At 36.9% G+C, this 143699-nt stretch overlaps 9 protein-coding genes across 12 annotated transcripts in view; 7 read left to right on the plus strand and 2 right to left on the minus strand.

Moving 5' to 3' along the window:
• Nucleotides 1-2586: 2586 nt before the first annotated feature.
• Nucleotides 2587-44171, plus strand: LOC116176806 (protein Skeletor, isoforms B/C). The gene is made up of 10 exons (XM_031495575.1): nucleotides 2587-2702; nucleotides 15893-16039; nucleotides 23060-23241; nucleotides 27998-28160; nucleotides 30114-30373; nucleotides 31180-31279; nucleotides 41103-41287; nucleotides 41335-42168; nucleotides 42218-42442; nucleotides 42492-44171. The coding sequence occupies exons 1-10, from the start codon at nucleotides 2645-2647 to the stop codon at nucleotides 43992-43994; spliced, it is 3657 nt and encodes a 1218-aa protein (XP_031351435.1). The 5' UTR covers nucleotides 2587-2644; the 3' UTR covers nucleotides 43995-44171.
• Nucleotides 44172-46299: 2128 nt separating this feature from the next.
• LOC116176807 (protein Skeletor, isoforms B/C) lies at nucleotides 46300-53820 on the minus strand. The gene is made up of 9 exons (XM_031495576.1): nucleotides 53654-53820; nucleotides 48575-48794; nucleotides 48181-48528; nucleotides 47963-48137; nucleotides 47673-47915; nucleotides 47484-47619; nucleotides 47144-47434; nucleotides 46844-47098; nucleotides 46300-46795 (listed from the first exon to the last, which is right to left on the minus strand). The coding sequence occupies exons 1-9, from the start codon at nucleotides 53700-53702 to the stop codon at nucleotides 46479-46481; spliced, it is 2034 nt and encodes a 677-aa protein (XP_031351436.1). The 5' UTR covers nucleotides 53703-53820; the 3' UTR covers nucleotides 46300-46478.
• A 3560-nt stretch (nucleotides 53821-57380) lies between these two features.
• Nucleotides 57381-58195, plus strand: LOC116175576 (fibronectin type 3 and ankyrin repeat domains 1 protein). The gene is made up of 2 exons (XM_031493757.1): nucleotides 57381-57470; nucleotides 57518-58195. The coding sequence occupies exons 1-2, from the start codon at nucleotides 57406-57408 to the stop codon at nucleotides 58059-58061; spliced, it is 609 nt and encodes a 202-aa protein (XP_031349617.1). The 5' UTR covers nucleotides 57381-57405; the 3' UTR covers nucleotides 58062-58195.
• A 3582-nt stretch (nucleotides 58196-61777) lies between these two features.
• Nucleotides 61778-65759, plus strand: LOC116176778 (DDB1- and CUL4-associated factor 10 homolog). Its single transcript, XM_031495537.1, has 6 exons — nucleotides 61778-62168; nucleotides 62217-62330; nucleotides 62375-62486; nucleotides 62531-62788; nucleotides 62841-63050; nucleotides 64707-65759. Exons 1-6 carry the CDS (start codon nucleotides 61954-61956, stop codon nucleotides 65328-65330), a joined length of 1533 nt encoding a protein of 510 aa, XP_031351397.1. The 5' UTR covers nucleotides 61778-61953; the 3' UTR covers nucleotides 65331-65759.
• Nucleotides 65760-67949: 2190 nt separating this feature from the next.
• Nucleotides 67950-76308, plus strand: LOC116176586 (protein fem-1 homolog C). The gene is made up of 6 exons (XM_031495218.1): nucleotides 67950-68315; nucleotides 68363-68701; nucleotides 68764-69026; nucleotides 75009-75709; nucleotides 75757-75882; nucleotides 75930-76308. The coding sequence occupies exons 1-6, from the start codon at nucleotides 68023-68025 to the stop codon at nucleotides 76152-76154; spliced, it is 1947 nt and encodes a 648-aa protein (XP_031351078.1). The 5' UTR covers nucleotides 67950-68022; the 3' UTR covers nucleotides 76155-76308.
• Nucleotides 76309-80591: 4283 nt separating this feature from the next.
• Nucleotides 80592-83592, minus strand: LOC116176742 (nuclear hormone receptor HR96). 2 transcript variants are annotated; one of them, XM_031495501.1, is made up of 5 exons: nucleotides 83043-83592; nucleotides 82628-82988; nucleotides 82361-82577; nucleotides 81266-81484; nucleotides 80592-81212 (listed from the first exon to the last, which is right to left on the minus strand). In XM_031495501.1, exons 1-5 carry the CDS (start codon nucleotides 83329-83331, stop codon nucleotides 80793-80795), a joined length of 1506 nt encoding a protein of 501 aa, XP_031351361.1. In that variant the 5' UTR covers nucleotides 83332-83592; the 3' UTR covers nucleotides 80592-80792. The 2 variants fall into 2 exon arrangements, with proteins under 2 accessions (XP_031351361.1, XP_031351360.1); XM_031495500.1 differs by having other exon boundaries at nucleotides 82628-83591.
• A 7531-nt stretch (nucleotides 83593-91123) lies between these two features.
• Nucleotides 91124-94015, plus strand: LOC116177018. Its single transcript, XM_031495872.1, has 5 exons — nucleotides 91124-91364; nucleotides 91416-91699; nucleotides 91749-91914; nucleotides 91958-93251; nucleotides 93305-94015. Exons 1-5 carry the CDS (start codon nucleotides 91177-91179, stop codon nucleotides 93980-93982), a joined length of 2610 nt encoding a protein of 869 aa, XP_031351732.1. The 5' UTR covers nucleotides 91124-91176; the 3' UTR covers nucleotides 93983-94015.
• Nucleotides 94016-99251: 5236 nt separating this feature from the next.
• Nucleotides 99252-113495, plus strand: LOC116177256 (SCO-spondin-like). The gene is made up of 26 exons (XM_031496175.1): nucleotides 99252-99400; nucleotides 99457-99512; nucleotides 103645-103830; nucleotides 103878-104034; nucleotides 104082-104203; nucleotides 104254-104349; nucleotides 104400-104495; nucleotides 104542-104842; nucleotides 105829-105992; nucleotides 106039-106178; nucleotides 106233-106523; nucleotides 106571-106733; nucleotides 106785-107038; nucleotides 107083-107244; nucleotides 107293-107479; nucleotides 107532-107620; nucleotides 110916-111132; nucleotides 111184-111257; nucleotides 111304-111650; nucleotides 111700-111835; nucleotides 111884-112065; nucleotides 112113-112293; nucleotides 112349-112597; nucleotides 112640-112780; nucleotides 112831-113080; nucleotides 113128-113495. The coding sequence occupies exons 1-26, from the start codon at nucleotides 99345-99347 to the stop codon at nucleotides 113421-113423; spliced, it is 4593 nt and encodes a 1530-aa protein (XP_031352035.1). The 5' UTR covers nucleotides 99252-99344; the 3' UTR covers nucleotides 113424-113495.
• A 6912-nt stretch (nucleotides 113496-120407) lies between these two features.
• Nucleotides 120408-143699, plus strand: part of LOC116177255 (hemocytin) — a 29121-nt gene continuing 5829 nt past the window's right edge. For 2 of the 3 annotated variants that reach the window (XM_031496172.1, XM_031496173.1), the window contains exons 1-49: nucleotides 120408-120502; nucleotides 120557-120616; nucleotides 120674-120885; nucleotides 127447-127635; nucleotides 127691-127850; nucleotides 127898-128025; nucleotides 128077-128172; nucleotides 128221-128412; nucleotides 128638-128826; nucleotides 128881-129040; nucleotides 129088-129215; nucleotides 129269-129364; nucleotides 129413-129604; nucleotides 129649-129794; nucleotides 129846-129997; nucleotides 130046-130206; nucleotides 130255-130397; nucleotides 132853-133015; nucleotides 133066-133196; nucleotides 133245-133410; nucleotides 133459-134085; nucleotides 134136-134224; nucleotides 134272-134491; nucleotides 134549-134622; nucleotides 134668-135014; nucleotides 135323-135473; nucleotides 135519-135697; nucleotides 135749-135929; nucleotides 135977-136228; nucleotides 136273-136416; nucleotides 136464-136713; nucleotides 136764-137104; nucleotides 137154-137309; nucleotides 137356-137548; nucleotides 137601-137795; nucleotides 137845-137889; nucleotides 137941-138185; nucleotides 138523-138698; nucleotides 138751-138881; nucleotides 138932-139473; nucleotides 139525-139810; nucleotides 139857-140028; nucleotides 140073-140620; nucleotides 140664-140877; nucleotides 140925-141073; nucleotides 141243-141705; nucleotides 141757-141971; nucleotides 142036-142346; nucleotides 142399-142644. In XM_031496172.1, the coding sequence (XP_031352032.1) occupies nucleotides 120441-120502; nucleotides 120557-120616; nucleotides 120674-120885; nucleotides 127447-127635; nucleotides 127691-127850; nucleotides 127898-128025; nucleotides 128077-128172; nucleotides 128221-128412; nucleotides 128638-128826; nucleotides 128881-129040; nucleotides 129088-129215; nucleotides 129269-129364; nucleotides 129413-129604; nucleotides 129649-129794; nucleotides 129846-129997; nucleotides 130046-130206; nucleotides 130255-130397; nucleotides 132853-133015; nucleotides 133066-133196; nucleotides 133245-133410; nucleotides 133459-134085; nucleotides 134136-134224; nucleotides 134272-134491; nucleotides 134549-134622; nucleotides 134668-135014; nucleotides 135323-135473; nucleotides 135519-135697; nucleotides 135749-135929; nucleotides 135977-136228; nucleotides 136273-136416; nucleotides 136464-136713; nucleotides 136764-137104; nucleotides 137154-137309; nucleotides 137356-137548; nucleotides 137601-137795; nucleotides 137845-137889; nucleotides 137941-138185; nucleotides 138523-138698; nucleotides 138751-138881; nucleotides 138932-139473; nucleotides 139525-139810; nucleotides 139857-140028; nucleotides 140073-140620; nucleotides 140664-140877; nucleotides 140925-141073; nucleotides 141243-141705; nucleotides 141757-141971; nucleotides 142036-142346; nucleotides 142399-142644 (10068 nt within the window). In that variant the 5' untranslated portion in view covers nucleotides 120408-120440. The remainder of the gene's footprint in view (nucleotides 120503-120556; nucleotides 120617-120673; nucleotides 120886-127446; nucleotides 127636-127690; nucleotides 127851-127897; nucleotides 128026-128076; nucleotides 128173-128220; nucleotides 128413-128637; nucleotides 128827-128880; nucleotides 129041-129087; nucleotides 129216-129268; nucleotides 129365-129412; nucleotides 129605-129648; nucleotides 129795-129845; nucleotides 129998-130045; nucleotides 130207-130254; nucleotides 130398-132852; nucleotides 133016-133065; nucleotides 133197-133244; nucleotides 133411-133458; nucleotides 134086-134135; nucleotides 134225-134271; nucleotides 134492-134548; nucleotides 134623-134667; nucleotides 135015-135322; nucleotides 135474-135518; nucleotides 135698-135748; nucleotides 135930-135976; nucleotides 136229-136272; nucleotides 136417-136463; nucleotides 136714-136763; nucleotides 137105-137153; nucleotides 137310-137355; nucleotides 137549-137600; nucleotides 137796-137844; nucleotides 137890-137940; nucleotides 138186-138522; nucleotides 138699-138750; nucleotides 138882-138931; nucleotides 139474-139524; nucleotides 139811-139856; nucleotides 140029-140072; nucleotides 140621-140663; nucleotides 140878-140924; nucleotides 141074-141242; nucleotides 141706-141756; nucleotides 141972-142035; nucleotides 142347-142398; nucleotides 142645-143699) is intronic. The other variant, XM_031496174.1, reaches the window with a different exon arrangement.

Genomic DNA, 143699 nt, shown 5'->3' on the forward strand with positions numbered 1-143699 from the left:
TATCTCCGTTAAAAAACCTGCAATTCAAGCTACATTCCCGCAATCTTGACTATTTAAAGGACCAAGTTCTTTACATCATCATGACCAAAATTTTTTTGGGAAGACACTACAGAACCTCGACATCTTTTTACAGCTTTAAAAATGACAATGCGAATGCTTTCGTTACAATTCCGACAACATATCTGTGTATGTATTTATTAATGCAAAAGAAAAAAAATACTAATCGGCTTGAAGTATTAAAGAAACCTGAAAGAGGTTCTAATGATTTATTATGTGGTTCTGACAACACTAGAGCTTGATGGCACTTAATGTTAGTTAAGTTTTGTTTTTTGTAAATTAACCGATGGTTCTAAACCTTTAATAGTTATGGGTCTAATTTTCATTTCATTCTTATTTTATTTCGCAACCATAACAAACAGCGATGAACTAGAGCTAACAGCTTTATATTATAGGTTTTGTCCAATTTTTTGCCTCTTGATGAAATTTGGTATCTCACTGCTTTTTAACATGGAAATGAGGAAGTTTTTGAAAATATAATATTCAAAAAATCCAATGGCAATTTTTGATTAGGCAACAAACACTTTGTTTTTGAAAAGTGGCCTTACACAAGTTTGTTTTTTTAAGGTGTGTACTAGCTGTACTAGCAGATCAAATCCAATGACCCCGTAGGGTCACACCAAGGTGCTCTGTCGCTTTTTTAGATGCGCTTTAGGAGTTTATTTCAGCTGTGGAAGGTCCCTTGAGTAAACTAACGTAAGACAGGTAAAAATAATACATCGAATCGACTGAACTAGTTACCGGAGCAATTTATCTCAATGTTATAATTTTTGGGTCAGTTTTCTAATCGCAATTTTCATATTTCAATTGTTAATTAACAAAGTGGAGCAGAGTGTTAATATTGAACCCCCAGATGCATTTGTCACCCATCAGTGGGGAAATTTAAGAAACCCCCGCACCAATTGGCTCACAGAAAGGAACTTTACATCCAAAAAAGTGTAGAAATAGGCAATCCTTTCGGAGAATTTTTCCTGTAAGTGCTTGTTCACAATGGACATAAGCGTTACAAAAACATAACAGATACATAAAACATAATATTGACATAAGACATAATTTTACGCAGGTGGAGAAAGTGTTCACAGTGACCGTAAGATTATAATTATCTGCGTAGGCGCAAATCCAAAATTTAAGCTCGGCAAAACGTCAAGAACATAGCAATATTATTTGTAGTGTATATGTGTGTGTCACTGAGATGGAAATTTCAACAGTTTTATTGCTTTTACTGTTAATAAGACAGAGAGACAAAGTTGTTACAAAACAAAAACGGCGTTGGTGGGTCAGACCTATAAATCGAGACCGAGAGAAAAGGGGAGAATTTAAGAATTTAAGCGTGTCTAGAAATGAAGCTGCATGATGAAGAATGGTTTTTTTCATACACCAGGAATATTCGATCACCTATTAACCTTATATCTTTTGTCCCCTTTATTAAACAATTAGGGTTTTAATCGCACCAAACTAATCAATAATTCGACGTCTATATGTTTTCCATGCCGTGTTGGATATAATCAAAGAACAACACACGAAGGACCAAACCACACCAAACTATGAAAGAATGCGCCAAAAACTATGTACCAATTTAAAAATAACCAGATTATGTTGGCAGAAGAGATGTCATCGACGTTAGACGTAGTAACTGAAATGCCAAACCAACAGCGCAGTGCTGCATCTTTGTACCCAACAGAAATACACCTAATTCCACTAGATTTTTCATAAAACCTACGTAAAGTTGAAACCGACCAAACTTTATGTATTTTTTATGTACCCTTTCGGTAGGACATAAAACATACGCAAACATTTACAAAAAAATAAAAATTATGTAATCATTGTGAACACCTACGTTGGTTTGCTACTATTCAACATTATGAATTATGTATCTGTTATGTTTTTGTTACGCTTATGTCCATTGTGAACAAGCACTAATACCTCATTTATTAACACACATTTTTAATATAGACCAAGGTAATATCTGACTAAAACATTTCTAGTGTTAATAATTTTCTGATCATGACCATTTAGTCCGCATGTTTAAGTTAAAGAGCCACCGTTGACGTTGACCAAATCTGCAGTGACCATTTTCGAGAAAAGAAAGTTTGCCGCTCATGAAGAAGTTCCCTTATTCACGTAACACAAATAAATGCATCCAAAATTTTCATTGATAAGTCAGGAGCCAGAAGCGTGGCACATTTCTCATAAATGCGAAATTTAAGACAAGAGTCTTTCGTTTCAAGTTAAGGTCACCGCGCATACGATTGCATTACTTAAAACCTAATTTTGCTAAATTACACATAATAAAATTTAATTACAAGCGAGTGAAAGTATTCCCAAGCTGTAATTTATAAACTTAATTAGACCCCCGGGTATATGGAATATGCACCGCAAATTTTTGGAAAATGTACAAATTTCAGTTCAGGGGAAATTCACAGCGCGTGCATTTTCACTGAAATCGAAGAAAAGTTAAAGAAATTCGATTAGAAGGGAAGGGATTTGCTGGCATAATATCCAGTTCTTGTATATTTGCCACTGGTAAAGATTTAAGTGAAAGACAACCATAGACGGACTTCAGTGTTTGTGAAACTTGTGCAGCAAGATGGTGGCCAGGACTAATAGGGCCACTGTTGCATTTTTACGATTTTTTACTTTCATTGGTGAGTTTCTTTTTCAATTTCCTTGACTTGCTAAAGGCGTTTACGTTATATAATCCCAAATATTGAAAATGCACTTTATGGCAACAGTGAAAGTTTTGGGAATCTGATCCATTGAAAAAGGTGTTATAGAACGTAAAATTTATCCCGCGGGTATTAATTGAAGTATCAAGGTTTCGTGTATGGAACAAGGCTAAGCGTGAATAACTTTGGATTTGAATTGCAATTTTATTATTATTGATGTTTTCTAACAGCGTTTAATGATTAAAATTATACGGTACTTTATATAAACTTTATTGCACACAACTTGTATCAAAGGTGATACGATGATCAATCCTGAACGCAAGTATGTAACTTTCACTTACTGACGGAAAGGAAATTTTTAACTGCAGATCGTTTCAGTTTTATTCTCGTATGCAAAAACAGGAGTTAAAAATCACGAAGCGTAAAACAGTTTGAAAATGTTCTCATTTTGAATTAGATTTGCATCGTATGCAAGTGGATTGCAGCCATGCGAACTTGATTGTATCTTCCAGTTGTAAAGGAATTACCGTAATTCTGCACTATTCCATTTTCTATTTTCTGGTTAGAGCATCCACAAACGACTGAGTTGTATAATAGTGATTTCATCGTAATTAATTCCCAAGTCTCTAACCATTTTTAACGTAAACAAAAACAAACTAAAACAATGTGAAAGGTTTTTTATTAACTACACCGGTAGGTAAATGTTGTTCGATTGGCTGATTTGCAATTTAAATTGGGTTTACACGATTTGGGGTGTGTTTATACTTCCTTAATATACTGGATTGCGCGTTTGAAGTAACCGTCCAATATTTTAGTTGCATATGATACGGAAGACATTTAATCATATTTCGCCGGAAGCTGCTGAGAGTTTTTCTTCTAAAAATCTAAAAATAGATTTACTAGTCATACCTCACAAATCATTATTCATTGTGCGTGAATATGCCGTTAAAGTGGAGTAATTGACTAATAGCGTGTTTTCTGACCACCTTAGAATATAATAATTTCAAAGTATTTGAATAATATAGAAGTTTTGCAGCTTGCCCGATATTCGACATTATGTGGAAGTGTTTTAGGGCTGACTGTTTTAAAACCACCCAGTTTAATTAAATCAAGATATATGGATCTAAATTGAAATTTTTTATTTTAGCTAGCATAACAATAAGCTCTAATCAAAGAATAATAAATTTATAAAAAGTAAAATAGTTCCTCCATGGGGACCGAAGTAATGTGCTCATAATGGAGGCGGCGTTCCGCAATGCTTCTTCGCTGTTTGAGGTATTGCCTGGATCTTTGGTCGCCAGTTTTGACAGCGATACGTTTCCCAAGGGACTCAACAAGATTCTACTGCGAAAGGAGGGAGCAACAGTCTACTTTTCCACGGGATGCGGGACATTCCATCATGTGGCTTTCCGTCGGTTCTTGATAAACCTGTTGGCTCAAGAACAAAAGGGATATTCGCAGATGCCAAAGCTCTTCTTATCAGGTTGTGGCGACCAAATCTACCTGCACTCATCTGGCAACTTTGTCCATGTACCTACTCCGGTACGGCAAACGTTGCGAGCGAGCGACTGTAATTCGGAACGTCTTGTTGTCTAACATGGTTCCTATTGTCCTTGATCGAATTGCAGCGAGTCGTACACTTGGTTTTGGTGTTGTTGTGTTGTTGAAGCCAGATATTTTGCTTTATCCGATTGTAACTCCAAAGGCAGGTCTGAAATATGACGAACAATTGAGATACTGGGGTTTCCGTGTCATCAGGACAAAGGTTAGTCCATTGTGCTAAATCATCTTTGTAAAATGCAATCTCGTTGATGTTAGGGAGAGGGGTAGTATATCACAGACAAGAGCAAAAGCGCAATTTACTGAAAATAAAAACGCGGGAGACCGATATCTACAATTCGTCTTATCCTGATTCCACCGTGGTATGTTGGCAAAGCACTTCAAGTTTATTGTTCAAAATTTCTTCCAAAGTAATCTTGATGGCTTCATCAAAGTGTAGTATAGTTTTAGGTACCAATAGTATCCTCGAAGGGGTCGTACTGCATACCTTCTTACCAAAACGAATTGATACTACACGTCAAAAAATGGACCGTTTATGCGCAAATTTAACTTTCTTAGTTACAACACCGAAAATAAATCGCGTTAAATATTGCAATAGGCTTTTTCAATAAAGGGGGCTAAACTTCCCTTTTTCGAAAACAAAAATTTAACATAAAAACTATCTGGGTCGCACAAAGGATTCGAATAAACACAATTAATTGATTGACAATGACAAAAATTTATTCCGAAACATATGATATGAAAAATTAAAACAAAAAAGAAAGAAAAGCTTACAAAGCTTGTTTGGACAAATTACTTCGCAGGCAGACGTTCGATAAATAAAATAAGAAATTATTAAAATTACTTATTTAAGGAAACACCATTTCCATAATAAAATAAACGTCTTCCTTAAAAATTTTTTTAAAACACCCCCAATCATAATCAATCTTAATAAATAACGCCAGATTCGAAGGAACGTGTCGCGCGTAGAGAATGCAATCCCGCAGCAAAATCTCAATCCCGGTATTTGCGGAATTGTTAGATGTTAATCCTGTGGGACACCGCAATTTGCGGGATCTCGCAAAACTTTAAATAAATTGGCAAATAAGCAATTCTGTGCGGTTAACTTCTGTATTAAAATAAATCGCTAATTATCACAATATTTAACAAAAAAGTACCTTCGGCAGAACTCAAAAACACCTTCCCTGTAAAGCACAAAAAGTCTTCTAAGGTGCCTCAAAAATCATAGTACATTTTTAACGAAAAAAGTTTAACAATTATTTAAAAAGTTTCTATAGTCTATAACTTTTGATTGAGAAGTCTGATCGAAAAAGTACGAATTGTTTTGGATTCTACGCACCAAAATTAATAAGAAAAAGTGTTTTCCCGAGAAATTTTGGTTTAGTCGATTTTTGGTAAAAAAGGAAGGTTATACACTGCCTTTTTTTGAGCCCCGAAAAAAAAATTGTCTCAGATCGACCCGGAAAAAATTTTTCTTATAGAATGTGGCCTGTAGAATCCATAATTTCAAACAGTTCCAAGATTGGGCTACTAGTTCAAAAGTTACAGCCCTTTGAATTTTCTTTTGAAATTGGTTTCTAGTAGGGAATGCAATCCCGCAGCAAAATCTCAATCCCGGTATTTGCGGGATTGTTAGATGTTAATCCCGCGGGATCCCGGAATTTGCGGGCTCTCGCAAAACTTTAAATAAATTGCCAAATAAGCAATTCTGTGAGGTTAACTTCTGTATTAAAATTAATCGCTAATTATCTCAATATTTAACAAAAAGTACCTTCGGCCTAACTTAGAACTCAAAAAAACCTTATCTGTAAAGCACAAAAAGTCTTCTAAAGTGCCTCAAAAATCATAGTACATTTTTAACGAAAAAAGTTTAACAATTATTTAAAAAATAATTCGCCGTTAAGTAAACAGAGTCGTCCCCTTGGTCGACAAATTCCTTAGTCCCGCAAATCCCGCGGGATCCCGCTCCATTTATGTGCGGGATTAATCTCGCAAAAATTCTGCGGGATCCCGGTATTTCGGGATCCCGCAATCCCGGTATTGCATTCCCTAGTCGCGCGTGATTCTAATAGCTCTGTGTTTATTCGTAAATAATCTCTCAGATTCACACCCTCCTTTAGCGACAATGATCCCTGAACGTTAAGCGATGGATCATGCAAATTTGGAAACTTAAATTCTCAATTAATTCTTAATAATTAATTTCTGTTCCTAGTTTTTGCAGTATAAAAGTTGCAAGCAAATCAATTTTACTGAATATATACCACTGTTTGGGGTTAACGACAATTGTAAACACTTTGTCCCACTATCGTGAGTAGGAGAAAGCTTCAATACGTAACAAAGTGCCCTTTTTTTCTTATTTAGTTTTTCTAATGCGGTAATCCGAATTTTTTCGACGACGACCTAACTGAGTTCAGTCCCTTCTGCAAGCTCACAGCAATAAACGTTTACACATCAGTTCTAACAATAGCTCTTTGTATTCGTATGTAGGCAACAATTAAGAGAACTCGCGGTTTTACATTTTACGGTTTAAACACAAATACTAATGGCGGTTACGCTCAAAATTTGTTCACATTTTTTATTAATGGTCTTGCACTGGAAACAGCGGTGCTCGGAACTCCTTTCTCAAACTTTGCTAGGAAAAACGCGCGACACTATTAATTCTATCGCGATATTGAAGCAAAAAATAAAATCTGGAGTTGCGGTGTTGATTGTTTTCTCTCCGTGCATCACTCTCACACTAATAGCCCAGGTCCAGCCGAGAAACGACTGCGCAACTCAAAAACCAAAGTCAACACCTCTGCCAAAACTAACTGAACCCATGGCATATTATCGTCAAGTAACAAACCTGTCTAGTGACAGGGTCTACTTTGTGTTGTGAAAACGAAAGAAAAGGGGAGAGTTAACTTTAATTAAAACGTTATTAAAAATACAAATTCAAATCAATCGAGAATAGCTCTAGGGACTTCACCTTCAGTTAATTTCTCACTTCTTTTCCCATTTGCATTTCGCAATTACACATTATAATGGTTTTCAATCCGTACGACAACATCGGGAAACTTTATCTCCCTCATAATCGTGACTTTACACAGATTTAAAAATACTGTACCGCCATCTTTCAAGGACATGTGTGTATTTATTACGACTGTTATGTAACGGAACCTGACATTCACGGTACGAAGAATCCACATAATTAAACCTGTGATATATCAGAAACGTCGAACTTAACGTGTGTGCCAAAAAACGTTATTTTGCCTAGGCAAAATTACATTTTTGGCAGATAACCTGCACGTTAAGTTTAACGTTAGTGATGCATCTCAGGGCTGAATATATTTTTTTCTCATGGTTAAAAGCTTAGGCGCTTACATTAGGACATGACCAATGTAATTGCCTGTACTGGCTCCGGTGGATCTTGCTTAGGGAATAATGCTTCTATTGTGAGGAAAAGATGAATCATTGCTTCTATTGCAGGGCTTTTCTTCCGTAGTTTATTCATTACGATCATACGAGTATACCCTTTTCCGTCACATCTTTATCCAGTTCTTTACATATCTTCTACCAAGGTTTGCTCGTGTTTATGATGTTCGTCAACTTATTCCGAGATCTTTTGTAGGTAGTCATCGCCTTTTCTGTGGGCCTTCCTGCCCTCCTCGGAAATTAAAGTACTCGGCCCAATTCAATATTTCCTCGCCAGTAATGTGTCATTTTCCTGACTTTTATCTAAATAACTATTAACTTTTACCGCACAAATAACGGATTGGACACGAATTAAATTGGATTTAGTACGATAATAATCATTCCTCAGTCTTTTCCAAATAAGCCAATTTTGCAAATTCCATGGTATTGAGTGCTATCATGATGATGATCAAATGTAACTCAATAATACCAATTAACAGGATGACCTACGATATAAGCTCCGGACTTTGGTTTTGCCGGTTTCCGAAAGCAATTAAGAAAAAATAGACTTATAGAAAAGAAGTAACGCAGAAATAAATTTGACTTGACTTGACCATTCTATTTCCGCAAATTCCACTATAACAACTATTTTTCTGGGAAATGTTTTCGAACATCTAAATTTTTTACAACTTGAAAACTTCAATGATACTCAATGTTTAAATTACTCTACCGTTAAAAGTCCCAAAACTTCACACCGAAATTTTGTATGATTTGTCTTGCCTGTTTTCTTCTTATGAAGCTTTAAAGTTACCTGTAGTTGTGGCACGTTAAAAAACGACCACCCCATTTAAATCTGACCTAATGTTAATATTTATTCGAGTGTAGGCACATACTTTTTACACTGAGAGTGAAATCTGCTTTAATCTTCGCAGGGTTTCATCAACATTCAGAAATTCGAATTGAATAACAAAAGAAAGCACTAAAATCACAACAAGAAAAGCAGTAATAACCATAATCTAATTGAAGAATTTTAACAATTTATTTAGGCAGCAAAAGAAAGTAAACGGATATAGCCGATTTTCAATCGCATGGAATGGTAGAAAGTACAAATGATGTGACATGAAGAGTAATTGCTAATCATCGTTCAAGTTATACTCAATAGGAGATTTGTTATTATTTACGGCCGTTTTGAAGTATCTGAGAAAAACAGGTACCTATTGCAAAAGCCGCTATTTAGAGTATAATCTGTGAATCTTGCAGATTAGCGTATTACAAGAATACCGCAGTTATCACAAAACATTATTAAAAGCTCGATTATAATCCTGGAAGTGGAAGAAAAGCTCGAAGCTCAATGAACGATTGTCGACTAGGAAGGCAAGGTTAATTTTGAACTTGATTTCACTTCAAATAATTACAACCTTGATTTACCACGAAGGATCTAGCATAACAGTAACTAACTAAAGATTAATTATTTTAGAATAAAGAAAGCTGACTCACACGTACTACTCGATCTCGATCAAAGAGTACACTTACCACGTGCCAAATTGAGATAAATAAAGATACGAACAGTTATATTTGATATTTAACATTTTTATGTCATGGCTATAAGAAAGTGACGGAGGTAAACGCACTTTTACAGGATTATGATTTAAATTAGCCTAACGAATCTAGCTGTTACTAATAAAGCGCTGTCCTACTTTTCTTCATCACTATAATTAATTTTATGTAATCTTTATAATAAACTTAGCGAATGAAGCTGCCATCCTTTTAATTTTGTTCGAGTGTGCATCCCTGAAAATTACCAGGTTTTGTGTTGCCTCCATTCCTAATTGAGGGATTTGATTTTATGCGACCGCTAATGCGTGACGTGAAAAACAACATAAAAATTGCATTTCACATCCGTCTCTATTGTTTATTTTGAATTCATTTTCTATTATCACGTATTTGTTGTTCGCGTATTGAGAGTCAATTTCATCGCGTGTAATCCCGTTATAATGCAAGCGTGATTGATTTTCATGCTCTTGATTGTGTGTGTGTTTTGATTTGCAAAAAAACCCGAGCAGAAATGTGTTACAATCCCCCCAACTTCAGTACCCCCATTGCGTTTTTCAGGGCGATGTCGAAATGGAAACGTTTTTATTCGAGTCCGTCTGACGATACTAATTGGATGTGAAATTAAATTCGAAACTGCAGTTAATGTAATCGCATTTGTGGTATTGATTTAAAAATAATCCGTAACTAATAGAGGTGCATTGAATTATTAATTGAAGGTCAAGTAGTTTCGCTTCCTAATTTGCGTGCCAGTTATTTACATTTTCTCCACTTTTTGTTTTGCCTCGAAATCGCTCTGAATTCTCCTCCAAATTGGGTTTCTCGTTTCATTCTCACGCCACATTAATTTTTAGGCCAGAATCGGAAAACTGAACACTGTTTTATCGTAAATGGACAATTCAATCTTTTTTTTCAATTATTGTTTTCACAAAAGCTAACATACGCATCGGTTTTGTCAGTAAATACTCGAACACGAAGTCCATTTTGTTAAATGTTTTTCCAAAAAGCTTTTGATTTATTCCGCCCATAATTAACAGGCTTTTTTCTAATGTACAAGTATTTTTGGTTTAAATTGTTACATCTTCTATAAGTCCATGTTCTCCATTTAAAATTCTCATCCTTCATGGTGGTTTCTTCAGATCAGAAGATTAGTTAAGGCCCTGTGGTGACTATTTCAGACCAAGCAATAACATTGATATGGTTTTTCTTAAAAATGCCTTAAATCTTTGTTACCTGTTCGCTTAGACATTTTACGAATCATACTTAGGTTCCGAAATTTTTTTGATTTTCTGTATCTCTTATTCTCATTCGATTAGACATCCAACTGCTCACGTAATAAGAAATTACCAAAAAAAAACAATGTACTCACGAACGGTAACTTTTTATTTACACGAAATTGATGCTGTAGCTTCACCGCAGGCGAAATTTTTTTCCTTAAAAGTCATTCCAATAATTCTGATTGCCGTAACTTATTTCGAAGTCCGTTATCTGCATCTCGTTCCCCCGGGTTTTTTTCTCGTAATTATCTTTAGGTAATCGTAATAAAAAGTTTTACACAGAAGGACAAATTAAATAAGTATCTTCGTACACGCAAACAGTCTGAATTATTTACAAATGCTCTTGCTTAATGGAGTTTTAAAGTGATGCAAAGCACGAGTTTATTAAGTGATCGTAATGGACGACCGAAGGGGCTTCCAATTGTATAAATTGCAATTTTGTATTAAAGTGTACTCGAACAACTACTCAAAAATTAGTTGCAATAAGGGAAGTTATTCTAGGTAGTAGAGCACTCGTAGGTTTTTCTGGGATGATTTTCATTTTCACATATGCATGCATTCATAACAAACGAGTCGCCTTAAGGCACTAATAAAACTTGGTAAAGTTAAATAAAAGTTCGGAGGAATCTGTTATAGAAAGAAGCTTTACATTACATGGTTTTTTTTTATAAGTAACAGTTCCTGAATATTCCATCATATGAGAACTTCTGAGATGTATACAAATTTCTAAACCAATTGGTGACTATTACAAAAAGCAGATTTGAAGGAAGGGTTGGGTGAATCCGAGGGTGAATCTCTTATAAGAAATGAATGAAAAAAAAACATTTATTACGTACAGAAGTAAGTTTCATTACGAATTTAATTTAGAATCCAATAGGTATATCGTCTGTTGGCAATTTTTGGATCGATGAAAACTTAAAATCAAAATGAAAAATTTCAAAAAAAACATTTTTTGAGAACCACCCCATTCATTTTTGAAAACAAAACATTTATTAAATCCCTACACCATCTACAATTTACACGATATACTTTAGAAGTAATCAAAAATCAAAATCAAAATGAAAAATTTCAAAAAAACTGCAAGTATTGTACCAAAAATTGTGGATTACCAACTGAATAATAAAAAAAATTTCAGCCTTCACTGAATAATAATTTTGATCATAATTTTTGACAGGTTGAAGGCGTTCTGCCGCCCTCCCATACCGCTTGCAGGGATTTTCCTCACGGATGACACTCGTGCATACCCCCCACAGCATTCTCACAAAAAATAGGCCTTAACTAATTGTCACTAAAAAAATGTCACCGTCCACCGGCTCTAGACTAGAACGTTTTAGGCTGGTAATATAAATTGGACAGTAGACTTAAGTTACGAATTACCATCTTTTTCTAACTACTTAGTGTACGACTGTAAGAAACGCAATAAACAGTAGGTTTATTATTACAATATTCATCAATGAGTCATACGCTGAAATATTGTATTACCATTACAATTTAACTCATGTATAAAAAATCGCATAAACCGCAGTGCAATTGTCACCTTGGCAACGGCAAAAGTTGCCTGCAACTTTTACAGCGACAATAAATGCACTAGTGGTTTTTTCACTTATTCATTTTCTAATCAATTATCCGTTCCCTTATGAATAGTTTAATTTGTGAATTTGTCCTGCCTAATTACACTTGAGGTTTGTATTCAAACCGAGTAAAATTGTATTGTTGCAATTCAAATATGTTTCCTTTTAGACAATAAATTTCCATTACCTAAACAAACCAAATTTATTCGGCAAAATACAAACCTCAATTATAAGTAAAAAATCACAGTTTGTAATGGTTTTTCCTTTTACTTTTTTCCCAAAATTATATCATAATTAATGAACGGACCGTACATTTCCGGAAGCTACCAGACTTGATGAACATCCGGTTCTTAGAGGCAAACGGGCGTTTCCTTACGGGAAGCGGTAGTGCTGGACCTATGCAGTTTTTTACTAGTAGAAGGTAAAAGTAACGTTTTAATTTGTAGAGTCGTTTAACCGCTGATAAGGAAACCCAGCTGCCGAACATAATTGTGAAGTTTTTAAATGTTCACGTAGAGATATGTAAATAATTTTTGTAGCATCGGATAGCCCTCGGCGTGGGGAAGCAGGGTAAAACTGAATATTTTAGGATTCCAGCTTGGTTATTAATTAGATATTAAGTTTTCCAATGTTAAGAGTCTTCTGTACCCACTGCACCCAACGTAAAGCACTATGATGTAAAAAAGTTGCGCTTAGGTAAAGAAGACTTAAGCGAAAACGAGCATGGTCGTGCAGCTTATTATTGATCCGAAATTCCATGTAACAAAGGGCATTACTGGGCTACCAAATTTGGAAATTTTAATCCGTATAATTAACCGTAGTGAATTAATTGTGTTGCCGCAAACTTCGTTTCATTAGATCTGACCTCAGAAGAAACGTGCTTAATTAACTTTTATTTCAAGATTAGTCCCCGATTTTTAAAACGTCAGATAGCCTGGTTTTAATTTTTGGATGTTATCAATCGAGTCCCCCGGTCGGCCGAAATTTCCGACGTTCGCTTTCCATATTTAGATAATTATTGTGCCTGGGAAATCCGTTTCTCCGTTTTACGGTTCTTAATTTCTGTTCAGAAACCACCTCCTTTGACCAGGAGCAAGGATTGAAACATCCTGGTGGCGCTCGAGATTTCTGTACCGTTATGCTGACCACCACATCCAGGTTGGCGCCGCTTTCCCACGCTGGTTCGATCGAAAATAACTTATTAATAAATTAAATCGTATTCTAATACCACTATGGTACCGTTTAATTTAAAGCGCGCGATGTGCCCGAGCACTCACTTTAATTTCCGAGTCAGGTAATGTCATTTTACTGACGAGTGTGTATTAAATTTTACCCGAAATCGTATTTTACACTCGATTTTGATATAAAATTTCAATTTAGACATTTAGCTGTCAAACGGTAACGGTGCGGCCTGTAAAGTGACAAGTGCAGGCGGGAAAATGATAGGCGGGAGGAAACGTAATCTGGTCTGCCTCTGTCATGGAAACTACAATTTCCTGACATAAAGTATGTACGAAAATGAAGGATTCATCACGATTTTGCGTAAAGATAAATTAAACGAATATATAAGTACACATCAGGGTGTCCCAACGAAAATTCAATCCTCCTTATCTGGAAAGACAACATTTTTTCGGACAATTTACAAAACAGCTCATATTTGTTTTTAAGATAAATAAAATAATAGCCCTCGCATAGATCTGTATAATGTACTACCACTGGCTGTGAGGCATTTAAATTTCGTTAAGTTAAAATTTTTATAAAAAATCATTTTTTAACGTATTGTTTTTACTCCATAGAGGACTTCAGTACACCTATTGTTTTTAATTTGTGATTTTAACTTGTCTTATTTGTAATTTTTAATACTGTTAGTTTTGTATGAATTTATCTGTCTGTTTGTACTTTTTTTATTGTATACTGCTGATTTTTACTGTAATTGGACGTGTCGCGAGCATTTAATGTGGTATTACGACTAAATATACATTACATTAAATTACATTGTATAAGAGGCGAGTAATTACCCGTATCGACTTTACAAGATGGAAAACTTTTGTATTATTTACTTTTTGAGAAAAATTCATTCTTCGTAAATGTTTTTGCTTGTTCTAAATTGCCTATTCCCGTTTATACGTTTTAAAATTCCCCTACCGTTTGAGGGAAAGCTACAAAAATATACGAAAATATGGTTGAAAAAGTCTCTATGGTATAAATAAGTAATACCATGACAGTGTTGATTACAAAATGTCGTTTTTAGATGTTACCTGTTATTCGAATTCAGGGTCGTTATAACAAACATCTCACTAAAACCTAGTACTCCTTTCTTGTAATATGACTTACCCGGCCTTTTAGCTGATGTACCTGATGTACACAAGAAATATAGGATTCGGCTACAACAGGATGGGGTCCCTGCTCATTTTTCGGTAGAAGTATTCTTATGGTATTATGTGAAGTGAATAGTGTACAGTGATCCACCGGCAACTGCTAAAAATATGCAACAACGAATTGTGAACGCTTTTGCACTGAACTGTATTACTAAATCCAACTTTCCCATTATCAATGTGTAGCCTGTTACTCGTATTAAAATTGTTGCTCAAAGGTATTTCCTAACTTCAAAAAACAAGTTCGCTACGATATATCAAACTGGGGCTTTCTTATGGGTGAATGTGAATAGCGTTCAATATAGAGGTTAACAAAAGAGATCTAAACATGTAAAACACCGTAAAATGGGACACCCTGTACATTCACAAATAACATCTTATAGATGCGCAACCATCTATGGATGATACACGCAATTTTTTTTAAATTTTTTACGAGGTATGGTCTAGGACCTAGGAAAGACCAACGCACCTGTTGCAGGACCCTGTACTCAGAGTGTTCATTTGAAAAGTTCCCACCGCGGATTTATCTAAAACCACTGATTAAAGGAAAAAAACGCCGAGACACGTCAAAAGATTTGTCAAGGGGGACAATTTTTTGACAAAAAACTACTTTACCCTTTTTCACCCTCTGCCCATGTACTAGCTTTGCGAGATGTAGAAGGTAGGCAGTACTAATTTAATCGTAAAGGAAAACTGAACGTATATTTAATCAGTCCTTGAGCAGTATACTAAATGGCACTGCTGTTTGTTTATATTCTGATTATAAATTTCTCGTGTACTGGCTAGCGGCATTTGGACAGTAGCCTAAAACCTTCCTAATTGTGGCCGGATCTTGAGTAGAATTCAAGTATCTGCGAAAACTCCAATGATCAGAATAAATATTTAGAAATTACAAGCTCAAGTTATTTTATCGGTAGTGATTTTTACACATGGATAATTTTTCCTTACCATTTTAAAATTGTAAATCAAGCATATCTTCCTAAATAACTTCTAAAGGATTTGAAATGATACCTCTTACTACAGATCATTAGTTATGAATGTAATACATTCGTATAGCATATGTAACATACACATGAGTAAATGATTGACCTACAAAGTCAACTTGGAAAATCATACCTACAATTTACCTTATAACAGAAGTCAGAAGAAAGTTATTAATTCCACGTTAGTTCATCAGTTACTACAAAGTATGTCTAATGTGAGTGTTCAATGGACCAATAATTCTAGGTTGAATCCGATATCTGTCATAATTTTTACTTTTATAAAAAATACGTACTTAACATACCGGTAAGAATTCGGTTTTACGGCATAAAATTGCGATTACAACCTTCATAAGGCCGAACGCTATTAAATTCGCATAGGAAAAACAAAGATTTCCGCCGTATAACTTAAAATTAAAACTTAACTCAGTCCTAAATTACCTATTTTTTTTATTGTTACAGTAACTCTTCAGAGTGTCTACACCGCTTATCTAGGAAAATTTATTGGAAAACTAAGCGAACTTCATCACGGCGTATCTGGAGAAGTTTACGCAATAGACGCTAGAACTTTACACCTCAAAGATTTCACGTACGACGGACAAGGACCAGGTAAACAGATATTTATTTACTTATTTGAACCGCATCACTCGTAATTAACCTGTACTGTCTGTTGTGGTTAGTTACAAAAGTTTAGACCGTTAAACTCATTAAAAAGTTTTGGATAAATTGTGTACGTGTAAGTGAGGAGAAATAATTAGCGCTTACCCAAGTTTGGGCGTTAAAAACACATGCCTCAATGTACTGTCTATTCTCGTAAGTCACACAGCAGTAATTCGCAGCTCGTATTGCTTAATTGTTAAATAAGCGCAAAAGTACAATTACACTTAGGTGGCTTGTCACTAGAAGTAATCCGCTCCCGACTAACACAAACTTTCAAATTGCAATATTGCATAATAAAACAGTCGCGGTGGTTTATATAGAGCTTTTAGTCAACAACTGTAGTCACAGTGCTTTTATATCTTTACGGTTGTAATCGATAGAAAATCAAATGGAATTTAATGAGAAAAGAAAGTAGCTGACATTTTCGAGAAAATTAGAAGTTTGGTCAGGACAGAGCTTTTCTCTCAAACCAATCAAAACTATATTCACCAATGCATACAATTATCACATTTAAGAATATGGTCATTGAAAATATAGACATCTTGATCGCAATACAAGGGGGCCATTTCATGCTGGTCCCTTTGGAGTCTTGGAGAAGACTTGCAAAGGATCAAAATAACACGGAACACGGAATAATTTGGTCATTGTTAAAGCTAATTTAGTCGTACCGATTTCATTATCTTCCTTAAAAGAAGAGTAGGACCCCCACTCCATGGTTTCATATGAATTTGATTAGTTTATTTTTTTCTGTGAAGTCTATCCTATCAGGAATGTTATAGCTATTGGACAATGAGAATTTAAAGACTTTTACTTATGCTATTGGGAATAATAACCATTGTGAGAATTGTTAGTATGATATTGTGGAAAAATTTTCCGGAAATTGCAAAAAGTATTAAATTTTCACGTCTCTATATATGTATGTCTATAAGATATATTTAATTATTTTAAAATCTCTTAGATATCTTTAATTCCAAACTTGCGATTACATATGTTTAAAAGGTGCAGGTTACAAAAACTTCTTTTTACTATCTTATGATTATGTTGGAAACTTGGAAGTTTCTAACAATCTCTTTAAAACGTTTAAAACTACTAGAATTTTTAAAATCTGCTTAGAGCTTTCGAAGTACCTTGTTATGATGAATTATTAACTCTTGTACTTGAAATGCTCAGCAGATGTCTAGATGAGAATCTTCTAAATGTTTTAAAACTTTTAAAATCTTATAAAATTAAGCTTGCAGGTAACTCGCACTCTGTCACCAATCCGATTTCAATTACACGCTTCTTAACAAACGCGATTGAAATTTATCAATAACGCACAGGTCTCTGTATTTTCACTCAAAGAAAAACCAGTTTCACTTTAGAGCAACTGTAAGAAATTGTACTAGAAAATTATACGTAATGAGTCTTAAATTTTTACCACAAAGCTTTGTAAATACGCGAAATAAAATTTCTATTTTTATAACGTCGCTAGGAATTCAACGTATTAACGTGCTACACCCAGCAATAAAAAAGTCGCATTTTGGCTGGCTTTTGAATGAACGCAACCTTTAGGTTCGAAGATATCTTGGTAAAGCGCTCGTTTTCCCCAATACGTTTCTTGTTATCGCCAGAGTTACTTTAGTACAAGTTCACTATTAAGAAATACATGAGGAAATTTCCCTATATTTAATAAAATACAAATTCAAAACGAAGTTTTTGAAACGGCAAAGCGGTCACCTGTTACAGTAAGTAAATGAATTATGCTTTAAAGCTCAAAAACTCATAGACTATGAACAAAATTTGGAACCCAATTATTTATCAAGTCTTTCCTGGCATTCTTTGGTGTTATTGTAATATTACAATATTGAACAGTGTAATAAATAAGTAATGCTACGACTGCAAAAAGTGTAAACTGATCATTGTTTATTTTGTACATTTTAAAAGAAACGATCTATTTAAGTTTATAATCAATATCTATGAAAATGTTGTTTTTTAAGATGATATTTGGCTTTTAAAAATGAAACTTCTCTGTCTTTAACCGCATACGTCTAGATCTCTAGTGCCTATTCCAAAATCCTAATTTATTCAGCCTAATTAGTTTGTATACGCAAAAAGTGTATTTACATTTAATTTATAATTTAATAAAGTAGTTGTAGGTTTCCTATAAGACCATGCCTATCCGTGCAATACATTGGAAAGCAATTCATAGTCTCTAACCTTTAATGTTTGCGTCTTCCGCGCTCAAAAATCAAAAAAACCTAAACAATTGGTCAAAAATCGATATCCATAAAGATACAAAGATCGCCCAAAAAATATAGTTTCGCTCCATAAGAAATTGGCCCTACAAAGTTATGACAATCGAGGGAAAAGCTACCGATACCGATACCGATGCGGACACACGGAAATAAATATTAAATTGTTCTTAACGGAATGAATGTTCTATGGCTATCTTCCTAGATTTAAGAAGAGCGTTTGATCTCGTGCAAAATTGGAAATGCATAACCTTAGTAGTGTTCATTTGATTAACTGAAGTCAATGTGTCAGCTACAACAACACTTTATGTAACGAATAGGCAGTGACGCATGGAGGACCACAAGGATCAATTCTTGAGCCTCTTTTTTCTTAATTTGTATTAAAGATTTCTGTAAATTGAAATTTGCCATTGTATGAAGATGATACATATTGATTCAATCACACCAATACGCTAGATGAAACTTCCAAAATTGTCAAAGATCATGACTGAAAAATGGCTCACTGTAAACAAATTAGTATTAAACAGTGACAACATTAATTCAAGATTGTTTACGCTTAAAACAGAGAAAAAAGTCTGTCATAAATTACGATCAATTTATTGGTGAAAAGCCTTTAATTTACACATGGGTCATGGTCATCAATACTTTGTTAGTAAAAACCTAACCGTGCCTTCTCTACAAATTTGGCCATGGTCTCACGCTAATTTTTTGTTTATTGCATTTTGAGACAATACTGTGTTTTAGTACATGAAAAATAACCTTACATGCAAATTACATTAGTTTCTGATGTAGCATAATCGACAGTGATAGTATCTGGGCACACAAATGTGTCTAAAACGGATCTTTAAACATTTTTTCATAATCATTCCTAAAAGGCATAACCAGTTGTAATGCATTGTGTGTAATATTCACTAAAGACACTTCCAAAAGTGACGCCCTACGTATTTAAAATTTGCCCAACAAACCGTAACTTCCGCAGATTCTCCTTTTGGCGACTTTCTCTGCACAAAACGTTGCAACAGTTTGGTCAATAACCTTTGTTTATAATCCCACGGCGGTTATGCATGTAGCAGTCATATTTCAACATCGAATTATATTAGCATATGACTTATTTTTTATAGGTACTTCATACATTTTTATTTCATGATGTTTGCACTCCTACTCGTGACGGTACTTTTTGGAACCATCTTGAATTTCCCATTGAAAGGCCAGTAGGTCTAGAAAATAATTTCTATATCAAAATCACTTTAGGTTCAATTCATGAGTGACTAGAAAATAACACTTTTGTCATTATAAATTGGTCGAACGCACCTCGTTTCGACTTCTTCCTTGCTTTAGATGACTCAAAAATCATCCAACTCCTATGCTTCCGTGATATTTACCTACAAAAAAAGGTAGATTGATTCTAATCACTTTTTGCGTTATTTCATCAAGGGAGTTCAACGATGAGATTCAAGGTAGTGCAATATAAAGTGTGTATATTAAATTATGTGATTGTGTGCTAATTTATGCCAAAGTGTTGTACATATAAATCGAAAATTACAATATGTCTAACCGTGAATAAGGTAAATTACATTGCTAGCGAAACTATTACGTCACGAATCGTGAATGTATTAAAATAAAATAACTATCGTGCGCTAATTATATACCAAAGCTTCCTCAATTTTAGGTCATGGTAATGCACCTAGTGTCCATGTTCGTGAACTTTACTATCGACATGTAAATTTCAAATGAATTGAACATAGGCGTATTCAATGTACACTCACGTTTTAGAGGTCCCACCTTCCTCGCAAAAAAGGCATTTAAACCTTAGGACAACCTGGGTATAAATTAAAACATTTTTTGGATCCCGTTCAAAACACAACCCTCCAGATTTTTCAGTAACTTTTAGGCGATTCTAATACAGATTACCTACATAATAAAAAAAAATGAAGTCATTCAAAAAACATTAGAAACGTTCGTATAGGAGTTTGTATAAGAAAGGTATATGAACTCGGATAAGGACGCGTTAGGCGAAAGGGGTTCCTCCAACATTCCAAGATAATTTTAATTCCAGACAGATTGTCAAGTAAATTACTCAAAGATCTGCTAAGCAACTTTTCTGTGGAAAATGCTGTTGAAACGAAGAAGGTGTTAAACGAAAGAAGGTGTTTTGTATTGAACTGAACTTATCTTTGGGAATTCTTTGGTGTCCCCGAAATTTTCTCTCTGCATCCCCACATTTCCGATTCCCTTCTTGGAATTCATTTCCGTTTTCTTCTTTCTCGCTTCCCTTCACCTTCCGTCCCAACCAATCCCACCAATACGTCTCTCAACATTCCATTACCCCTCAACACTTTAGCCCACCCAGTTTCTCTTTCCCTTTCTAATATTCCTTAACAGTGGTCTTTCTTCTCCTGCTCTTCTTAATACTTCCTCCTTTTAGAAAGAAATTATCACTCCATTTTACATTTTAACAACCTGCACCAAGTCCACATCTCGAATACTTCGAGTCTTTTTAATTCTCTTTTATTTAATATCCATACCTCACATCCATACAACAGAACACTCAAAATTAAACATTTCACTAGCCTTTTTCTCAATTCTAAATCCATCTTACTGTTAAGCCACACTCTTTCTCATATACGCTGTCTTGGCCATTCTAATTCTTATTATTCTCTCCTTTTCATTCAAACAATCGTCGGATATTGCTGTGCCTAAGTTGTTTTTGCTTGTTTCCCCTCACAAATACATCCATTACATCCTCTGTCTCAACTTTCTTGTGATTAATTCTCAATCCATACTTGTCTTCCATGTCTTCCGGTTGTTTCAACATTTTATTTCATTCAATTCCCGATTGTTTTCAGCAAATATGATCATATCATCAGCAAACTGAATCACTACATTTCTGCCACCTATTTTTACTCCGTTATTTCTTTCCCACCACTTCCTCGTCATATCCTCTATATGAATATTAAATAAAGTAGGTGATTGACAACAACTCCTCTTCTTATTCCAAACCACTCAGTCATGTTATCAACCACCTTCGGTGCCACCTCCTGCTTCGTGCACAAGTTGATATTCTTTCTCTCCAGTTCACACCCTTGTCCCTGAAAATTTCTAGCAGTTTTCCGTATTTCACACAATCGAATGCCTTTTCCAGATCCGCTAGTTCTTCCTCGTTCTATATATCTTTCCCCAATTGCGTTTACTACTACGATTGCATACCTGGTTCCCAAACTCCTTCGAAATCCAAATTGATCTTCCCTCCACATTATCCTCCTCAACCCCTTATCCAACATCCGCAACAAAATCGGACCACGGGCTGATTTATTAAGCGCGAGTGGAAAACTCCTAAAACGAATTAAAATTTTCCTAAAAAGTCTGTTCTCGGATCTTTTATGTCTTGTAGTTTGCCTCGTCAGTGAAGATATTTCTACCAGCCACTTCCAGATTGTATCACCAATTCTCTAATTCTTCGGTCAAAATTGTTTACTCATTGAATACTAACCTCTTTCGTCTGTGGCAAATTTGTGCATCATTTTACCTTTCACTACGTACGATTAATTTAAGGTGGAAATCCGAGCTTAAATCTGGATCAAAGTATGGTATAATCACTCGCTTACCAGGAACTTACTTCAAGGAGAATTCAGGACTCCAAGTGGGTTGGAATAACTCTGCCTCTATCCTTCTATTTCTATTGCAAGATTCGAGCCAGTGAGTTCTCTATTCCCAAATTGTTCGTCCCCATAATATTCGCCCCGAAATATTCTCCTCCGAAATAGCCTTGGTCCCATAATACACTCCATTAAGAAAGTTCAACCCTGAACAATTCTCCCCCCGTAACATTCCAGTTATTCAAATTAGGGATCCAAGAATACGTTTGGTTCTTCTTAATCGAATCCGCATGGGAACTGGTTGGACTGTTTATCCCCCTTTTTCGGCTAATATTGCCCACAGAGGTCCTTCAGTAGTGAGATTCTTTCTCTTTTACAAATGCAGACGCCAGAAAGTGGGGGAAAAATTCATTTATAAGATAGAAAATGACGGAAGTCGTTTAGAAGTCTGATGGGAATTGTGGTGTACACATTTTTTACTCAGTGGTTGGAAAAGGCTGGGTAACAAACGAGTGGTTCAGAGATCAGAGAGTGTGGAAAGATCGAAGAATGTGAGGGAGCGAGATTTGCAGTGATATGGATGTTGAGTAGAGGTGAGGGGCATGTACTGAGAAAGATTTTGGGTTTGCAAGTAAGTGAAAAGTGGTCTAGGGTAAGGCCCAAAAGAGGATGGATAGACTATACAGAGGACCACAAAGGAGAAAAAGTGAGGACATGAACAACAGGACTAGAGACATCGTAGAATGTTCACAACCGTTTTGGTAGCGTCATCGGCAAATCAAAGTAGTAGAGCCTCCTTAAGCTTCTACTATAATTTTTTTCCGCCTAATTTAAGTAATCTGCCTAAAAAATCCAAACCAAATTTAATTAAAACTGTAAGGGGAGGTACAACGTGTACCTATCAGTACAGAGAGAATAATGTTAAAATTTTTCTCAAGTATTTCGAGCAGCTACTTTACCAAAAACGTCAGAAAGTCGGAACGTTCGCCCGTTCGTCCGTTTGCATTATAACCCAAAATCAACACATAAGGCTCAAATATGGAGCACAAATAGGACATGACTTGATTAAATTTTAGGCCAAATTCCCATATACTAAACGATAAGGTTAGTGAGAGGTGTTTAATTGCTCTTAATATTTTCAGCTGCATACTTTTACGCTGGCAACACAAGGGCCCCCGGCGCCGGAGGTTTTCGCCTGACCGACGAAAACGGAAATCCGGAAGTGATACGCAGATATCGAAAGGAAAACGTCATCCTGACCTTACCCGAAGGAAAAACTTTGAACAGCATCAAATGGTTTTCGGTGTGGTGCGAGGAGTTCACGGTGAGAATTTTGTATATTTCCATTGCAAAATAATTATGTATTATTCGCATTAACCTCTAACCTACAAAACGTATGAAATCATACCCAACTTATCTTCACATATTTTACATCAACAAATTATTCGAAAAAGCGCTTCCTTGTATGCGGTGAAAAGGTCATTGCTCAAAGGTACACGCAGGCTATTAGATAATTAAACCAGAAAAGATGCAACCTGAATTAATTTAGTGGGTTTTTGAGGCAAAGGTACGATGACATTTATTAAGTATGCATTCTTAAACGCTTGTAAATGACTGATGTAACTGGGATTTCGTAAGATATGTTGCAAACCCAATAATATTCTACGTTATATGACTTTTTCGTTTTTTTTTTATTGGTTACCATAAAACTCATTGACATTGACAGCGAAAGTCTGCAAGGATTTCGGTGATGGGATGGCATCGCGTATTTCTGCTTTTTAATTTTGGTAATACGAACGAAATTGCTGAGAAAGAAATGGAAAATTGGTTCATAACAAAAGGAACTGTGAATAACGCGAAATATTATTACTACTGTCACTTACAATTTTGAATTTTAAATTTGTCAATTACATCAGACGAAAGTGTACATCAAATACGAAAAAGTAGAAGTATTACATTAGAACGAGCACCCTGCATGTATAACACTTTTCTTAAATGTTACACGTATATACGGGCACATTCATTGAGATGAGCACTTCATCATGAGATGTTATTTTTCTCGGTGCTGTCTCTTTTTGACTAAGATATCGCCCTTTTAACTTCTCTGATTTTCTTAATACATTTCTTTGACCTCTTTAATTGAAACATAATATTATTTTGTTAAATTCATTTCTTTAAGGCGTTAGGGTCGTTTTGATTAACTGTCATTGGGTAATTTAAATCAATATCTAATGTGCTATTTTTATTTTATGAAAAAAAAAGTATCAGGGAAGTAGCATGAATGACAGAAATTTCGTTATAGAAATGACTGCGAACCCTGCGACAATTTTTCTTCAACGATTGCAAAATTGACTTTATCGCCCTATAGTGTCAGTACCTTTGGAGGAAAATGCTACCAATAAAAATGAAAAATGGTGCTTGAGAGGTGAAAATAATATGTGATGGAAGACAATTACAAAGAAATCGTGAAATACTCATAATTCCAAAATGCATTGATAGGGTAATGACAATATTGTACTTTCCGACTTTCATTCTAGTGAATTAGAGAATGTAAGACCATACTAAAACATTGTTCCGCAAATTTCTTAAAAAAATACGCAAGGAGCGACCAGGTTAGGAATATCCCACTTATGAAAAAGAGGAACTAAAGGAAATGCGATCACTTATCTTTAGATAGATTTGGAATATTTAGGGGAAATTTTTCAGACCCAAAAAAGTTGTCGAGACACATGATCCCATCTATATCTATTAAGATGCTACATGTCGTTGTCGTCGTTCGTTTAATCGGTATAACTTCCAACCAGGCGGTCCGGGTTCGATTCCCGGTCGATGCATAATTGTTTTAATTTTGTATATTATTTATAATTGATACGTTTTGCCATACTAATACTGATCGTCATAAACGCGCGTAGGAGCTGGTATTTTTAGTGTCCAAATATTTACATATTGTAATGGACTGCCTAAAATTTAAGCTCTAAATGAATGGCTGCTTTGATTGGAAATTCATCACAAAAAAAATTGTTAACCAATCCGACGGTAAGCGTCAATGTCAATAAAAAGATTTGCGCACAGTCTATCTGCACAGGGCGGAAGATTACGTCATATAGTATTATTTTTAGTCCATTCGCCTTAAAAATATTACAATGATTTACCTCCACACATAAAAAAATTACGCCACTTTTCGTCTTTATCGTAATAATTCCTTCGCGAAATATCGTTTGAACTTGAAGGCCACCAAACTTTAGTTCACGCGTTCACTTTAGGCGTACTGTTCAAATTTCTCGTAGTCATACGCAATTTACTCTAGGACTGCAGCCAAGAAAATCTTTAAGAGCACTTAAAGGGTCTTCTTATCAATTCTTAAGAAACTATGGCAGTAGGTATCCTTTAAGAGCGTGAGAACCTTATGGGGCCTATAAAAATATCCAGGAGTTAGGAAATTTTCAAATGTGTCAAGAGTCTCAACGACCATGTAAGATCTTCGTAGAGGCCTTTGAAAACAATCGCGTTTTTCAGCTTTTAAAAGTATTCGAGGCCTTTCTAGAGGTTACCACAGTCTTCTGGAGCATTTAAGAATGTCTAAGGATATTCAAGCTTTCGAAAGGAGTTTCTTTGAACCTTCTAGCGGCATACAGAGATTTTCCTAGTTATTAAAGGCGTTTAAAGGTCTGTAATATGCTTTTCTTTCTTTAACTCCACAACCGTTTGTGATGTTTATAGCCTGTAAAAGGTATTTAAGGATCTTAGTCTGCAAAATTAGAGCTTGAAGAGGCTTAGAAACTAAGAAGCTGTTGAAGGGTTCCTAAGGGAGTTTTTAAAAGCTTTTAAGGGATTTTTAGGTTAGCCTTTGACCGCCTGCAACAAGCATTCAAGAGTATTTTGGGATAATAAAACCCTTATTAGGCTTTAAGAGCTATTTTTATGAATCTGTAAGAGCCGCTAGAGGATTTTTGGAAGCTTCAAAAGTTTTTAACAATGATTGAAGTTTTTCAAGGAAGTATTAGATCTCCAACAGTTTACAAGGGCTTTTATTCGTTTTTTACTGAACCTGAATAGTTTTCAGGGACTCAGGGCATTCAAAAACTGCTCAGAATTCGTAAGAGACCTAACGTTACCTTGTAAAATTGTTGATAATTAAAGAATGTATTTTACAGGGTGTAACGTATAATCACAGATAAAATATCTGTGGTATAAGTATTTAAAAATTATTAGGTGTCCCACAAACCTAGGTAACACCGTTAGTTCAATTTATTTATTTTTTTTACCTTTATTTTTAAGTGGGCGGGGTTTCAAGCAAGGCTGCTCTATCCACTCAACTCACTATACATTTACAAATATCTATGCTCCCACTAGGATACGAACCAGGGACCCTTAATGTCGCAGCCGAGCTTCAACTCAACTGCGCCACTCGGAACGGGTTTATCTCTTATAGCTGCTGGAAAAAAATAAAGAGGGAACGCAAATTTTGGGGCTTTTGGAGTATTTCGTTCCCAACCTAAACAGTTTGGATCATTGGTTTATTTGGAAAAAAATGTTTTTTTGGTGTCCTATACATACTGCTGTGTGCAATAGCAAACGGTCACTACGCCACCCACAAAACAGCTGTCCAGTTAACTCAAATAAAAATTACACTCACACAATTCCCTCCCTTCTCCTCTTTCAATTACACTTTCTTCTTTTTTTTAAACCACGCGCAATTTCTTATTAAGCATTTGCGACATCTGTTTACAATATTAATTAATTTCATAGCGATAACAAACCTTACTTATTTACGACTGGAGAAAAACATGAGATAATCTTTTACAAATATAACATTCTTGTAACACGTGGGTAATTTCTTACAAACAAAAAACCAAACATCGACTAAACCACGTAAATTACACAACAATACTTACAGGATATAATAGGGGAATCCAATAGGGGATTTTGGGATGTACTCGTGCACGTCAGATTAAAGGTGGGTTGACTACGTGTTGAAAAGTGTGCATTGCTATATTCTGACGATTTGAGCGTGACGTGAGAGAGTGGTTAGGCCACAAACTTGCAAAAAAATGTTACATGCACATTCTCGAGCGCGTTGGAAATTTTTGGCTGTCTGGCTGAGATCTCAGCAATTACAATAGCTAGAAACTTTTAATTTTTACTAAAAGCTTTCCCCTATTTGAAAGTGAATTATTAAACCTTATAATTTAAAAAAAACATTCATCTCAAAACATTTTGGTATAATTTTGCATGCTAACATGCTGGATATCCCCTAAAAACTTCAAATCTAATGATAGGGATAGGGAAACTAATGGGTGGATCTTACATTTGAGACTGAGAAATGTCGGAAATTACGAGTCCTGGGCACCCATTTTAATAGTAACACTTTTTTTAATGAAGTTTTTTTAGTAAGAAATATAATGAGCTAGTAATATTCCAAGCCTCAGTGGCTAGGAAGGTCCATATCTGGGAACATTTCCTGGTGTAGTTCTGGTTGTGTGACTTTTTAAAAGTTTCTTTAATTGTGTTTGTGATAAAACAATGCACCCAAGAAACTACCTGAAATTGTTCATTAAACTTTTGCCGTTGTTACTTTTGATAGGACTTTAGAGTTCTGTCTAACGTGATGTCAAATTATACTAAGAATTGTTATAAATTTTGCAATTAGAATTGGAAAAATTGTTATGATATCCACCACCAGAACTTTTGTTATACTGGTTCGTAGTTTCGGGTTGGCATGAATAAAAGCATTGGGTTCAACCTTTTATTTGCTATTAAAATTTCAATTAAATCGTATACAGCGCAATGTGAAATTTATGGCAAATTAGAAGTGTAACTTTGAATCATTTTCACTGTAAGGGTTGTTGAGGTATAGCATAAAACGAAGTGGAGTTGACTAAGTGCAATTTACCACTCTTACAAAAATTGTCGTTAGTTCAACAACTATTTTTAAATCTCTTTTTGGCACTTTAAAACTTCCACGAAAGCTCGGCAATATTAATTTATCGCGAAAGTTTTTATCCAATTTAAGCGGAGATCCAAAAAAGCTCTGCTCGAAATCGCACTTGAGTCATGTAAAAATATGCGTCTTTTTGCAGGTGAACTTTGGAGATGTAAAGATACCACGCAACTTCGACTACCCAAGACCCCGGAAGATAGATGCTTTGAGGGGCGTACATGGAGTCTCCTCCGATAATATTGTAATCGTGGACGCGCAAACTCTCCTGGTTCCGAACCTATCTTACGACGGAGAAGCCCCAGGTGTGTAATTTTACAGCTTTTTAACTTTTATTGCTCTCGATCACGCGGGTCCGGATATTCCCCATTTTATTAGCCTCGTATGTCTATATGCATCCGCCAGTTCCATATCGTCTATTTAATACGTCACTAAAAATTCGACAATTTGATTTTCGTCCATTAATTTTAAATTGAACGTACTCAGCTTCGGCGTAATTAAAAAGACGGTTGCAAAGAAGACTTCAATCAAACTTGACAGCACCTGAAATTGAATTTTAAGCTTCAAGCGGAAAATTATTTGTCCTTATCAAAATTTCTAAAGAGAAATTGATATAGGCGTACGCAAGCGTCGCATCTTTTGTACATTGGGAGCACCTTTTCCATTCAGAGCGTGTATTTACACACTTCTACGACAAGATGACAATTTTGTTACGCGCGTGTCAATAATCGAACTTGAATAAGATAAATCTTGGTGCAGGCTTTTTTTCGAACAATTGCTAAGGAATCAAATTTTTTAACAGCGGGGTGGAACATAATAAATATGTGGTTGCAATACACTCCCCCGGTGGGGAGGATTGTGTGGGGGGTTCGTTCTTTGAGCTGAACTTTCTTTCAAATGGCTCGACACTGATATAGTCGAATGTAACATAAATCAGACAAATGTAAGAATTCACACCCCCCCCCCGAACCTCCTACTGAAAGAAGAATTCACTCCCGTCGGCATACCGGGTGATCACGAGCTTACTCCAATGGAAATTCATGTTAGACTCGACTCCCAGGGATAACCCTTAAGAAAATTATACTGACAAATTAATTATGTGTACCCAATTATAAAGAATAGAACTCTCTCCGCCAGAAAATTCCCTATTGGAATACTCTATTGCCACGTTAAACTTCCATACTAATATAAACCTCATCGTACTTCTTTTTCTGGCTCTGGCGACTCTGGCGTGTAGAGCTGTCACCTGTACATTTTAAATTTCGTTTGTATGAGATAAAAGGTTTTTTTCTAATGCTCATTATTGAGATCTTGATACTTCTGATTTTTCGACAGCGCAAACCCAATCGCCCATGGACCTCCGGAAGATGTTTTCTTCAAAGTTTGTGCTGTACAGTCTCAAACCTTGCCCTATGTCCCGAATTCTGGAATACTGACAATATACGAAGAATATACTATGGGTATATTGTCACTGCCAGTTTCTGTGGGCGATACCAACCGTGGTAAAATTCGGAGGAAGGGGGGGGGGGCTTTCTGGTGATTTTCTTTAGTTTGCGCGCGTATATTATCGGTGTATTATGGTGCCATCACTAAGTATGTTTACATAGCATCATGCAATCGTATGTAGGCAGGATTGCAGACAGTGCTGCATTGTTGATAGGATACCCATTACATCAACGACTTCTATTGGCCAATTACAAAAAAATGTTTCAGTATTTTTAATAACAGGTTGTCTATGTGGCGATCTTTTACTAACAAGGTGGACATTATTACGCGTAAAGGAAAAATTTAAAAAAAATCATTGTAATTGTTTTTTCGTAATATCAACGCTCGCAGTCTTTGTATCAATTGCATCTATGGAACGGAAAAAGCAAAGAACAAAGAATACGACTGATTCGATGGAGTTGACCTTTTTTATGAAAGATGAGAACGTATCATAATGGTATTGCTAAATGAAGACCAGAGGAAAGCCATTTGATGAGCAGTACAATTACAAAATTACATTACATTAGATTACAATGACATTAAAAAGTTTAGCCAAAATGACCTCATAATCAATTTTTCTATAGCAACTCACGTTTGAACGAATGAGTCATAAGAATGTGATATTCGAATCCTACACGCATGCAAACCTTTCACTATTTCAAATGTATTTTCTTGCCCTTGCGGTTTGTGTTACAATTATCGTTAGGGATATTAATTACTTCAAGGACCATGTCACACTTCAAGAGATGCATTTTAATTTTTTATTTTTGCAGATGCCAAATTTTGGGTTGGCCGTGGACCGAAGCCTTCGCCTCAAGGTGTAAGGGTTCCCGATGAAAACGGAAAGGAGGAACCTTTGAGAAGGTACGATCGCAAAACGGTAGTGCTGACACTTCCAGGAGATTTGACCGTTTTCGACATCGGCCATTTTGGCGTTTGGTGTGAAGCGTTCACAGTCGATTTCGGACACATTCAGATTCCCGGCAACCTAAACGTCCCGCCCTCGCTAAGAATGCTAGGGGTTAGCCCACAGGTGAGTGTCTTTTTGTTTTAATGGTGGAGGTGACGATAACCAAATGGTCGCTTCGAGTTCCCCCACTAGTTTAATACGTTCCTGTTTCTGTTGTTACAGAAGCGCCCTCGAAGCTTCGATTATACGGAAGTTTCGAAGCCCCAGGTTCGACAACTAGTGGGGGGACATGTAGAGGCCACTACTTTTCGTCCGGCACAATTCACTCGGCAACTAGTTCAGCTACCGATCATTATACACCGCAGCGATGTTGGTTTGAACGATGTTAACCTAATCAACCAACCTCAGTTTGTAAACAATCACCTTCAAACAAATCACTCACCACAATTATACACGAATCAGCCAACACACCTGCAGCAATTGACACAACAGCAAGACTTTTTACAACAACATCAAAGATACATACACACCCCACAACAACCAATTCCCTTGCAACAACAGCATCAGCTGCTGCGAGCAAAGCTGTACAACGACCAGTTACTGCAATCGCAACGCCTTCAAGAAGAACAGCGCCTAAGACAGCAACTGGGCTCACAGTACAACAGATTCGATATACCAAATAATTACTCGCCCATTGGTTAGTGTTCATTCACATCAAAACCCCAGTGGACTGAAAAGACTCCGGTACTAAAAGCTTTAATTTTCGTATACCCTAAAAATTGCGGTGATCTTTATTCTGGTGCTTTTATTTATTGAAATTATTTAACTTATTTTTTATACTTTTATACTATGGCCAGTTTGTAGCATTTTCGCTTGTACTTAGATTAAATAAAGAAAAGTATCAGTTACTGCACTCTTATTTATTTCAGTCGAAATTGAATTGCGAAGTGTTATACGATGATCTCGCATTTGAAGTCCGATGGGCCGTCGCCGGAGATAGCATTGTTTTACAGCTCGTTTCGAAATTAGGTAAGTCATTACAATTATCAAGCTTGACTTGTATGTGTCCCCTTGGTACGTTGAAACTTGGGCCGAAGAGCGAGGTGAAACTCCCCCTACGCCTATTAAAATATGCATGGAAAGTAAATTCCGCTGCGTGCTTTATAATCAATTAAAATCCATTGTTATAGGTATAATAAAAAGTAATTGGAAGTTAAACAATAAGTCATACAATGCATAATTAATTATAATGCGGAATGTATGAGTGATGACCTTTTAGCTTTGAAAGTTGATTGTTTTAGGTGTTCACAACATTGTTTAAGTAACTGTTAAAAGTGGCCGAAAATATGTGTACGCGAAGGTTTCTAACATCATTTTCAATTTAGGGAAACAGAAGTGCCGGCAAACGTGTCATACTTTCACATTGCCTCAATAAATAATTTATAAAATTAAAATTTCAAATTTTGATTCTTCGTCAACCTTTAACGCGGTTACACAACGTTCTGGAGCTAGTGTTGCAATTTAATAAACATTAGAGCAGCCGTGTCACACTTTTGGCACGATTTCTAATAATGGCCGTTAATGATTTAATCAGAACGATCAGTTTACGTAAGCGAGTAGGCAATCTCTTGATCTAGACACAATGCTGTCCCAAATATGAGTAATTACATGGCAGTCGAGTCGCTTTACTGTTACTAAAATGGATAGGTATCTGGCAGAGAAATTGGCTTTCTTCAGGATATGTGTACGGGGTTTCTTGAATAGAATCTTCAATTTTTAAGGGTATCCAAGTTATCATTAAAATTACACCTACTTTTTATATAGCAAGGATCACTATTCCCTTAACTAAAGAAAAAGTACCGCAACTGTAATAAAGATTCTATGGAAGGGTTTTATCAAAACAGATTTTTCGGTCAATCCAACATGTTCCAAATAAAAGTGATTCGTAACGGCTTTGGACACGTTACACTTGGCTAATATAAAGTAATTCTATTTTTTGTTTTAATTTACGCCATGATACTAGAATTAAGGAGAATTTGGATGTATGTTCCCACTTGACGGCATGATCCCTAGCACACAACTTATTTTTAGTGCATTTGGCCTTGTTTGCATTTTTTCCGTTCGTCTGTCCATCTGTGCGTTCCTCCGGACCCACATCATAGGATCCTGCAATTTTTTGCAATATGTAGCCGATATACCTAGAAGATATGCTAGATGACATTCAAATGTTGTTGTTTTAAGAGACGTCACTCCTGATTTCCCGATATACTATTTCTGAAAGTAAAATATGCATAACATTTATGTGACAACCTACGTTCTACCCTTCATGGTATTCTAATGAAAGGTCTCTTCGAAATGAATTGAATTGTACAAACTATAACTTTCCTGCGCGCCTCCTTTTCAAGATCAGTGGGTGACCCTTCCGGTGGAAACGTCTCGTAGAGATCTATTACTTTCACTTTGTGGATATGTTAGCGGCAAAGCTCGCTACCTCGCTAGACTTAGGTTTGCCTAGGTAATTTCAGTATTGCCGGACCTTAAGTCAAGTAAAGTTCGAAGTTATTTCGTATTACGGACTTTATATGCTGTGTAATACGGCCATCGTAAGTGTTAGAAGCCGGTAAGAACCGGCATAAAACGCTTCAGCACAAGCTACGTAACCATTTTTACTGATTCAGTTGTATTGTGAACGTGTAGCTGTGCTGGTCCCAGTTATACTGGGCGAGGGAAAAAATTACGTAATTTCAACTAAATATTACTTTTTAAATAGAACACCATTTATATTTTGGGAACAATTTTTTGCAAATAAAGCTCACTAGTTGTAACCGCAATTTTCTATCTTATTTTGTTTACGGTTAAACTGTGTCAATTTCAACTGGGACGTCCTGTATCTCTAATTTTAAATACCTACATAAAAGGATTTCGAACATTACCTAAGCCACATCTGGCAAACCCAGATTGCGGGATTTAATCAGGCAAAGTCCGTAATACGAAATAAGCTCGAACTTCGCTTGGATAGGTCTAGCAATGCTAGAATTATCCGTTAAGAAGATATTCGCGTTGACCCTTCCGACGGAGACGTCTCGTCTATATCGATCACTTTCCCTTTGTGGACACACACTTCCGCGACGCTCCGTTCTCGAATGTTAGGAGATCTCAGTGACGCATGGGCCAGTTGAAACGGATACTACTAGATGCGTCTCAACTAGACCTACAATTTCTCCGTTGTGGGTACCCACCTTCGACGCTTTCGCTTAATCTTTCTAAATCCGAAGGGAGCCGACGGTCTGTCGCAATCATTTAGAGCATGAAACACGATCAAATTTTCGTGTAGTTATATCATGATGTAGAAAACACTTTGTCAGGTGCACCAGTCCTTCCAGGCTTGCGGAAGTAAATAGGACGATTTTAAGCCAAACTTATCATGATAACTAGTAGGTCAATGTCCTTTCCGATAATCTCAGCAGATTCACATTGTGTCGTTGCAGTCGTTGCGTTTGTTATTTTCATTGGATAAGAACTTTTCTATTGTCTGATTGCTGATAGATCGAAAACGAAATCAGCTGGAATAGTCGCATTTCTTCTTCTGGACCTTTCAGCAGTTTTAGTGCCACTAACAGAATTAGATAGCCATCAAAATCCATGAATTTTAGGTACTTTCTCCTCTTTTATAAGTTGGAAACCAAAAACTTATTTTTAGTGGTTTTTTTTATGACTTCCCATAGTTACGAGGAAAATTTTTGTTGGACAACATCAGATTCGTGTTCAGCACAACAAAAAACACAAAATAAACCTCTAAAAATAATTACACCAAAACTTTCGAGTCCCTCTACTACCGTTTGACTGGACTATATCTTGCACAACTTTCATAGAAACTACTACTCCAAACAACTTTCATAGAAACTACTACTCCAAACAACTTTGTGGAGAAAAAACCTGCCGTCCACACTACCACTGTACGATTTGAAGGAAGCTCTTTTACATCCGCCTCTAGTAGCGGCCAAGGTGGAATATTGTGAGTGGATCAACAATCTCCAACTCTGATTGTTTTCGAAAATATAACCCATATTTTATATTTTTCATCATTGTTTGTCATACCGGTCCATACGCAAGACCAAAATTTATTCGCTCTTCTAATGGTGAAATAACTTTTAGTTGTAAATCGGTGATACCTATTCTTCTATTCTTCGGGGGTCAGTTTCCTTTTCAATTCGCACATATCTTGAAGATAAAGGTGAGTGGGAATGGGATCATTTTCTTGATAGGTTCAAGGTGAAGGGGCAATTTTCCATTCTCTCTGCTTAGATGAATTGTTTAATTAATGCTACCATGTACTGTATCCATAGCCCTGCAGTGGGTCCATTTCTTTTCAAATTGTGCAGTACCGCAAGGAACTTTCTCTCTACCTGCTGAAATTTTTCAGTTCCGTGGGTCGCTAGTATAAAAACTCCTTCTAAGTGTGTTACTAGAATTTTCAGCGTTGCTTTGTCATCACCAGAGAAGTCTATACTTTTCAGTACCAAGCTAGTAAGTGCCTAATAGACCATGAAATGTGGTCTGGTTGCTGTAGAATAAGCATAGTCCGGCGTGTTTCTTAAAGTTCAAATGACGGCTTTTCTTTCTTGTGTCGCCAATAGAAGCTCGAGTTATGCGAGAAGTGTTCCAAAAAGTGAGTAGTATTTTATGGAGGGTTTTTATCATGTCATATAATAATTATATCGTTTCATTTGAAATTTTCAACATATACTTTAAAAAAACTACTGCATGAAAATGAGGCAAAATTCATACAAGTTTGCGATGAATGTATTTTTTGTGGAGGTTTCCTGAGTATATTAAAAAAAATTATTTTTCTATTTAACCATGAACCGCCGCCGCCGTCTAGCGGCAAATCTCTCTCCTCAAATATTGGTTTTCCGAAATATTCCCCCAAAAAGTGGTCCCATCCAGAAAATCATATACAGATCGTAATCTTTCAAAAATATTCGACCCAAATGAAAATTTGTCTTCGTCGGTATATTGGCCGCTAAGAACCCTATCCCAAGAAAATTCACTTTCAGGAAATTGCTCTCAAAACTTAAGGAAGGTCGCCGTTGTAATAAGGGGCATGTTAAATCCTTATTTCATAAAACCATACGTAACTTCTAAAGTTCAATTTAGCTATTTATGTAACAAGTTGCACATTGACTGTCTTTGGCGCACTAGACGTGTACTTGTCCAATGAGCGCAGCCAACTAAATTTAAGTATTTCATAACGAAATTACAAAAAAATACATTTAAATGATGATATAGTGGCGAAAACGATATTTTTTTAAATCTTAGACAATTGGTAAGCTTTGGTGGGGCACCTGACCTTAACAATCTTTTTTTACTTCTCTTTAGTGGCACAGCAACTAATGTAAGCAAAATTCGAGTCCAAACGAAAATTTTAGAAAAAGGCCCAACTCTGATTTAGCCTCTCAAAGTTTACTTCACAAAATCCCTTCTCATCCAGCTTATGTATCTCCAGTAAGATTTGGCTTCAAAATTTTTGCCCCAGAATTTCGTCTCGGATATTTGCCTGAGGACTATTCCACTTACAAATATTTACAAGCATATGTATAGAGGCGAGATTATATGAATGTGAGGATTCGCACCGGAACATTCGCCCCGGGTATTTCTCCACTGAAATATTTGTCCCTTGAGAAATTCTCCCCTACGTAAATTCGCACTCGGACTGTTTTCTCAAGCACCATTGAACCATTGAAACCAGGGAAAAACGCTTAGCAAGATACATTAACAAGGAGTCCCCACACCCTAGGATATTGCATCAACCATTGTGGGAAGATTCGCGCCGGAAATTGTCTCTAGGTGGGAAAATCGTGCCCCCGCTGAATATTTGCCCCCAGAAATTCGCACTCGGAATATTCACCGCGAAACATTAAACTTCATAATTTGTCTTCAAAAACGTTGCCCGGCAGTATGTGTTTAGTCATAACTCGCCTCACCCCTGTCCTAGTATTCACCTCCGAGAAAATGTTTACCAAGAATATTGGCGTTCGGGAAAATTCGACTCCCCGAACATTACCCTCAAAGAGACTGAGATATATAAGGCTTTTATAAATTAGCTACCGTCATTGCGATTTAAAACACCTGGCAGAAAATATTATGTATTCACCCTTGGAGAAAAAGTTGGCTCTTATGCAGCGCAACTTCGAATGCGAAATATGTGGGAGAAGCTTCACGAAAGTTACCCTCCGAAATATTCGCCTCCAAAAATTCTCTTTGGCATATTCGCCAAATGAAACCTCGAAATATTAAAATTTTCAGCCATTTCATGATCGATTAAAAAAACCACTAATGACAATGGTTATTTGCTCAACACTCATAATTATGTCTTTAAAACTGATGTGGAATAAACTGATACAACGAAATATCGAAGGATCCCAAGTATTACAATAACTTTTAACGACAATTTATTTTAATCTTACAAGATACATTTTATAGTTAACAAAAATGCATCAAATTCATGTCTTTAGGATTAAAATATAGCTCTTAATCTTGTTCCCAATGATCTTGCTGCATGAATAACCATTTTGACATGTTTTCATCAAAAAAAATGCATCAAATTCTTGGTCTTTTTCTCAACGATCCCAGTGAAAGAATAACGACTTTGACATGTTTTGATTAAAACCTTGTGGTCGTCAAAAATGCATCAAATTCATGTTTTGGTCAATGAGATAATGCTCTTGGTCTTTTTCCCAACGATTTTGACATGTTTTAATCAAAATCCGGTCTCCAAAATTAAATTTGTATTTCGTTCTCAGTAGGGAAATTTACATTCCGCTTCATAGTACACGTGAACAAAAGTATGTCTACAGATAAGAAGATAAAGGTGCGGGTTGCGAGTAAAATGCAGGCTGTGTTGATAGATAAACGCAATTCTCGACCGTGTTGCCGGTTCTAAAAACCGCCGCGACGCACAAGAAGGTAAAACAAATAAAAAACAGTGCACTCGTTGGCTCCAAGAGCGAGGCATTTTGGTTTTTCTAGCAGGCGAAATAGAAATAGCTAAGGCAACGGGAGAGCCGGCATTATTAGCTTGGCTTCGAGAGAACGCACGTACAACTTGCATAAAATTCATCGCGTAACTGTGAGCGATTTCGTAGTTTGTTTTCGAACGTGTATTGGTGCGTTGATTTAACCTTAATTGTCTAATTGGCCCGAGCGCTGTAATAAAATACCGGGGTAAAATGCCCTCAATTTCCGGACAAAATACAATTTTTTGAAAGCTTGTATTATAGCAGGTCCAAATACATTTGCTGTATCTAATTTACGCGAGTTCAAAACATCTTTTATGAATCTTCGTGTTCACGCCAATCCATTTAGATGTCATGTTTTACACATCGGGACGATATTAAATCAGTTGACATTGAAACACATCGTTATAAATAAAGATTCTTTTTTTTCTAATCTTTGATTGTAACGGCTGTTTTAAAGTTTCACTAAACCTTTACTGACCTCGTCCCTAATGCATTGTTGTAGAAATAAAACTTTGCCATCAGCGACATGCGTTCACAATTTTAAAAAATAATAAAAAATTAATAAATGGGCAAAATTAATATTCAGTACAGTAAGGAATTGGCTTTTTATTCCTGTGCATGAACTAGTTCACGAACCAAATCCTCTAAATAATTTGATGCCGATTTGCTTGTGTTCACAATAAATACGGACAACTATATACTCAAATGTCCATTGAACAAGAAGCTAACGAAGCGATCTGTTTTACATACATATTTCTATGTTGAAAGTACCTTTTACAAGGAAAGATGGTATCAAACGTAACCTGAAGAAAGCCTCATCAATAGCTATACTTGAAATTTTTGATTTGTATAAATTTTATCGATTATTTTTAGGAATTTGCCTAAAAATGTTTTAACGTAATTTTAATCTTCCTAAAGGAACCGGCCCGCATGAATCAGATTTTTATTGCATTTCATTGACAAACAATTGGATCCCAACAGAGGATTATTTTGTTTCTTTGCATTCAGTTTCAGTGATACCATTCTTTATTTAGATTAAATTTGTGTTTACCGTTCAGAGGTGTGTATATATTGAATAGGAGAATGTTTCAGCAATTTATGATTATAAAAATGAATGAAGGTTTAGATAAGGATCAAATTTAGCATTGATATGTGATTACAAGACAGGAATTGCTTTTTTGTATTTCTTTTTATGAACCATACATATATTTTAAATCGAGGAACTTGTAAAGAGAAATGGAATTGGGTCGCCTTTATTTTCTTAATATTTCTTATTATATTCTTATTTCTTAATATAAAGTTACATGCTATAAACAAAATTTTGCCGTTGATGATATAAAAAATGGACTGTTACAGTGAAATTTTTGCCAGTGCCGTAGAGTTTCAATTTTATTTAATGCAAGTGGCGTCTTCAACCCTTGTAAATATAACTAAACCGTTATACCAGATTTTAGGTATTTTATAAATAGGTAGGATATCATCAAGGGAGTCTCTAAAATGAATGTTTTAATCTCTAGGCTGCAATTCTTTGTCCCACACGAAACCACCCTTTAGGTAAGCATCGTCCAGTGCTTTTCCTCAGGATGTTCCTTTTATCAGGATTTCGACAGCGTAATCAAATAAGCAGGAGTAATAGTTACCAGTTAGCACACTTTTAAATCCTCTTTAGTGCTTAAATGGCGATTTTACTGTTGTTTCTTCGCATATACTCTTGTTTTTGAGTGAACGACACCAAATGGGCTTTAATTCTGTGATTGGTAAGGATATTTTGTAGCAATGAGAAAAAGCAGGATGAATAATGACGAAGGGCAAATGGGTTCATGAACTATGCTTGGATTTTGCATTCCACTTTCTACTAAACCGGGAGCAAACTCCATCAAGAAAAAACACAATGACAAGGGCGAAACCTACAAGAAAACATTCTTAGGCACAATTCCGGTATGTGACATGTATGCCGTATAGAACGACCCGAGTTTTAATTAACTTTTAGATGTCACTTGTTTGGCTAAAATGAAATTAACTTTAAAGTAATTCCGTAGAAAATTAATAGCAGCTACATCGTACAAAATTCATTATTTTAATAAGTCGCTCATAAAACGGTATTACTAATTTCGTAATTAATCTCATTTTGGAAATTGAAAACGATCCTCCTCAATCAATAACTTTAATACATATAATGCCTTTGCGTATTATACGAAACGCGGAGGAAGGCGTCCTTTGAAGAATCCGCATCTCCCATTATCAGCTACCTTGCCTACATAAAAAGCTACTTCATTGAGTGAACTTCCCCCGCGCAAAAACAACTAAATAATTTCAATTACACGCCGTCATAATAGCAAATTCAGGCGACGCTGTCTTTCACTTTGAAAATGTAAGGAGACAAAGAGCTTCGCTTTTATTATGTGAACAGATAACAGGCATTTTTTTCAAATTTATGTTACAATAAATTTTATTTTTTGTTTCGTTCCATCGTCTTCGCGTCTACGTCTGTTACGCTGAATATAAATCAAAACGTAAAGGCACTTCTCCGTGAAATTATAAGTTACAATTACAGAACGGAAAGTGTCAGTGTCAGTTTAATAAAAATCTATTTATTACTGGAAAGTGAACGATAAAAACGTAAAAACTTGCGATTCGAAAAAGGGATTGAGACATTTTTAGGAGACGCTTACTCTTTTACGGTTAGTTAAACGAGCTTTTAATAAAGTTTAATGTTTTAATCTAACCGTAGCGACTACTTAGGAAATTACAATTTATTTTTTTAGTATTATGGACGGAAGCGGACTTAAAGGTCAGAGCTTGAATTCGGATTATGGGACGAAAGTAAATTACCTATAGGTACTTTCACTTCGGGTCATTATTCTTCAATTGGGTATTCCTACACGATTATGTCAACAATATAAGATTAATTGTACGTACTAATAATATCTTATGTAACATTTAAGATTTGGCCTACTTTGGGCTACATAGCATAGGTTACAAGTTACTAAAATTTTTATTGCAATGGGTTTTTTATCCCAGATTGGTCCTGAAATCACATAAAATAGGATATCTATAGCTATACACGGTATACGGTGCGTAATGTAGTTTTATGGACTGGACTGGATTCTACCGGAGTTTTTGTGACATTTTAGCAACAAAAGGTTTTGATCTAAAAAGACCCTGCTGAATCAGAATATGTTTGATTCCCAAGTCAATTTGGCCTCCTTAGGCTCAAAACTTATGATGGAGGCTCTGAATCTTCCAGCTCTTCCGTGCTTATAGATTCTTGTACTCTGGTTCCCACTTCAATGGAAAATATGTCCGACAGGTATTCTCGCACGATGAGGGCGTTGTGCGCAGGTACACCACCCTGTTGAAACCAACAGTTTTCAACTTTTGTTTTTTTTTGTGCCGAGAGTGTTTTTTTTAATTTGTTCAAATAACATAAGAAAAAAATAAAAACGAAATCGGCAAATGTTGGTTTTTCTAGCATATCTTCGGAAGTGATCGGAATTTTCTGGGTTTTTTTAAAGCATTGATAACTCTTTAACTACGCACACTTTCTCTAATTTGACCATCGTCGCGTATTCTTTGGTTTCAGAGATCCCCATGATAGACATCCTTATCTTGGACACAGTGTATAGGCATCATTAACATTTACACAACAAGCAACCAAAAATGTTAAACTGAACGGTTAAATAGATGCAAGAAGTATATCAAAATATTGAAAAATGTTTCTTGGCCACCCGATTCAAACACAATGCTTGACATGTGGCATTAGCAAACGTACCCTGCCCTAGTCTAAATACACTGATATACTTAGATTTAACTGGATTACTATTATTTTTTAGAGGACAGAGAATATATGTCGTTTGGTCTCTCTGGCGATGACTCACAAACCGCTATGGTCGGCGGAGACGTTGCGGTAGCTTGGGTTGACAAAGAAACACTAAAAGGTTACGCTGAAGACTACTACCTAGACGCAAAGTCTCAATGCTCCGGACGAACTGGATCATGCCCTGACACTCGTTTAGAGGTATCACCGTTAAACATTTCTTAATACCATAATAACCAACATTTTAGGATAATACAAACGACATTCATCCACTCAACGCAGCAATGGTGAACGGCTACTCCATTGTAACATACCAGCGCCCATTACGAGCAAGCGATCCTTACGACAAAACAATTTACACCAATCGATCGCAACCAATCATTTGGGCAATCGGCCCGCTAAATCAACGTGATGAAGTCTCGTTCCACAGTCGCTGGACCAAGAAAGATCACTTTATAGACTTTGGGAGACCTGCAAAGTGGAATTGTCCCATGCCTGAAACGGATCAACCGCCAATGAAGATCGTTACCCCCCTGCACCAAACCCCAAAGTACCAAGACGTGACTAACCCGCCCGAGGATTACACTGAAGCGCCTCCTAGTCGTACTAGAAAACCACAACAGCGCCGAAGAGGTGAATCGACTAGAGGCAGTGATAGCGTTGCAAAGGATTCTGAACGCAGCACGTCCAAAACGCGCCAAAATGTACGAAGAGGCCAAACCACTTCTAATTCTGTGGAGAAACCGAAACCAGTACCCACTCCAGCGCCGGTTGCAAAAATAGCGCCCTGGGACATTCCTCCGATACAATGCTATGAACCCGAAGACGGCGTCTTCTATGCGCAGATGGGGCCAACCGGCGGTAAGCGTGGCTATCCTGCTATTACCGGACACGTGGGTTGGGGAATTTCCTGGTATATCAACGGGCTACTAATACCGGAGATCAACGTGGTGAGAGGTCAAACGTATACTTTCGTTGTGGAGGGAGGTTTAGACCCGGAGGTTCCTGCGAAGTACCATCCATTCTATATAACCGACGACCCCATCGGCGGATACGAACATAAAACGCCGGAAGAGAGAGCGGTATGTCGGTTTCGGCAGTAAATAACGTTGTCTTACGATCTCTTTTTAGAAAATCAGAATTTTTGCCGGAGCACGAGTGGATCGCGACGGAGTTGTACACCCTACAGGAGTGGGTAGATTGTGCAATTGGACTCCACAAGGTGACAGGGAAGCTGACGACTTTGAATCATTCGGCGCCTACCAACGGACGTTAGAGCTAAAATGCGATCAAGGCGAACCTGGTGTTATACAATTTACGCCCAACCGCAACACGCCAGATACCGTTTATTATCACGTAAGTGTAATAGCTCCCTTAATTGATAACTATATAATTGCTTTTTTAGTGCTTTACGCACCGTTATTTGGGATGGAAGATCAACGTCTTAGATTCTTGTGATGTAGAGGGTGCTCCGAGTCACGTTAAAGAATCCGTTGTTCATCCTGATTCCGGTGCCAAAATTGACAATTTCAAAGAATCCGAAGACGAGCTTGAGGGAAGCCCATCCATACTTTTCGAAACAAGAGTGAAAGCACCTAATACGTTAATTAATGGCGATTCCAAGGGTATGACAGAATTACCTCCCAGACCCATGGTTAATTCGAGCACATCTACTGATAAATTAAACGAAGAAAAAGTCTTTACAGTGTTTGCAACGCAGATGGAAAACAAACAAAATGAATCAGTAACGCCTCAAATAACGGAACTGCCAGTAGTGCAATTCGAAGACGTACCGATCTCAATGACCAAAATGCTTGCACCTCCAATGGTGCCTCCAATATTTAGTTCTCGGCCGCCCTACAAACCACTAGCACCCCAACTGTTAATAAAAAAGCCATATTACAGACCAATGATGAAGAATCCAATGATTTTAAAACAGTTTCCGTACAAATTTGAAGATCAGCTGTCGATACCGTCCCAAATATTTCCACAACACAAAAAACCTATGCCGCAGATGTATAAAAAAGTAATACCGGTAACTTTCATGGAAAGATCTGGAAATAACGTACGCGTCGAGGTATCCCCGGAACAAGCTTCGACCGAGAAGGAACCGCGAACTACGACTGAAAGCACATTCCGGCAAATAATTAACGTTGCGCCCAGCAAAATGCATTACAGCGAAAATATGCCGATCGCAGTTAACACGGGGTTTAAACCAGAAACGATTGTCATAGAAGGAGGCTTTAAGCCCATTGTAAGTAAGGAAAATCGGTATTCGAAAGTGGAGGGGCCTCAACTCGAATATGAGAGTGAAATCGGCATTATAGATGTTAACATGGATAAAAGTACACCTGCAGATACGCCATTTTTCAAAAATGGAAAACCCCTAAACCTGAAATTGAATTTGAGGAACAAAGGGCCCATGCTTGTAATAAAAGAGAGTCGGAGAGGAAGAGGGGATGCATACGACGATGAAATCGCCGATGCAGACGAACGTGTCGACTCCTACTACTTACCGCCCGATAACCAGCGCACCAAACCTGTGGTAAACATCATGAAACCCTCAAACATCGACGTTGCACCCGGAACTGTCGTCAGTTACGACGGTAAAAGAGTATCGGGTGCAAGCTTAACGGCCAAATATCCCAATGGCGGCAGTATTTTCGACAACAGATCGTCGAAAGCGGCGGAAATTATCAAAACCGGTCCACAGTACGGACCATTTCGAGGTGAACTTCCACCATTAGATCCCAATTTTATAAAGAAGAGTGCAACGCTTTTTCAAATTCCACGAGTACTGAGTCGTGATTTGGAAACGCCCGCTCCACAAGAGCCAACCAAGTTGGTACTAGTCAGGCAGTCGGATGGTGTAGATAATGTTGAGTTAGAGAATAAGAAGTTAAGTTAAATTAATGTAGATGACCAAATTCCTGATAGTACTACTTATTTTTGCAATTTAGTGATAGTTGTAATGTTAAGTTTTGAAATACTACAAATTTGTATATAGGTACTTAATAAGCATGTGGGAACAGTTATTTAGTCTTTCTGAATCAATTGTTACAACCTTATATAACAGAAAACCTCAGTTTGTGTTTGATACCTTTATCCTCAACAACGGTAAGTACACCTATATCTAAAAACTGACTAAGTATGGCTAAGCGGCGGTGTAGACGAGGTCAGACCAGCTTACACCAGGTAAGTGGTTACAGTTATCCCTTCAGACCGCGACAGACGCACTTTTTCACTAGACATATAAGTACGTGTACTTTCCGATGGTCGATACGAATCAATGTGTTTATTTTTTTAGATTACGACCGTAAATTGACTTGTGAAACAATGGACAAGTCGCTTTTAATCGATCTCATCAGAGAAAATCCAACTTTTTGGAATCAACGGGTTAACCGATACTGCAACAGGGATAAAAAAAGATGCAGTAAATAGACTCAGTTTTGGAATTAAAAATGGTCCTGTTGAATTCAACACAGTTTTCGATAAGATTCTACACGGATTAACCAACGTTAAAAAGTATTTCCACGACGCAATGGTACAAATGTACACGACTCTTCCAAGGAAGAATGTCTCATGTGCTTAGACGCTTGTTTAGCTAGATCGCAAAAATATAATTTACCCGAGTGACGAACTTCATGAAATCAAAATCTTCTAAATTCGGCCATGGGCTTGCCCTTCCACAATGGACCATGGTGTACTTTTTTTAAATAACCGTGTGGTTCCAAATACTACACTTTCAAGATAAAATTTTCTAAGAATTGCACGCTACCTACATCGGTACCACCAAGATGAAGCAATTAGCTTAGCTCGCATCAGTCATGGCGGACGGTGGAGATCAGGGCGTAAACGCTCCTGCTACTTGTACCGTTTGCAATAAAAATGCAACCAAAAAAGGGTCAGAAATATACAGGGTGCCCATTATGTATGGAATGTAGTATATATTTCGGTAAATATCGAATGTATACAACATTTTTCTATATAAAAGTTATTTAACATTTTATTTCAGAAAACAAACGAGTAACAAAAAGAATTAAATTTTTCTAAATGGCAGTGCGCCTTTTCATTAGGCTCATTTGATAGAGATTTTTTTAAACCAATTTCCAAATTCAAAAATTTCAATTTGCACCCATAATAATTCGTAATTACATTTTAGACGTTATTCCGTATATTTATTTGAAATAGTTCCGGTATAAGAAATGCGGTGTCAGCTTCTAACTGCGCTTCATTTTAAAAACTCAGTTTATCTTCTACCTTATTTGTTAAAACTTATCGAGAATTATACGACTTTTTGACGGAAATAAGGCTAGCAACAACATTTGAGTTTATAAAGAAAGAGATGCCGAGACCTTCCTACAGATGTAGTTAGCCTATGAACAATTACTAATATTGAGCGGCCTTTCATGTACAACGATGATATGTTGTGTAGATTTTCCTAAGGATATACCTTATTATTACCTTATTATGTCACAACTTATTCTCCTCCATCCTACCTCTGGTTAATCTTCCTATATTTCCTATATATGTATTAAATTGGTGTTCTCATGTTCTGTCAGTCAACAAATGAAGTAAATTCATTGTATAATGAGTAGGGTCAGGCGCTAAAGAAAATGTTATACATTCTGTACAATAAAAATAAAGCGAACTGCAATACGTTAATATGTTAAGAATTTTCAGATTCGAGTCTAAATTTTAATGCCACTCGATGTCCACCAAAACCAACTTGATATACAGTGCTATTCATTTAGAAATAGACATAGGGATTTCCTATATCTAGTTTTAAATGAAAGACGCCTGATCTTATGCAACCGAAATAACATGCGCACGCATTTTGCATTGTCATTCTAGATTTTAATAAAAACGACTGTAAATAGTATGCTTTTAGGTTATGATGAAGAGATATTAAATTCGGCCGCTATTTCTCTCAAGTATCTTATCGGATTCTTTTCCACAAAAATTAAAACATTCAGTTTCATATCCTCCGTTACCGTGTACGGTGTCTTACGTGGATCACATTTAAATAAGCGCTAATTTTAAAATGATCAACACAGAAAATAAAACTATTACCGGCACTATACCAATTGACAATATGAAGTTTTTCTTCAGTTAAATACATCGCGCACGAATGAAAATGCTACTTTTGAGATAAGAAAACGCTGCCGCAACTTTAGAGTTTAATAATTGTAGTTCACTGAAATAATAACTCGTACGATTTTACAATTTTTTATTTATTGTTCTTTCAAAGAAAAACAACAGGAAATGTCCACGTCTTCTCCCAGTAAAACAGAAGTGTATGAAAGGTGTGCTGTTTCCAAATCTAAGGGTGATATTTTTAAATTAAAAATAGAGCCTTAGCCACATTATCAAAATGACAAAACAAATTTGCTTAAATAAACAATCGCTCAAAATTGCTTAACAAGCATAAAATCATAGATAGTCCAAAAATGTTTCCTCTCAAACTACCAAAACCCGACTTATAACTATCAACAATGTGTATTTTCCAACCCATATTTGGTTGGGTGAAAGAATTGTAGTACACAATATCGGGCCACGTTGAATTTGGGGTGACTTCCAAAGTTGCGGGGCTGTTCTCGGGATCACACGTGTAATTTAGGGTACGATTGAATTTTTTAAACGTGAGGAAATCATCGTCCAGCCTCCGGTCTTGTTCCGGCTTGTGGGCGGCAATGCACAGCGAACCGGCTGAAATGTTGGCAATTACATACAAAATTGATGATTATAAACGCGTACCTGCAGTGGGCCTGGGTCGCCCTCTTCTGGAATACTCAACACCTGCGAGCACGCGAACTTTCGATTGCGCTTCATCGGAGAGCCTATCAAAGCCGCCGTGTGGTTCATCGGTTATGATTAGGGGATGGTACAACTCCGCACTATGGGGATTATTGCCTCCGTGCACTTTAAACGAGTAAGTTAGTCCTCGTCTCATCCATATTTCTGGAACTAGTAGACCGTTGATATACCATGCTAGAGTTGTGGAAGTTTGCTCTGAAAGATTGCCTTTGGATAAAGCCCTACGAAAATAAAACCTACTTGTCAGGCCTTGGTATCCCCGCTTGCCACCTGATGGTCCCAACTGTGCGCGGAAAAGTCTAACGTTCCTATCATAAATTTGGCCTTTCTCCCACGGCTCTAGCAGTTGACGATCGGTCGTTGTAAATGGGTAGCAGGTCATAATGGGGTCTTTGCTCTTGAATTCCACTTTAATATTGGTCTTGGGATAGTAGTCGTGAAACGTGGGTTCCTGGTTTTTGTCCAATCTTCCGATTGCCCAGATTATATAATCTGAACCATCCTCTGGGTATTCCAAATCTCCACTATCCGCTACAAATGGTGGGTTACTAGATATTGAACACTCCAGCAAACTACTTACGTGAAATCAGAAATCGGCGGAATGTGATGATGCTGATGCCATGCTCGCGTACTCCAGTGTGAACTTGATTGTTGTCTTGACCGCCAAGTAAATCGTCTTTGCAGACTCCTTTGTATTGCCCGAGCACTTTTACACACTGAAAGCCTTTCGTAATAATTATATTGAAAGAGTATTAGTGGTGGGTTTTACCGGTGTAAGAGCGGTGATGTTGTAGTCTGTTGCGTAAACTTGCGTTTCGTGAATGTGGGCAATTGCCACGTCCGATCCCAACATTTGACTCTTTGTCCTAGACCCGGACAGACCGAATGACATGTATTCATTATCCTCAACCTGACCAGCAAGTTGAATGGTGATTTGCGGGCCGAATATGTCCCAAGAAACTTGCAACTTTTTGTGCAGTTGTAAGCAGTTTGTTAGATCGCTTTTGTGTGGCTACAACTGGATGTTATAGTTCCTGTAAAACTTGAAGAACTTGTTACCAAAATTTTTACGAGAGATGGAGGTACGTTGAGCCCATTTGGTATTATAATAGATGCAAGACTTCTCTTGGCCTCATAATCGTAAATGCTGAACCAGTCTATGTTGAAAATGGTGAGGTCTCCTGGTAATTCTAATGATATCGTGACACCATCATACGTTCTTAATGGATCTAGACTGTGATAAAATGAGAAAAAAACTTCGTATTCGATCTACTTACTATCCGTATTCATCAGGAACTTTCGTACCCTTAGAGTCAGGTTGGGCGCCGATGCCCACCCAAAAATACGGCTCGCGCGCGATGCCATCAAACACAAAGTCGGGTATGCGAATAGTTTTGGCGTCGACCATTTCGATCGTGCCAGAAGTGACTTTGTTAATTTTTCCCGACAGTTGCGTTATCTTCTGTATTGAGGGTGGCTCGAACTCCTCCGGTATATAGATGTCGCCAAAGGTGTTTTGACTCCACAAATCGTAGATTGCAAACCATTTTATATCGGTAATTTTTTTATTGTCCGGAAGGGTTAGTGTGAAATCCTTGTTGAAGTATAACCGTAACACGTCAGTCCTAGAGAAACATTGGTGAATAGTTCGCGGTGCTTATAGTAACTCACTTTCCGTATTCATCGGGGACAATGAAACCTTGCGGTCCGGGTCTACTAGCCGCTCCGGCCCAGAAGAATGTATCCGCTCCTTGCCCATCGTAGTTAAATTTCGTCAAAAGCAACGTGTATTCGTCCACCGCGTACACATCCCCCGAAATTTGATGATGGTAATTGTTAAATTTTCCGATAAATTTTCCTTTGTATGGACCCTCATCATCTTGGGCATAAACTAAAATGAAACAACTGGTACAAGTGATCGGTTAAGTTAAGACTAAAGAATAATCCCACCAGCATCAGAAAAAGATTCTGCAAACTTGTTACAGCATTCAAAAATGTGTTGCTATTACTTATAGCAGCAGTGTATTTGCGAATTAAAGATTACAGAACGAAACAAGGATGAATCTTACGTGTTGAATTTATTTCAATTTATTAATTGAATTTATGTGTATAAACAATCTGTTGCTCAAATAAATGATTGTTACGTAATTTTGTTCGTTAAACTATAATTGATAATAATTTCATAAGCGAATTTATTTCTTAACAATTAACAATTTAAAAAAACGGGCAAAGAATACACGCGTTCACCAACTGTAGATATAGGTACACTAAGCAATGTTTGCTCCCATAGTTATTACGTAAAATAATTCTATATTCTATTTGATAACAATATATAACGATAAACAATAAAAATGGATGAATGCAAGCATTTATGAAAGCCATAAGTATTTGATGTCTACAATTTGTTGCTCAAAAAGTTAATGTAACATTGTTTTTGACACTTATTCAATAACATTTTTTATTTATTGCTATTCAGCGAGGGAACGCCGCCTCCATTATGGGCACTTTACCTCCTTCGGTGCCTATGGAGGAAATGTTTTACCTTTTATAAATTTATTATTGTTTGATTTAAGTTTTATTGTTCTCACCTAAAAAAGTATAAATATTTTTACATAGTCATATTTTAAACAAAGAGAACAGAATTATTTCATGCGTCCAGTCATTAAATAACGAAATTTTTCACTCAGATCAAATCCCCTAGAGCCACTCTGTATTATAATACTATAGTTTTTAATCGTTGCAATGCAAGTTTGATCAATACTGTTTGTCAATTTAACAAATATCAGAAAAAAATTCGGAGTGAAAGTTGCTACATTTAATGAAGAATCTTAAAATGAAACGACATTAAGGCTAATTTGGTTTAATAATTTTGAATTGGTCAAATTTTCTATTTTACAAGAAAAGAAATAAGCGGTATCTTTATGGCATTATTATAATACAATTTTTAAGAGGTATTTCCTCCGGTATTTCCATATGATAGTTTTCAAATTCCCGGCAGAACATTTTTCTGATGCAGTCATATTGTACCTAGGATGAGATTTGGGTTTTGAATATCAGCATGCGAAATATTGGAATGAAATATGGTCTGTCCGTATGTACGTTCGATCGGTTCGAAAATTGGCACACATGTTTTCGCTATTGTTGAGCTACATATTACATAAGTTACAAGCCAAAAACTGCCTCAGCCTCCAGAATTCTTTTGTACTTCTTATTACAAAGAACATATGAATGTCTGTTTTCTGTGTTAGTAAAAAATTGCGCATGTGCAACCCAACTTTTTTATTTATTATAGCATTTATAGTATTTTCGCTGTAGCTTTGGCGGTTTGTAATTAGGAATTCTTCCTTGTAAAGTGTATGGTACAAATCTCATTATATCTCAATTTACCGGAGAATTGCTAGGGGCGTTCTGAAATGCACAAAATTTAAGGTGAGAATGATACACATAAGTTAGAAAAGGACAAGACGGACAGAAGGACACCGTCGACTTCCCGATAAAGCTTCGATCGCTTTGCTCTACCGCTTAATAGTCAATAATGTTACTCAAAAAGGCACTTTTATGGCTAATTTTTTTACACGCCACTATATTAAATAGGAAAGTTTATTCATTTTTTAAATTTACGTAACATTTAGCGTAAGTTTGGAGTAAGATACCTACTATAAACTTAAATCTATCGGTTTTTTAATTAATTTATTGTTTTTGAAATTTTGGGAAAATGCACTACTGCACAAAGTAAATTCTCTTTTGTACGAGTAACAAGGCAAAACCATTATTTCCCTTGCCTAATGTACGAGTATGTCAAAACCATTCAAAAAATGTGTATAGTATTTAGAAATTTGTACCAGTTTTGAATTTGATTTTGATTATTTTTTAACGCAGCCCCACTTTTTTCTGAATAGATTCTGTACTAAAATATAAGGGTAGTTTGAATTTTGTAGAAGGAAACTAGAATTTGTTTCATATCTGTTACATTTTTAACGATTAGCTGGCTGTGAATTAACAGACCCAAAAAAAAAAAACATAATTAAATTCCATATTTAATCATGATCAAAAAGCAACCCTCGGAAGTGCGGAATACCGAAACGATTGCTCATATTACAAACTGTCTTCATTCGTCAACGTAAAAGAAAACAAGATACGAAGAATCGCATACGATTTAAAGTAGGGGAATTTTTTGACACTCAGCTAGCATTCGGAAACACGTCTTGGAATCCGGCTGATTCTTGAACTCATAGAAATCGATCGGCGAAAGTTTGGCATCGCTTTCTCTCTCCGTTATCGAGTTAGACGAAGAACAGACAGACGGGCAAAAACATCGCATAAGAGGAATTTCTTTTGAAAGATTCCCCTAAAAAGAGGGATATAATATTGAATAAAAAAAATTAGTTTCAACACTGCAAAATTTGATTTCCTGAGCACCCTGTATACATTTTTTGAACATACTAAGACCTAGGCATTATTTTAAAAAATTGTGAAAATAGCGGGTTTGTCCCATTTGCTTTCCAAAGGCACTCTTCCTGTTTTAAGGTTTCGCTTTCACCTGCATAGCAATTTTCGATTGCGACGGTTGTTATTTCTGGTGTCCATCAAAGTTTTTGTTTCTTTAATGGACTATGTTTAAAGGACCTACAAGTAAAGGACTGTTCAGAGTGGAAGCGGCGGGCGTCGCGTCGCGACTGACGTTTCATAGTAGGTACGATTTAACGCGGCGTTGGTCGCTCCCACCCAGAACCATGCGTTTGCTTACATTAGATTATTTTACGATCGACGCGACGCTCGCTGCTCCCACTCTGTACGGTCCACGTTTGTTGGTTGACCGTTATTTAATTATTCAAAATTCAAAAATTTGGGCGTATAGTTAGTCCCCCACTTTTGGAATTTTCAGAATATTTTTATTTCAATCGTTTGTTGGTCGTTTGTTGGTGTTTGTTAGTTACATTTTCACGTTTGTTGGTTGATTGCTATTTAATTATTCAAAATTCAAAAATTTGGGCGTATAGTTAGCCCCCCACTTTTAAAATTTTCAAAATATTTTTATGGCAATCGTTTGTTGGTGTTTGTTAGTTACATTTTCATGTTTGTTACGCAAGTTAGGATACGCATATACCTACTACTCAAATTTTGTATCAATACTTAAATATGGTATAATCATTTGGGGAGGCTCCTCACAAATGCAGTGACTAACAAACACACAACAAACGACCAACAAACGATTGAAATAAAAATATTCTGAAAATTCCAAAAGTGGGGGGCTAACTATACGCTCAAATTTTGAAATTTTAATAATTAAATAACGGTCAACCAACAAACGTCTAAATGTAACTAACAAACGACTAACAAACGATTGGCATAAAAATACTCGTAAAAATATTTTTAAAATTCAAAAAGTGGGGGGCTAACACTTGACACCGGTATAGGATTCCATTATCCTATATAGTAACTCAAACATTAAATCCGTTTCAATTCTATGTCATTTTTAACCAAATTCGCTCTGACCTCAATTGTAATTGGATATAGAAAATGCCTGTGAAACAATTTGGACCTCAATCTTTCGGGCAACTTTCTCATAGCCTTTATTGCGAACTTCCTATGCGTATGAGAGCGAGAGACAATGGAAGTCACCTCCGGTTAAAGAATATTGACCAAAACTTACTCAATTAGTCCCTTGACCATTGCCTACCTATTAATTGCTAAAAACAGAATTGGAAAATTCGAAACCGTTAGTGAGTTATCATGTCCACAGACGCACGGGCGGACGGACAGAAAGTCCAAAAGCATACACTCGCCTTTTGTCGATCGTTAATAATTATGAAAAAACACACGTGTTCGTAAAAATGTCAGTTCCTGCAGATATACAGTTGCGTTCTTGAACGCATCAAAAATGGTAATATTTCAATTAGTTATCGCGTAATCATAATTGACCAAGGGTTTATCTATGGCTAAAAAACATCCCTTCCTACAGATTTACTTAATCTATGAACAATTTCCAATATCGGGTGGCCTTTAACAGCCTACATAAGTTCCCTATATTTTTCTATGGGTCCATCTACCCCATACTCCATAAAAGAGCCTTAAGATCAAGACAATCTTCAAATTCTTCTGCTGTTCCAGAAGTATAAACAGAAAAATATTCATTTTTTATGAAAAGTAAAAGGGTTGACCCCTTTTATATTTCGACTTTTCCTCAATTTAATCTAGATCGTACCTCTTCAGACCACCGAGATGATCATGGTCTTTGAATATAAATATTCAAAGTCATGGTGGAGCGCAAGAAAGAAGCAACCCTGTCCTGAGACGAACTGCAAATTATGTTACATCGTGGCAATTGTCCGCGGGGAATTCCTCGTTTTCTTTAGTCAATTGTTTATAAGATAAAAAATTGTAATTGATTATTAACCAAAGTGTCAATTATTTAATGCATTACACTTTATATAAGTAGGAGTATCAGATATGTCGCAATTAATACTTATAATTTATGTATGTGCAAAATATTTTGTTATTATAATAATTGTTTGAACGTTCCTTTTTGCGATATAACTCAAAATTCAGGAGTAATGTGTATGAATATTTATATAAACCGCATTCCCTATTTCATTTACAGTACCTACAGTAAAAATTCCGGTGATTTCAACGTTAGGTCAGACCGCATGATCTGACAATCAGGCCATTGCAAAAGGTATTAATAAAACAATAAGGAAAATTAAAGAAAGTTCTTTGAACTACGAGTGTCCGTACATGAAACGTACTCACCTAACAAATTTCCAAAGCTATAAAGAAAAAATAAAAAAATTAGCGTCATCGTACGTTCATTATTCCGCGTAACTATATCCCATATGTGCACTACAATTCTAAAAACTTTTTTTCCTTCGAATTACACATTTCCCGTGCCACTAAACTTTCTAAAGACACCGCGCAAGGTGAACTGTAAATTGTAGGTGAGCTGTAAACCGGTTAAGTTCAAATATCGGTGTAACTCCACCTCTTGTAATCGAATGTACACGAGGATTAGTGTGATTAAGTGATTACTAATTCGAATTTCATTCATTAATGGTTGTCATTAAAATTTCCTTCTTGGATCGTTAACGGTAGGTAATCTTAGCGGTAAATTAAACAGAACGGTTGGTTGTGAGAAATGTCACCTGGTATTTTCAGGATTTTTGGAAAATATGCAAAATGGCCTTCTCATAAGATGTAATTTTCTGAAATTTTGATTCAGTCCACACCTATTCAAACCAATTAGAATGTTTGAAACCGGAAGGAAACAGTCCCTGTAACCAAAGGGCGAAATATTTCCAACTTAGTATTGTCCTATTTAAACCATTCATATAATTAATTTCATCTACTTACCCCACCCCCGGAATATTACCAACCGAATAAGCGCATGCCCCGGAAGAAAATTCGCCTCAAAAAAACACACCTGCAAGGATCTAGACAGAGCTGGGCAGAATACTTTCAAAAAGTATTTGAATACTAAATAGTAAATACTTTACACAAATCAAAGGTATTTGAATACTAAATACTTTTACGTCCAGCACAAGCGAATACTAGATACAGATACATTGAAAAGTATTCAATACTTAAAAAAATAAGTATTCAAATACTTTAGAATGTATTCGAATACTTTCAAAAGTATTCTAATACTATCAAAGGTATTCGAAAGTATTCGAATACTTTGAAAAGTATTTCATTATCTTACTTTGAAAAGTATTCGAATATTTGTCACTCAAATACATTAAAAATTTATAATAGTATACTAGATAAAAGGCTTAATACTACTTAAAAAATCAAGTTATACTTTGTATGGGGTTAGCTTTTTTTATATTTCTATTGAAAATACAAATTTAAGGGGAGTAAAAGCGTATTATTATTATTATATTATTATATAGGAGGTAACACTACCAGGACCTTTCTTATACCAGTTATATCCTTAAGAATACGCGTACCACTTTTCAAAGCAATCGTACGTCGTGCACATGATACGTACGCCTTTCTGAAATTAATCCTAGCGCTTTTGGAACATATCCATTTTTGACCATCCGTTTGTCAGTGTGCATGATAGTTTGTTTAGAAACGTGCGATCGCTTTGAAAATTGGTACACATGGTCTTAAGGATATAAGAAAGGTCCCTATTGTTTTTAAGTTAGGCAGACTACCGAGTCAAAAAGTTTCACTCCTGGTGCCTTTCTTTGAGGCTCGAAAAAAAAAATTGTCTGAGATCGACCCGGAAAAAACATTTTCTTATAGAATTTGGCCCGTAGAATCCATAATTTCAAACAGTTCCAAGAGTGGGCTACTAGTTCAAAAGTTACAGCCCTTTGAATTTTCTTTTGAAATTGGTTTTTTGTCAATAACTTTTTATTGAGAGGTCTAATCGAAAAAGTACGAATCGTTTTGGATTATACGCGCCAAAATTAATAAGAAAATGTTTTCCCGAATACTTCATCTCAAAGTATTCAAATACCTTCGAATACTTTACGAAGTTTCTTAATACTTTGCGAAGTATTCGAATACCTACTAAATATTTGTGAAAGTATTTGAGTTACAAATACCTACAAATGCTGCTTCCATAAAAGTATTTAATTACAAAGTATTTGAATACTTTAAAGGATTTGAATACTAAAAAGTATTTACAAAATTGAATACTGCCCAGCTCTGGATCTAGATTAATTCGCCTCCAGAAGATTCTCGCACTCCCGGAAACTGTGTCACCCGGAATATTTTCCTCCTTGAAAATTACCACGAGAATATTTGCCACCAATAATAACGCCCCTATGGAAAATTTAAAGGAAAACTTGTTCTTGTTTTAATCTTTGTAGAATCTCCATGTCCCTATTCACATGACATAGTAAGCTCTTGCCCCCGAATTATTCACAGGCATTGGGGTCCTGGAAGGTTTGCTCTCCAGAAACTAGTTTGCCCTTAGGGATATTGATTTCAATTGTTTATGTTGCTTCGTATATATTGAAAGTCTTTTAGCAGATTTTGAATAATACTCCTGTAGCGCTCACTTCATAGGATCTGTAACGTTTACCCTACTCTCAAATTTTATTATTTATTTCATCAGCAAAGTACAGTACCTACAGTAGTTACTTAGTTCTTAAACAGCAACATTAGTCTACAGTGTCTAAAACTCGAAAGAAACAGTCACTTAATGAAAGGGTGTATTCACTATCAACTGTTGATACTTCTTACTATAAATTAAGGGAAATCACTTCCACTCTCGCACAAACTTAATTCTAAATCCCACGGACGAATTGACGTAGCTCCCTAATCTTTAAGTTGACTTTCATTTACGTAAATGATTTATTGAATGACATGAACATACGGCATGCCTAAGTTTTCCTCCCTCGACGAGAAAATTAGCCTCCACAAAATTCATCAAGTTCATGATGACACATTAAAGAGTAACATTTTTCGAAATCGCTTACAGAAGAACTTCAAAATGCGAGCTTAGAAAAGGTGTTCTTGTTCTTTAATTAATTAATTGCAATTATTTTTAGTTGCCCATTATATTGTTCTGCCACTGGTTTTAATTAAATGACATTTGACTTTCAACATTTTTAGCGCATATCCATAAAAATAAGAAAATTCCCTATTGTGACCACTTTGTCTGTCCGCCCGTCTGTCCGTCCGTCCGCCCGGTCGCTACTAGATGAGCTATTGTTCTACTTTTTTCGCTATTTGGTTCGTTATGGCGACCAAGCAAGAAATGTGTTCTGCGTTTATTACTAAAAAAAGTTATAGTAAAAAATAAATTTTTTCATACCTATAGGTACCATAATTTTACACCTTTGCTGTTTATTAACCGATCGGCCTGTAGACTGTTTATAATACAAATTTAAAAATTGCTCTGAATACACAACGCTTGCCCTAAGCATCCGCCACCACACACCTCAAGCCGTTCGTTCTTGGGTTCTTACAGGCGCCTTCTTGTTTCGAGTGTATCTGCTGTTAGTTTTGTCCTAAGTCGAATTCCCTTGAATGAATTTTCCGGGAAGTTTTTTTTTAGTTTTCTTAGGGGCGCGAATTTCTGAGATGAAAATTCCTGGAGCGCATTTAACTGAGGCGACCATTTGGGGGAAGAATTTCACTCAATCCGTTTACGATATTGAGCGCATATAACTATCTAACTTTCCATTCTCTTGTTTGATCAATAAAATGGCGACAACCCAAGACAAGCCGATCACACTATCAAACACGTTAAACAACATTTCCTTGTCGTGGGAAAACACGTTCAATACCTTCAAAGACACAGTCACCTACAGCCTACAAATTCAAAATGAAGTTGGACGTTGGATCTGCGTGTATTGGTAACGTTAAACATTAAAATAAATAAACGATGTCCATTTTTCGCATATTTTAGGGGTAGTAAAACGCATTGTCAGGTCAAGAACTTGGCACCTTGTACGTGTTACAACTTCCGTATAAAATGGTTTGGTAGAGAATTGGAATCGGACTGGTTACACTTTAGAAGTGCAACAGAAACGCTTCAGTACTTTGTTATGCACGTAACTAGAGCGATTAAGTTTTCCAAAACGTCTGTTATTCGTAAAATTATTACCAATAGGTGACCACTTACTTTAATGTTTCATAAAACTGGCGAATTCTTTCCAGGCCGATATTACTAGAAACTGTTAATAAAGAAGACAAAACTCCACTAATTCAAGCTATAGAGCAGGACGATTTGCAATTAGTCACTTTCTTGCTAAACATCGGAGCTAACGTTAACAATCCAACTCTAATCACAAAAAGAACACCATTAATGGTTGCACTTTTTCTCCCAAATATGGGCATATGTAAACTTTTACTGAGCAAAGGTGCCAGCGTGTCTTCAGTCGACTGTAACCTCTTAACGGGGCTCCATTACGCTGTAGATTCTAATATCGCTGATTATGTTGAATTATGCTTGCAGCACAAGTTTAATATCAATGCGGTTGATAACAAAGGTTGGACCCCGTTACTGAGAGCTGTTGTTCTAGACTGTTCCGATGACATACTGTCGATATTGATACGTAATGGTGCAGATATTTCACTGAAAGACAAAGGCGGTTTTGATTTTGAGGCACATTTGAAGATGAATAATAGAGACTTTTACAGAGAATCAAAGGAAATCGTTGATGATACTGTTACCAAGTTAAGTTTGGAAAGAAGCAAATAAGCAATGTGGTAAAAATTTGTGTTACTAGAATAAGAAAAGTAAAGGACAATACCTCAATCATATTACCACCTAAGTGCATTCAAAAAACGTTTTCTGTTCTACAAAAATGTTGAAACACCGTTTTACAATACCTTAGCACCATATTTATCCAAATGAGTTTCAAATTTTATAAGTTCCACATGCTAGGATTTGAGCTTACAAATTATTTTTTGTTACTAGAAATGGCTCTTGGTTCTATAGCAGTTATCTTTGTTCCGGCAGAAATTTTCTTGAAATTGTGATCGATTTTTTTTTCTTCTACAGAATTAAACTAAATACTTATTTGTCTTATAACAATGACAGACATATGTTCATGTAATGGTCTTCATTTAAATTCGTTTGTGCTCCCTGAACGTCAAAGCCAAATGCAAAAAATTACCTCTACTAAAATAACGTGATGATGTTTCTACTGTAAAACTGAAACAAGGCATTGTCAACAAGGCATACGTTCGCATAGTAGTCCTCTTATAGCACCTTCAAAATCCTATGTGCCTCCTCGGCATACGAATTTATATGCTTTTTTCAATCCGAGAAACACTTTTGAAATAAACTGCTGTTGTACAGGGTGTTACATATAGCTATGTAAAAAAAATTGGATGGTAAAGGGGATAAAAAAAAGCAGTTTTTACAAACAAACGCGTTTCGTTTGAGATCCACTCTCAAGAAAGTGGTGAAATTTGCATTTTTTCTTTAATTTGTTTCACAGTAACCGTAAGGGTAAGAGTTAAAAAGACTCGTGGCACGTGTTTTGGACTATGCCCTTTCCAATTTTGCAAAATTTTATTCAAAATTCCTACCACCAAAGGGCGAAAAAATTCTGATTTCGACAAAATTTGCTATCTCGGGGTTTTTGAAAATACTGAAATTGGTTTTTGAAAATTCATTACGTTTTATAGTATCGTATCATTATTTGGAAATCACGGCTCATTTTTTATTTGTCAGAAAATGAACCCACCTGTTGGAAAGCGATACAAGGTGAAGTCATGAAGTGTACATTGTGTGGGGGCATTTTAAATCATGATTACAAGCAATTGCATGAACGAAAAGTCCACGATGGACAATATGTCAGGATTAAAACTGTAGGTGCTCCAAAGGACCCCTTTAGCCGCTGCAAGTGCCAATAAAAGACGGAAAATAAATACAAAATCTAATGAAGTAGGTACCTATGCCTATCTTTATGTTTCTCTTCTAGTGTTGATGGATACAGCACTGTACTAAAAATAAACTGTACCAATATAGACAAAGTCACTTCCGGTTGACGAATATTGATCAAAATTTAATCAATATTGTCTACCTATTGCTAAAAACAGACGAACGGATGGACGGACGGACAGAAAGTCCAAAATCATAAACTCGCTTTTTTTCGCTCGTTAATAAACTTGTTACAAACATAGCAAACGAGCTCCTGGGTCACTGAACATTTAATCAGTTGCTCCTTGGATGTTGATAAACAAAATACTGAAAACAGAATTGGAAAATTCGAAACCGTTTGGAAGTTATTATGTCCACAGACGGACCGACGGACAGACGGACAAAAAGTCCAAAGTCATGAACTCGCTAGGAGCTAGTTAATGAAGAAAAACGGAATGCTATGGTAGAAGAGGAAAATGAAATATTTAACTGGAACTGTTTGAAATTATGGATTCTACAGGCCACGTTCTATAAGAAAAATTTTTTTCCGGGTCGATCTGAGACAAATTTTTTTTCGGGGTGAAAGAAAGGCAGTGTATAACCTTCCTTTTTTCCAAAAATCGACTGCACCAAAATTTCTCGGGAAAACACTTTTTCTTATTATTTTGGTGCGTAGAATCCAAAACAATTCGTACTTTTTCGATCAGACTTCTCAATCAAAAGTTATAGACTAGAAACCAATTTCGAAAAAAAATTCAAAGGGCTGCAACTTTTGAACTAGTAGCCTAATCTTGGAACTGTTTGAAATTATGGATTCTACATGCCACGTTCTATAAGAAAAATTTTTTTCCGGGTCGATCTGTGACAATTTTTTTTTCGGGGCAAAAAAAAAGGTTTTTTTTCGGGGCAAAAAAAAAGGCAGTGTATAACCTTCCTTTTTTCCAAAAATCGACTGCACCAAAATTTCTCGGGAAAACACTTTTTCTTATTAATTTTGGTGCGTAGAATCCAAAACAATTCGTACTTTTTCGATCATACTTCTCAATCAAAAATTATAAAACCAATTTCGAAAGAAAATTCAAAGGGCTGTAACTTTTGAACTAGTAGCCCAATCTTGGAACTGTTTGAAATTATGGATTCTACAGGCCACGTTCTATAAGAAACATTTTTTTCCGGGACGATCTGGGACAATTTTTTTCGGGGCAAAAAAAGGCAGTGTATAACCTTCCTTTTTTTCCAAAAATGGACTGCACCAAAATTTCTCGGGAAAACACTTTGAAGACGTAAATTAATGTTTTTTTAGATATCACAAAACCTTCGAGAAAACAGAGGTTGGCGTTTAGAGGAAATGAGGGGTGACGGAAGATGGCAACTTTCGACAGATGGTAAATTTAATACTATAAACGTAATTTAAAAGCAGTATCAATATTGTAGCGTTTCTTTAGCGTACGATTATCTGTTGGCATTTTGCATTTCGAATGTTGGAAAATTTTTAATATCCCCCCCCTTTAAGAAACTGCTCCGTCCGTCCCTGGGCTCGACTTTGGTGTTGTCCGTGAGTAATCCAAAGATTTGTTTGAAACACCAGTGGAGAGTTTGGCTCACTGCGTAGCCAAGGATGTCAAGATCCCGAGGTATTGTCGTGGAATTCAAGTTTCGGTTTGGGCGCTACAGAGAGATCAAGGTTGGTAATGCGTGTTTCCTACAGGAGCAAGGGCGATTTCTTTATTATCTGGTACAAAAGAAGGGTTACGAAGACACAGCCCCAAGTCCCAGGCAATTCGTGTTCTGTAACATGAATTCGGTGACGGTACTTGAACGACCACCCCCTCGTGTCCCTTCCATTCTTGAGGAAAAAACAATCCACCGTCTTACGAATGGCTTGAGCGGTTCCTCTGGGGTTAAAGCAACAGACCAATATTTCCACCCCGGTGTCCTGGTATACCACCTCCGACATCGCATTGGCGATAAAGAACGAACGAAGACATAATCTTTCCGAGAAATATGACATGTTTTTCGAGAACATTCTAGAATAGTCGCATGCGTTCGGAAGCGTTCGAGATCTTTCGAGAAAGAGGAGGCGTTTGCTATATGAGCAAATCGAACTGAGTTACAGTCAGTTCCCATTTCATTTTAACTCCGAAGTAAGGACTAGTTTTCGCTGTCATAAATTGTGTATATGTGAGTATAATAAATGAATAACCTGATTAAATTTAAGTTACAACATACTTTAAGCAGGGGGAATACCACGTTTTCGGACCACCCCCTGACTGCAGAAGAGTTTGAATAAGAATGACCTATTCCTGATGTAGCTCAAATGGCGCTAAATTTTAAGGTATTATTTATGAAAGCATCTAAAGTTATTGAATTTTCATCTGTTCGCATCCGATTCTTTGAACTGCTTCAATTACTTATTTTTATTATTATTATCAATATTATCATAACTTGATTTCCAATCCAACGTGCAACTTTAAATCCGCCCCTGTATGTTGTATGAACAATATTCGCAAAGTATAACTATTGCCGAATATAAGTTTTGTATGTTTGTATTCAGTACATATACACACCATATGAATTTTTTATGCTTATCACACATTGTTTATTTTATTAACCCACTAATAACAAAATTAAACTACAAAGTGCTTCAACAAATTAGATAATGGAAACGAAATGAACCAGCCTTATAAATAAATACAATTCAACTATTGCCTCGTTTTCAAAAATGTCACGAATAAGTTATAAATATTTTTCACCTAGCATAATCAATTATAAAATGTTAAGGAATAGAGAACTCGGTCTAAAGCCTACCTTAGGCTATAGTGACGATATCTACCGCAAAGTGTATAGCAACATGGACGCGTACCTATCCAATATACCCATGCAACGATTTACCGCTGATCAGGGAGCAATTTTTAACTTGGAATTTAGCTTGGACGGGTAAGCGTTTGACACATCATGTTTTGTACACTAACAGATTGTCTGCAGAAAGCTGTTGGTGGCCGCTTGCGAAGAACGATCCGTATTACTCTTTGATGCGTCGGATCAGAGGCAAATCAAAAAAGTTAGCGAGGCCCATTGCAGTTGTGTGAATTGTGTCCGGTATGTAAGCCTGTAGAAATTGCCAGTTACTCTTACAATTGTAGGTTTCTGGACGATCACACGTTCGCCACGTGCTCCGATGACAACACTGTAAAACTATGGGATACGCGAAAGTTAAAAACAGAACTGAGAACCTATCGTGGACATGCTAACTGGGTGAGTTTTTGATTGTACGAATCACGTTACATTGTTCTTTTCAGGTCAAGAATATTGAATACTTGGAAAAGGATCAGATTATGATAACGTCAGCGTTTGACGGTAATGTTTACGCGTGGGATTTAAAGAATTGCTCTGAGAGTAGTACAATTTATAATAATGTTTTCGTAATGAATGGACTTATGAGGACTAAGCTGACGCCTGATGGTACAAAGATGATTATTTGTACAACTAGCGGATATATTATAATTATTCACGATTTAAATTTAGCCACACTAAGCAATGATCTAAAGTCGTTTAGGGTAGTACCTAGTGTTTGTTTTGCAAAACTTCTTAGTTACGGTTTGATTTTAGCCCCATCTGTATAGGTTAATGCAGTTAAGTGACCAAACATTTCCATCTGCGACTATATACAATCACCTTTTCAAACAAGATCGCAAATCAAATCGACTAGAATTCATCGACGATTTTCCAAATGAGGCCGAGGTTATTAGCTCTTTGCAAATACATCCAATGGGATGGTGCGCTTTGTCACGGAGTATTACCTCTGACGAGAGCGAGGAGGTGAGCATTCCTATTCTGTCATCCTAAACATGAATCACATCTCGTTTGTATGTGCTTGAATGGATTTTTAAGTCGTCTTTGAGGGTGAATCTGCCATAGAGGGTTGATACAATTTACATACAGTTTTCTTTCTTCAGGAAAAACTGATAGTATGTAGGTTGTGTTGCCTACTCATATTTTAATGAATTTATTTTGTTTGTAAAATAGTATAATAACGTTAAACCATTAAAATTTCCTTAATTAATTACTCGGTCCCCTGTTATAAAAATCTGAGAACAGTTTCTTAATTCATGTTAATTAAGCGCGCTTCCGACGATACCAAACACGACCCAACGGAACGGAATACGGCATCTTGTTTTCATTATCGGCGGCTAAAGGAAATTGCAAATTAAAGCACTTACTTTTTTATCTTCCATTTCCAACTCCTAGGAAAGAAATATATATGTCCGGAAGCTACAGTGTCTGATAAAAAAGCGCCCGTTTGAGCTTCTCCATGTACCAGGTGTTCTTTACAGCTGGTAGAAATCATACGAAAACCGCATCTCATCCGTTTATGGATAATACTGTGATACTCAATTATGAAGATTTAATAAAATGGTGTTTTAACAGTATTTATATGGTTATATTAGTCTATATCTCGATTAGTTTCATTGATACAACAATATAAATATGGTTATTTACAAGAGAATTTAAAAAATCAAATGTTTTACATTTATTCACGGGTAGCTAGATTAAATTTTGAAATCTTCCTTCTAAATTTATGTATAAATATATGTACGTCCTAGTGTACGTCATTATTTTTCTTTATATGTTCTTTATTTAATTTTGTATAAACCCAATATGGCGTCCATAAGAAATAAGATAGTATGCATATCAGACCTACTACTATGGTTTTGTTTGTATTTGTTATTTCTGTGGAAAAAATCACAACACTGATTTTTTTATATAAGTAGCATAAATATTGTTTAGCAATCTGGCCAGGAGAGAATGGTCGTTACAGTACACCTGATGCCAGTCTACAATCGTATGGTTTAATATGAAAAACATAAGTTAAATTACTTCCAAAATAATATTTTAATTAGAAAATGTACTCAGAGATGGCGACAGCTGTCATTTATTTTGAGAGTGCAAACTGCCAAACAAATCTAAGGAAGAACTATTATAGTGAAATGAGTTTAAATGTATACGGTTTACAAAACGTGTTGGTTATTCGGCTAGACGGATTTTGTTAAATTTTTTATGTGTCTCTGTGTGTCTCCGGATTGTTTAGATTCACACTTGGGCTCAATTGTATTATAATTTTTTTTTAAACTTTTTTTCGTCGATGTCGCACTCTACCATTTCGCGTACTGCCTATTGTGGCGCTATCCAAAACTCATAAGTCAGAGATCCTACCTCCCCAAGAAAATGTCTTTGTCTACTACTTTACGAAATGAAAATCTTTTGGTCATTATAAAAGATGCCAGCCAAAAGTATATTAGGGTAAGTTTCAGAAATGAGAATGATGTAACGTGAGCTATATCTCTCTATAAGAGTTTCATGAGAGCTTATAACAACAGGAAATGTAAATTATCTTCGAAATTATCCATTCGTGCATTTACTCATTCTTTTTTTTATTTGGGATGACAGTGTTGCAAATTCATTGTATACTTCCAGTGGACTTCGGTGCACGACATTCAAACACGCAATCCGCGTGATTACGAGGAAGCCTACCGATATATCCACGAGCCGGCAATCGAAGAAGACGAGGAGGAGTTATCCGAGAATGTTAACAGGCGGCCCACCGACATCTGGATGGGCTTCCTCACCAACGACGATCTAAACGCGTACAGAAATTCGCCGTTATTAAACATCCCAGAGAATTTTCATTCGACGATGGGCGTCATCAATAGCGGCATTATCGGTCAGGACATATTCAAACGACATTTTCGCAATAGGCCCGAGGATCGCAATCGCATCATACTCAATTTGCCTCGTTTGACGCATTTTATTAAAGAGAAAAGTGTCGGCAAAGGGTACATTAAGGAGTTGTGCTTTTCGAGCGACGGGCGGATTATTTGTTCTCCATACGATACCGGCATTCGACTGTTGGGATTTAACGATCAAATGCAAGAGCTGTGTTACTGTGTACCTAATCAACCTAGAGAATTATATACTATTGCCGAAATGAATAATTATCATCCTGACGTTGTTGTTAGTTGCAAATTTAACCCTAGACATTATCAGTTAGTGAGTGGTTGTTTGGGTGGTGAAATTGTGTGGTATAAACCCATTTTGTAAGTGCATCGAACACGGAATTTTTAAGCTTAGCTTGTTTGTATCTATACTTGTGTACAGGGTGAATTGCCCAAACTACCTCCCATTGTAGCATTTTGCATCTGTATAGATTTTTGACATCAGTTGTCGTCGTTTCATTTTCAAACCGCTCTATTGTTTTATGTTATACAAACGCTACTGAGATTAGTAAATTATTTGTACAATAAGATAAATTTATTAAACTGCAATACTGATGTGATTGTGTACTGTATGAAATTGTGGGCAACTATATAGATGTAAATTGTAATAAAATTGATTTCGTATTAATTAGTTAATGTATTTCTAAGATAATTTCTCAGAATTAACTAACAGAGCTGTTACTGCCATAATTGTACAAGCGTGTTATATTTTACTATAACAACTAAATTTATGAATACAAGTTTTTGGCATGTTTTTGTTTCATTTTTAGGGGAATTTCTTAGACCATATAGTACATGGACTGCTATTAGCCCTATGCTTTCAATACAAAATGGGTGGTCACCGATAGAGGGCACTGTAGTCGTGGGTATGTGAATCTCAGGGTAAACTAAAGTCGTATGAACACCACTCGGATCGCATAAAGAGTAGCTTTTATGGTAACCGCGTAGTACGGGAAGCTAAATACTCTTGGTTATCGTCTATACGTCCACAAATAAGAATAGGTTTGCTTTTTTTGCCATATCTGGGCATTTAATTAATTGACGTTTGTTAATTTATAGGGTGACAGCCTCAAATGGTGTCACATCGGACAGACTCGTTTACCCTGAAACGGACATACCCAGGCAATGTCCTTGACCATATTTTACTTACAATTAGCAGTCCATGTACTATATGGTCTAAGGGGAATTTCCTCGAAAGAAAGGGGGTGGGGGGGGTCTGACATTCAAAACGCGCCAACCGTCAATCATCCGCAAGCATTTGTTAATGCTCGATCAGGTTTTTAGTGAACCTCTATCAAGTGACTCTGTGCAAGCTGAAAATGCATTGGGCGATTGAACAGCGGTAAACCAGTGTTGGACAAGGAAAATAATAATATCAGGTACAGAAACATTGGGTGTATGTTTCGCCAGGTGTTTAAAACTGCAGTTTTTATGTGTCACAGGTTCTTCAAAGATGGCGGAGAAGGTGTGGAGGACGTTCCCTGCCCTGGACGGGCGTCAACATCCAGAACTGATGATATGTGCGATATCCCCAAGGTCGTGACGGACGACCAAAAGTAGGGGCGAGTATATGCTTTTGCGAAGACGTTCTGCAACGCGTTGAAGAACATCCCAGCCTTCTCGAAAACGTAATCACGGGTGACGAAATTGGGTTTTTGAATACATCCAGAAAACAATAACAACAATTCTTCCAGTGGACGTCCATATTTGATCCACTTTAAGTTACGACGTCCATGTAGCAAAAGTTTATACGTACAGTGGACGTCCGATGATTCTTATGGAATATTTAACAGGTGGTCCATAGAATAATTACTATTTGCGTCTAGTGGACGTATGTTCCAAGCAAATTCTAATACATCTATATACGCGGCTGCGCAGTGGGACAACATTAGCATTTTATTTTTTGAATATGGCTAACTTACGTGATTAACGTTCCGTTGATTGGCTGCGGTTGACTTTTCCTTTTTCTTTAAGATTGTGGTATATTATACATATATATGTGATCTAAGTATATATAATAGAAGAGAATATACCTATAAGTATGTACTTAATAGGTATTCTTTAGCGTAAGTTTATAAAATGCCCTATTTATAATAATTACAGGTAATGTTTTGGCCCAATATAAAAGAAATTATTTGTGTGTCAATAACCCGGGTCGGTGCATACATATGTAAGTATCTATTGTAAATTAGATCTCATTAATACCATTTTTCGTTTTAGAAGATGGGATGCATTTCAAACACATTCCCCAAGACAGTTTCGAAAAAGCAATCTGAACGGCTCAAAAGAGCATAAGGAAAAGGTGTGCATTTTTTGTTACACAGTTTTTGAATAGATATTCTTTTCAAAGTAGCTGTTTTACTTGTTAATCCAGTGCAATAAAACGTCTATAGGACGTACAGTATGTACATACATAAACTGTCCAAATCGTTGAAATTTGGACATCGCGGGAAATTGGTAACGCATCAATGAATCCAGCCACACCTGCCCCATAATTGGCCGTTTATTTGACACAAAACGGCATCCCAACGGCCCTACAATCTAGATTTTCTAAATGTGAAATCTTTCCTCAAATGAGATCACCATGGAACCCTAAGTACCGTAAAAGAGGCACGCGTACCTTTAAGGACCTTTCAGAATCCGCTTCCCTGGAAGCCTTCGAGTTGTGGAAAAAAGCTGGCAAAAGTGTGTCGACGCTCAAGGGGCGTATTTTAGAAAAAACGAGATTACAAACTTTAGTATAATTGTAATAGGTCTATAATTGCCCAAATCTTCACAATGCCAGTGCTTCCAGCCACATCTTAACAGCTCACTTTAGTTAAAACTGTTTTACAAAGGCTGTTAAATAACGCGCCTTAATTTAAACATGGAGTTGTTTTTGCCAATCGCCCTGTACATAAAAAGTTCCATAGGGTGGTTTCATCGCACACATTTGGCACCCCTTACATATTTTAAAATGTCCGACTAAATGTTTATGTCATTTTATTTTTATTTCTTTAGTGGTTATAGGCCGGAATATGTGGAAAACGTCAAATAAAATTGATATAAACCTGAAAGAAGACTGCTTTAACGAATTAATCGAGGAGTGCAGACATGGGTCGCCCGGTGCAAAATTATCATATAACCTTCGCACACGTTTAGAAAAGTTTCCCTTGGAAATTAGGGCAGAAATTGTAAATCGGGTTAAAGGCGGATGTGCACCTCTATTTATTGCATGCAAAAGGGGCCAAACGGATGTGGTGGAGTATTTAATTACGGTCTGCCAGGCGAATCTTGAACAAAAGGGGTTGTATGAAGTTCCAGATGAAAGGTGAACTTTGTGTACTTTTTGACCTTACCTTTTAAATATTATCGTAGATCTGTTCACTACGCTACGCCCTTATGGTGTGCAGCGGTTTCGGGGAAGCTGTCAGTTGTGCAGCGGCTAGTTCATTATGGAGCCGATATTAATTCAGTTTCGGACACGGGCTCCACTCCTGTTAGATCTGCGTGTTTTATGACACATTTAGAAATTGTGCATTACTTAGTCGAACATGGTGCTGACATCAATCGTGCCAATTACAATGGCGGCACTTGCCTAATAAATTCTGTTCAAAGCGTAGTGCTGTGCAATTTTTTACTGAATCATGGCGCAAACGTCAATGCGAGAGATATTCAGAGTAAAACTGCTTTACACTATGCAATTCAGGAACATAGGTAATGCAGGAGGCGTAGGTGTGTAGTATACAAGTTATTTGTAGTTAACAGTTTTCTCTTAGATTGGAAACAACTCAATTATTGATAAAGCACGGAGCTGATTACTTCGCCAAGTCCAGATTTGGTGATGACGCTTTGAGAACCGCCTGCCTAAAGGGCGCTATACGAATATTCGACTATCTCATTAACACTATAGACTATGCAACTGAGGTGCTAGTAAATGCTTACGAGTTATTAGGATCGACTTTTATTCATGAACACAATGACATTGTTGGTGCTTTGCACCATTGGAGGACGGCAATATATCTGCGCGAAAGTGAATCAAGTATGTACAAATGGCTTGGGGGATTTTTTTTAAGCGTTTACTGTTTTTGATTAGAAATCTACACATGCTAATTAATCGTAACTTTACATCTAATAATTCAATTTACACTTGCTGATATGCTTGATATACCTGCATACTGTAGGTAGGTATACAGGGTGAGTCTCTAACTTGGAATAAATTTAGTACTTCAAAGGTTTTTTTAAAATGTGGATGAGTATTTTAAACTGTGCTCTTTCTGAATAAAGTTTTATACAGGGTGTCTCAAATTTGCGGTATGACGTCATCGCTATTTTTTTAATTTTTTATTCTCCTTAAAGAGCAGATTAAGTTACACATGTGTGCCAAATTTTTATTTCTTGTCATTTAATAGTTATTTGTTTCATTAGTACAAAAAATGTCAGTTTTCGGGATGAGGAAGATAGTTGCTGGACGACGCGTTAACGGAGTCCAGCAACCTTCCGAGTCCCGAAAACGTATTTTTTGTACGAATAAAACATAAAATTTTTTCTCCAACCCCCTTTACTTCAAATTATATTCGAATTTAGATTCAGTCACAGTTTCACTACTATAGTATAAGAACTTCTGCTTTCTTGTCCTCACGTGTCATGCCACTCTAGTTTTTAGGTTAACTTATAACCTATTCGTTCTTACTTCTCACATCTCGCGACTTTGTAGGGAGCAAATCTTGAGGTAGCATGTTCTGCCGTTTCTAAAATCTCTGGCGGAGTGCAATCCATGGCGCTATCAGTTTCAGTCATTTCTATTGTATACACAATTAATATTGTTATATTTTGTATTGAAATAAAAAATTTACCAAACAGTTTTTGAATTAAAATTAATTGCAATTAACTTTTTCAAATTTTGAATTCAAAATGACAGATAATAGTGCAATGGGTCTGAAGTAGATGGCGTTACGCGCGACGGCGGGATGTATACGTATTAAAATTACGTTCATCGAATATGTAAATTACGTTACACATGGTTTAAATAAAAATAGCGAGCGTAAATCATTTTCAATACACGTACATACGTATAGGTAACATCATTATTTGCATTGAATATGCAAAAATATTTGATTTGTATGTATAGAAATATCTTACAACCTGCAATGTAAAACGATGTCAATGTGACATATCTCCGTGATTGTAATTTTTTAATTGGCCAACTTTCAAGGTCAATTTCTTTTTGGTACTAGGACCAAAAGTATCCACTTTTTGTACAGTTGCCATGGTGAAAGCCATTAATCCGCAAAACGTCAATTTTACGTACCGAACACTGTCACAAAATAGCGTCTTATTCAGGTGGTTGGAGAAAAAGATAATTAACAAAAGTGGAATGCCAAAAGATATTTGTTTATAATAATTATGCTCGTACTTATGCTTTATTATGGTGTATATATGAAACATAACAAATAGCAGTGGTGATCTTTCACTTTGAAACTCATGAAATAATCTTCTTTATGAATTTTCAAATAAATCGCCAATCACCTGAACGAGACAAAACGATAATAAAGACGATTTATAATAATAATAAAACGTTCACACTTTTACAAACAAAATATTTGCATTATGCATGTCTTACTTTAACAATTGCGCCATTTAATGAGCCGCTGAAGAATTGTCACAAGTACGTACACAATTCATACATTTAGCCATACAAAATGTACAGTTACGAATATTGGAAAGTTACAAATGTGGTTACTAACAGTAAATGGTTAAAAAAGGCTATATCTACTCTATGGTTGCCACATGGACGGCATTGTTCGTTGAAGTGAAAGAAGTGTATTTTACGGTATGTGTTAGTCCATCTATTTGTTGATAAGCGCATAGCGGTTATTAGAACTTTATTTAAATTTAAGTAATCGCTTGTGGCGTGGTGTGTTATCTGACCCTGAGTGCCTATATTTCTTTCAGCTTATTTGATTGACTGATGTTGAATAAATTTGTTTCATCTGTAGATGGTTGGTTTAGTGTTTAATCGAACTCAAATTATGACCCCGATAAGAGACCCCGATTTGTGGCATTTTTACATTTTCCTCTATAACTCAAAAACTGTACGTTTTAAAAGAAAAACTATTCTATACAAAATTGTAGTCCACAAAATTTTATACATTTAACATGTAACAACCAAATCTGTAGGACCAACCAGACCGCCGCCAGCGGCCGCGCCAAAACGGTTACTTTTCGTGCAACTTTTGGAAAATGCAAAAATAGTGCTCCGACATGTCTATTTAATATAATTTTTCATTTCTTTTCAAGTCGTGGTATTGGTTTTTCATTTACACGGACTTTTTGACTTTGAAAAGGCACATGTGCTAACCGCAAAAGCCGCAAATGAGTCAAAATCATAAAAGTGAGAAAAAACAACAAACCATTTTTATCAGTGCATAGAGAATGAATAGGGCTTTCTTTTAGTGTACTTACAAAAAAGTTAAGTTGCGTACAACCGCACCTATGGAGATCCAAATTTAAGAAACTTTAAAGTCTAAAAACTCAGTTTTTAAATGGAATGACCATGTTCTTACTATTGCATGAGATAGAGAATCGAAATTGGCATATTTTGATATTACATGTTCCTATAGCTATCTTTAACAGTTTCTGACTTATTCCCATTTTATTGAATTGACCTATTTTTTTCGGATTTTCTTTTTAGTAGTCGGCCATGATTTTATAACAATCGAATTTTAAACAAATCTAGTGACACTAATCCGTCACCTACTGTTATAGGTGAACATAGGTTTTTCAAAAATCGAAAAATGACTCGGAGTGGTTTCACCTATTTTGGAATTTAATTGTTATTTATGGTGAAATGGACAGAATCGCGGCACTTGCTTGCCGTACATTCATTCGAACACTGGAACGAAATTGTATCAATTTTGGAAATGTTGTACCCCCAAATGCACTACAAACCGTTGAAGCACAAGTGATACAAAGCTCTACAAGAGAATATTTAAGAGAATGAATTGAATTGCAAATGCAAGATTAACAAAATAAATTCAATGCAAAATATAAAAAACTTCGTTGAAACATTTTTGGTATGGAATTGTTGCTAGAATAGATATGGCATTACCTCTCTTAATTTCCAGACTTATACGTTGTTTAAGAAATTCAGTTGAACGACTCTGTCTAGATTTTTCAAAAATTTTCCGTCCTATATCCTTACAACAAACTTATTTATTAATGAATTATTTAGACTAGAATCAATGATATTAACGAATCCATTCCTTTATTTGTTTAAAATTCGATTGTTATAAAATCATGGCCAACTACTAAAAAGAAAATGCGAAAAAAATCGCATCAATTCCTAGATCAATTCAATGAAAGGGGAATAAATCAGAAACTGTTAAAGATAGCTATAGGAACATGTAATATCAAAATATGCCAATTTCGATTCTCTATCTCATGCAATAATAAGAACAGGGTCATTCCATTTTAAAAAAACTGAGTTTATAGACTTTAAAGTTTCTTAAATTGGATCTCCATAGGTGCGGTTGTACGCAACTTTTTTTAAAGTACACTAAAAGAAAGCCCTATTCATTCTCTATGCACTGATAAAAATGGGTTGCCATGACTACAACCGTTTTCAAGTAATCAATTATCAAGGTACCGTCTGCATCCGCCATTTTTTTTCTTAAAGTCAAAATAACTTAAAAACCATAAATGGCAGATATCGACATATGGGTATCAAAAGGATTGAAATTTCACGTAGAATCCAAAAATGCAATAAAAAATAGGGGTTGCCATTTAAAATAACGAAGTTACTATCTACTTCCGGTGTTTCCGGAAGTACGGCCATTTGGAAATATTTTACATCGATTCGGCCTTCAGAGTAACTCCTAAGTTCAAATTTTCAAAAACCTACCTATTTGACTTTCCCAGAAACGTTTAACTAAAGCTCCCAAAAAAACACCCTGTATATAATGGTTGACGAAATGAATTGATAGACACAAATATAAAATGAAATGCTCAAAAGCTTTTTTTATTGTTTAAGAAATGATAGTAAAATTGAAAAAAGTCTACATCTAAAATAATTTCCACTCTTTTATTTCCCCCATCTTTCCTTCGACTCTTTCCTCGTTTTACCAAATAACACTCCTTTTTCATCACTTTACTACACCGTCTTTCTTCTTTTGACTCGGGACGGGCTAGTCTGAGGGTCTTCATAAGGACCCGGCTGTGGGTCTGTGGATGAAGCTGGTTCGCGGTCTGTGGATGGTAGGAGGACGGTAGTGGGTGGAAAACGGTTCCTTTCGTTGAGACCTCCAAGAAAGATAACGCCCCGTCACCTTTGATCTCGAAAACACGCACGTTTTACTTTCAAAAACACCATCTCAGGAGAAGGAGAAGTCCGAGGAGAAGTCATTTAATGATCAAATTAATTAAGAATTAATCGTTAATTTGTTGTGCATTTTATTAAGAATTAAAAAAGGGCGATTGGGAGGCGTCTGGAAGAAACATCTATTGGTGATGTCAAAACTTTAAGAGCGAATATCTCGAAAACGGTCTGTCGGAGGAAAGTATGAATCAACTGGGCGAGACATACCTATTGGTGAAGTCGAAGCAAATACCTTGACACCGAAGTGTCGAAAGAGGGTACTCATACAAGGTACGTGTAACGTCAGGAGGGCTCATATCTATTGGTGAGGTCAAAGCTTTCAGTGCAAATATTTGCAGAATGGAGTGTCGGAGGATTTCGAATGTATACCAGGCGGTCTTTAAATGTTTAGGTGTAAAGAGCATCCTCCCCATTAATCATCTACCAAGAAAGTAACCCAACCATTTACTAAGCTATTTCACTTTAAAAAAATGCACTTTAGCTTCACAAGAGTTGTGTACAATTTATACGTTTTTTATTCATGTGTGACATTTTCAACTAATTCTATGCGAAATTAAATTACTCACTCAGGACCCTCTTAGGCATATTCTACGCCGGGGTGCGAAAGGTCATCCTGAGCCCCCCCTGTCAATAAAAAAACATAAATAAACTAATTGAATATGTTGTTGAGATATAAGAATTATTCACATCCGAGCACGATAAGAGGTCGAGGAAGAGGACTATCGTTGGTAGAAATTAATTCCTTTGGTTGAAACCTTTCATTAGAGTACCATAAAGGATAAAGCCAGTTCAACCCCCACCTCCGCCCCCAATGCCAAACTGCGGCAACGGTGCCAATGAGATTATTTTCAATCGGATATTCTGATTGTACGTTGAATTTTAGTGAAATTCAACTACTCACGTGTTTGTTGTTTTTTTTCACTTTTGCCGCATTTGCGGCTTTTGTGGTCAGCGCATGTGACTTTTCAAAGTCAAAAAAGTCCATGTAAATGAAAAACCAATATCACCACTTGATAAGAAATGAAAAATTATATTAAATCGATATGTCGGAGCAGTATTTTTGCATTTTCTAAAAGTTGCACGAAAAGTAGGCGTTTTGGCACGGCCGCTGGCGGTGGTCTGGTTGGTCCTACAGATTTGGTTGTTACATGTTAAATGTATAAAACTTTGTGGACTACAATTTTGTATAGAATAGTTTTTCTTTTATAACGTAGGTACCGTTTTTTCGTTATAGGCGAAAATGTAAAAATGCCGCAAATAATTTGCGGTTATTTGCGGCTGCCGCAGTTAGCTAACCTCTGACGTGTTAGCAAAGTGAAAATTCGGATTCAGCGGTTCAAAATACATATGAAACCGTTGAGAAAAAAACTCGGGAATCTTTTCCTGGAAACGTCAGTTCTGGAACCCCCGTTATTGTACTAACAACACTGAGATACAAATTCAAATGAAACTAATCAACTCTGCTTATTTCGTAAATAAACCCCTAGATTTACTTAGTAAATTTAAATATTTTTTATATACCTACAGCATGTCCGGTCATTATGTTGGTCTTCAGACCGAAATATCGCCGATCAAATTTTGGTTCAATGCGGTCAATGTGGCAACCCTACTATACTCTAGCCTTTACACTATAATTTCAATGTTTAGATCTACTGCCTAAAACACCAATTATGCACCCAAGAGCATCATTTCGTTATCAAAAAGAATTTGCATCCTCCGAAGAGTTGGATAATGCAATGACTGATTTAGATTCAATTCGAATACAAAGTTTACTTGTAACGGAGAGAATTCTTGGACCATATCACAAAGATACAGTGTTTCGTTTGATGTTTCGTGGCGCTTCGTATGTTGACGTGTTGCGATTTCAACGTTGCATCGACTTGTGGCGTAGGGCTTTGGAGATTCGAATAGAAAAGGATACAATTTTATATTCTGATACGTGCTTTACCGCACAAGCGTTAGTGAAATTGATGGTCGACTTTAATGAAAGATGTAAAAATAACGAGTTAGCCGAATGTAATGACGAACAAAGGTTTGAGGATGTAATAGCGGTCTATGAACTGCTGGTTGAAGATCTCGAAGAGGCGCGAGAGTTGGCCATTGTTCAACCCTCTCACAAGCGGCAAGTGGAAGGGTTTGATCGAATTTTAAGATGTATCACACATCTTATTTATTTAATGATACAAATCGGTAACACTTACGAAAAGAAAGTTTTTATACAGCGCCTAGTTGTGAATATTAGGCGAATTAATCCCAAAACGATCACCACTGAAGATTCTCTTTTACACTTGTGCGTCTCTAAATTAAACACATTACGTTCTAATTACTTCATGGACGAGGAATCGATTGTAAGTCTTGCGAGGTGCCCTTACCCTTTTTAATATCATACTTACAGCCAATTTTTCCTCAACGCGACGTAATTGAACTGCTTCTAGATTGTGGTTTTGATGTCAACGCACGAAACGGATCAAATTCTACCCCTTTACATATCGCGTCCTCGTCATATAATTTTAATTCATGGGTAAAACTTGCCAAGTGCCAAACTGTTCACTCTAATTCTCTTTTCAGTTAATTAAATTGTTATTAGACTATGGTGCACATATCGATCAACCAAATTCCTCGGGAAAGCGACCGACTGAATTATTGGCTTTGAATCCGCTAAATGATGTTTACGTATTAAATTATATTACGCTGAAATGTTTGTGCGCGACCGTTATTAATAAATACAAGATATGTTACAGGAATCAAGTTCCGAAATCTTTAGAGTATTTGATTCAGCAGCACGAGCATTAGGAATTTTATTTATTGATTGTTTACTATTTCTGTTTGTATTTTATTTTATGTATGTACCATAATGCACAAATTTTATGTGATATTTTCTGTCAAATTGTTTGTGTCAAATTTTTATCTATAATAATGAGATTCTTGAATAAACACTTCCATTTTTCTTGTTTTATCAATATAATGGATGGCAAATGAAGAAGATACTAATTTTTGCCTTTCAACATTGAGGAAAATGCTTGAACTAGTTTAATGAAAGTTTGACCGTTTTCTATTAGTTACTACCTACATACTACTAGTTATTTGCACAATATGGCCGTATCGATTGCCTCGCATAGTATCAATGAAAATACAATATCTTAAATTAGACCTGTAGCCACAGGCTTACTGAGCTCAGAAGGGCGCTGTTGCCATAAAATCTACAATCATACAAAGACAAAGAAAGGTATTAACAACACGGCGTAGGTATAAGATGAGCAAGAGCAAAACTGGCGTTTGAGACAAATCAGGTCAAGTAATTTACAATTCAAAAGTCTTCTCGGTACAACAGAACTATATACCTAACTAAAGGATTTGGCATGTAATTAAGAGTTGGCGACCACAGAATTTTTAGGAAGGAAAATCTGTCTGCGCCTCAGAGTAATAGAGTTAGGAGATGCATTGATGCTTATCAAAGCGTGCCATCGCATCTCGTTGTGTTTGGTCCGTACTATAAAGCGGGGATTCCTCGACTCCGCCTCTTACACCGCGCTTCTTCCGCAAGTACAATCTTAGTGAACCGCAATCTTAGCGGACGACCGACACGTTATGGCAACTGCCGCACACCTCCCCTCTCTGAAACAAAATTTTGTTCTTCATACCTTATTAATAAAAATAATAATATAGGTATATAATTAAAAAAATGCAATGCAATAGTATAAACTTAACATTAATTGTACATGGTAAGTATATGTATCAATAATTAAATGCGTAACAATAAACAAACATACCCTACTTGTGATAAAATGTTCAAAAAAATCTCCAAGGGCTATAGTAATACCTTATTATCAATTAGAAATGTCCCTAATTACTATTGGTTGTTAAATAAAAACGTTAATTTGGTTGTGAGATACAGCCTATCGTATGTTTTTAAATTGCCATTGTATTTTTTTCTCTATCCTGTAAGTGTAAAATAATAACAGAGAGGAGGACTACATGTCATTAAAAAGGTGCTGTATTCCAGGATTGCGCCAGGCCATTTTGACTTCTTATTTAGGCAAAAGAATCATCTCCACATGTTAAACCAAGGAACAAGACACAGAATAAAGTTCTTGCTGGCAAAACACCAAGGAGGATATACATACAAGAACTATTAGATCAAGGCAAGAAATGAAACATTAACTTTTGTAAATGTAATGCTACTTTACGCCGATTTTATTTTAAAACAAACGGTGGACAAATCTATCATTCATTTAAACCATAATATTTAAGGATGAACTAATATTAATATAAAATACGGTTGAGTCATAAACAATAGGTACGTAGAAGATGATAAGAGAAAGCCGATTGTAAGGTCATACAAAATTAAACGTGGAATGTTAGGTATAGTTATATTCTACGCCTTTTGTACTCAAGTTATGTGTACCTATACCAGTGAAATAGGTACAATTTCATTTATTTAACGTAAAAAACTTAAAGTGTGATACTTTTTGGGTAAAATAGTATAGTGTCCGCGTTGTATGGCTCGTATAGGTGTTGGAACCTTATGGTTTTCTGGAGATCGTCCATTGCCTCCAGAAGACAAGGAAATATCTGGGAGCCGAGGCAGGTAATGGACCCGATAAAAAGTAAGCATATTCTATTATGGCGTAAAGTTACTAGACCAAAGAACCTAATTTGAAAGGTGGCATGAGACAAACTTTAAAAAGCAATTTTAGAGTTTCCACCTATAAAAGGTACTACCATAGATTGTATTTCTTCTATGGTACTATATACTACACTTGATATAAAAATAAAATTAAGCTGGAACAACTATAGGTTTTCCAATCAATCGATTTTTATAGGCTCAAATAAAAAACGGAAATTAATACAATTACATAAACTGAAAAAATCTTGTTTTCATTCGTTATTCAATGATATAATGAAACAGCATTTCGGGGTTGAAACAGTCGAGCGTCGCGAGACTATAGTGATAATCTCCTTGCCCATTTGTTAAATATCATTCCGAAGTCTCTTACATAAAGTACCTGAAATACCTACTTTGTTAATTAGCGAGACCTTCTCCAATCCAGAAGGTATCTGGAGGTCTTGGATACGGTAACCTTAGACTGAAGTTGTATTTCGAGATGAATGCCGCTAAGTAATTTTAAGACTCCAGCATTTACCTCTGCACGGAGTAATAGACATTTAAAAAAAGGCAGATTCATACACAAAGAATTGAAGTCGCTAATCAAACTAAACGAGTTTAAACATCGAAGGAACTGGCCAATATCAATGAGTAATATTAAACAAATCAAAATAAGGATAACATTTAAAGTGAAACAATTGAATAACAAACAAATTCAGGGGTTACCTACCCCTAGTTACAAATAGCTGAAGTCACAAGAGTTACAAATAAAATTTAAGTATACATTATTACATTTTGTTATGGCACAAATATTACATGACAATTAAAGTTCGAGAAAATCAACTAGATTCTGACGAATGCAGTGACGCTAAATTTTATAATGAACCTGTGAACCAATGAATTCCAAAATGCAAAATCAGCAATAAATCAAGACACTATTTTCTACATATACAGATAAACATCGTTTAAAAATTATTGATATAAGGAAAGGGCCCCAAATGTTTTTGAAGACGGGCCTCTAAAATGAAGTTACGCCACTGCTAACACTCTTTGTGAAATCTGGTATAAGTCAATGAACAACGCTTTTTGCAAGCTAATTCAGCACAGGAGTGCACAGTTCGCACTTTTAGAAATTTTACGAAGGGCCGGTTCCACAATGCAAGTATATACCAGGTATAAGCTATTTCAAGTATCAAATCTAAAAATTCAATCCAATTTTCAGATTTTGTACTTGGAATAACTTATACTATAGGTATATACTTGCCTTGTACAATCGCCCTAAGATATATTACCTACCTATTGTGGAGATTTAAAAAAGGGGGTTTTCATTCCAGGGTTTTTTTTCCGGGGGGTTTTCTTTCCGTGGGTTTTTATTCCGGGGTTTTTTTCCTAGACTCAGATGGGATCGGGATCGGAACAACAGAAATGTTCGTTCACCGTTGTTTTTAGTTGCGGTTAAAATTTGTTGAATTTCGAAGTGCGTAAGAGCATATTAACTATAGATATGTCTTGTTTGGTGCAATAATACAAAGACATTTATAGTTTGTGAATTGTGTGTGTGTGTTTTCATAGCAGTGACTTATCCCCAATTATATGTAATTTGTATGTTATAATTAAGTATTTTTTAGATGAGTGGCGGTATGTAATAAGGCAACTCCCTCAATCCTGCTCCAGGTTTAAGCAAAATCTCGTTTTTTACGCTTTTTAAACACCCTAACATTGTTCAGGAATGGAAAAAAATAAAAATAAGCGAATATGTAACAAGCACTGACTTTTATCTGATGATTATGAAGATGAACTGCAGATCCGTTTACTGGAATTATCATCCAAAACAGTTCGCCTTACCAACTCAACCTCATGCCAAGCTCCACCAGCCAGAAGACCTGCATCCGCGCTAACTCCAACGACAGCGCTCGCTGGTGCACTTTGGCTACCATTTTGTACATATTGTAAATATATAAGATAATAATACCCGACAGCATTTTCTTTAGCGTCGCTCTCTGAAGAGTGTCTAGAGTTTTAAATCATGTCCACTTCTAAAATCAATTTGATTACATTTTGAATAAATATGTCATTCACACCACAGTGAAGTCCTCGTTTGTTTACGCACCACACGCATTTTTTCAATACATTGAGTGATTTCAAAGGTGGAAATTTCAATTGCAAGGACCACCCTTTGACCCCTATATTATTTGTTTGTGACCCCTTTTTATTAGCATTGTAATCTGTGAACAATTTTAAATGTGTCGTCTGGATGACGTCGTACTCCCGTCTTAAAAATTCAAGCATTCCATTGGTTTAGAGTTATCAGACAATCTAGATATCTTGGGTCATTACCCTCCTTTTATCTCCTATTCCTTGAGAATACTATTGCCCGTATCTATAGCAAATACAATATAATACATTTCATGTACCTACCTAGAAAAATGTTTACTGGTCGAAATGTAACGGGAAGGTAAGGAAATGTATAATGGGGTAATTATGTGTGTTAGATCAGTTTACATTACTCATTTCGAAATTCCTAAACATGTCTCTGGTTGAGCAAACCTCGATTTACCACACTCATATGTAAATAATTAATACACTAAATGAATTAAATATTCTGCTTTAATAAGAAAGTGCTGTATATTAAACAAATTTATTATCAACACATAAATAAAATATAAACATTTGTATAACATGTACATTGCAGGTTAGTGTATTTTAACATTATTAAAATCTATAGCTACAATTAATAGATATCATGATAAATTTAATAATATATTAAACATCATGCTTTATGAGGAGTTCTGTTCATGAATTACAAAAGGTCCAGCTTAAATTCGTTAGGAAGCCTGATTTTTTAAGTCAAAAATTTCAATAAGAAGCGGTTCCACTTCAGAGGGATTCACATTTAAGTAGACATTAATCACTTCGTCATTTAATTTATGTAATTCGGATATTTTCTGGATTAACTTCAGAAATGTGGATTTAGCAGTGCAGCCTGGGTAGACACTTTCCAGATATCTTCGTAGGAGATAGTAGTAGGAGTTCTGTTCCAATTTAATGACATCCTGATGAATAACTCTCGGCCTGTCTGGGGTGAACAGCGTAATCGCGCATAGGATTAAAATGACATTTTCGTCCGATCGCCATTGCGGGTCGAAGGTTTTTATGAACCTTTCGTGCTCCTGGTATATGTTGCCTTTGGCCAGTTTTAAAACGTCCACCTTTAAATTGCTAAGAGATTCTTGACTGTGAGGGATCTGGAATGATGAGCCATTAAGTACTGTGGAGAGTAAAAGGCGTGAAAACTTACACGCCATGTACGCCGTGTCGGGTCGTAATCCATTGCGCTGCGCAAAATCATCATCTCTGTACAGCCGCCTTTGAGAAGGGCAACTTGATCCTCTTGGCACATATTTTTGAATGCGTTAATTTTCTTCGCCATTTTTATTAGCCTGCGAATCGCTACCGCTGTTAAGTTTATGACATCCACAAGGGCTGGATCGGCATGCAAGGCTTGTTCTGGATTTGACTGAAACGAATATAAAAATTAGGCAACAATAATAAAAGCACCTCGAATGCCAAGGTGAAGTGAAAATGAAAAATCAAGTTTTGTTATTATTGTCCCATTCTTTATCCTTCTAATATTTATAATATGTTCTAATAATATTATTTTTTTTTTATTTATATGATATATATATTATAAATGTACCATATAGTAGTAATTCATAAAACTCATGAAAATAGACACATATAAGAAAAAAAAACAAATAAAGTCTATCTAATAAAGATTGAATCACCAAGGAAGTACTTCAACGCGATATTGTAAGTCCCCTCGCGTTACTTACAATTGCAGCTGATATTAAGGGATCTTCTTTGGAGTTCGGAGGGCACAGGAGTCAACTTTTTATATCAAACAATTGCAGTTATTATCCAAAGAGACAATAGTAGTTACTTCATTGGTACGTTTCCAAAATAAAGTGATATTTTTACCTTACAATTTTCACAATTTTTTGTATGTACAGGATGTTCCATAAATGTGGCAGCATAAGATACAACTTACATACAGGATCTACTAATATTTTTAACCAACACAATACATACAATTTATGCAAATATTGAAGAAAATATGAAACTAAGGTCTAAGGTGTTGGCGATACTTTCTTCCTTCTGTTGACAGCTCATACAAAACACACAGAAAATTCGTGTTATTGTTCAGTATTGTTTAATATGAAATGCTCATTGTTCATAGCCATAAACAGCATTAGAAAAATAATAATTTATGATTAAATAATACTGGTATTCTGTGGGGTTCCACAAGGTTCCTATTTGAGACCCCTATCATTTTATCTATTTTTAAAACAGGAACCTTATGGACACCACAAAGATTTATTGCCATAATACTAACCTGCAACTGGCTATCATCTATACTGTTGTTAAAGTCGTCGTCTAACGGTGTTAGCAATGCCTTATTCGCCACTATAAGTTCATTTAATTTCGCTCTCTCTGCATCATTTAACTCGCGGGAATTGCTTTGGCATTGCGATATGGACGTATAGGCCTCAAACTCCAGCTTAATAGCCTCGCAAAGTATGGACTCGATCGAATTGGCTTCGATCGGTATTCTAAAGCATGCGATGTTAGTATAATGAAAACGATTTGAGTGGATCTATACCTTTGCACATCTTGAATTATATCCTTAGCTGCATCTGCGTTGTGATTCAGAACCGGCACGGTAGTGTTATGGTTACAATTCTGCACGTTGTTGTTAATCAAAGATTCTAAAAATGGTCCCTCGTCATCTTCTTCAGTCGCATTTTCGTTAGGCGTAGGATTTAAAATTGTTCTTATCATTGACGGTGGTGTAATATGTTCGGGTGATTGCAAGTGATCGCTAGTGTACGAGTTACTAGACGAATTACTATTACTACCATTCATGTAATCACTGTTACTATAGCTAATTACGCTGACTTCATTCGAATTTACGCCGTTTACATGTTTGTCATAGAAGTCCCCATTTAGATCCACCCGACAATCTGCAAATTCTCGTTTAATTTTTTTGAATCCGCTCTTAAATCCATCCGTTTTACGTTTCTTCGCACGATTCTCTTCAATCTTTTGTCGTTTCAGCACTTTATCCTCTTCGGACATAATATAGTCCTTCCGCATGCCGATGGAGAAGCATTTCTCCAATCTACATTTCTGACAGAAGCGTCTAGTAACAGTCGTTATCTCGCACTGTTCACTGAATGGACATTTGAACTCTTTCTTTGTTAAGGCATTCCTTCGAAAGAATGCCTTGCAACTTTCACAAGTGACTGCATTGAAATTATAACCTAAAGCTTTATCACCACACACACCACAAAACTTTGTATCCATCTTAAATCTAATTAATAAATGCCGATGATCATCTTTTAATCGTGTTTCTGTGATTGTTTATCTCATGATAATGGTGACAAGGAGTATAGTGCGTCATTATGATTAATTCTTCCCGAGTACCAAAGGTCAATTGCGGTTTAAATTTGACAATTTTTCATAGCTTGCATTTTATACATTGACATTTCAGCTTGTTTAGGAATAAATAACTTTAACAAAATATTCTGTTTGTTTACGTTTGCAGCTGATACTGTTGACAGCTACGTTGCCAGACTTGAGACCAATAACAACAGAGAGTTACCACATGGCAACGTGACAATTATTATTGGCGCTGGCGGGTAATTTCCATTTGACATTAAGCGATAGATTTTGCGAATAACTTTTTCTTTCTTACATCTACATCTACAAATAGGTCAAAGGGCACCCAGGACAATAGCGTACAAATGTTTGACACATTTAAGCGCATTATTCGATAATGGACAAGGGGTGGATTTACGCATGGCTGTGCGTGGTTGGCAGGGGAAAATGGTGGCAAGGGTAAACAGAAGAGAAAACGTGCCCTAACTGTATTTTTCATCGAACAGAAGAATAGAAGATTGTTCTACAATAGTTATTTCATTATTTGTACAACTAATGGCCGTTTGCACCGACACATTTAAGTGGAGCTTAAAATCCATGGCAACGATTATTGAGACAATGGGCCGTATGAATAAAAGTAAGCAAATGCTTATACTTGCAAAATTCAAAGTAAATACTCGTAAGTGCTCCTTCGCACTGGGCGACTTAGCAGCGCTTCTAAGCAGAAGGAAAGGAGGCAGTACAGCGCTGCTAAACCATGCTGAACAGACCAGTATGAAGGGGCAGTTACGAGTATTTACTTTGAATTTTGCAAGTATAAGCATTTGCTTACTTTTATTCATAAGGCCCAATGATTGCCATGGATTTTAAGCTACGCTTAAGGTAAGCTCCGCTTAAATTTTTCGGTGCAAACGGGCGTAAGCACTCAGTTTTGAAATTGATACTTTTTTCATGAATTGCAGTTTGATTAATGGAGGACGATGTCCGAGTTAATTTACCTTTAAGCAAATTCATGAAGAAATGGCACTTTCAACACGTATTGTACACGAAATTTTTTTGCATAGTGATCCTTAACAACCCATAGTTAAATAATATCATTGACATTCGCGAATTGTGCTATTGCTCATAGACAGGACCATAGTGTTCTTACACTATGGAAACGCATAGAGAAATCGTGAAAAAAGTACCACTTTCGATACGATTTTTGTTCCCTTTTTTGGCTTAGTGACAAGCAGAGTTTTGGAAAACGTCAATTTCTTTCATATATTATTATTAGCTGACCTGTACCTGTACGGTATGGGCCCATAGTCCAAAATTGATCTCAAATACTTATTCTCTATAAAAAAGCAAAGCACTTGTAACATCAGCCCCCTATCACGATGTTATGGTACCATAGTGTAAGAGGTACTCATTACTTATAGTAACTTATCATATTTTCCTTGTTCAGTGTATACTTATATGCAGACGTCATCGGCATATTGTACAATTTTATAATAAATACGAGGTTAACGGCCAGTTGCACAAAAACAAATAATCCAAGATCATTGTTTCATCCGGTATTAAGACATTTGATTGGCTTTATGCTGCAGTATGCAGCCAATCAAATGTCAAAATTCTTGTTTAAACTCGATTTGGCAAATAATGTAGGATTCGCTTTTCTGCAACCGGCCGATATAGGTATTTATTTTATATGATTATTTATACATTGTTGTGCAAGTCTGTGGAATAGGTAAATACTGAAAAGAACGGGTCTGAGAACCGAACCTTGCGGAAGGCCGAGGTTGCTCTATCGAGAATCAAGTAGATCATTATCACAATTTCGTAAATATACCTATTTAATATTGTTCTATTCTAGGTTCTATATTAGTAGGTGTACACCGTGTCCAAGATAAGGATGTCTATCATGGTGATCTCGGAAACCATAGAAGATACGACGATGGTCGCATATTAGAGAAACGGAGTACTTATCATGATATAAAGACAACCGGAAAATCCCAATTACTTCCAGAGACCTACCGAAATTTGCAGATTTCGTTTTTATTTTTTCTTGATGTTATTTGAACAGATAACAAATAAAAAAACACCTTTTCGGTGCCACTTATGTAGCTATCTATAAAACACTGTTGAGAAATTTTCAATGCAACGTTTCATTTTGGAGAAATCATCATCAATTTTTTTTTTATACAAATACAACGATGTACGGCACAAAAAAATAAAAGGGAAACTGGTGGTTTCACAAGGGTGGTCCACCCGCGCACAACGAGACGAGACGAGAATACTCATTGGACATATTTTCTATTTTACTGAAAATTTGTACAATAGGTGTTCTCGCACGATTAGGGCGTTGTGTGTGAGTGCACCATTCAGTGCCTGGTTGAAAGTTTCCAACTTTGGGACTAAACTTATAATAGAAGCAGGTGTTGATGGCTGAGCGATTCTATCTAAGAACGTTTCGACCCATTCATGGCTTCAGAGGTGAGAACTTGTTGTTCCATTAATCTCACATAAGAGGTCTCATAAAAATTTTTTACAAGATGAAAAGATAAATTTTGGTTTGTCAAATTTGTCCGACCCGCAGTTTATACATACTGCAAGTGGACTTTTACACTGATTAGAATCGTAACCCTAACGTAAGCAGTTAAAACATTCTGTATTGTTCTTGTTCCCGATTTACACATAATTAGATATTACTCATATATCACCTTTATAGGAGATGATTACCATTTGTCTATTATTTTGTAATGTAGGTAGATATGCCTGTGTGTGCTGACAGGAAACCAAGCATTTCCCGAGAAACTAATTCGTAAATCGCAACCCATAATTTGAACAGAGATTACCACGTTTGCCTTGATTTTCTCAAAAATATCAGAAATATTTTCTATAGGTACCTACATACTTTGTGGAAAAGTCAAATTAAATAATTTAATTATTTGGGTTACGGTACACACTTAGATTTACCAAAAATCCCGAAACACGGGACAACACATTTTCTTTGAATAATGAATGCCCAAGTTTCTCTCAAGTTATCCTCAAATTACTTTTACGTTTACTTTGCATCTGCTTCAATTTTTCCTCAATCCACACAAGAAATCCCTACCAAGTCCTTCTTCATGTTCCCCAAAGCTTCTTTTAATTACCTACTTTATAAGCTACTCACCACGTCTCGCTTAGAACTGTAGGGAATCATACAAGCGTTTTGGACAGTAAAGCAGTAATCATCAGGAACAGGTAAAGGTGTGTGTACTGATGATGGCGGCGCTACGGATAGAAGAAAGTTAAATTCACCTTTCTCTTCATAGACATTAGACGCTACAAGATGACTTCTTAAATTAGACATCAGCATACAAATCAAAGTATAACGGTGATAGTAAGGTGCTTACAACTTATCTACTTCAAGTACGTACTACTTGGCAACGAAACGAGTAAATGCAAATGTGGGTGGATTGATCGGAATCAAATTTACGCATACTTAATAAGTTGCGTCCCTAATTGTTTTTCAGTGCGTGTTCGCGTTCCAGTAAAATCGTCTACAACACTTGAAGTGAATACATACTCATTTGTTTCATAAACTGTTCATTACCGATTATACCAAAAACGGTATTTTTCAAACAGCTATTTTTAAACTATTATCGCGTCAATGACTCGAGGCCGATTATTTTCGCAAATTTGGACCCATTTCCGATAATTCAGAATGTTGGATAGGTCTCAAACTACCTGTACTATCTCACGTGATAAGACAAATCAGACAAATCATTACCTAATATCTACGTTGTTACCAAGCCCTTAACGATACACATACGAGTATTTTGATTCACACCTTACTCTAACTTTTTAATTGATGACTTTTTCTGTCATTTTAGTGTATGCATTACTTATACATAATTATCTATGGTTTGTATCATTTCCCAAAAACCGGAAACAAAAAGTGGTAATATAATATAATAATTACAACAATGGAGTCCGTGAGTCGTATTCATCACAAGAAGCAGGTGTTGATACAGATGTACCTCAAGGATCCGTGCTATGGCCCGTCTTATTCCATTTTTACATGAACGAGAACGAAAAGAAAAGGAATGTTATCAGGTTTCGTCCTCTTCAATCCAATGTACAAAACCTTTAATCGGTATAAATTGGGTACAGGAAGTGACCAGTACAACATTTTTAGGTTTACATATAGGTGCGCTTTTGAATTGGCCTAGAATCCAAAACAATTCGTACTTTTTCGATCAGACTTCTCAATCAAAAGTTATAGACAAGAAACCAATTTCGAAAGAAAATTCAAAGGGCTGACTTTTGAACTAGTAGCCCAATCTTGGAACTGTTTGAAATTATGGATTCCACAGGCCACATTCTATAAGAAAATGTTTTTTCCGGGTCGATCTGAGACAATTTTTTTTTCGGGCCTCAAAAAAAGGCAGTGTATAACCTTCCTTTTTTACCAAAAATCGACTATACCAAAATTTCTCGGGAAAACACTTTTTCTTATTAATTTGGGTGCGTAGAATCCAAATCAATTCGTACTTTTTCGATCAGACTTCTCAATCAAAGTTTATAGACTAGAAACCAATTTCGAAAAAAAATTCAAAGGGCTGTAACTTTTGAACTAGTAGCCCAATCTTGGAACTGTTTGAAATTATGGATTCTACAGGGCACATTCTATACGAAAATTTTTTTCCGGGTCGATCTGAGACAATGTTTTTTTCGGGGCTCAAAAAAAGGCAGTGTATAACCTTCCTTTTTTACCAAAAATTGACTACACCAAAATTTCTCGGGAAAACACTTTTTCTTATTAATTTGGGTGCGTAGAATCCAAATCAATTCGTACTTTTTCGATCAGACTTCCCAATCCAAGGTTATAGACCAGAAACCAATTTCGAAAAAAAATTCAAAGGGCTGTAACTTTTGAACTAGTAGTCCAATCTTGGAACTGTTTGAAATTATGGATTCTACAGGCCACATTCTATAAGAAATTTTTTTTCCGGGTCGATCTGAGACAATTTTTTTTTCGGGCCTCAAAAAAGGCAGTGTATAACCTTCCTTTTTTACCAAAAATCGACTGCACCAAAATTTCTCGGGAAAACACTTTTTCGTATTAATTTTGGTGCGTAGAATTCAAAACAATTCGTACTTTTTCGATCAGACTTCTCAATCAAAAGTTATAGACTAGAAACCAATTTCGAAAAAAAATTCAAAGGGCTGTAAATTTTGAACTAGTAGCCCAATCTTGGAACTGTTTGAAATTATGGATTCTACAGGCCACATTCTATAAGAAAATATTTTTTTCCGGTCGATCTGAGACAATTTTTTTTGAAGGCCTCAAAAAAAGGCAGTGTACAACCTTCCTTTTTTACCAAAAATCGACTGCACCAAAATTTCTCGGGAAACACTTTTTCTTATTAATTTTGGTGCGTAGAATCCAAAACAATTCGTACTTTTTCGATCAGACTTCTCAATCAAAAGTTATAGACTAAAAACCAATTTCGAAAAAAAATTCAAAGGGCTGTAACTTTTGAACTAGTAGCCCAATCTTGGAACTGTTTGAAATTATGGATTCTACAGGGCACATTCTATAAGAAAATGTTTTTTCCGGGTCGATCTGAGATAATTTTTTTTTCGAGCCTCAAAAAAAGGCAGTGTATAAACCTTCCTTGTTTTCCAAAAATCGACTACACCAGAATTTCTCGGGAAAACACTTTTTATTAATTTTGGTGCGTAGAATCCAAAGCAATTCGTACTTTTTCGATCAGACTTCTCAATCAAAAGTTATAGACTAGAAACCAATTTCGAAAGAAAATTGAAAGGGCTGTAACTTTTGAACTAGTAGCCCAATCTTGGAACTGTTTGAAATTATGGATTCTACAGGCCACATTCTATAAGAAAATTTTTTTCCGGGTCGATCTGAGACAATTTTTTTTTTTCGGGCCTCAAAAAAAGGCAGTGTATAACCTTCCTTTTTTTACCAAAAATCGACTACACCAAAATTTCTCGGGAAAACACTTTTTCTTATTAATTTTGGTGCGTAGAATCCAATACAATTCGTACGTTTTCTCAATAAATAGTAAACGTTTCTGTGTAGACCGATTGTATACCTACGCTTTTGAATGCTCGAAAAGTTTTGAAAGCCTTTAAAGATTAAAAGCCTCTAAGAAGTCATCGAGATACTGGGTAGATTCTTGAAGACTGCGTATTGTGAATATCCTTAAAGCTCCTTAAATGATATGAATAATAAATGTAATAATAATAAATATATTGACCAACCGCAAAAGCCAATAGGACAACTTAACAATATATGTAATAATGACAATTCATTTAAATACACTATTAATTAACATCGAGATTAACATTTACACACACAACAGTAATAATATCCCATAATAATACACATTTACATTTATATTTATTTTTTTAAAGTTATTTTTATATTATTTATGGCTGTCATTTTTCAAATTAATATAACTTCATTAATTTAAAAGTATCAAGGTGCATAAGTAGATATATATAAAGATATTATGAATAAAAAATAAGTATAAATAGGTCTAGCTAATACCATTGAATATCCAACTACTATGGATATTCAATGCTAATACGTTACAAATCATGAATATAGTTATTAATTAAGGATTTTAAAGAACAGTTAAAGATATCACAATCAATGTTGATATGCAGCACTCATCACTGCAGTCGGATACCTTAGCTTTAAGTTTGTTTTCGCAAATGGAAGTCGAAACGTGAAGTTATGTCTTCCTTCTATTCGAGGTACATGTAAACTGATTTTTCCTAATAGATATTAAAGCCTCTAGAAGCTGTAGAGCTATAAAAAGCTCCAAAAGGGTCTTGAAGGTTTATAAGAAGTAATTGACACTCATGGCTTTCAAAATTGATGGAGGTCTTGGAAACTTTGTCAAGTTCCTGAAGAATCTTAGCGATCCCGTAATATTTTTAAAAGCTCTGGAGCTGCACCATCTTGAAAAGTGAGATAAGCTCTTCAAGACATTTAAAACCTTTAAAAGCTTCATAAGCACCCTTAAATCAACTTAAATCCTTTTACATTACTAAGGACTCTATTGGACCCTTAGCCATTGCAGCATGTTTCACTGTTCACTGTGCCGCAGTTACTCCTATGCAGTTTTCAGGATAGTTCTTAGGTACTTTTGCGTACGAAATAGTTAAAGCTCTGACATTTGACATAAGAAAAATCTTGCAATTATGATTAAAGGATCTCCAATTCGATATTCATAGATAGGTCTCGATAAAAAAAAGAATTTTAACCAAGAGGTAAGTATTTTTCTAAATAATCTAAGGATTTAAAATGATTCGTTTGGAAACTACTCCCTGAGAACACGTGTGCTTATTGGATGAACTAACGACTTCGCTAGGTTTCCGAAAGTACGATGTCTCCGATTTGTATCAGCCCTAAATGACACCATCACGTAACCATGAAAGTCTCTCGTGGGGTAAAAGTTTATACTATTGTGGAAAGTTGTCTTTATATAGATCTTATGAATAGTTTTGAAATTTTAAAAATATTAGGATTTGAATAGTCCACTATATCCCTATATGTGCACCCATCTCAGTAATCATCAATTTTTGTGTTTGATAATAACAAAACTAACTTGCGTAGGTAGTTTACTAAATACCTAATGAATATTGCTCTTTACAAATATTTACATTAACCTACTTATTACTGCAAACCAAAGCAAAATACTTTACAATTTTGTTACTTTGAGTTTCGATATTCACAGCCTATTAATGTGGTGATGTGACATACTAATGCAGTTCAGTTTCATAATGTTTCCCAAAAAACTATTAATTTTCCTGGTCTGTGCACAATTTTCCGTTATCAAAGGTAAAGAGGCGGTATTTATGGTCAATAGCAAGAAACCTTTAAACGTAGTTAGTGAACGGTTTTTAAGTTTTTCAGTGGAAGCGAGCGACTTTTTGAAAAACCTTAAGAATGAGTAAGTGTTTCTCAACTAGTTGACCCTTTCAATCACATATTCCATTTCCAGCGCAACATACGTCACCTTTCAGCATCTTAAGCCTGCATACATACGCATAACAGATAATCCACAATTTTCACAAAATAAAACTATTCCTTGGGAATCGAATCTTGTGGAAACACCTATGACCTGGAAGGAAATATGCAAATGGTTTGTAAGTACAGGCCTTACACCTATTTTTGCAATCAACAGCGAGAATTATTTCGATGACGCTTGGGTGCTTAACACTTTACGACCTATTTTGGAAATGAATGAAGAAATTGGTTTCAACTCGTACTGGGAAATAAGATACAGTAATAATTTTTTGGTAATGACTAGGTATACATATTTAAATAATTACAGAATGTGAAACCAACCCATCAAAGTACCAGAAACGGCTCAAATGGCTTAAGCAAATAATGGAAGAATATCCCTCTGCCTCATTAGTTTGTGGAAATGACCATTCGTGCATGAATAGCGATTCAAATCAAAAGTTGAACGGAACAGTAGAGGCAATAATCTCCGAAACGTGAGTGTATTCATATCAATTCTTTATTAATTGGTAAACGTAGGCTAAATATGGAATCAAGCAGTCCGACGTGGATAATAATGCCTCAAGCAGAACACCTAGAATCATTTTCATCCGCCCTTAAATGGGCCAAGAAGATTGGTGAGACTGCAGCTGATGGTAACAAAGTTGTGTTTTGGAAAGCAGGGGTGGCATCTCTGTCGGATTCAGCAGTGTCTTGGATTGCACTGCTTTACAAGCAACTGGTAGGGTCAACAGTTTTGGACGTAAGCACCAATATGCCTCTGAAATCCGATGCAGAAGTCTCGGCACACTGCGCAAAACAACACGAACAAGAAGATTTGGTACTTTTCATTGTAAATAGTGGAAAACATAATTTCACGGCGTCTTTGCGAGTTGCTAGCCATCCTACGACCATTCTGGTAAAGTCGTACATTCTCACCAGTGAAGACAACGGCACCTACCTCAACAACGAAAAACTAACTCCTAATCTCTTAAATACCAGCAGGTTAATTTTCACTCCCGAGATACAGACTTTAAAGTTACAACCCAATCTTAATTTGATTGTTCCTCCAAGATCGGTAAGCTTTTTCGTTTTGCCTTATGTCGGTATAACAGTGTGCGGACGTGATAACACGAAGAGCATTAGTGAATTTTCCCTGCTGTCAAGATATAATCCAATCGATCCCAAAACGACGTCCCGTTTAGATGCCTTCAAACAAAAATTAAGGAAGTTAAAGTTGAAAAACGCTTGGCAACGTGGACCTGTTGAAGATTCCGAAGTAGCTAGCGATTTCAGGGACTTTTTGGCACACAAAACCCCAAAACTGAAGGAGGCGAAGTTTCGAGTCGCAAAAAATGATGAACCCGAACCTGAGATCTTCTTAGAGTTAACTAAGGATGAAGTAAGGCAAATTTTGTTAGAGCGGATGGCAAGTAACGAGCCGATTTCCAATAAAGGATTAGAAAGGAAAATGAGACGTGCGCCAAGGTATAAGGGTGGACCAAGAGGACTGTGGCATGAAATACTCGGAAAAAAGCACGCCAAGCGTGATATCAATGCACGTTTGGCTCAGAAGAAAGGGGGAATGAGAGATGGATATATGCTGGCCGATTTTGCACCAGCCCATTATGGTGAAAGGGAAGTATATCATAGCGAAGAGGAGGAATTGCGATCTGGAGAACGATTCGTTGATGAACGGCTGAGATTTTTGACGGGTACGGGAAACATAGAATTGGATAATGATGAGAAAAGCGAATATAGTATCCACGAAGACTTCGGGGGCGATAATCGAGAAGATAAAATGGAGTTCATGGGGGAGTACAATCATAAACGGGTAAGTAGGTAGGGCACCATGCACTTGTAAAAATTAAGCAGTCGATCTTCTAGAATCATCAAGGAAGTAGATGGATGAAGCATTCCAGAAATAAACGAAATATTCCAGAAAGACCCACCAGAGTTCACCATACCATTGTAAAGAAACGCGAAAATTCGATTCAAGATATGGCGTCTCGTCTAAAATCTTTAAAGGAGAAAGTTGAAAATCGTATAAAAATGAATAATTGGATACGTAACAAGCAGAAGCAGAACCTGATGGAGTCAAGGAGCAAGAAAATGCCTTTTGGTCAACGCAATGCGTTTGTGTATTATACGCCGAAAGTGTCAAACAAACTAGTTGCTGTTGATAAAACCAAATCCGTTGAAAAAATGCCATCCTTTTCAAGAGAGAACGTAGACGAGCTGCCAACTGGTCAAGTAACTATGAAGAGACGTGCACGAGCCCTCGCCGCATATGATATTACAGAAAATTTGGTCGAAGATGAGAATAATAATAAAATCGTCAAAATGAAACAGGACATTGAAATTGAAATTACAACCACTTCCACCACCAAACCCGACCTTTTCACAGTGGCAGTGGAGTATAACGGGACTGAAAATCAAACTGAAAATTATTACGGCGAGAAGAAGGCAGGAAGCGACCAATCCCTTTTCCAGATTTTAGTAGAAAAGGTTGCCACTTTTATTGAGAATATTTACGGTCAAGTCTCAGTATATTTTATGCGTTAGTACCTATACGTTACATTTTCTAGTTTTCTGTTTTGTACTGTGCAATTAATAGCTATTAATTAATGATTTTCATTATTGGTCTATCGACTATTTTTTATGAGTAGAAACACTTGTTTTCTACCACATTATTTAGGAGCACATAGAAGATTTCCTTATTTCCTTCTGCAGGCAATTTTTCGTTTGAAATGCAGTCGTAAGAGAATAGGCCAAACAGGGTTTTCTGGCAATCTATGAATAAATATACTACAGACTACTCCCTAAACACTTAAAATTCTTAAAACTCATACTAAATGTGCAATTGAAATTCCAAAATAACCCAAACCCCCAACCAAAAATAATCGATTAACAACTAATTACTAAATAGGCGGGTTGATCGTAGATGAAGCAACAATTGTCGATGGAAATTGCAATAACAACAAATTTCAACCGAAACGGTAAAGGGAAAAGAATGCAATGCATATCCTCACTCGGAAATCGATGAAATTCCGCCGAAAAATAGAGGGTAGAATTGCGCATTCGCAGGTGTGCGGGTAGTATCTGTGCCAGCCACAGCAATTTTTTTTCTTTGGGTTGGTGGATATTTCATATACAATTTTCCATCGACGATGGTTGCACGTTCATCTATAATTAGAGGTACATTGTACATTTTTGATTATCAATGCAGAGCCTTACCCTTGATTTTCCTTTCAGGGTTCTAATTTTGGTTTCAAGTTTTAATTTCCAGTTTCAATTCTAATGTTCATCTGCTAAGGAGCCGTAATTTACTGAAATTGGGTCACGGGGTCATTCACCAGATTTGATAACAAGATTCGATCCTCCACCCTCCACCAAAAAACAACTTCCGTAACCTTCTATCGTATTAATCAATAACTATGTTTGCCCCTTCCGAGTTATATGCGATAGCCTTTAAGTACTTTTGTTAACGTTAGTATCTATTTATTTATTATTTTGAAATCTAGGTTAAGTGATAATCGAATTACACTCGCGTATGCTCCTCGCAACCCCATACCTCCTTTTGAAGCGGTTAGCCGATTAAGTATCGTACTTATGAGCTTACTACGAGTAAGGTGAGGCCCTATAGTTCTTTGCGTTCTGACCTCTGCAGCTTGGGAGTTTTTGTTTGTTTGCAGATTTATGGATCCAGGAACAGAGCTCACTTCTCTGGATAAGATCTTATTACATTAAGGTAAGCGTCGCTTTATTTGGTTGTATTTGGCACTACACGTGCGCATTTGTGTTCGAAAATTAACTTCTTTGCGGAAACTTCCAGTAATTAATTTAATCGATTTTATTAAGTGTGATTCCTAGATATTTCACTGCCTCTCAAAATTTGACGTATTTTTGGAATAGCAGTGGAGTTCTAAGACCCTTTACCTTTCTTTTTTGTGAAGAGAACTAGCTCTGATTATATCGGGTTGGTAGACAAGGAATATTCCCTACATCATTCTTCGCTTACCCTAAGAGCTGATTGCATCAGTCTGCATAGAGTAGCCTCACATTTTGGGGTTATTAGTATGTGGCCCCACAAATCCTCGTTAAACTGTCAGCTATTTTGTTGAGAGAACCAGTTAACAGGACATGGCTTGTATGTTGCATATTGGTAATACCTGATCGATTGCATAAGGAATGTCTCCACTTTTGAATATTTTCAATAATAGCAGGAGCTTATTTTTTTATTGCAGGGCACTTCCTTTCACTTTTGGTAACGGTTCTGGTAAAGAAAGGTACAGAACGCCCGTTTTGCGTTAGAGCTGCAGAGATAGCAATGCGTCTGAAGTATTTGTATAGACAAGAAGAGGAGATTTCGGATCCACACCTGCGAGTAAGGAGTTATCAATGTCTTTCTTGAGTCTGGCTTCTTTGGATAATGGAAACGATTTACTATTCATCAGAGGACGAATCTTTTCAGTGAATCTTGGGATCCATTTCGAGTGCTGCCTGAAAAAATGCTTTGTCACAAAGTGGAGAAATTTCCAACAAAGGCTTCAAGCGATCAAAGTCTGGTTTGATGGAACCTTCTTTCTTTGGTACCACAAGGAATTTAGTAAGATTTTCGTCTTGTTCAGTTTTATTGCGTCACTAACAGCTGCAGAGGTTTTGACAATTCTATTAGTGTTAGGCATACTTTTGGATAATGTTCAGGACAGTGCGCGGGTGACGAGAACCACCCAGAAGTAGCACTTAAAAGTAGTTCCAGAACGTGTTGAATAATAGTGATTATTAGATAGATAATCAGGATTTTATTTACAGATGAAAGTAATCCTGAAATACCACTGTCTCGATTTCTCGAATATAATCTTTATTTGTTCAGCAGACTTCCTTGGATATAGACTGGAGAGCAGTCACATACTGATCCATTCAGTTGGGAGTTGTTTTTGAGTTGCAAGTTCATGTCTTATATACAGCGACTTTGTATGTTGTGCAATCGTTAGTGTACTCAAATATGGTAGAAGATAAAAAATTTGAAAGTACTTGTAATTGATCTTCAACTTTTGCTACATATACGGATTTTTCGAGTAATCGAATCCAATGAGCCGTAGGACTATCAGGGTTCGAGTAAAATTAGTCTGGTTAAAAGAACTTTTCCATTATTTCTTTTTATTTGATTAAACTGTAATACATTAACCTTTGAACTTTAGGCTTTAATCAAATACAGAAAACAAATCAAAGGTGTCTACATTGTGTTATTGTTTAAACATTATCTGTCATTAATCAATTCTTTTTTTCCATCTTCAAAATGAATAAAATTTAAAAGTTAAGGTGCAGGTAAAGGTGGATTCGTAATTGTTTCCTGTACAAAAACCTAAATACGCCTTATCTCTAAAATAATTAGAAGGGTCCAATGCTGTGACGCACTATTCAGCACCCAGTGTAACGCATCGTGAAATAAGTCCAGAGACTAACTAACAAAATAACATTTGTTTCCCAAAATTCATTTTTATTCATTAACATATTCAAGAGGGTACACTCATTCCAAAGCTTTTCTAACTTTTTGACACCGTGCATGTAAAACAATTTTTCCTTGTCCAGTGTCCTCAAAATAAGCTTCAGTTGCAGCGATGACCCACATGTCATTTGAAGCTTGGTTATTTCGAAAAACGAGTTGATGTAACTCATCTGTGGAACTTATTGAACGATGTATTATTTCCACATGTCAAAATATAAAATAAATAAATAAATAATGAAAATTGCATATTGCGGGATGGATCATTTGAAACAGGCTATAAAAATTTTATACTGTTATTGTTTTTCAGTTAAATATACAACATTATTCTTAAGGTGACAATATTCTTAATGCCACATTTATTTACTTAATATAAACTTTAGCCATTTACCAAACATTCTTGAAGGAATTCAGGGTTCATCCAAAGATTGTTACAGATTTTGTTTAGGTTTTTCAAGACTTTTAATGGGTTTTCATATTCAGGTATTTCTCAAGATTAGCACAAAAATATTTTTTACAAAATATTTTCTGGATTCATAAATTGTTGTAAAACTCGTTCAGAAATTATCTCATATTTTGAGTGATCTATGAATAATTTGCTACGAATCTCCAATCTGAAAAATGGTTAAGAAACCTAGGCAAGTTCTAAACAATTTCTTAAGTATCTACACTTGAAGAATTTCCTATGAATAATCAATAATAATTCTGGGAAGTATACTTTTCCTGAAATTGTGACAAATATTCCCTGGAAGATGCCTGCCTATTATGGATATAAAAATTTTCCGAAGATCCTCGAAAACAACTATAAATACCGTGATACCTACTTGATAAGTATCTCAATATTTAGTGAGTTTGCGAGAATCTTTACAGAATAATCCCTAAAGATATCTTAAGAGTGTCCAAAATTTTGCACACACTTTCAAATCTTGTGAAAAACCTTTACTAATATAATGAATATTTGAAGAGTTGTTAAACAATCTGTACAAAACCTTTCACGATCCTTGAAGAACGAATTGTCGAAGATTCTTTGATGGATTTTTCAGAAATTGATAAACATTTTATATAGTCTTGTGTATTTCTCTAAAAAATATTTCCGTTTTGAACTTGTCCTATATTTTGTTGAATTTATTTTTATTTAATCTCCTTATAATATGATATCTACATTATACCAAATTGGTTGAGTTCAAAAAACTGCTATAAAATGTTTGTCACATTCTGACAAACCGGATGGCTTACATAATATTTCCAACTATGATAAGAGTAACATTAACTGAAAAAGTATTAAAAATGGAGTTGTCTATCTGAAAGATACAGCAAAAACGGTTTAATGGTGTAGGAGTTATAGCTATTGTTTTTAAGTGGCATTACAGTCGTACAAGAGAAATGGTTCCTACTTTCCAGGCTAAAATCAATAGTATTTACAAACACAAAATCCTCCCAAACAAGTTTGTTTCCCATTACGAACTTCCTGGGAAATATTGTTGACACAATCGATGGAGGAGGAAAATCTGAACAGACATTTCCATGGATATTATGTAGTTTATAGACAGGTGTCTGTAAAATCTATGCAATGCACGGATGGGATCATATTCACTTACTGAAGACGGTGTTAGTAACAAATATCTTATCAAATGGTAATGTTTATTCTGATACCATGGTAAATGCACACATTTCCTTTGTAGATAACTTAGTCACGGAAGAGACCTTAATTGTAAACGATACAACAAAAGTTATCAAGGCTACCTTTCTATTTTTAGCATAATTTTGGCGTCTGGTCCATATCAAATTTTATGATTAATGTATACAGTTCACACTTTATATTTACATGTTATTTAGAGTAAACGTCTGAACGATTAATAATTTCCAATACGATCATAGAACGAAACCAAATCTTCAACATGACCCAATAAGATATAGGAAAAAATCAATGTATGTCCTCAAAAAGTTCGACATCTAGGAAGGAATTGACGCTTAGTCATAGAAATCTTTTAAATTGTAAAGCGTAAACATGGCAAAGGGTTTGTAGTGGAAGGGGATGGTTTACAATAGGTTCTTTTGCAAAACACCTTAGTACAGCGATACTATATTTAGTTGCCAATTGAAAACTGCTACGGAAAAAGATATAGGATATTGAAAGAAAGGTTTCCCTGGCCAGGTTAATCCAAAATTTTTGAACGTAAGAATCTCTCTGAATAGAAGAGGTGTTGTCTATCAAATGACAATTAGATAAAAATACCTACTCTCTTAGAACAACATCTCGACCATATTTATTTACGATTGTCACATATCATCTTCCTTTTAACCCCCACTTTTCAATTTATAAACAGTATCCACCTAAAGTATCTATTATAGTGACATTAACTGGTGTAACGAGCTGAAACTTGGAAGACAACGAATCCTTTCGATAAAGCTACCAAAATGCTCCTCTCCAACTGTGGATTGGCAATGGTTGCAACTTTTCTGCATATAATAAGGTAGTAATGTTAAACAAGGTAAACAAAATCGAAGGACTTCCTGGTTTTTGTTTTAGTGTTGCAGAAATGAAGCACAATATTGGAGAGAAAAAAGGCTTCGATTTTTTGGATGGTGAGTGACTTTGACTTTTTTGCTTTGATAATAATATCATGTTCACTGTGTTTACTTGGGTCATCTACATTTGTGTCATCAGTTTAAATATGTCGAAGTTCTTTTTTAAAATCCAAGATATTTTCTAACGATTTGGTTAGGTACTCTAAATTTATCGCGCAAATTTATAGAATGATGAGTATTTTTTCGGGTTCAATCCATTCCCTTACTTATTGGTCATTCTAACATAAATACGTATATGATCACTGTTAGTTTTCTATCAATAAATAATTCAGTTCCATACAGAGTGTCGCAGATCCAGTAACTTACGTATTATTGAAGGTGGTCATTTGATTTTTGCAGTGTTTCCTGGTAAAGAATGTTCTGTATAAGTAAATTTCAAATCTCGTTTCAAATTTACGTAATTTTTTAGGAAATTCACACTTCCATGAATATAGCACTCGTCAATTGCAGGAGTTTAGGGTTGGATGAACCCACCGGGATACCGGGAAAAAAATTCAAAATATTTCTATAATGAACTTATTTAATACAGATTTTAGATAAAATTGAAAAACTAATAAATATTATACGGCCAAACAGCACTATGAGTATTATTATAGACAAGAGCTAGGACAAGAGCCTGTAACACGTTGGCTGTTTATTTATTTATTGTCCCTCTCTTGCTCTTGCCCCTCAACAGGCTTGCGCCCAATTACACAGTGACCCGCATAATCTTTTGAAATGCTGTTGTTGTAATCTTGTTTATATTTTATTGGGTTTTCGGGCCCGCGTATATTTAAAAACGTGTTATTTATTCCTGCATGGTGGCTGTTGAGCTGCACCACACACCTAATTTTAAACAGATTTTATAAAAAAATTTGTTTTTAAAACACTTGTCATAATTGTTCTGCATATCGCATATAATACAGGTTTTTGGATGGAAATTGGGCATGGCTCCCAAAAATTTTCTCGGTTTCTCTACTTCCGTTAACAGATATGAGCCGCTAATATACGTGTACTTCATTTTCCCGGGCCACTTCAAAATGTTCGTCCTACCCTGGCTGGTATCATATAATTGAACTAAAAATTATATAATGAGCCCAGAAAATATGGAGTTCCCTAATTTCATCTTCAACGTTTCGGAAAATTAACAATATTGTATATTTTTCGTTTCTTTATTGAAACAAACATACATTAGCAATCAGAATTACAAAATTTATTCTATGAGCTAATTATTTGATTATACACGGTGTTCAAGATAAAAATGTCTATCATGGGGATCTCCGAAACCATACCACGATGGTCAAATTAGTGAAAATATGCGCAATTACAGAGTTATTATCATGCTTTAAAGAAAACCAGAAAATTTTGATTACTTCCGAAGATATGATAGAAAAACCGAAATTTGCAGATTTTCTTCTTATTTTTTTTGTATTCAAAAAATAAAAAAAACATTCTCATTGTCACTTTTTGAGCTCTATAAGAACTACTATACAAACAAACTCCAGATTAGACTAAAAACAGACTAACAAGCAACACGCACTTACATATATACACATAGAAAGACATATTAGATTTTGCAGAGGTATTCGCTAACGACGTTAACACTATAAAACGGATTTCGGGATGATATCCAAATTTTTAATTATCACTCATTTCATCGGGGAAACTTCACAACAGATTACTTTAATGCACAGACACTCAATGTTGTGCTTTAATTTTGGATCAGTGGCAACATTAATTCAATAATTTCGTCGCGGGAAGTGTTTGATGCAAAATAAAAAGATATCTTTGCGCCATTTTTTGTTTTTTGGTTATGCTTAAATATATTTGGGAGGGTCCAAATGAACGTAGTCTCACATAACGTATTTTTTTACCGGTATCTATGTAAACCGATTCATCTGGTAATGGCTTAATTGCACCACTTGAATTAAAGCACATCACGGTTAAGCCATAAACAAATTTTAAAACATGAAGGGAGGTTAATTTAACGTTTTCAAAAATGACGTTTTTTAACATATTTTTTGTACTATATCACATCTATCATCTCTAGCTCAAATGCGCCGTAAACAGAAATCTTTGAGCTATTATAGTTTTTTTTCTCTCTTTATAGTATACACAGTGTCCAAGATAAGGATGCTTATCATTGTTATTTCGTGAACCATAGAAGATACGATCAAAAATTTCTCCGAAACGAAATGTTGTATTGGAAATCCTTCAACGGTGTCTTGTAGAGCTCAAAAAGTAGCAATGGGAAACTTTTTTTCTTATATTTCTTGTATCTGTTCAAATAACATCAGAAAAAAATTAAAACAAAATCGGAAAATTTCAGTTTATTTATCATATCGTCGGAGTTTTTTGGTTTTCTATAATAATAGCTTCTTAATTGCGCAATTTTTCCTTACATTGTGTTATTTTGCATCAAATCAAGGCATTTTACACTTCACACCCAAAATGAAAGTATGACACGAAGAGCACAAAATTTATTTCCTGTGTATTATATAAATATGTTGGGCATCAGTTTCCCCGATGAAATTAGTGAATAATTAAAAATTTGGGGGAGCTAAATATACTTGACTCCTCTCACATATATTTTCGGATTTCTAAAAAACGAGAATGGAGAATGGAGTAGTTATTATCGGTGGGACATGTGAGCGCATAACGAGCGCAATAATATGACTACCAAATCTCCAAGAGGGGGGGGGGGGCAAGTTAACGCACCCGTTCTTCTGAACAAGGTCTTACATGCCCTCTAGTTCGATTCTATGCAATTACAGTAGACGTACCTACCTATAATACAGTGAACCAAATGGTACGTTAGAAAACAACAAAAACATGTAATATACGAATACGATACATAATAATAATACAGTTTCAGGTTGTATTACAGTTGGATTAATATTAACATTATGAAAAAAAAATCAAATAAACACAAATAAAAATTAACAAAATAACCAAAAATCATTGGTTTGGGTTCGATTCTTATCAATAAATTACAAACAAATTTGTTTTCACAAGCCCATTCGGGGGTCCTTTTTAAAAAATATTACATTGTGAACAAATGGTCATTGTTTTTTTTTAAATTTAAACATTATATAGTCGCGAAAGCAATTGGTTCTTGTTTTCTTATTTACTAGTAATGGAGGAGTCTCAGATATAACTATTGCGTAATTAATCTAATCCTTCATTCAACTATATAACAATCTATTTGGAGCTGAAAGTTGCTATAGTAAAATAATAACCAATTTTTGCAATGGTATATTGGATCTAATAATTTAATTTAATTACGTTTTAAATTGATATACTTTTTCGGTCTTTAGTAAATATCATTGTTCTTATTTTCTTCTTTTTGTAAGAGATTTGTTTTCTAATACGGAGCACATTATTTTTCTTACTTAACTTTTAATATACTATACATATCCCTAAAACTTGTTCATTTTTCATTCGCTGATGTAAATTCTTCCTTTTAATTATTCACATTTGGGGATTCCTCTTCACTTTCATATTCACTTGTTCTGATGTAAACTGGTACCCAAAACTTGGATTTTCGGCAAGAAAGTAAGGTCGTAAAAGTAGCAATTATCCATTTTTCTTTCTTCTTTGATCAGTTTTGGTAGGCTATAACAATATATTCAATTCACAATAATTCCTCAATTTTTTCTTAAACTGAATAATATTTCCGTCCGTCTGTACGTAGGTACTTATATCATCTGCTTATGATTTCAGCTGCTTTACGTTGAAAAGTGCTGGGCAGCTGAAATGTTGGAACACTGGGGAAAATGCGCCTCAATAGATAAAGTAGTCAAGTTACGGTTTCACGAAGTTTGTCATTTTCAGATTTGCTATTCGTCCAATTTTTTACACTTTAGGGGAAATGTGCTAAATTCATCTTCAACTCATCTCAAAGTAAAGAAAAGAAAGCTTATATTTAATGCAGAATGTAGTCTTCAGTGTTTATCCTTTGAAGGGTAAAGTGGCAATTTTCAAGGACTTTTGTTGTTAGTGTATAATATGCAGTTCTTCCACAAGTGGATGGTTACTGACTTTAGAAGCGTAACAACGTACATGTAGCCCGTCTTGGAATTATTATGGTCATTCATACCGACGACCTCCAGGAATTTTGCACTTCTAAAAGACCAAATACTTTTTGCAGGTTGTCTGGGACCACCGCTAGCACCACTATTTGGCAAATTAAAATGTAATCCAGCCGGCTGCCGTGCAGCTTGCAGCAAAGACTACGCATTCCCAAACGGAGAAGAGATGGTACACATGGACTGCGTGAAGGGAGAGTGGATTGTGCGACATAACATATATCCAAAATTACCAGATTGCAACCCCAGTAAGTTGTATCGCACCTATAAATACGCCATTTTAACACGTTTTTAGCGAAATGCGACCCGCCTTGCCTCAACCAAGGAGTTTGCGTGGGTGCTGGAAAATGTAAATGCCCTAAGGGGTTTTCGGGGAAACAGTGCGAAATTGAAGTGAAGGCTTGCGAAAAACCAGCGGACACTGAGAAGCAAACGCATTTGTGTACTTTAACGTAAGTGATCAATTTGTTGCGTTATTTTTGAGATGCCTTCTTTTCAGTGATTGTCGATCTAAGTGCACGGAAGGGTACGAACTTCCAGATGGTTCCACTTCCTTTGAAACTGTTTGCGCAAGTGGAGCGTGGGTGCTTCTGAGTGGTAAACCAGCCCCAAGTTGTGAAGGTATGCTATAACGTACCCGTCCCGAAAGTGACTAAGATTTGTCATTTTAGCCGCCTGCAAACCCACCTGTAAAAATGGCGGGGTTTGTACGAGTCCGAACAAGTGCACATGTCTCCAAGGTTATGAAGGTGGTCATTGCGAAAATGGTAAGCTTAACGCACTGCGTTGCTTTGTATCTAAATCTCAAAATTACCAGCCATTTGTGATCCACCATGCCAAAACAATGGCGTTTGCACTCAACCGAATAAATGTAGCTGTCTCATTGGAATGAAAGGTCCCTGTTGTGAATATAGTGAGTTTCACTAGTGCGATAACTATTTCTACTAAAAGTGTTGCAGACACCGCCGTTGTTTGTTCAGTCGATGATCTGAAGTTTAATGGTCAGCACGAATGCACCGTTACGGATGACTCGAAAGAATGCGTTTTCTCTTGCGCAAAGGGAATGAAGCCTAGCCAACCTTTTGCTGCATTATACAAATGCGGATTTTCCAAAGGGAAATTCCAGCCAGAAAGTGTTCCAAGTTGTGTTCCTGAAGCAGAGCCGACCGCCGAAGGTTCACTTGATGCATCACCGACAAAAGGGAAATGTTATACCTGGAGCGGAATGCATTACAAAACCTTTGATGGGAAAATCTATGGGTAGGTCATTTTGTAATGTACGCACGAAATATGGCGGCACAGTCTTCGGTTGCGAGGCTAACGATTACGGATTTCGGTTCGAACTTTCAATTAACAATGAAATTTTACACGATCTACAAAATCGCGTACGTAATTCAAAACACGCAATCTATAAATCTCCGGGGCCACAATACATAAATTTGCACCAAAGGTTCGATACGCGATCGAAAAAATGCAGCGTTCGGCCTGCATAGATTCTAGAAAGCATATCGCTCTCCCACCAGATTTTCACTTATGTAACTATATACGAAACTATCCCCTTTTTCTGGCCGCAACTCTGTGGAAACCAATACGAATTCCGCATTTTCATCACGTGCTCGGCTTTTCACAAAAGGGAATGCAACTTTAAAGGGCTGTGAGCTGATGGCAACACTGTGAGATTTCGAGTCTTATTTACTTAAACACCCGTTTTTTTTGTATTTTTTCGAATATAAGTTCCGTTCTCTTTCCTTCCGTTTAAAATTCCCTTAACAAACAAGAGCTTTTTTTGTATTCTATTTTACGGTCTTCTAAGAGCTTCTCTCATCATTCTTTAATAACGCCTTCTTTATACTTTGTTCGCGTTTTTATATTGCCTCCGAAATCGAGTTCTTCTTGGTCCTTTCACGCCTCGCGCTTTAATATCTACTTCCTACCGTTTTCAGCTTCCGTTTCTTGTCTTCATTTTCATTCGATTTGATTAGCCTTTTTCTTTACACTTTATTCTCTTTACGCTTTCTCCTTTTACGTCTTTCAACGAATCTCCTTTAGATCTCTTTTACGCCATCTTCACTTTTTGCCTTTGTCCACGTATCATGGTTCTTTCACGTCTTACTTATTCTCGTTTTCATTCTCTATGCCTGCTTTTTTCCGTCTCTCCTACGACCGCTCTCTTTTAGTCTTTATAACATGTAGCGATATTAAATTTGCAATTTTGATGTTTGCAACCCTCTGATTTAATATTGTAGCTTCACATCTCCTTGTCCATACGTTTTGGCCGAAGACGTTGTCGATGACACCTTCAAGATAACAATAGAAAATAGCATGGGATGTGATTTTGCCGTTACAGATAACTGCTCTAAAATCATTAAGATCTACTATGAGGAAATGGAGTACGACTTAAAGCTAATAGGTAAGTACACTTTGAGAAGCAATTAAAAAGTAACACGGTTCTGCAGATGGTACACCCGCAGTCATCTACGGTGACAAACGATTGGATATGCCAGTTGAGCTACGAGGAATAACCATAATGCACCGGGGACCTTTCATTTCAGTCAATATTGATCAGCCGCTTGTAAAGATCAAGTGGGATGGCTATGTAGGTTTTTGGTCTAATAACGATTTCTCTTCGTTTACTATGTTTGCATTGCAGAATTATGTGAAGGTTACGGTAGGACAAGAGTTGTGGAAGAAGACTGGTGGCTTGTGCGGTAAATCAGATGGTCGTGTTAATAATGATATGTCCACAAAGGAGGGAAAGGCAACTGACGATGTTCTCAGTTTTATTCAAAGCTGGCAAATCGATTCTAAAGAGGTAGATAAGTGCGGTTCCCAGGCATCTCAGGAGAACCGATGCCTCGCTTTGAAAGAGGATAAGCAGGATGAAGCGAAGAAGTTCTGTCAGGAATTATTGGGCGATTCCCGTTTTGAAGCCTGCAATGGGGTAAATAGGGCTCTCTCGTCGGATTCATTACATTGCGTATTTTTCAGAGGGTGGACGTGAACCAATTTTTATATTCTTGCATTTGGAGTTACTGTGCGTGTGACAAAGCTGATCCTAAGGAGTGCACATGCGAAACTGTGAATATATACGCAAGGGATTGCATGGAAAATGGCGTAACTGGCTTGGAGGGTTGGCGAACACAGTTTTGTCGTATGGATACTACTTTATTTACTCGGTGATTATTATGAAATTGTGTTTTAGCAATAAAATGCCCTCATGGTAAGACATATTCAGCATGCGCACCGAAAGGGGCCGTATGCGGAGAAGAAGAACAAAGCGCCAAATGCGAGGAAGGCTGCTACTGTCCCGAGGGTATGGTTTTGCACAATGACAAGTGTATTTCTCGAACGGATTGCCCATGCAAATTCCGCGGGAAGGAGGTTCTCAGTGGAATCTCCGTCAGTAAAGGGTGTAATGTGTGCACTTGTAAAGAAGGCAATTTTGAATGCACTAAAGTAAGTTATGAAGTTCTGGATTCATCATTACAACGCTATTGTAGAGAGAATGCAAAGCTCGATGCTCTTCAGTTGGCGATCCCCACTACATGACGTTTGATGGCAAACGTTACGATTTTATGGGCCACTGCATGTATTATTTGGTCAAACATGCCAACTTCAGTATCATCGCGGAAAATATTCCTTGTACAGGAACAGTTGAAGAGGTAATAAGGCTAAATCATTGACGAATTACAATACAAAAACGTTTTCAGATGGCCAATTTGCGCTCAAACTCCGAGTTGCCCTCGTGCACAAAATCTGCAATTATAGAATACGGTGGACATAAGATACACCTTAATCAAAATTTTGAAGTTATAGTCGATGGGATTTACATAAGGGAACTTCCGTTTGCGATCGATGGGGTTACAGTTCGCCACGCTTCATCAACGTTTATACTAGGTGCGCCTACATGGTGCGAATGGGGCAGAAATTTTACTCATTTTGATTTCAGCCGAACTACCTATCAATGTACAGGTGACTTGGGATGGAAGTAGCCGCTTATTTGTAGACGGATCATCGGCTCTGTATGGAGAAACAAAGGTACGTGGCAATAAATCTATTTGCGCCAAGAAGTGAGTTCCCCAAAATTACTTTGTACCAGCGCCAGTGCGCTTTCTGAGTTTGTAAAAATACTCGTACTCCCATAATTGATATATAAAGGAGAGACATAACTAAATGGGAGTACGACCAAAATTGTGATCTGGACGAAATATGGTATCTGAGAATTGTCCAAGATTAAAATAAACGAATTCGAGGAAACTCTCAGAACAACTTTTCCATTCTTCTCGAAACTTTCAAAAATTCGTTGAATCGCTCATCTCTACTACTATCTGGAATGCATTGACACCAGAGCTGGGCAGAATACTCTTTCAAAAAGTATTTGAATACTAAATAGTAAATACTTTACACAAATCAAAGGTATTTGAATACTAAATACTTTCACGTCCAGCACATAAGCGAATACTAGATACAGATACATTGAAAAGTATTCAAATACTTAAAAAAATAAGTATTCAAATACTTTAGAATGTATTCTAATACTATCAAAGGTATTCGAATACTTTGAAAAGTATTTCATTATCTTACTTTGAAAAGTATTCGAATACAGTAAAAAGTATTCAAATACTTGTCACTCAAATGCATTAAAAATTTAAAATAGTATACTAGATAAAAGGCTTAATACTACTTAAAAAATCAAGTTATACTTTGTATGGGGTTAGCTTTTTTTATATTTCTATTGTTATATACAAATTTAAGGGGAGTAAAACCGTATTATTATTATATTATTATCACAGATATACGTAAAGAATGGTCTTAGGATATAAGAAAGGTCCCTATTGTTTTTAAGTTACGTAGACTATCGAGTTCGGTATTCAGATGTATCGGATTTTTATATTTGATTTTGTGACAATGGAAACTTTCCCTAAACATTTGTAAATTGTTCTCAAATATTTGAATAACTTAAAAGTACTGCCCTTTTTTTTGAGGCCGGAAAAAATTGTCTGAGATCGAGATCGATCGAGAGTTCATAATTTCAAACAGTTTGAAGATTGGGCTACTATTTCAAAAGTTACAGCCCTTTGAATTTTCTTTCGAAATTGGTTTCTAGTCTATAACTTTTGATTGAAAAATCTAATCGAAAAAGTACGAATTGTTTTGGATTCTACGCACCAAAATTAATAAGAAAAAGTGTTTTCCCGAGAAATTTTGGTGTAGTCGATTTTTGGAAAAAAAGGAAGGTTATACACTGCCTTTTTTTGAGGCCCGCAAAAAAAATTGTCTCAGATTGACCCGGAAAAAATTTTCTTATAGAATGTGGCCTGTAGAGTCCATAATTTCAAACAGTTCTAAGATTGGGCTACTATTTCAAAAGTTACAGCCCTTTGAATTTTCTTTCGAAATTGGTTTCTAGTCAATAACTTTTGATTGAAAAATCTAATCGAAAAAGTACGAATTGTTTTGGATTCTACGCACCAAAAAGTGTTTTCCCGAGAAATTTTAGTGTAGTCGTTTTTTGTTAAAAAAATAAAGGTTAAGTTTTCAAATACTATGCGAGGTATTCGAATACTTTACGAAGTATCCAAATACTTTGCGAAGTATTCGAATACTGAATATTTGTGAAAGTATTTGGGTTACAAAAACAAATACTGCTTCCATAAAAGTATTTAATTACAAAGTATTTGAATACTTTAAAGGATTTGAATACTAAAATGTATTTTTGTGAAAGCGTTTCGAAATTGACAAATTTTGATATTGATTAGAATTTCGAAATGACGCTCCTTTAGGCACTAGTGCGTAAACGTGAAAGTTTTAGGCACTGGTGCCTAAAAATAAAAATGAAACATTAAAATCAATGTTGTCGTAGATCTTTTCGTACAAATGTTTCGATTTTTCGGGTACTAACGTGGATAGCGCAGCTTCAGCAGCTTGTTCAATATCCTAAGACTCGTCAATATCACTCATTTGAAGTAATTTTTTCGCAAAACTTTGCGGGAAAGACGGCAACACGTTCACGTTCTACCTTAACGTCACACTTGACATTAAATAATTCATAAACGATGCCTTAGAAACAGATTGCCTGCCTACTTTTCAGAATGTTTAAAAATACTATCTAATAAAATTATAAAATTATCATACTCCGCTTTCACAAAAAATCTTGTATATAATTCGTTACGAAACGATGTCTTTTAGTCACTAGACGTGTTGTCCAACGAGGCAAATGGACAATTTTCACGTCGCATGCCTAAAAGACACTCATTTCGCAACTTATTGTATAAATAGCTATTACAAAATCGAATACTGCCCAGCTCTGATTGACACTATCTTATGACCTTCTGATATCCTCAAAAGTGAGCAGAAACCGCCTGAAAGCTTCCTCAACTTTCCAACCCTGCACGATAACCCTCTGAACTTCAATAAATTTATTAATTCCTATAAAGCGGTTTTACAGTCCATGAAAACTGAACGCTTTGGAACCCTCGAAACTCTCTACAACCGTTTCAAACTCTGAAATTCTAATATCTTATCCAAATCTTTTAAATTTAAACCTTTGAAGGTCTCTTAAGTTTCTCTAAACCACATTTGAACCTAGCCCTCTAAAACACCAAACCTCTGAAAATTTATGTAAGCCTTAAAATTCCGAAACTTCCTCAATCCCCCTGTTAAAATATATTTTTGATTCTTTCCGAAATGTAACAGTTAGTTAGATTATAAGGATTGAAAACCCTGATTCGTACTAAATAAAATGGATCCTCTACGGCATTGGTCAAAATTTTCCTATCGCCATTAATTTTAACCACGGCTAGCTCTGTAATAAAATTTTCCACGCACTCTTACAACTTTACATTACATTCCCTTTCGCCAAATAAATGACTGCACGGAACATCCTCGAATGTCGCTTTAAGTTGTGGTTATCTGCATGAGTCGCGTAATTGCACTGATCACAAATTTTTGAGGAAGTTGCGTGTTAAAAGGTGACGCCCTAAACGAATGTTATTAATTTTAGCGTAATTACACTGATTGCAGCTGTTGTTTAAAGCGGGGTGTATTAACCTCTTAATTAAACACTATACAGTTTTAAAATGGGCGTTTAAGCACTGTAACAATTTTTATTTTATTGTAATATTTACAATAATAATATTATTTAATAGTTTATTTATCAAGCCCTTTCTTTTTTTTTTAAATGGGACCCACCCCCTGCGCTTTTCTATGGGATCATTGCCCTTTGCTCTTTTTTTTTGAAATGGGACTAATCGCGATTGGTAGGATTTTTGTCTCTTGCTCTTCCCCAATGTATCTTTCGTCGAGCGCTAACCCCTAACTGTTTAACTTTCAGGGGCTCTGCGGAACATTTAATAATAATAAAGATGACGATTTCCTCATGCCAGATGGAACCATAGAAGTAAACGAAGTGCGTTTTGGTAACTCGTGGAAAACGGATCCGACCTGCGGCGATGCAAGCGAGAATGTGGAACACCCATGCGTCCGAAACCCCAAAAATAAGGCAGCCGCCCAAAAGAATTGCAAAATGATCAAGTCCAAACTTTTTGCAGGTATACGGGTTATCCCCCTTTTTAACTTATATAATGCGGTTCTTTCCGTAGATTGCCATTGGGAAGTGGACCCTGAAACATTCTACCAGGAATGTCTGTTTGATGTGTGCTCCTGCGAATTAAAGGTATGAAAGAAAGCGTAATAAGAGTAGTGGTGAAAATGTGTTTTAGTTACCGAGATGCTTCTGTCCAATGATAGCGTCGTATGCAGCCGAATGTGCGAGAAAGGGGGTCGATGTTGAGTGGAGAACAAAGGTGAAAGGGTGTGGGGTGCAGTGCAAATCGGGACAGGTGTATCAAGCTTGCGGAAATCCGTGCGCACGTAGCTGCCCTCAAATAGCAAAACAGGAGGAATGCCAACCAGAATGCGTCGAAGGATGTAATTGTCCCGTCGGCCAAGCCTTGAACCAGCAAGGCACGTGCGTACCGATTGCGTCTTGCGAGTGCGAAATGGATGGAGCCATCTTTCCAGCGGGTCACGTCGAAACAAAAAATCTTGAAGATACTCTGCTTTCTTGGTACGGGTGTTTTATTTTTGGGTAAGGGTTCCTAATTATATGCTTACAGTACATGTGAGAATGCTTTGTGGTCATGCAAACCCATACCGCGCACCGAAATATTCACACTTTCTCTGAAAGAGACGTGCTCGCTCGACGATAAGAAGTATACCTTATGCGCAGCAACTGAGCCAGTGACTTGCAAAGTAAGCAAAAAGAAACCTGTAAATCCGCCATAAACATTTATTCCCTAGAATATGCACAAAGAGATTGCTCCCCCTCCCAAAGAGACTTGCAAGGAAGGATGTGAGTGTCCACCTGGTCGTGTTCTCGGTGAAGACAATGAAACATGCGTGCAACCCACCGACTGCCCTTGTTTCTACGGTGGGCAAAGTCATGAAGAAGGTCATGTCGTTAAGGATGAATGCAATTCTTGGTATCTACTTAATAAGCGTTAAACTATTTTCTATCATTAGCTTTTAGCACTTGTAAGGATAACAAATGGATTTGTACCGATAATAAATGTCCGGGATTATGCAGCGTTTGGGGTAATTCCCACTTTAAGACATTCGATGGTAAAGAGTTCGATTACCAAGGGCAGTGCGACTATGTTTTAACTATGGGTGAGGTGGAGAAAGTCGGAAGTTTTCAAGTGAACATACAGGTAGGTACCTACCATAACGAAAAATACTCGGAAAACTATTTCGATTTCTTGACAGAACGAACCTTGCGGGTCTAGCGTTAGCTGTTTGAAATCTGTTACCATTTCAATTAATGATGGAAACGGCGAAGAAACTGTGGTGCTAAGTAGTGGAAGTCCAATTCCTGACGCGTCCTCGAACAAACAAATACATCTCCACGATCTAAGTCACTACGTAATTGCCAACCTGCCCAAATTTGGCGTGATGATAACGTGGGATAAAGGAAATCGTGTATATGTATCGCTAGAACCCGAGCTGCACGATAAGGTAACTAGCAAAATGGTAATTCTGAGTTTAATTTTTTACTAGGTGAAAGGATTGTGCGGAAATTTCAACGATTACAGGCCAGATGACTTCAAAAACCCCGAAGGAGTGCTTGAAGATTCAACGGAAAAGTTTGGCGACTCTTGGAGTTTACAACCACAATGTCCTACAGCGGAAAAAATCACCGTAACTTTAATTGTAAAAGCCTAACCTGGGTTGCTAAACGTTCTTTTTAGGACACGTGCGAGAACAAATCTAGCCGAAAGAAGTGGGCTAATAAAATATGCGAATTATTAAATTCCGCTCCTTTCTCCCTTTGCCATGACAAAGTTTCGGTGGGGCCTTACGTAAAAAAATGCATATTCGACGCTTGTGGATGTGATGAAGGCGGCGACAGTCATTGCGTGTGCACAGCCTTCGCGGCTTACGCATATGAATGTAACAGAAACGGAATTTCCATACATTGGAGAACTCCAACCTTATGCCGTAAGCCACAGCCTTGATAGCTTGGAATTTTATGCTTTCGGTTTCAGCAATGCAATGTGACTCTACATGCTCACATTACGACCCTTGCATTAGCATATGTCCCTCTAAAGATGATGTAAGTCCGTACGTTTACAAGAAGCAGAGCCATTTGTGTGGAAAAAAAGACGTATGTCTCGAAGGGTGCAAAGCAAGATCATGTTCCGCTCTGGCAACCGTAAAACTGCCTTGTATGGTCATTGAAGGAAAGGTATTCTACGAAGGTGATCTAATAGAGGAGAGCGAATGTCGCGCGTGTCACTGCTGGGGTGGTAAAAAGGAATGTCAGTGTATCGCTGGGATATAAATATACTTTAGTTTTCTTTATGGATATAGGTACTTTTACCTTTATATAACGAAAATAAATTAATTAGATTTATAGCGACATATTATTTCTCCACAAACCGCATGCGCTTTTTATAACCAGCAGGTAGAACATATTTCCTCTCTTGAATAAGTGGTACCCCCGGTAAAACCGGCAACCCTATTGTCGGTGGCAGTTTTATATGCCTTGCGTTCTCTTATCAGTAGCTTTCGTTGCGTTCTTTCCATTTATTCAAAGTATTTTTTCTGCCTCAACATATCCGTCCAAATGGGGGGCGCCATACAATAAATTACACTTAGCTACACTAACCGCTTGAAACTGCTTGGTCCTCCTATGTTAGGCTTAAACTGACTAATTTGCCAACTCTATCGTCTGCTTTTCCGGCTCGTAGCCAGCGGGTGGCTAGGTGAGGCTGAGCCCCCACCTAGAACGTGGTCTTGCTCCCACTGGAAATTACGGGTGATGGTTCCTTTACAACAATTACAAGGGAAGTCTTTATTAAAAACTCCTTAAGCCCCACCTAGAAAAATACCGGCCCCCCTGCTACTTCATTCTGGCTACGGTCCTGCTGCTTTTGTTATGGCCTGCTTTATACGGGGTGTTAATTTTAAAACTTGCAGTCGGTCATATTTTCCAAACTAAAGAAGATATTGAAAATCGCGAAAAACCGTTTCGTTGGTATCGAGGGGGAACCAGAATTACGTTATGAGTGACAACCCCTACCCCCTTAACCCCCCAACCCCCCCCTCTTCAAAAATCCTAAATATCCATATAAGGGCTATGAAAATCGAAAAATCAAATTTGAATGTGCACTCTTTGCCTCTTGCTCACAAGCGGCTTAATTAATTTTTTTTACGTTTTTTAGATGTAAGTTGGGGTCATACTTAATCCCGAGTTGTAAGCGAATCTATTATACTTAACCCCAAGATGCAAATGGGGGTTACACAGATATAATCCCGACTTATTTCTCGGAATTTGATAATTTGAACTACCTTGTCGCCTTTCGTAGTTCCAATAAATTGCAAAACTCCCAGAATGTAGAGGGGTCATGGGAAACATTTTGTGTTTTTGTGATTCCGTAACTGTAGCTGTAACTTTTACTCTTTAAAAGCCTGCAAAAGGTTTCAAGTGTTCTCATCAAACATCAGGACTAATAAAGAGACACCTTTTGGAGCCTTCCTGAGAAAGTATGGTTTTTAAGAGCTTTTATTATACTTTAATTAAGGGTCTTTTTATTATGCCGGCATCAGAATCGCCATTTAAACTGCCCGTGATCGTGCGAAAACAGGTGATTAAAGCACGCCGAGCTTTAAAGGTTACTTTCATATATGACGTACTATCTTCTGAGACAAATAAAAAATCCTCTCAGATCGATTTCTACAAGTGCAAAAGATGTCTTGTTTGGAAGCTTTCACAAACGCACGTAATGTAAGGTAGCCATTTGAAAACGAAACAGAGCCTATTTTGAGGACCTCAAAACATTTACGAAAAAATCCTCGGACCCTTCAATATTTAATTCAAGGGGGAACCATTTTTTTTGCTAATTTCGCCCCACTCAGGGCAAAGCAATAGCGGGGGTGACAAGCGCCCCAGAAATTTTAAATCGAATGAGAGGCCGAGTGATACTTTATTTTGCAGGTATTTTTATGTGGATAATAACTCTTATTTTAAGTGCTTAAAGCTAAAATCAATATTAAATGTTGAAAATGTTGGCCTTCGACTTCCATACAATAATACAGGTTTTGTTCAGACCTTTCAGGTACAATTTAAAAAACTTCTGGGGTGATTGTACGACATTCATCTATTAATCTTTGTCGCAAGTTCTAACGATGTTAGCCGCCTAGTAGTACAGGCGATAAGTACACAAAAAACGTCAATCTGAACATTTTGGGGGGGAAAGCTGGACTTTGTTGAAATGTCTCAGGTTAGGTGTCCCGAATAACGTACTAAAAGTCCAGACCCCCAACTGCGCCGCTCATCGAGCTGTGGCACGTTTTTGTCCCCCGAAATCAGTTTTTCGTTAATATCTTGAAATGTAGCAGGCTTAGAGAAAAACTTTTGAAACAAAAAATGTTCCTCGTAAAATTTCCTACACGATATCTTATTTGCAAATTAGCCTAGGCCTAACCGTTAGCCTACAGCGTTCATTTGAGTAGTCTAATATCGAGTTTTTCGCGAATTTCCTGCAGTGAATAGACAGAGAAGTGGGTCATTTATGTCAGTCTACCTGCGGTGTACACTATTTCATTTTCATGGAATGAAGTTTTCAGCCGTTAAAATGAGAAGAAGCGACTGCGTGATCACCATGAAAGCTCTCAACACAATGAAAGTGCGCGATGAAAACCGTCTGGTGGATCCGTTAATACTGTTTAAAAGGATTTCAATTTTGAAGAAAAGTGACGCTCAACTGAAGAAATACCTGGAGTATGAATTGGCACCATACCCCTACTTGGCGCTGTTTGACGAGAAAGGGATGCGAAAATGTGTCAAATCTACACTCTATAAAATCTTCTCAGAGAGTGATTTGACTCAATATGATAAAACTAAGTCAACTTACGTTATTGATGGTGGCTTCCTGCTTCGTAAAATTCTGTGGGAGCGAGGGGAGACATACAAGGTAACATGTCAGAAGTACGTCTCATACGTTGAGCGTCGCCTACTGCCGCTGCATTCAGTCTCCACGCCTACCGATGCTTTCATCAGGTGCAAAAATGGAGAGGAAACAGAATGTTGATGAAATTTCTTAAATTAACGTTCAAATCGGCTATCCTATGGTACAATAAGTGAGAAGTACGTCTTTCATCAATTTAGGCGTCCATACAACCATAAGTACAAAAAATCATCAAAGAACTCAATATTAGACTACTCAAACGAACGCTGTAGGCTATCGGTTAGGCCTGGACTAACTTGCAAGTAAGCTATCGTGTAGGAAATTTTACGAGGAACATTTTTTGTTTCAAAAGTTTTTCTCTAAGCCTGCTACATTTCGAGATATTAACGAAAAACTGATTTTGGGGGGCAAAAACGTGCCACAGCTCGATGAGCGGCGCAGTTGGGGGTCTGGACTTTTAGTACGTTATTCGAGACACCTAACCTGAGACATTTCAACAAAATCCAGCTTTCCCCCCCAAAATGTTTAGACCGATGCACTTACCGCCTGTACTATAGCATACATTTTAGTTTTTAAATGGCGTTATAAAAAAATCTAACGGACTTAAGTTCGGTGAACAAGGATGCCATTCAATAGCTCCTCTTCTTGCAATCTATTGTCCAGGAAACGTTTGGTCCAAATATTGACGAACCCTTACAGCATAGTAGGTTGGCGCACCATCTTGCTGAAATACTAGACGATTTTCCAAGTACTCGTTATTTTCTAGTATCTCCACTAATGCTGGATGAACTCCAGGTACATCTCTCCTGTTAAATTGCCTTGTAAAAAGAAGTGGCCTACGATGGTTGCCAAGAATGCCAGCCCAAACAATTTTTCGGGATGTTGTGTATATGCACCTCACGAAATATTGTGGGATTTGAATCAGCCCAATAGCGATAGTTGTGACGATTCACAGTACCGTTCAGGAAAAAGGAGCATTCGTCAGAAAAACATACATACCGATTTTGCAATTAAATAACTTTAAAGCGCTATTTGTCACTACTATGATCTGGAAACAGTAATTGACAATCACTATTAAACTTCAAAATTAAGTATTAAAGTATTAAAAAAAAAAACAACAACAAAGAGTACGGTTCAGAATGTAGGAGAACAACATTTTTTGTATTTATTGTTGTATTTATTTTTGTTTAATTAATCAGAAAAAACTCGTGGTTGATTCCTGCTCTAAATGGGGTGATGAATCATACAGGAAATAAACGACTCACTTCCTCAAAACCTTCCTCATGGATATTTAATTGTTGACGAACAAATATAATTGTGAAATGTTACGACATGTTTCGATTGTTAATCGTCTTCAGGTAACAAACTAAAATATTTATTTAACAATCGAAACATATCGTAACATTTCACAATTATATTTGTTCGTCAACAATTAAATATCCATGGGGAAGGTTTTGAGGAATTGAGTCGTTTATTTCCTGTTTGTTTAATTAATTAATTTACAAGCATTTTTTTCGAAAGAAAATGTTGACACGTTTTTGCAACTTTTATTAACCCCTATATTGGCTAGGCAAATAGTAGCGATTTAAAACTTAAGGGTTATAAGCCACATAAAAATACCTTCAAAATAAGATATCACTCGACCCACCATTCGATTGAAAATTTTGGTCGCGCTTGTAACACCCGCTAGGGCTTTACCTTCAGGGGGGTGAAACTAGCAAAAAATGGTTCCCTCTTGAATAAAAAATTGACGCGTTCTAGGATTTTTTCGTAAAGTTTTAAAGTCCCCAAAATATAGGCTCTGTTTCGTTTTCAAATGGTCATCATGTATGCTGCCAAATCTGCTCAACTTTTTAACTAATTTTTGAAAGTCTTTAAAATCCATTAAGAGAAACAAGGTTCTCTTTAAAGGGCATTTGAAAGTCTTCGGCGGGTTCTAAGAAGTTTCAAAGACTTACAAAAATCAAGAAGAATTTCAAGGAGTCGCAATCTCCATAAGATTTCAGAGTCTTAAGCTCTGAGACTTTGAAAGCTTTTAAGAGTGTTATGAGTTTTTTAAAGAATCCTTTAAGTGTATTTATTAAGGTTTTAGAGATAGGGAGAATTTTCCAAAATTTTTAAAACATTAATGCCCGGTTTCACAAACGATGATTAAGGTTAATCAATAATTAAGAATATTAGAATGGGAAACATCTGAGCATATAATCAAAGGTGGCTAACATTCTAATATTAGCTTTTAAGGGTTCTTAAGAATTTTAAGAGTTGTTAACGGTGTTTGAGTCTCGAAAGGGCGCTAATAGTTTCAAAATCCATACAGCGGGCGATATCGTGTGACTGCCAAGTGCCTAATACTATGTAAAAATAGCTGGACTATTTTATATAAACGCTATTTTTAGTGCACTTTCACTTTCAAAAAATAAAAAATGCACTTTTTCGCTCTTGATGTCTGTCTGTCTGTCTGTCTGAGTCACAAAGGCCCCGAAACTCAACCACTTACAGACTTGGTATTGGTGTCATTCGATCAGAAATTAAATATTATTTCATGTTTGTATTCTCGTTAAGGTAGGAAATGTCCATAAAGGCTATTAAAATCGAAAAGCCAAATTTGAAAGTGCACCCTTCGCTTCTTGCTCACAAGCGGCTTAACGAATTTTTTTAATTATACCTGCAAATTAAAAAAAAGAAAAGCATTTAATAAACAACACGTTGAGTCAATGTTGATAAGGGTCTTGCGTGCACGCGACATGTGACGCATCATTTTGGCGGTACCAACATGTTTTCTAACTTTTGCGCTTTATCATATTGAATGCTCAAGAAAAGGAGCAAATCTTTATACGCACGCCAAAAAAAGATTCATGCACGCTTTTTGGTTCGAAAAAGGCAAATTACGATGCAGAAATGCTTCAAAACCCACAGCTCGTGAGTGTTGCCTCGTAACACAACTGTACGTGTACCTAAACGATGAGTATCTGGCATTATAGACCATAGTAGCGATCAATTAGTGAAAACCCGAAGAGGCCGAGATCTCGTTGGAACAGACAGACTACAGACAAACAGACGACGGAAAATCGAGCACATAAACGGTACCTCAACTTCGTTGTGTTACGCTAAAAAGGGTGAAACAACATGTAATATACCTACTCCTATAAGTATGAAAACAAATATAGTGGTAGAAAGGACCAAAACAATCACTTTTCCCAAATAAAATAAAGGTCTGAAACGGTAGTGTATTATAACAATTGAAACCTTAAGGGTTGTGTCACAGTGATAAAGGACGAAGAAGTTAATGAATTAGATTGGTAAAAGATGTTCCCCCTGTACCCCAAAAGGACATGCTTTCAAAAGCAAAAATTGTTTCGTGTTCCATTCGTTCATCCACACTTTGTATGAGCATTATTTTTGTTGGAAACTCTCAGATGAACCCGAGGATGAACCCAAATGGGTTACGTTTGTGGAGAGTAAATCGATGAAAGGTACCAGCGGAGATGATCTATACAATGGAATAATGAGTGTAAAGCTAGCTGATGATAAAGAACGAATAGTTCTAGAATTAATACACCCACAACAATCCAGCATAAAAACTAGACCGCCGTTGTAGAAATTAGGTGAAGAAATCGCGCAGTTGAACATTGAAATAAAACATATGCACAAGTTGGCATATTTTTTTGAACTACGAACTGAATTGCTCAGTTTAAACAAATTGGGAAGTTGTTAACTATTAATTAACATCTCACTACTGATAAGAATTAGCAGTCACCGCAACTGGAAGTTCTTTAATCTCTATTACCCATGAGAACAGTCTGCTTATCATCGATATGCATATATTCGCCATATGAACCTAACTAATTAAAGAGAATTGCCATTTCGCGTTAGCGACAAATAAATAAGATTGATAAGAACAGTAAAATTCCAGATATTCGCAAGTCAATGATCTAAACTCAACAAAAAGTAATTCCCAAGGTTTGAAAAAACGGCGCAAAAGAAGAGCATCCTCGGATGACTGGGAGATAACACTTCACCTAGAAATGTGGGAAAAAGATTTAGTTCAAGGTACTGATATTAAAATGAAGGTGATGTAAAACCAGTGACAAAGTCAAGGATTTTAGTAAAAAATTTTGGTTTACCAAAGGAATCCTCTCCCTTGAGGCGTGGCCCTCCCAAAAGCCCGAAAGCTCGAAGTTTTATTGGCGCCTAAACATTTGAATGCGCCAATTATGATACCCTTGACATATTTATCTGCAAACGGTGCTTTCATTGAGTACTGTTAATGAGATATGCATTTCCTTTTCCTTCCCTCCTAGATATTCCCTTTTTTATAAATACTGCTCCTATTGTTTATTAGATGTAATATCGCGCTGACACGAACCGTTATGTACAATTGAGGCATAATGAATCTTCGTTTCAGTATTTTACTTATAGTTTTTAGTCATTTCAATTACCACGCAAGCGGGTACATTATTCGAGTAAATAGTGCAGAAGAAAATTGCTAATGTTACAATTTTAGGGACGTCCATCCGGCGTATATTCCAAAGCAAATAAGGGATAAATATGGCTCGGCGGAAAGGTAAGTTTTTACTATTTTTTCTGTTTTTGGGTGATGTTAATTACCTCTTCTGTTCAGTGACGGTGGAGGTGTGAAAACTTCCAATGTCAAATCGGCGTTTACTAAGGGAGGCGTTAAGGGTGCTGTAAAAGGTGGCGTGAAAGGTGGCGTGAAAGGTGGTGTTAAGACAGCACCTACAAAGACTGGTTATGGAGGAGGCTCGTACGATGAACCTGCGGTTAAGCACTCCTTCGAGAGGTTGCAAGCAGCCCCATCCAACTATAAGGGGGGTAAGTTAACATTTATCTGCTACTTTATGCTTTTCGCATCAAAAACTCATAATAGTCTTCATGATTATGACTGCTATTTGAAACCTCTAAGAAAGGGTTCTTGAAATTCCAGAAAAAACCATTTTTATTGGCGTGATCATGTGTAATACAAATTTGGCAGAAGCGCATGTTTCGTCGAGTTCTTCATAAGGCACTTTCCCCTACCAAAAACCATTTTTCTGATAATCGGCACCCATCGAATTAAAATACATTTTCTTACAGTCTATTAGAAAATGCACATTGTGACTTCGTTTATAATTTAGTCTTGCTGTCTGTCTGTCTATCCGTGTGCACTATAATTTCCGATAGCTTTCAAAAGTGGTACACATGTTCTTAATTAATAATATAAGAAAGGTGTCTTTCAGCTTCGTAAACTATCCGGTTAATCAGTTACACCCCAAAAGCGATCTAGAGGATCGTTCGGTATTCAGTTGTATCGGATTTTTTCATTTGGTTTCTTCGTTATCCAAAATACTTTTGTTATTTGCACCCTGAAACGCCGTTTTCGAGGAAAAATAGTTTTATTGAGCGTTCTATTGAATCATGTAATCGACAGATCAATGCTGGGTACATGCGTTTCGAGCGACGGAGTAGGTGAATGAATCGCTTTGGTGGTATTGTACTTGTACATTACCATTGAATATTTATCAGTTTAGTCGACCCTATGTTTTCTCTATATTTCACCAATAACGCGAATCGTTTTGGCATAAATGGAAACAAGCATCAAGCTTTATAGAGAAAGTATAGCAACATCAACACTTTTTCAAAGCACAGCAGTTCTGCTTATACAGTGTTATTTATTAAGAAGTAGACATAGGGATTTACGTGTATTGTTTTTCCCTATGTCTACTTTTAAATGACAATATCTGTTCTGAAGAGCGCCTAATTTTATCCAACCAAAATAACTTTTTTAAATAAATAAAGATCTGACTGTCATATTAATTAATTTGAATATTGTTACTTTGGCTTGCATATTTATTTTCGTTCGTGTGCGAGTTCGTGTGCGATGTATTCAACTGAAGATAAAGTCGATATTGCGATATTGTCAACTGGTATAGTGCCGGTACCAAAAACCAACCACTCTTTTTTTATATACAAAAATTTTTATTTCATTAAAAAACTTTGCAATTATCTTTGGTCATAGTATAACATTTAGAAAATGTCATCTAGCGCCTTTATTTAGAACCCGACGCGAAAAGTGTGGAAACCTTTTTTTTAGATCTCATCAAGACACATCTTTCTTGTAATATTAACATTTTTCACTCTGATGCTTACTTTTAGAGAGAAATTTAGAAAAATAAAATAAATAGTTCAACTTTTCAATTCAAAACTTCTCAAAAACAAAGGAACTCACAAAAAATAGTTTTGGCCAGTGTATGGAAAAAATTAAAAAAATTTTTTCGAGTCGTTATGGCTCTTTTAAACACCCTCAACAACCATGAAGATGGTTACGGATGAAAACCAAAATATGACGTTTTCGATTGGTTCTGATCGTGTTCCTAGCTAACAGGATTCTAACAGGAACTAAACTTTTCTTTGGACCTCTGCATTCTTTTTCTGGGAAGCGGATGATGCTTCACGTGCTTCGGTAATTTTTCCTTGACGATTGCAAATCATTCATGGTTTTTCAGGTGGGGAGGTACACTGTAAAAAACATTTTAGTGAATATTTTGCCTACAAAATATAAATAGTAATTTATTTGAAATGTAATTAATTTTTTTTACTTCAACAGTTGAAATATTACTTACGTCTTTTTGTTTGGCTTGATCGCTTGAGGTTTTGTACGATATTGCACGATTTTCTTCTTCTACATCTGAGCTGCTAGAGACGTCTGCATCAGAATTATCATTTGATATGTTTTCCAGCTCTTCTTTCTCTTCGTATAGGAACCCCAAACATTGCCTCATACAGACTTCTGTTTATACCTCTATGAAAAGATCTATTTTTTTAGTTGAACAAATTGCAATCCGTTAGGCCAATTGGTGCTTTTGTTATCTGCCATACAAGATACTAAAATGTCTCTAACACCCTGGTTTGCCATTTCTACACTTCCCTGGCTTTGAGAGTGCCTTGGTTTACGGTGAATTATTTTAGCTTCGAACCTATCAGCAAGTTCATTTATGACTGCTACGGTGAACTCTCTTCCATAGTCACTTTGGAGGATGTAAGGAGCACCTATTATACAAACATTGTCTAAAAGAGCTACCTTCGTAACTCTTTTAGATTTCAAAGGTAATTTTGTTAGATGGTCCTGATAATTTGAAATGAATGTATAGTCTCCGTCTGGATTTGTTCGCATATCTATAAGATCCAACTGCCCTCTTGAGTTCATGTCGTCGTTGCTCAAAATTGGCCTAACTACTAGCGCTAGGCCCTTTCCTTTATTTTTTTCTTCAACTGACATTGCCCATATAAGCGTAAATAAATATGTAATATTACAGTACTTTATCCATGCACCGAGTGCTTTTATGTCCCGTATCAATGTGGGCTTTGTGAATAATTTCATACAATTCACCTATATTGCAAAAATATTTTATTTCATCACCAGAAGTTCGTTTTTTAAGAAGTTTTTCTACGTCCCCAATAGTTAAAATGTCATACCTACCTCGCACTGACACTGGAACCGAATATATTAAACTTTGGTCGGTTCATATATTTGCACGATCCTAGGTTTGGCTGTTTGGATACGGCCAAAGCCGGGCTTTGGTCGTTTTAAATTGAGCAAAAAAAGGACCATTGGATGTTTGGGGCTTTGCGCCCCCCTTTTCTTTAAAATCCACGTTATCCACTTCTCACTTCCTCCCCTTCATCCAGCACCACACTCCTACTTCTCCATGTTATTTCCACCTCAGTACAGTTCGATAACGTGTGTTATATATTCTTTTCGTACATATTCTAAATACTCTCCTCCTTTCGATCTCAGCCCGTCCGTATCCATTTTTTTCGAAAATACTTTCCTCTGCCTCTTCCCACATGCGCCCCGACATTATTCTGATCATTTCCATTTTTTTCTTCCTCTAATATACAATTTGGTGTTAACCTTAATACCCATTTATAATATCTTCTTTTTACTCCTATTCCTTTCGCCCCATATCTCAGTTTCGTACAAGAGCACACCTCTCATTATCAGAGGTAAAATCCTCTTCTATTCTTTCCTCTCTCCATTTCCATTCACTCTTTCCTTCCACCTCCCTTCCCAAATCTCATCATCCTACACTTTTCTACATTTATCTCCATTTCTTTCCTTTCCCCATTATTTCCATTATTTCCTTCATCTGTCCTGCTTCTTTTGGCATGATCACTGCGTCGTTCGCGTATGCCACCACCTTGGACGTGTCTTACTACTATTTCCATGTCTCTTAAGTAGAGATTAAATAAGGTAGGGGTAAGTGGGCATCCCTGTCTTAGTCCTTTACATGAACAAAACTCTCCATATAGTTCTTTGATTCTGTCCTTTAACTTTTATTTTTCATAAATTACATTAGAAATACAATCTACCTTCGCGGTCGATGCATGTAATTTTGATAAATTTAATTTAAAATTGAAATGGTGAAAATATTCCTATTGGACTTTTCCATTCGCTTAAATTCTGGATTAAATTTGCAATTTTCTTTCGTTAATGACACTCCTTCGTTAAGTTAGTAGCTAGTAGTTTATAAAACAAGCATGCATAAAACGAAATTTGGAAACTGGCGGTACATTTGTTTTTATTCCAAGTGGCCAATTTCATTTAAATGCCTCCATAAATAAGAAATTTGGCACTGCGCATGCGCAGAATCAAATTTGGAAAATGGCGCTACATTTGCTTTTATTCTAGCTATTTTAAATTAATTTAAATGCCTCCGTAAATACGAAAGTTTGCAATTTGGTTTATAAATGGTCGAGATGCGAAGAGGGCACTGTGAATGCTGATCGATCAGGCTTTTGGAATTGCGTTTTATATGGCTAAAGCTATGGGCATATTAAATTTGATGCAATTCGGTTCATAAGTAACGGAGATGTCAAAAGGGCCTTCTTTATTTATTGGCCTACATTGCCAATTTCATCGTAATCGATCCATTCGTTTACGAGATATCATGCTAACGGACGGACGGACAAACGGACGGAAGTAGTAAAAACTAATCGAAAGAACTTGATTATAACAATCCAATTGAGCTTCGACATTGTTTACAATTAACTGTTACTCAAATAATTTAGTACTATCTTTCTGCGCTTATCGGTGGTTACGGTTAGATAAGAGGCGCTGAGATGAGACAAGCCGCAAACAGGGTCTAGAATGTGATTTCTACATACAATTCAATTCTATTTTATTTATTAACGAAATACGAATTGCTAAACCACTTGAATTCTTACACAATTTAGGGCAAATGAACGTAAATAATTAAGCCACCTATCCCATAGATTCTTTAATAATTTGAAGTTAAAGTTGAAGTTTAAGTTGTAATGTTCGTACTTAATATTACCTACTTAAACTAGGTTGCAAAATATACAGTGTGATTACCTTAACTTATACCTTACAAAATAACATGAAAAGTTGAAGGTAAAGGACCCACAGCGGTAGGGTATACCACAGTGAAAATTTCGTAGTAAAAGCATCGGCAAGTGAATAGCTAAAATGGGATTAAAAATTCAAAAGCTGAAGGCTGTAAGGAAGAACTTAAGGAGAACCTAGAAGGTCAGATCGTCAGTTACGATCCCGATCTAAAGCCTAAGTACGCCTTAATCTGGTTTGATAGGATTTTTTCAACGATTTTAGACGTTAGAAGAAGAATGCTTATGGGCCTTAGCTCTGGTACAGGTGTAGAAGTATTAGGTCAGGGCCGCACTATGCTTTTCTTCCATAACTCAGGGATACAGAGTTTTCGGTGCAGTTCTTTCATTGCCAATTTTACTATAATCTTTAGAATTTCAGTATTGCATAGGATGTCCTTCCCCGATTTCCATAATGCTTCCAATCGGGTATGTCCTTGTTTGTGACCGCGACCTTAAGATTACGCTCATCTAGTCATGGTTACAATTGCGGATACGTAGTAGTAGCATTGACTAATTAAATATGAGTTACTCAACGGTAGTAGGCAGTCCAGGTGAAAAATCTGAACCAATTTATGTTGAGTAATATGATTTTAATCAATTCAGGTATATTAATTGTCGGTGTCAATGTGTATTTTCCTTCCAATCTTATAAATTTGCCACCCTTAAAGAGGCTGTATCATCAATCTTCATTTAGTTCGGTTAATTTTCTAGTGTTAAATAAACGAAACCTGCCTTGTCATATCCAGCTTACAATATGAGAAAAACCTATGGGGGCCCCCTGCAGGGGATTTTTATAAGATAAAGTTGGATTATTGAACATCATCTATCATTTGCTGGAATATGATAAGTGTATGCATAAGTTGACACAACAATAATTTTCACTTTTCTAACATTTTGCACCCCCTCGTCCATGGATTCCAAATTCTATTCCAATCTCAGTGATTGATTAGGGTACTATGCATGACGTCTGTTTTGTGTATGCATTGTTACACTTTACTCGCAATTTGAAGTACTATCATCCGGAATTTGATAATCTGCCCGGAAGCACAAAATTCGCTTATTTTTGTCTACCAGTTTTTGCGTATTTCCACTCGGCAAGTCCAACAAACTTGAAAAAGTCGATAAAACGTTTCACGACCAGGAAATGGAACGTCTGCGACCTATGACTCATTTGTCGGTAAAGTATCATTGATGAGCTGCACTTTTATGGAAATAACTCCCGGTAGTTGATTTTGACTGAGAAATGTAGGTATGATTACAATCGGCATGCTTGCGTTGAGTTAGATTATCAAATCTAAAAACCAACATAATTAGCTTGCCGGTAAAGATAAGGATAATTTCAGTTGAGCCACCCACAATGTAGGAAACTCTAACATTTATCATTTTTACTACGACGTACTCCTCATTTGATTGGTACGTTTTCTCATTTCCCACGCTCTTAATTGCATGTACAGTTTACGATAGTAGCTTGTTGCGCAGTCAACTCCATTCAATTAAATGCGCGGTATAGGTATATGAGGCACGGTAACGTAGGTGTACTAGGAACCAAAGTTGAACAAAGAACTTTAGCAAGGTTTAATTCCAAAGCTCTGAAGCCTGTTCAAAATGATTTGTAGAGCGCAAGTTGAAATGCGCCCTATCGAACATAAGGCTTCCAAATCCAAAGCTCTATCAAAGCTCCAAGCTTTTTTTATTTGTTACTTCATTGTCGCAATTCTTCTAAGATTTATCAAGAACTGGAGAACTTTGTAGGTTCACATGAATAAGTGATAGAGTTACTAGATTACTAAGTAACGCATAAATCACCAATCTTGGTAATGTTGATGGACATTTACTTGTTGATGATGGAACAGAGTAAAAAGCGATTTCAATTCCAGTGAGAGATCGTTCAGAGCCTTTATGGTTTTAGTGCTCTGGGGTTTTATTCCAAAAACAGCAAACCATGCTCATAATCAACTCGGATGGACAATTAATGGGTAAACATTTCAGGGTGTACCGGTATGCCCCCAACGCCCATGAACTCAGGAATCAGATGTTCACAGTACAGCGGCTGTCGAGCTAACTGTAGGCCAGGTCACCAGTTTCCAAATGGTCAGAAGCAGTTATTCATAACTTGTAAAGATGGGAGATGGTTGGTGGAAGGGACTGACTGGGTAGACGAGTTTCCACCTTGCGAGCGTAAGTCAATCAATGAGTCCTCCCATCAATTGTTAATCATCTATCAATTTTACAGCGGTGTGTAATCCAGCATGTATGAATAATGGCATCTGTGTTGCACCTGATGTGTGTGAATGCCTTGAAAACTTCTCGGGAAAGCGTTGCGAAATTGAGAGCAAACCATGCCTAAACCACCCACGAATTTCATACAACGCAAGGCGAACCTGCAGCTCTACGTAAGCACCCGCTGAAATCGCCTGAAAGTTTCTTACTGTCATTGTAGATCCTGTACGATCACATGCATGGAGGGGCTTCAATTCCCAGACGGTTCGACAACTGCAACTACGAACTGCAAGGGCGGTTCTTGGATACCTGCCAACCCTCATTGGGAGAGTATTCCTGACTGTGAAGGTATGCTCGCATTACTTACGTCTGTAAAGCTCTAATCATGTTGTTCCACAGCGGTATGCGATCTTCCGTGCGAAAATGGAGGCGTGTGTATGTCACACAACGACTGCAAATGCCCAGAAGATTTCAGAGGACCTCAGTGTCAATACAGTAAGTGATCATTTTGTCTTAGAACGCTGAAGTATTCAGCATTTTAAGGTGCCGACGCCTGTTCCGCGAAAAAGTTACCATTCAATGGGGGTTACAACTGCTCTGGTGATGGTGAATCATTCGGCTGCTCATTATCGTGTCCCGAAGGAATCAAATTTGAGTTCCCACCCGCTCCGGTTTACACATGCTCATATGCTGAAGGAAAATTCAAACCTGAGCCTATACCCAAATGCGTTTTTGGTAAGATCAACGTCCGCATATTTTGTCGAAAATTTCCTCGAAAAATCAATGCAAAACTGTTCTGAAACATGAACTGTTTGCATTGATTATAGTTTACTAAGATCAAAACTTTTAAAATAATAAATTAGCGATGCGAATCTCCAACCAGAACTTCAAAATTCTGCTTCAAATGTTTGTTATTATGGTGCAAATGCACGAACTCAGATTAATGGGTAAATATTTCAGGATGTACCGGTATGCCTCCGGCTCCCATGAACTCAGGAATCAAATGTTCACAGTACAGCGGCTGTCGAGCTACCTGTAGGCCAGGTCACCAGTTTCCAAATGGGCAGAAACAGTTATTCATCACTTGTAAAGATGGGAGATGGTTAGTGGAGGGGACTGACTGGGTTGACGTCTTTCCGCCTTGCGGTCGTGAGTACAAAATGCATCCTCCCATCAATGGTTAATCATCCATCAATTTTACAGCGGTCTGTAGTCCAGCGTGCCTCAATAATGGCATCTGTGTTGAACCTGATGTGTGTCATTGCCCTGAAAACTTCTCGGGAAAGCGTTGCGAATTTGAGAGCAAACCATGCCTAAACTACCCACCAATGTCACTCAACGCAAGGCGAACTTGTAGTTCTACGTAAGCACCCGCTGAAATCGCCTGAAAGTTTCTCACTGTCATTGTAGATCCTGTACGATCACATGCATGAAGGGACATCAATTCCCAGACGGTTCGACAATTGCAAATATGAACTGCAAGGGCGGTTCTTGGGTACCGGCCAAACCTCAGTGGATGAGTATTCCTGACTGTGAAGGTATGCACGCATTACTTCCACGTCTGTAAAGCCCTAATCATGTTGTTCCACAGCGGTATGCGATCCACCGTGCGAAAATGGAGGCGAGTGTTTGGCACTAAACGTCTGCCAATGCCCACAAGATTTCAGAGGACCTCAATGTCAATACAGTAAGCAATCACTTTTTCTTAGAACACTGAATTATTCAACATTTTAAGATGCTGACGTCTGTTCTGCGCAAAAATTACAATTCAATGGGGGTTACAACTGCTCTGGCGATGGTATATCTTACGGGTGCTCAATATCGTGTCCCGAAGGAATCGAATTTGAATTCCCACCCGCGCCGATTTACTCATGCTCATATGCCGAAGGAAAATTCCAACCTGAACCCATACCTCAATGCGTTTTTGGTAAAATCAACAACCGCATATTTTGTGCTTAAATCGGCTTGCAGGGTCGCATATGGAAGTTACCAATTTGCGAGGTCATTCCTTTGACTATATGCTTCACGGACCAACTGGGGCATATACGTTTGATGATGTCATATTTGGTGGCAGACCCACTCCGAGAACTAGTTACGGACATTACAGGGCCATGGAAGTATGACGAACTGATTTTTGTGATGCTCACCGTTTAACTCTACAATTTTAGTCACCAGTGTTTATGAGTGATTCATTTGCGAATAAGGCCGCACCAGCGTCTTACGTTGCCCCGACTCATATAGTTCAGGTGACTCCTCAACCAGGAAGCTGTTTCACATGGGGAGGAGCCCATTATAAAACTTTCGATGGAAAAATATTTAGGTTTGCTAAAAACCGGCCCCGAATTTCTTACTGAAAAATATATTTCAGCTTTAAATCTCAATGTGCGTACACTCTGGTCAAGGATACCGTAGACGACACCTTTAGTATTACCGTGCAGAATAGCAAGCAGTGCACTGTCAGTGGAGGAGATTGCTATAAAGTGATACGAATTTACCTGCATGACAAGGAATTCATGCTGAAACATACAGGTAATGAAGTAGTAAAATGCTTGTCGTAATAGCGGTCTAATTCGGTAGCTGATGGAGCTCCAACATTCGTAAGCGGAACTAAAATATTACCAATACCGGGAAGAGTACCAGGTATACGAGTGGAGATGTCAGCGCAATTTATTATTGTTATTATTGATGCTGTCGGCGCCAAAATACGATGGGATGGACAGGTATGTACCTAGTATTCTTCTAGAATTCCTAGGACACAGTCCGTATTGAACTACAAATACGCAAATTCGATTTGCCAAATTTACATGGCATTTATATCTACCCTTCGAGCACTTCTAATTTGGGCAACTGCAGAACCTTCGATTTTAGGGTTTGTAGAATGGGACCAAAAATAGGGGTAGTTCAACTCTGACTTGTACCGGAAGGAGGTTATCTCTGGTTGCAATGTCTTAGTACGACGTTGCATAGTTCAAGCATCGAGTGAATTTCTTCTTTCGAATCATAGTAATTTGCGCATCACAAAATTCGGGTGCTTTTGCTTACCATACAGGGTGTTTTTTTTGGGAGTTTAGTTAAAAGTTTCTGAGAAAGTAAAATAGGTAGGTTTTTGAAAATTTGTACTTAGGAGTTACTCTGAAGGCCGAATCGATGTAAAATATTTTTAAAATGGCCGCACTTCCGGAAATACCGGAAGTAGATAGCAACTTCGTTGTTTTAAATGGCAACCCCTATTTTTTTAATGCATTTTTGGATTCTACGTGAAATTTCACTTCTTTTGATACCCATATGTCGATATCTACCATTTATGGTTTTTAAGTTATTTTGACTTTAAGAAAAAAAATGGCGGATGCAGATGGTACCTTGATAATTGATTACTTGAAAACGGTTGTAGTCATGGCAACCTATTTTTATCAGTGCATAGAGAATGAATAGGGCTTTCTTTTAGTGCACTTAAAAAAAAGTTAAGTTGCGTACGACCGCCCCTATGGATATCCAAATTTATGAAACTTCAAAGACTAAAAACTCAGTTTTTTTAAATGGAATGACCATGTTCTTACTATTCCATGAGATAGAGAATCGAAATGGGCATATTTTGACAATACATGTTCCTATAGCTATCTTTAACAGTTTCTGACTTATTCCCATTTTATTGAATTGACACTATTTTTTTCGGATTTTCTTTTTAGTAGTCGGCCATGATTCTATAACAATTGAATTTTAAACAAATCTAGTGACACTAATCCACCACCCACTGTGATAGGTTAACATAAGTTTTTCAAAAATCGAGAAATGACTCGCAGTGGTTTCACCTATTTTGGAATTTAATTGTTATTTATGATTAAATGGGCAGAATCGCGGCGCGTGCTTTCCGTACATTCATTCGAAAACTAGAACGAAATTGTATGAATTCTGGAAATTTTGTACCCCTAATGCACTTACAAACCGTTGAAGCACAAGTGATACAAAGCTCTACAAGAGAATATTTACGAAAATGAATTGAATTGCAAATGCAAGATTAAAAAAATAAATTCAATGCAAAATATAAAAAACTTCGTTGAAACATTTTTGGTATGGAATTGTTGCTAGAACAGATATCGTATTACCTCTCTTAATTTCCAGACTTATACGTTGTTTAAGAAATTCAGTTGAACGACTGTTTAGATTTTTCAAAAATTTTCCGTTCTATATCCTTAATAAATGAGTTATTTATTAATGAATTATTTAAACTAGAACTAGAATCAATGGTATTAAGGTCCATTTCTTGATTTGTTTACAATTCGATTGTTATAAAATCATGGCCAACTACTAAAAAGAAACTGCGAAAAAAAAATGGCATCAATTCCGAGATCAATTCAATGAAATGGGAATAAATCAGAAACTGTTAAAGATAGCTATAGGAACATGTAATATCAAAATATGCCAATTTCGATTCTCTATCTCATGCAATATTAAGAACATGGTCATTCCATTTAAAAAAACTGAGTTTATAGACTTTGAAGTTTCTTAAATTTGGATCTCCATAGGTGCGGTTGTACGCAACTTAACTTTTTTTTAAGTACACTAAAAGAAAGCCCTATTCATTCTCTATGCACTGATAAAAATGGGTTGCCATGACTATAACCTTTTTCAAGTAATCAATTATCAAGGTACCATCTGCATCCGCCATTTTTTTTCTTAAAGTCAAAATAACTTAAAAACCATAAATGGCAGATATCGACATATGGTATCAAAAGAACTGAAATTTCACGTAGAATCCAAAAATGCAATAAAAAATAGGGGTTGCCATTTAAAATAACGGAATTACTATCTACTTCCGGTGTTTCCGGAAGTGCGCACATTTATAATATTTTACATAGATTCGGCCTTCAGAGTAACTCCTAAGTATAAGTACAAATGTTCAAAAACCTACCTATTTTACTTTCCCAGAAACTTTTAACTAAAGCTCCCAAAAAAACACCCTGTATTGCCCTATTTTAAACGCGCAAATTAACACCTACGGACATTTGGTCAATTTGTGCACGATTCACTTTAAGATATTGCAAAAATCGGATTTGGCCTTTGTATCAAAGTAGATTTTTGTCCCGATGAGAATAGAACATTTTTGTTATGGAATTGTCGCTGCCATTGTAACTTAATTTTTTTTACTAACAAGTACATCGACCTCCTTTTTTTTAGCAATTGGTCCAGGTAGAAGTGAAGGAAAGTCTGTGGAACCGTACGGCGGGGCTTTGCGGTCGTCTGGATGGCGATCCTGAAAACGATATGAACACCAAAGAGGGAAAAGCTCCAAAAAGCGTAAACACCTTGGCATTAGACTGGCAGGTGGATACAATTGGAGGTATTCTACGACAATTTTGTTTATCTTGAAGTTAAACGAAATTTTTTCAGCTACATGTGACGATCCACCCATGTCCGACCATCCATGTAAGAGTGCAAGTACTGAATTGGAGATTCCACAGAATGCGATTAAGTTCTGTCGGAAGTTATTGAGGGACAAGCGCTTTGCACCATGCCAACAGGTAAGCATGACATGTCAACTTAACTGTTCCGTCAGTAACTTTTGCTAGGTAATCGAGAGTCAGTTGTTGTTGGAAGCCTGCCGCTGGGACTATTGTTCCTGTGACAGCCCAAATTTAGGCGATTGCGCGTGTAACTCCATCAACATGTATGTCCGTGAATGTCGCGCCAAGGGTATTAAGGATTTGGGTGAATGGAGAGATGAAAATACTTGCCGTAAGTATTAGAGCTTATTTTTGAGTCTTTTAAAATGCCTGTGTTCAGCCATGACATGTACTGGCGGAAGAGTCTACAAACCATGCCAACCTAACGGTGGCCAACCTACTTGTGGAGGTATATCCGAAATGCCCGAAGAAAGAGTGGAGTGTGAGGAGGGTTGCTATTGTCCTGAAGGAATGGTACTTCACGAAAACGAGTGTATTTTGAAGAAGAATTGCCCCTGTACATACCGAGGCAAACAGTTGGCGGCTGGAACAAGTGTACCTAAAGGTTGCAATACCTGCAACTGCATTGATGGAAAATGGGATTGCACACAGATTTCTTGCGGTGCTCGCTGCTCGGCGCTCGGAGATCCCCATTACATAACGTTTGATGGAAAACGCTACGATTTCATGGGACAATGCACCTATTACTTAGTAAAACACAACAACTTCACTGTCGTCGGTGAAAATGTGGCTTGTACTGGAACTATTTCTGAAATGATGCACGCCCCCACAATCCTCGCCGATGAGTTACCTTCGTGTACTAAAACTGTGAAGATCATGATGGACGGTCACACAATTCAACTGAAGCAAAATTATGAAATACTAATTGATGGTCACGATGTAAGTAAAGTTCCATTCAAGCTCGGGGGAATTACCATACGAGTGGTGTCTTCAATATTCCTAATCGGTAAGAGATCTACCTACTTTATGCGCGTTGATCATCATTATTTCTCACAGTTGAATTACCAAACGGCGCTACCATATGGTGGGACGGCTTGACCAGAGCCTATGTAGACGTACCCGCATCCTTCATGGGACAAACTGAGGTAAGTCGCGATATCTCACACTAGCGTTTGCTGAACTGGTTGATCAGGGTCTCTGTGGTACCTTTAACAACAATCAACAAGACGATTTCAAAACACCCGATGGCGATGTCGAGCAGTCTCCAACTCCGTTCGCAAACAAATGGAAAACCATGGAAAAATGTAACGACGTTCCAGACAGAATAAAGTCTCATCCGTGCACTGTGAACATACAAAACAAACACGTAGCTGAACAGCACTGCAGTATTATAAAATCTGAATTATTCTCAGGTAGGTAATCTTAGAACGCCTACCTGTAGTTGTAGGACTGATCCATTTTCTTCGCAGATTGTCACTTGTACGTTGACGCCGAAGCATTTTACCAGGATTGCTTGTACGATTTATGCTCGTGCGAAGGAGAGGTATACTTTGATTCAACGGGGACCTGAATTAAACATCAATTTTAGATATCCAAATGTTTGTGTCCAATGATCTCAGCTTACGCGGCCGAATGTGCCGAGAACGGTATCAAAATTAACTGGAGAAACGACGTGAAAGAGTGCTCGGTTCATTGTCCCGGCGCCCAAAAGTATCAAATTTGTGGAAACACCTGTACCAGAACGTGTTACCATATTGCGACTCATCCGGATTGCAGAAGGCAGTGTGTTGAAGGTTGCAATTGTCCCGAAGGTCAGGCTTTGGATAATGCAGGCGAATGTGTTCCTATTGGGCAATGTGAGTGTCAGCACGATGGCTTAACGTTCCCGGCCGGTTATAAGGAAGTGAGGCCATCTAATAAAGCACCTGAGCTATGGTGAGTAGAACCTTTATTCAAATTAATTTGTTATTAAATTTTGTTCGTTCAGTTTCTATGCCCTTTCTTCAACCTTATCATTTGGAATATCATTGTATTGGTTTAGTACTTCAGCAAATAAACTTGATATATTTTTTGGGCGTGAAAAACACAGAAGAAATCACTCGATTTTACTTGTACCACAAGACCCATTAATTGGGCCTCTGCTTTTACCATATCAACATTTATTCTCGTCTATAATCCAGCACTGCGGCTTTAAATTCGGATACATATTCTTGGCTGTCTCTAATTTATTTTGGAATTTACAGCACGTGTGTTAATGCCCAGTGGAACTGTAGACCTGCATCAGATGAGGAGGTTAAGAAATATCCGGCGGCAAGTGATCTCAAAGCGTTATGCATGGCTTCGAAGAATGAAGAGTTCACTACTTGTGAGCCTGCCGCGCCGCTTACGTGCAAGGTACAACGGGAGCCATTGGAGCGGTGCTTTAATTTTTAATTGTAGAGCATGCACTCCCCTGAGGACGTCACAACCGCCGAGTGCCGTCCTGGTTGCAAATGCAAGGAAGGTTTTGTTTTGGACACCGTCAGTAAAACTTGTGTAAGACCAAACGACTGCCCGTGCCATCACGGCGGACGTAGTTACCACGAAAATTCCGTGGTCAAGAACGACTGTAACAACTGGTAAGGCAGTTGCGTTAGTAGAGACGCACCTACTTATTAAACCATCACTAGCACCTGCGTACATGGTCAATGGAAGTGCACAGACCATCAGTGTCCAAAAGAATGCAGCGCTTGGGGCGACTCCCATTACAAAACCTTTGATGGTAAGGTGTACGATTACCAAGGACAATGCGACTATGTTCTGGCCAAGGGCTTACTGGGGGATGATGAATCCTTTGACATCTCAATTCAGGTACGCCATAGTTTAACACCGAGCTATGTTTCACACGCCTATTCCAGAATGTCCCATGCGGTACACTCGGCGTCAGTTGTTCGAAATCGATCTCGATCTCAGCAGGAATCGGAAAGCACAAGGAGTGCATTACGTTAACTCGCGACGCTGATCTTCCCAATACTAGCGATTTAAAACGACTACTATTACGCGAAAGTGGTCAGTACGTTATCGTTGAGGAGCCCGAGCTTGGACTGCTAGTTGTTTGGGATAGAGGAACACGAGTTTACGTCCGCCTAGGCACGCAATGGATTAATAAGGTGAGCGCCTTTTTTTAGTACGTGTCTAAAAAATGATTGGGTAGGTCAACGGATTGTGTGGAAACTACAACGGTAATGAAATGGATGATTTCCAAACACCTTCGGGGGGAATCACAGAGGTGTCACCTAAAATATTTGGCGATTCCTGGAGACTGCAGCCATACTGTCCTGGTGCGATGGAAATAGAGGTGAGCATTAATCATTTGATGTGATCTTACTGAAAATGGAATTGCAGAGCACTTGTGATAAGAGACCGGATCGGCATGTCTGGGCGCTGAAGCAGTGTGGTATTTTAAAATCAGATTTATTCGCTCCGTGCCATTCAGAGGTACCAATTGATGGGTATTTGGAACGATGCGTCTTTGACACCTGCGCATGTGATCAAGGTGGAGATTGCGAGTGTTTGTGCACTGCCTTGGCTGCCTACGCGTACGAGTGCAACAATAAAGGAGTGCCGATTAAATGGAGATCGAACAGATTGTGCCGTAAGATTCTCACGATTACTTCTCCACTGTGTTCACATTCTTTCATTTAGCGATGCAATGTGATAGTACTTGCTCCCACTACAGTCCGTGTATGAGTCCTTGTCCAATAGAAACCTGTGACAATTCGTTGGTGTACGGCCAGACTAGCCAAACGTGCGCGCACGAGACGTGTATTGAAGGCTGCCAAATAAAACCATGCCCACCTGACCACATTTACACAAACTCTTCCTACTCAGAGTGCGTTCCAAGGACCGTTTGTAAACCTGTGTGTTTGGAGGAAGACGGGGAAACCTACTACGAAGGTGATTTTATGGACGGTGATTATTGCTCCTCTTGTTATTGCTCGAGAGGCAAAAGGCAATGCCAAGGGCAACCTTGTACAACAACTCCTGTAAGTAGTCGATATTGAAATTCTCCAACTGAATCCTATCTGTGCAAAGGTACCTCAAACTGAAGGTATGAAATGCGAATCTGGGTGGACTCAGTGGATTAACCAAGATAAGGTGCATGGACCAAAGGGTGTTAAAGTGAAAACTCGAAAGAAGACATCGATAAAAATGAATGACGTTGAGCCGTTACCTGGACCATTAATCATGGTAGGTACAGCCTCGGTGTCGCAGTTTTCCATTCAGTTTTTTGCAGTATTCACTTTCGGGAAGCCATTGCGAAATCAATAATATCACAGATATCGAATGTCGTACAGTTGTCGGCCATAAATCACCCAAGGAGACCGGTTTCAATGTCGAATGTAGCTTGGAACACGGATTGATTTGCATGGCAGAAAAAGGTGGCGAACCTTGTCCCGATTTCGAGATTAAAGTCAAATGTGATTGTGGTACTGATTTACTACGGTGCACCTTGGGAGCATTCTAAGGGGATTGTTTTAGGAATGTGCGATCCTTCGGATCCTGCATCGGCCATACAAGGCCATGTTATGGATTGTGACAAGTACTACACCTGTGAAATGGATGTAAATGGACCCGAATTAATTGAACAATCCTGCGATTCTGGGAAAATGTTTAATCCTTCCACACGTGAATGTGACGATCCCAGAGTTGTAGTTCGTCTACGTCCAGAATGTGGTATGTAATGTCTCAGATTACCGGCAGAAAAACTAATTTACTTGATTAGGCCCTCTCCCTACGTTGCCAGAGATACCATCCCCAGAACCAGAAGGTAAGTGCCAAGTCACAAGGAAGGTTGGTTCGCTCAAATAACATGTTGCAGTTTCGTTGTGTCCAAAGGGCGAAGAGTATATGGAGTGCGCTGTGCAATGCGATAATCTATGCATTTACTACTCGCACGTGTTGAAATTGGGCGGGCGATGCCAGAACGGAATTCTATGTGAAGAGGGTTGTATATCTGCGACTAAACAGAAGAGTTGTCCGCCGGGACTATTTTGGGCAAATAACCATACTTGCGTTGAGATGCATGATTGTATGTGCGTTACATACGATGGCAGGCCAGTTAAGGTAAGACAGCTTTTGCCCAATATTAAATTAGCCAACCTACGTAGCTCAGATGAGTTTACGTTAGTAGCTCTAACTTTAGCTACAAGGGTCTTGGGAGTATGGAATACGCCCCAGAGAGTATACGAATGGTGGTAACGATAAATGTAGGGAAGGGGCCATTGAATTTTTTTGACTGGGTGGTATTCCTAATACCCAAATCTATTTTTGAGTTGTTCTGATGTTTAATATTGCTGTTAAATGGTAGATACAAAGAATATTCCACACGGAAATTTAATATTATTAACATTAGGCATCATATACTTGGTTGGAAAGTCTAAAATGAACTTTTACGTTCTAGCCTGGTGAAATAATACACGAATCAGAATGTGAGATTTGTCAATGCGTGGATAACTATTACGTTTGTGACAAATCGCAATGCCGGCCTACTCCACGCCCGTTTAATGGTGCATTTCTACCTGCAGATGTGATGGCAATGATTACAACCGCAACGCCACCTCCACAGTGCCATGCTCAGTAAGTAATAGCATAACAATATTGTGCTATCACTAATGGATTACTATTCCAGATTCACGAAACTTATCAATAACCACCATGACCCTCTTGGCGATGACGCTTTTTCGGCAAGTTCTTCACTGAATAAACCGTTCTCGGCTAAATTTGCTCGAATAGTTAGCAATCCCAAAAAATCGGAACTAGGTAAGTAATATCCGTCTTCATTTCTGCTATGTTAATACTCAATATCAAAGGACGAAGTTGGTCACCTAAACAGTCAACGCCCTATGAGTACCTTCAAGTCAATTTAGGCCGCTTAGAACCAGTATATGGTATTATAACGCAGGGAAATCCAGTATACGACGATTACGTCACCAGTTACAAAGTGATGTACTCGCAGGACGGCGACATGTTCCACTACGTTTTAAACGCCGACCAGGATCCACAAATATTCAGAGGTTGCGTTGATAGTGTTTCACCGGTTAAGCAAATGTTTGACATACCCGTGGAAGCCAAAATAATTAAAATCATGCCAAACACTTGGCATGGAAGAGTTTCGCTAAAAGTTGAACTGATCGGTTGCGATGAGCATCCAGAGGCTGACGCTATGATGGAAGTCAAATCCACGCCCTCTCCTATGTGCGAAGATCCAATGGGTATCAGTAATGATATGATGAATGACCAGCAAATCACTGTGAGCTCTGAGTATAATTCGGAATGTACCAAGCGAAACTTGGCCTTACATAGCGGCCATGGATGGCGTCCATTTACAAATTCGCCTTCTGAATGGGTTCAGGCATGTCCATCGCTCCTTGAAGTGATCCAATAGTAATGATTTTCATTTCAGATCGACTTCTTGGAACCTCAAAAAATAACTGGAATCAAAACGAAAGGAGGAGAAAGCGGTTGGGTAACCGCTTTTAAATTGAAATATTCTAATGACGGAAAACATTGGAACTCCATTACAGATGGAGAGAATAACGATGAATTCTTTGCTAATTTTGATAGTGACTCGCCGAACGTCAACTACTTCGATGTACCAATCCAGGCACAATATTTGAAGATAATGCCGTCAAAGTGGTACGAAAATATTGAACTCAGATTGGAAATAATTGGATGCTTCGTTCCTTATCGTAAGTTGAACTTGGCCATAATTCGTAAATTAAGTTGGAAATTTAGCCATCGTACCATACACAACAACTGAACCCGGTCCTGTTATCTGCAATACTTGCCCCGATGTACCTCAGCAAGATTTGGAATTTAACGCATGTCATTGTAAGAAGGACCTATGGTGGGATGGTGAATACTGCGTGGATCGGCGAGCCTGTCCTTGTGTAGTTGGACACATAACGTAAGTATAGTTCCTTGTGAACCTTTGTTGAATGCCCGGCTTAGGTACCCAGTTTCGGCGGTGTTTGAAAAGGAAGACTGCTCACAGTGTATGTGTAAACTAGGAGGTGTCGAACACTGCAAACCCTTAACTTGCGACAAATGTGAAGTTGGCCAAAGAAGTGTAATCACCAGTACGTGTCAATGCACTTGTCGACCATGCCCAACAGGAACCAAGCTTTGTCCCACTAGCGGTGTCTGTATCGACAGTGCGAGATGGTGTGACGGAATTGCAGACTGCCCAGATGATGAAGTCGACTGCGTTGAGGAACACGTAAAATCCAAGTCGCGTAAACCACTAGAGAGTGCTGACAGGTCTTCAAAAGTTAAGCCAGCGTCAACATGTGAAACTCCATCTTGTCCGGATGGGTACGATATAGTAATTCAAGAACCCGCGACAGAACGAATGCAAGCCGATTATGTTGACACCATGTTTTCCTCTCCTTCCAAGTACGGCAGCAGACCCAGCGGCACAAAAGGCGGAACAAAAGGAGGCACTAAAGGTGGCGTAAAAGGACGAACCAAAAGTGCCAGAATGAAGATGCCTCAGAGAGGTAATAATTACGCTTTCTGTCGATTATTACACAAGTCTTTTAGTACCTTCAAAAACAAGCCAACCAGGATTTGAAGTTGAGGATATTGCCCAAGAACCCAAATGTCCCATATTCGCATGCGTTTCAAGCATGGTTATTCCCGTAAGCAGGGACATGGGCGAGCGATCACAAGTAAAATGCCCCCCAGCTGTTTGCCCACGAGGATACAATCCTGAATTTGAAACTAAAAAGGGGGTCAAATCCTATGGATGTCCAAAGTAATTCTCTTTTACTCAGTTTTCAAATTTAATCGAAAGTGTTACAGATACTTCTGCAAAATGAAACCGCGACAGGAATCAATCTGCGAAGTAACGGGGCGCACTTTTGTGACATTTGATAAGACCGAGTACAAGTATGAAATTTGCAATCACATTTTAGCCCGAGATGTACAAAACTTCGACTGGGACATATCGCGTAAGTATTCAACTTGGTCTCTCTAAAACTTGCTCATACAAAAAATCGTATAGGTAGTCTCTTTTCTTACAATCTCAATTTGAGTGAAATCGTATTTTAGATCACACCTTACCATGAACTAACTATAGTACTCGAATATCTAACGTCAACCTCAAATTTTAACTTTCAGTTGTGAAGACTTGCGAAAAAGAATGCGCACGCAACCTTATCATTAACCATGAGGAACACACCTTCACCTTATACCCAGATCTCTCGATCAAATTCGACGGATACAAATACACAATTGAGCAGGCGCAAAAAATTGGCGAACAGTACGGATTTTTCAACATGATGCGGCTTGGTGACACACTTGTTTTCCTATCGAATAAATTCGGATTTTGGGTCATTTGGGATCCCCAAACTAACGTAAAGATAGGGGTATCGAGAACGTTGCTCAAAAAAGTCGATGGTCTGTGTGGATATTTCAATGACGACTATAAGGATGACAAACGTACACCGGAAGGGAAAATAGCAAAAACGACGGAAGAATTTGGCGACAGTTGGGCAGAGGAGGAGTCTTCGCCAATATGCGAAGCAAAGTCTTGCAGTGCGGATGTACAGAATAAGGCGTGGGAGATCTGCAACTGTGTCAAGTATTTAGCTTTGGATTTGGAAGGTAAAAATTTGTAAATATGCCATTTCAGAGAGGAGATCTTCGCACCTTGCGCAAGTGTAATGAGCGTAGATACTTTCATCTCGTCTTGCTTGGAAACAGCATGCACTTGCTTAGGAGCTGAGTTGGATAGCGAGGAGGCTGAGGCTAAGTGTAAATGTCAAGCTTTGCAGAACTTTGCTGTTAGCTGTTTGTCTCACAAGACCGCTGATGATCTGTTAGACTGGCGCGCCAAATACGACTGCCGTAAGTTACTTAATTTATAACCTTACATAGTGTACATGATGACTCATTGTGTGCGTTCTTGCAGCGGCTGTTTGTGAAGCACCGTTAGTGCACCATGATTGCTACAGACGACGTTGCGAGCCTACCTGCGGCGCTGCGGATAATTGTCCCATATTGGAAAACGTATGCTTCCCCGGTTGTTATTGCCCTCCTGGCTACGTGCGCAAGGGTGAAAAGTGCATTTTGCCAACCGACTGCGGCGACTGTGACTGTAACGTGCTACCCCATTTGCAATACAAAACTTATGATGCCTCTAATTTCACCGTTAACGGAAAATGTTCATACCTCATGACGAGGGACGTAAGCAACGCTAAAGGAAAACACCATGATTTTGAAGTAAGTCATCTAGAATGGACGAGGTGAGTTACTACTACACCTTAATCTCCAGGTGATAATCCAGAACAGTCCATGTGACAACCAAAAGACCAAAACCGCAAAAATGTGCGTAGGCAAAATCATTATTTTATACCAAGGCGATAGGATTGTGATCAGACGAGATGTATCGCACAACAAATTGAAACTATTGGTCAACAACAATGCAGTAGGAAAATATAACACTATCAAGGATTGGGCAACAGTCAAAATATCGCCGCAGAAGCACATGAAGCTCACGTTACACAAAATACAAGTTTCGGTAAGAGAAGATTGTAAAATTTATCATGTATTCAGCTCTCCTTCAACCATAAACAACGTGAAAGACAAATTTAGCAATTCAACGGAAGAACAAACTTGCCAATCTTCTTATCGTTTCAGTTTCAGTGACACTTTTCTGTCTCTTTTGGACTTCACCGCTCGTTGCTCTAATATTGTCGTCTGTTATTGCTCTACAGGTCTCCAACATTGTATTCATCTGTATTAGGTAACCTTTCTAGGTACTTAAACTTGATTGAAATTTTCTGGAAAGTTCCTTCCATCCAACGCTCTTTAACATACATTTCAGTCGAAATCTCTAATTGATAAGTTAATTATCCGAAGGAGACTTCTCTCCATCCTTGAAAATTGTTCAGTGGTTTTCAATTGCAAGAAGCGAAAGGAAGCTGAAAGCTTCTTCATGAGATCATATTTTCTGCCTCTCTGCCCAGGACCGTTAGAGATGAATTGAAAGTAATAATCACCATTTGTGTACCATTTTCATCATCAGATGCTTAAGATATAGCGTTCGTTGTTTATGTACTGATTTGAGGAAACGTCCAGTCGTACACTGAGTTTGAACTTCGTGCATTTTTGATGCTGCGTAAGCCAGTTTAATTGGGAAAACGATCTCGATTCCAAATAGGTATTAGGAATTTTCATTAACGCCTGTTTTCACGTTTTTCCCTATTTATTCAATGATTCCGCGCCTTCCGTTTTAGTAGTTTCCTTTTTCACATCCGATTCTTTCGTACTTTTTTCGTTTTCTTCAGGCACCCTTCACTTCTCTTTTACTTCTACTTTGCATACCTTTACCCTTCTTCATGTCTTTCCGGCTTACTTGACAACACATTGATTGCTTCAATTTCGATGCCCGTCGAATTTTATGCAAACTACCATTCCCCACTCTTGTTTTATTCCTCTTTATTTACCTTATTTCCGCACGATTCACAATTTTGTCACGCCATCATTTCTTCACATCTTTATTTGTCCACCCCAATTTTTCTTTCATCACATCTTCGTCTTTAAAGCTTATTTCGTTCAAATTTATTTCGCGCT

This window comes from Photinus pyralis, unplaced genomic scaffold (assembly GCF_008802855.1).
Source record: "Photinus pyralis isolate 1611_PpyrPB1 unplaced genomic scaffold, Ppyr1.3 Ppyr1.4_LG7, whole genome shotgun sequence".
NCBI lineage: Eukaryota > Metazoa > Arthropoda > Insecta > Coleoptera > Lampyridae > Photinus > Photinus pyralis.

Coding starts and splice junctions, on each gene's coding strand:
- LOC116175576 (XM_031493757.1), top strand. CDS start 57,406: ATGCACGTAACTAGAGCGATTAAGTTTTCCAAAACGTCTGTTATTCGT. Junction 57,471..57,517: donor CGTAAAATTATTACCAATAG/GTGACCACTTAC, acceptor AATTCTTTCCAG/GCCGATATTACTAGAAACTG.
- LOC116176742 (XM_031495500.1), bottom strand. CDS start 83,331: ATGGATACAAAGTTTTGTGGTGTGTGTGGTGATAAAGCTTTAGGTTAT. Junction 82,578..82,627: donor ATAATTCAAGATGTGCAAAG/GTATAGATCCAC, acceptor CGCATGCTTTAG/AATACCGATCGAAGCCAATT. Junction 81,213..81,265: donor CGACACGGCGTACATGGCGT/GTAAGTTTTCAC, acceptor TCATCATTCCAG/ATCCCTCACAGTCAAGAATC.
- LOC116176778 (XM_031495537.1), top strand. CDS start 61,954: ATGTCACGAATAAGTTATAAATATTTTTCACCTAGCATAATCAATTAT. Junction 62,169..62,216: donor TTGGAATTTAGCTTGGACGG/GTAAGCGTTTGA, acceptor GATTGTCTGCAG/AAAGCTGTTGGTGGCCGCTT. Junction 63,051..64,706: donor CCTCTGACGAGAGCGAGGAG/GTGAGCATTCCT, acceptor GTATACTTCCAG/TGGACTTCGGTGCACGACAT.
- LOC116177018 (XM_031495872.1), top strand. CDS start 91,177: ATGCAGTTCAGTTTCATAATGTTTCCCAAAAAACTATTAATTTTCCTG. Junction 91,365..91,415: donor TTGAAAAACCTTAAGAATGA/GTAAGTGTTTCT, acceptor TTCCATTTCCAG/CGCAACATACGTCACCTTTC. Junction 93,252..93,304: donor GGGAGTACAATCATAAACGG/GTAAGTAGGTAG, acceptor TCGATCTTCTAG/AATCATCAAGGAAGTAGATG.
- LOC116176806 (XM_031495575.1), top strand. CDS start 2,645: ATGGTGGCCAGGACTAATAGGGCCACTGTTGCATTTTTACGATTTTTT. Junction 16,040..23,059: donor GTACGACGGACAAGGACCAG/GTAAACAGATAT, acceptor TAATATTTTCAG/CTGCATACTTTTACGCTGGC. Junction 30,374..31,179: donor TGCTAGGGGTTAGCCCACAG/GTGAGTGTCTTT, acceptor TATTTATTTCAG/TCGAAATTGAATTGCGAAGT.
- LOC116177256 (XM_031496175.1), top strand. CDS start 99,345: ATGCTCCTCTCCAACTGTGGATTGGCAATGGTTGCAACTTTTCTGCAT. Junction 107,039..107,082: donor GCAATTTTGAATGCACTAAA/GTAAGTTATGAA, acceptor ACGCTATTGTAG/AGAGAATGCAAAGCTCGATG. Junction 107,480..107,531: donor TTCATCAACGTTTATACTAG/GTGCGCCTACAT, acceptor TTTTGATTTCAG/CCGAACTACCTATCAATGTA.
- LOC116176807 (XM_031495576.1), bottom strand. CDS start 53,702: ATGACGCTAATTTTTTTATTTTTTCTTTATAGCTTTGGAAATTTGTTA. Junction 48,529..48,574: donor GTCCCCGATGAATACGGAAA/GTGAGTTACTAT, acceptor ATGTTTCTCTAG/GACTGACGTGTTACGGTTAT. Junction 46,796..46,843: donor GCGACCCAGGCCCACTGCAG/GTACGCGTTTAT, acceptor CCAACATTTCAG/CCGGTTCGCTGTGCATTGCC.
- LOC116176586 (XM_031495218.1), top strand. CDS start 68,023: ATGTGGAAAACGTCAAATAAAATTGATATAAACCTGAAAGAAGACTGC. Junction 68,316..68,362: donor TATGAAGTTCCAGATGAAAG/GTGAACTTTGTG, acceptor ATATTATCGTAG/ATCTGTTCACTACGCTACGC. Junction 75,883..75,929: donor CATATAATTTTAATTCATGG/GTAAAACTTGCC, acceptor TTCTCTTTTCAG/TTAATTAAATTGTTATTAGA.